Here is a 144,179-nt window from a genome sequence, read left to right as displayed (position 1 = left end):
GATTTGGCCACAAACACTGAGACACCGGCTGAGCAGGCTGGGGAGGATACACCGCACAAGGCACCAGGGACGGGTTGCCTCCCAGGCGGAGCCCGGCCCACGAGATCTCATCACGCTATTCAGAATGGCAGCAGTTTAAAACTTACCCGTTGTTTCTTTCTGGAATCTTCCAGTTAATATCTCCAGACCCCCAACTAAAACCTCAGAAAGGGAAACCACGCATAAGGGGGAACCATTGCAATGTTTGCGAGGCAAAAAAAAACAAACTCCATAAGCAAAGTAAAAGCACCAATGATGAACAGAAAGACTATTTGCAATGTCTATCACAGACAGAGGGTTAAGATCTGTAAAGTGAAAGGATCACATCCATCCAAATAGATTAGACTTTGCTGTAGCAACAAATGGTCTGAACCATTTCGGTGGCATAAAGCAGCATCCTCAACCACACTGTGTGCTCTTGGTTGGTCAGCAGGGGGTCTGTAGTCATATTGCCTTAGGGACCCAGACTGATGGAGGCTCACCTCTCAAGACAGGCTCCTACATTAGAAGAGCTGGGGGCAAGGACACGACCCACTGTGGGCTGGTTCCATAAGCCTCTGCTGAACATGAACTTCAGCATCTGCTTTATTGGCCACAGCAAGTCTCAGGAAGATGCCAAGTTCCATAGCGAGAAGTATTGTTTTTTGTGAATGGTGAAAACAAACCCTACAAAGAGGAAAAAAACAAGAGCAGAAACTCTATATGAGAAATGGCCTGTAGATATGTTCACCATAGGGTTTCTCAACCTTGGCACTATTGACATTTTCAGTGATGACCCTTTGTGGTGGGAGGGTTGCCTCATAAATTATAGGATGTTTACTAGCATCTAAAATCTATCTCTGAGGTGCCAGCAGCACTACCCTCCAGGGGTGCCCAGATACGGCCACATGTCCCCTGGGGGAAAAATCACCTGCAGTTGAGAACCAGTGGTTTCAGAAAAAGGAATGCCACTGACCCTTAAACATCAGGGTATCTGTTCAATCCCCCCATAATAAGAGAAATGTAAATCAAAACTATAGCACACCAGCCCTGGCTGGGTAGCTCAGTTGGTTAGAGAATCATCCAGAGAAGTCAAGGTTGTGGCTTCTGTCCCTGGTCAGGGCACATACAAGAATTAATCAATGAGGCCCTGCCCAGTGGCTCAGTGGCTAGAGCATTGGCCTAGCGTATGGACATCCCTGGTTTGATTCCCAGTCAGGGCACACAGGAGAAGCGACAATCTGCTTCTTCTCCCTCCCTCTCCCCCTTTTCTCTCTCTTCCCCTCCCACAGTCATGGCTCAGTTCGTTCAAGCATGGCCCCAGACACTGAGGATAGCTCTGTTGGAGAGACATTCGGTGGCATCAATGACTTGGTTTCTTCAACAAATTGATGTCATTAAGGAAAAAAGGGAATGGGGAGAAGAGAATCTGTTACAGATGGAAGAAAATTTAAGACGTCCATTAAATATAAATCTAGTTCTTATTTGAATCTTGCTTCTAATAACCCCACTGAAAAAATTGGGAAATTTTTACACGGCCTTAGATTTATGTATTAAGAAATTGGTGTTCTTTTTATTAGGTGTAAATAGTATTGTAATTATATTTGTAAGCCCTTATCGGTTAGTAATACCTACTGAAGAACTAACTTCTTGATAAAATGATGTAAAGCCTAGGACTTCCTCCCAGTAGTTGGCGGGAAAGAGAAGCAAGCTGAGAGGCATGGGGGCAGAGATAAAACTGGTGAAGTGCTTGCAGTTGTTGAATCTTAAGGATGGATATACTGGAGCTCAGTACACCAATTATATCTGCTCCTGTGGGTGTTTGAAAAGTTCCATAGTACCAGGATTTCTAAAACATTGGTCAAGTCCAGGTAAGACATTGTCATTTATTAATAGCTCCTCCCAGAACCTGTCTAATTGATCTTTTCTGATATTATCTAAGAAACAAAGACTTCATGAACTTGACACACTGACAGGGTATTCGGTTCATCTTCCATCCTCCTTACTCATTGGATGTCCCAATTCTACACTGCCCCCAGGGTCAAGGAAATAGAGATTTAATACATCCCTAAAAAAATAATAGACAATGTGCCTCAGCTGGTTCCACACGCTAGTAACATCATAAAAGTATTTGACTGAAGGCCTCTCTGGTTTAGGGTAAGACTGGGTTTTACTTTGTCATATGAGAAGTGTGTTTGGCAGGACCCTTAACGCAGATGTTCCAGAATAATGAGAACATGTCGCTATCAAAGCTAAATGAAAAGTGAGGCATTCTTAAGATTCATAAACTGGATTTACACCCTCCTCTGACACCACTGCTTTCTCTGCAGACCATGGCACAGAGGGAGCTCATCAGAAATACAATATACAGACAGGGGAATGGGACAACTTTGCTGTCCTCCGGTGCTTCGGGGCTAGGAGGTAGATGTGCAAACAACACTATCAAATAATCCCCAAACAACACGCAAATCCCCTCATAAAATATTGGGTGTTGTTGGAAAAAGAAAATGGTGACCCAAAGATCATCTAGAAGAACACTGTGACAAAACTTTACATGACAAAAATTAAACTTCCAAAGCACACTACTGAGTTATAAGAGGCACACAGATATTGAAGTCAGGCAAGATGCATGCAGATCCTGTTTCCAGCACGTGCCCGGATGTGTATCCGATGGACAGGCTGTTCTAATTCTCTAAGCTTCCCTCTCTTCATCTGTCACGTGGGTATGACAAGGCCTATAGAACAAGGCTGCTGTAAGGATTAAAGGAAGTTTACCCACACACACACACAAGTGCTCAATGAAACACATCATGAAGATTAAATAAAAATGGGTAATAAATAAATAATAGGTAATACATGAGCTGAACTGATGACATGTTCTAGCCATTTGAGATGGGAGGCTTAAAACTACTTCGCTACTAAGTTAGGAAAAGGGCTTCAACAAAAGAGTATTTCAGATACATCCCAAAACATGAATACTTTATGGATCCTTTGTCAACACTGAATCCATATCTCCGCTGGTGGGGTAGGAACAGATATCTAACTCTGTGGACGAAGGCCCAAATGACATTCCAACAGTTGGTCAATGGAAATTTCGGCTGTTTCCTACTGCCGATCATGAGATTTTCCAATGGGCATGTGCCATATCGCTTTGATTGCTTCTCATTGCATCCTGCCCAGACTGGCGTTCAATCCTACGGCTACATCCACCTCCAGGGCTCGGTCCTTATCTCATTCATCTCTGAAGTGCATTTACCTTGTCCTGTGTGTCACGCAAATACTTGCCCCACAATGAAACTTCCTGCTTGATGTATCAGAAGGTCTTAGAGAAAACTGTAAACAGACTACATTCCTACCATATGAGTCTACATTATTGAAAGATATGTATGGTATCACCCACCGTGTTTTGCAAATGTCAAAGAAGGAGCAGCTCACTTGAAGGCATGTTTATATGATCCATTTGTTCCATAAATGGGAAGTTTGCAAAGCAATAGGTAAAAGTTAGCCTACTCAAATTATCACACATTAGAAACAATGATTTAATGGATGGTCAAACACCTAACAAAATCAGCTGGACTTGCCCTGGCCAGTTGGCTCAGTGGTAGAGCATCGACCTGGTGTGCAGAAGTCCTGGGTTCGATTCCCGGCCAGGGCACACAGGAGAAGCGCCCATCTGCTTCTCCACCCCTCCCCTTCTCCTTCCTCTCTGTCTCTCTCTTCCCCTCCCGCAGCCGAGGCTCCATTGGGGCAAAGATGGCCCGGGTGCTGGGGATGGCTCCTTGGCCTCTGCCCCAGGCGCTAGAGTGGCTCTGATCGCAACAGAGCGACCACCCCGGAGGGGCAGAGCATTGCCCCCTGGTGGGCAGAGCGTTGCCCCCTGGTGGGCGTGCTGGGTGGATCCCGGTCGGGCGCATGCGGGAGTCTGTCTGACTGTCTCTCCCCGTTTCCAGCTTCGGAAAAATACACACACAAAAAAAAATCAGCTGGACTACCCTGATGTCCTGATCTCCACAGTAGATACAACCCTCAGACTAACTGGAAGCTTCCATAAAGAGATAGGACGCACTTCAGGCCTGGACAGAACTGGGATGGATTATCATCAACGGTTGTTTCTGACTATATGTCTATGCTCCCCAGACCTTTTCTAATGGATTCTTTTTTCCCCTTGATTATGGTAATCCATTCATCAAGAAACAGTCAAACCTTTTAAACCAGGAAATAATTTGGTGTCTTTGAAATAACTCTGTAAATCTCTAATCTGATATAGTATGTATTTATTATGCATTTTTAACTCTCAGAATAGAATCTTGTTTCTTTCCTTTAACTATTTTAGAAGGTTATTTTCTGTTATAGGTGTTCTACCTGTACAGTTATAGCACTATGGCCATTGGTTGGAGCAGGAGCAGTAGGTATATGAGCAGTGAGTGACCAGGTAGTCTAGTGCCGCAGAGGGTGTGACAATAGCACTCAGGCTGTATCAGGCTATAAGATACATTTGCTTTCTTTCTATATACGGAGACAATAAGCCATACTCTAGGCAGAAGGAACAGCACATGCAGGGCGTAGAATCATGAAAAAACAAAATCTATTCAGGGATTGGAACTACTTAAATGCAGTGTGGGAAGAGATCGTTTCAATTTAAACAGTGGGTTACCAGAGCTCCTGCATAAATAACAGAACCCCAAATTCATACAGTCATACTTAGTGTGGCAGAGAGGTAGAAGACATCAGAATTCGGAGTCAGATTTGTGCTATGACCTTCAGCTTCTAGAACGAGTCTTTGTATGACCCTGGGCAAATTCCTCAACATGATACGCCTTCACTTCCCTACCTGTAAAATGGGAAATAATAAATAATTCTACCTATTTTAAGGAGTTATTATGAGGGTTAAGTTAGGTAACATCCTTGACCGGTGGATCTCGACAGTGACTCATATTGCCCTGCTAGGGACATTTAGTAATGTCTGGAGATATCGTGGACTGTCATGTCTCAGGTGGGGGGGGTGGGGGTTGCTGCTGGCATTTAGTAGATAAAGGTCAGGGATACTACTTAATATCCTACAATGCACAGGACAGCCCCACACACACACACAGCAAAAATTATTTAGACCCAGAAATAAAGGTGCTGAGGTTGAGAAAGCCTCACTTAGCCTAATGCCTAGCTTTAGTATGCAGTCATACAAATGTTACCCTGAGTGAGGAGGAGGAGGAAGAGGCAGAAGATGGAGGCCGCTGTACACAGGAGATGAGCTCGCCACAGCTGATCTCTGCTACGGTGACTATCGAGCCAGTGGGACCTGATGTCATCAAGCGCACCCGCTAATCCTCGAACCAGCTGCCTTTCTCCACGGATGATTGTTGCAGGGTGCCCAGATCAGAATGCCGACTAACAGGCCTGGGGCAGCAGGACCTGGCCACAGTGAAGAGTCCTAAAACCAGGAGAGTCCCCGAACCTCCTTGTGGCTCTAAGACACACAGCCACCCTCTTCTGTCCTGGAAATGAGTACATATCTCAGATCTGAGAACAGCCAATGACAAGATGCAGCAGCAAGAGTGGGCACCTCGTTCTCTGGTCTTGTGGACCAGACACGTATCAGGGAAGCATAGTCTGAATAGGTCCTGCATAGAAAACCCAAGAGGCCAAAGGACTTGTGATGCTCCTTCCATCCAAAGGCGGAGCATGGCTGGGACCAGAACTGAGGATGCTCTGATGAGTACAGGGTTCGCTTCAGCTAACCACACTTTGGCAGAACAAAATACAGAAGCCAGGCCCTGCCAACAGAGGCCAGAGCCACAAACCAAAAAGCAATCCACATGTATACACGATGTGGAAAGAACTGCTTGTCAGATGTTGGTTTTGCTCGGCCACAGCCTCACAGGAGGGGTATCATCTCCAAATTATGAAGGACAGCTTGCATCTCGAACCACCCAGGCATGAGAGAAGCTAATGAAGGATAACACCCCATGCTGACAAGTTAATGTCTCAGCAGGGAAGACCAATTAGGAAATGTGTCATTTAGGGTGCTGCCTATACTTCCAGAATCCACTGGAACAATGTCTTTGTTCGAACTGACATCTCAGGGTGCCGGCTAGACGCTGAGATTCTGCAGTCAAACTGAACCGGGTTTGAATCCTGGCTGCACCGTCCACAGACTATGTAATGTTTCCTCCATGCTAGCAGGGGGTGATAACAGTGGCTATTTTGCAGAGTCGTAGTGAAGATTAAGTGTGTTATTTCAGGTAGGATTCCAACAACCACACCCAGCATTAAATACCTGCTACTTTGTTGGCGTTGTTCAAAAAATAAGGTATTATTTTCACATATTACCTCCTACATTTGAGAGCAAAGGGCACAGGTGCTGTCAACCATAGTACATGTTGATCACTGTAAACTGGGGCACAGGGGCCCATGTGTACTAAAGAGAGAACTGTAAACTAGAACTGCGACTCATGAATTCACGCTTCTACATGGGGACATAGCCTTTCCTTCAGGTTTGATATATCTACTTGAACATTTGTCCTTCCACGTTCTTTTCCACATCCATATTGCCACCATTTTGAGAAGAAAAAACATGCTCATTCTGAAAATCATTTCTTCCTCGTACCCTTTTCATTCTTTGCTATGATTTGGGCAACCACGTGGCACCTGCAGATACATGTTGGCAACTGACATTCCACTGGGAGAAGTCTGTATCCATCAGTGCTACTGCTCAGACACGGGGGCTATAACGAGAAAACAAAACATCCTTTCCTAAAACTCAGAAGAAGCTACGCTACCCTCTCAAACACCACACATTAGAACAGCAATGCTTCTACTGGACTTCAAGGACAGTTTACTTTCGAAAGAAAGGTGAAATATCAGTCAGGTTCACAGATGGAGGCAGAGTAGTAATAGGTTAGACTACTACAATGAAAGGAATTACATCGATGTTTCCTGTGATTGCTCTGTGACTACAAATGTATCAGTCTTCCTTAGTAAGTGAAACATGCTAAAAAATGACAAAATAGTTAACATTTCTTTTGGAAGGCTCACTATGAGCCAAACACTGTTTTAATTCTTTTACATAAATTGTCGCAACAGCCTTATGAGATGGACACTATGGTACCTACCTTTGGCAAGATAAGGGAAAGGAAATGTAAAGAAATAATGTATCTCAGACTAAGAAGTTTTTGCTCAGCAAGAGAAACTGATAACAAAATAAACAGAAAGCCAACTAAATGGGAAATGATATTTTCAAACAACAGCTCAGATAAGGGCCTAATATTCAAAATATACAAAGAACTCATAAAACTCAACAACAAACAAACAAACAATCCCATAAAAAATGGGAAGAGGATATGAACAGACACTTCTCCCAGGAAGAAATACAAATGGCCAACAGATATATGAAAAGATGCTCATCTTCTTTAGCTATTAGAGAAATGCAAATCAAAACAGCAATGAGATACCACCTCACACCTGTTCGATTAGCTATTATTAGCAAGACAGGTAATAGCAAATGTTGGAGAGGCTGTGGAGAAAAAGGAACCCTCATACACTGTTGGTGGGAATATAAAGTAGTACAACCTTTATGGAAGAAAGTATGGTGATTCCTCAAAAAACTGAAAATAGAACTACCTTATGACCCAGCAATCCCTCTACTGGGTATATACCCCAAAAAACTCAGAAACATTGATACGTAAAGACACATGCAGCCCCATGTTTATTGCAGCATTGTTCACAGTGGCCAGGACATGGAAACAACCAAAAAGCCCGTCAATAGATGACTGGATAAAGAAGATGTGGCACATATACACTATGGAATACTACTCAGCCATAAGAAATGATGACATCGGAACATTTACAGCAAAATGGTGGGATCTTGATAACATGATACGAAGCGAAATAAGTAAATCAGAAAAAACCAGGAACTGCATTATTCCATACGTAGGTGGGACATAAAAGTGAAACTAAGAGACATTGATAAGAGTGTGGTGGTTACGGAGGGGAGGGGGGAATGGGAGAGGGAAAGGGGGAGGGGGAGGGGCACAAAGAAAACAAGATAGAAGGTGACAGAGGACAATCTGACTTTGGGTGATGGGTATGCATCATAATTGAACAACAAGATACCCTGGACTTGTTATCTTTGAATATATGTATCCTGATTTATTGATGTCACCCCATTAAAAAAAAATAAAATTATTTAAAGATAAAAAAAAAAAAAAGAAATAATGTATCAAGGTAACACACTAGTAAATTGCAGATCTTAGGTTTAAACCCAAGCAGTATGAATCTAGGGTCTTCCCTTGTAACTTCCACACTTTAATGCCTCTGAATAAAAGTAAAAGAATATTGTCAGTTAGACACCACTTAAAATCTATATACAACAACCCACTTCACAAAATAACATTATGAAATAAAATGATGCTCCCACCATAAAACAATTTAAATGGTTTTGTGTCTAGCCAAAGATAAATGCTGTCTTTTAAAGAGAGGAAAGACAATTTTTTAATTCACTAGGCTTGGACAGTCTACAAAACATTCAGAATTTGGTGATTGTAATAGTCTTAATTATTATTTTTTCTTCCGAGTGTTTAATATTTTTACCAAAAAGGAAGATGAATTTTTCTCCAAGTAGTCTGACAACTATAAAAGGCTGTCTTAAATTTCTCTGATATTTCATTGCCTTATTCTATTTAATTCACAAATTTCCCTTGTTCCCCCCTTGAGTGAAGAAAGCAAGCCTCCATTCAATCTTTCTTCTAATTGGCTCACAAGCACCATCTAGTGAAGCAATGGAGTAACTACAGGACAATTTCTACCGGCGATCACCATCTCGTCTGTACCAAATAAAGCCTAAATGTGCACCATCTCACCATCGTTCTAAAACAGAATGAGATTTCTGAATTAGCTTGCTTTCTATTTCCCACAGCCATTGGCCTTTCTACTGCCAATAGCTGGGTTCACAGACGGCACTGGTTGTTTGCTTCCCTTTCTTTAATTGCATTTATTGGAGGGACACTGGTTAATATAATGAAACAGGTTTCAGGTGCCCAATTCTATGACACATCCCTGTACACCATATTGTGTGTTCATCGCACAAGTCAAGTCTTCCTCCATCACCATTAATCCCCCCTTTCCCTCCTCCCCTTCTCACAACCTCCCTTCCCCACCCCATCCCCAGCATTCGCCACACCACTGTCTATGTCCAGAAGTGTGTGTTTGTCTCTCTCTCTCTTTCTCTCTCTCTCTCTCTCTCTCTCTCTCTCTCTCTCTCGTCCTTTTTTGCTCCGTCCCTCCACCCCCTCCCCCAGCCCCCATGCCCGCCAGTGGCAGACAGCCTTGTACATAGCGCATGTCCCTGTACCAATCCCACAGCCTGGTCTTCCAGTTCGATTTCTGTAGCAGCCCAGACTCCACTTTCTTCATCCTCCTGTCCACTTACCATACTAAAAATATATACTTTCAAAAATATATTCACCTAATGCTTTCTCAGGGACCACCCTCTAGATGCTCACAGCCCAGCAGCTGCTGACATCAGGAAAACAGAGTGTCACAGGTATGAGAACAAAGCAAAGGGGAGAGTAGAACTGGTCAACCCCAATGGGAAGGATCCAAAAGAACAGGCTACAAGTTTGCAAGGTCACCAGAGGGCAAGTCTTCCTCCGTCACCAGTAAGTCTTCCTCCTTTTCCTCCAGTAAGAGCTCCTCCTGTCATCCTCCAGGTAACCACCACCTCATCACATTGCCTGCTGCTCTCCAATGCATCTGTGAAAAAGAGTGGCTCCTGCCTACCACACACTGAGTACTTCAGGCTAGGACACTCAGGAACTTCTATTCTTACGCGCTGAGCAGCATACTAAACAGAGGCCATTGTATTTTGTTCCCAAATGCATACATGCCCATTTAAGTTGCAGTTGCACAATATTAATGACACAATTTGAGTAAATACCATATCGATCAATCAAAGATATAAGTCAAAAAATTAGTTGCAAATTAAAGACAGAAGATTGGAGAGAAATCATAAAAATTTGGAAGGATTCCGCATCTCGTTTGGTTCAGAGATGTTTTTAGTCTTGCTTTAATTTCTTATTTTAAAATCTGGAAATCTAAGCTTGATGCTCGTGGGTACAGTTTAGGCAAGAAAGACAATGCACAGCACCCCTAGGATCTCAAACTTTAAAAGAGAGTGAAGGATAGATGACAAAGGGATCCGTTACCAAGAATAATGTTACAAAGTGGCATGGAGGTAGAAGACAGGCGCCAAAGAAAGCAAAAGTACAAAATGAGCTCAAGATTGTGGAAAAATAGAACAATAAACTGGGCTCCTTTAATTGTATTTAGAGAAAAATGAGTCACAAGAGGTACAAGTCTTTAGACTCTAGTAAATATTGCCATAATAACAAGGAGCAGAGAGAGAATGCTGGGTTTTCTTGTAAAGTGGAGCAAACTTAATCTGGAAAGGGGGGAAGAGAGGACTATGAAGAACCTCCCGACGTCTCTCAAGTGTGACCTGTCCATGCAGTTTCCAAGAGTGACTCCAGCACGTGCCTGGAGATTGCTGAATCTGTTCTCTGTCCTCTCTGAGGAATCAAGACAAGCAGAAGAAAGGCTAAAAAGGTTGATAGTGAGCAAATAGATTCCTGACCTTCTGAAAAAGGGCAACAAGTCGACTTTGCAAACAATGGGCTAGACACATGCTAATCATCCTCATCCACATGCTGAGCAAATCGTTCCCATCACGCCAGCTATAAGCATTTAAAAAGAGAACAGTGTTGAGTGTGAATGGAGAATAGTTTGTAGAAATAAGTCCTGCCAAAACTAACACATTTGTTTTTGTGTGTTGATTAGGTTAGTCAGTTTCCAATTTCTGTGTATTTTTAGAAGATATTTGACAAATCTTTTCACGATACCCTTCTAGAAAAAAAGGGAAGCAATAGCAGTGTGTGCCTAAATTCTCCTGAATAACTGATTCAGGTCGGCCTTGGGGAAGAGTACAGTGTGTGTTGTCCAGTTTCATCCTGAGCCCTACAAAATAAGGACTGTTTTCTTCCCTCAACAACTCCAATAAGAAAATTGAAGCCATATTTGCAGGTGACACAAAACTAGGACTTGTCAACACACTGGATGGCAAACTCAGGGTCCTGATTGAAAAGGATAAAAAATGGTCCAAATGAGTCAAGGTTAAAAAAAAAAAAAAAAACCCACAAAAAAACTATAGTGTAAATGGGACAGAAATTAATTATCAGCAGTATATGTGGAAAAAGGGTTAAAGATCTTAGTTAAGCCTAATATAAAAAATTGTTAAAAAGGTGATGTCAAAGAGGCACTGTGCTCACAGCCTGTATCAATTACAGTAGCAGTACCCTACAGAGGACACATTTTCCATTGTGGCTGGTCAGTGGTGTCAAATGTTAGAGATGTCCAAGAAAATGAGTTCTGAGATTTAAGTTTGGTGATAAGGCGGTCATTGTCAACTTTCAAGAGAGTGATTCGGCTAAATAATAGGACAGTGTCCAACAATGAAGGATTTTGAGGAATGGAAAGAGTGTGAGCAAAAATAAACTACCCGTTTGAGAGAGATTGGGAAAGGAAAGGAAATACCTTTTAAGTAGAGAAGATAAACTAATATTGAACTAATGCTCAGTTCTCTTGTTTTAGAAAACTTCCATAATTTTATGCAATGAAGAGCAAAAAACATAACTATTAATATAAATTAAAACTCAAGAGCACTATATCCAATGTCCTCAGACAAGTACACAGCTTCAGCTCTGCTCTGCCTCTAATAATCAACAAGTTTTTGTATTGTATTTTACTTTTTCTTTTTTTATACAAATAAGCATATCAGAAAGACTAGCTCTGGGATAACAGAGAATAACTTGAATGTAGTTCAGTAGAATTATTGGGCTAGTAAAAAGGAGAAAGAAGTCAAAGTTGTGAGCTACTACCAACAGAAAGACAATTTTCTGCACAAACTCCATCAACTCGACTGCAGAGAATTCTGCAGGGAACATGAACCAGCATGGGACAAAAAAAGAAGGTTAGAAGACGATGAAGAACCCAGATAATAACTAAGAGCGGGACCAGGAATCGAGGCAGGATGGAGATGCTGACCCAAACAGACTAGAGGCTCCCTAACTGTTTAATAGACAGGCATGGTGATTATAACACCAGGACTACAATGTGGTTTTGTAGTTGAATAATTTGTAGCTTGTTGTGCGGATCTGTACATGTACATATAATAAGGTCTACAGCAACACCATTGAAAAAGGAAGTAAAGAAAGAAAAGGGAAACTCAAGAGCAGCCCGCACGTGGGAATGAGCAGTTCATCCCAGAGCGAAGCACTTGAGTCTCCGCGTGGCACCGCCCCAACGGACAGATTCCATATTTCTAAAAGGTGAAGAAATCTTTCGGAAAAATTGACTCTGCCAAACACATGCATGAAGTTAAGCAAATGTCAAATTGGTACATTCAGCTGTACTTCTTTGCTTCTTTGTTTAGCAACCCGTAGAGTTCACAAATTACAAAGAGTTCCCAACTCCCCAAGAAGCTGTTTTCTAAGAGCTGGCGAGTCACTACTGTGACAGCGCAGTGTTGTGGTGCAAAGTGGAGCCGGGCCGCTCAGGTTCAAAGCCGGGTCCCACCACCTACTGAATTAACTGGACTCTGGCTTCCACGGTGACAAAATGGGATGCCTGTCTCAGAGGATAGTGTTGTTGTGATTACTGAGTGATCACATTGGAAATCATGCCTGGCACATAGTAGGTATTCAACAATTGGTAGTTGTTACAATAATCAGCACACTTATAGGAACAGGAACATAGTAAGTTGTTCCTAGAAGAGGAGGACTGTAGTTATATTGTAGCAAAGGACAGGAGAGAAAGATGTCACCAAGGAGCTGGTAAAATGCCTACATCTCTCTATACCTATGAGGGCGATTTCTCTCTAGGTTGCATCTCCAAAGTGTTTACCAAAACACATTTGAATTCCAAAAAGCCTAGTAAGCCAAAACAAATAAGAAATTAAGATGCTTGACTAACTTTAAAAGTTCAGTAATCAGATGGCAATGAGAAATGTTGTCTATTAGACCCTTTCTTCTTGGAGCTCGACAGGGTCTCTTATCAGTCCTATGAGTAAAAAGAGAAGAATACTGTTGAATCTCATTGAATCCAGCCTTTTCTAAACTTCTGCAACTGTTCTGCCCAGTTTCCTCTTCCCTGCCATTAGCACCACATTTGAGACACACTTCTCCAGGTCAATTACTTCCCGAGATATTCTAAATTGAAGAACAAACGGCATTTATCCCTCAGGAAACAGAAGGGGGGCTTTTGACTCACAACCCTCAGAGAATTGTGAAAACGCTCTTCATAATTTGAATATTGGTTAAATCATGATTGCCCTTCTTGCTCAACCCATTCAAGTCAGAATAGCAATGTTAAAATAAAACATAAAACCCCAACCCTTCCTTTTCTCTGCTCATTTTAGTACACCCACTATAATTTTTCTATTTAATTACTCGAGACTTTAATGAGGATAAATCTGGGAACTGTAAAGTATATTGATGCATTATAGTTCTTCCTTAATAAACCCCAAATTGTTTCCTTTTAAAAGAAAGGAGAGCTTTTAACTATTATTGCATTAAAAAAAACAGGTAGTATTTATGGCTGCCCAGGGTTGTTTCTACAATGGATACTGGCGCTCATGTTAGCTCTTGCTAGTTTTCGTGCTTCTGGTAATGTGTTCTATCTATGGGTTAGAATGTGAATGGAGTAGACATTGCAAGGGAGTCCACACTGCTCTAATAAGTCAGTTTCAGCACACCTCCCTTAGCTTTCATTTCCCTTTCTGAAATATCTCATAGATTTTTTAGAATGCCATGTGCATGTTTTCTTGCCCACATTAGTAATAAATCACTCAGTCTAGGCACAAAATTTTCTAACATAAGGAAAAAGAATTTAATTATTCAGAGTCTAGTTCCTTCATCTATTCTCTCATTCAGCAAAAAAAAAAAAAACGTGTTGAGGACATTCCGTGTGTTAGAATATACGCTAAGTGAACAAAAACAGACAAGATCTCTACCCCCTTGGAGTTATAATCCCAAAGGACATAAATATAATATAATTAACATATTAAAAAAAGTGATATGGAATTGCTCTGAGGAAGAAATATTTGATTCTATGGGCACTATTATAGGAGAACTGACTTAATCAAGGGGGTTGGGGGGGGGGGGTCCAGGACAGCTCCCTAAGAAAGTATTGACAGAGTCAGGAACTGAAGGACAAGCAGCCGTTAACTAGATGACTAAACATGGGTAAAGCCCAGTACACAGAAGTCAACATGTGGGCAAGACTCCAGGGAGCAAGGGCCCGGTGCCCATCCACCCCTCTCAGTTAGCCATCTCCTGAGCAAGCAAACTAACGAGCGAAACCTGGCTCAAGGGTGAGTGACAGAAACTATAGTTAGGTGTCCAGGGATAGTTGCCTGCTCAGTCTTGAGGATGGAAACTCTTAGCTTAGGGGGAGAAACTGATCATTTAAATTAATATTGAAGTTTCAAATTCTAGGACAGGCTGGTAAGGAAGATGTTCTGGAGTAAGCAGGGCCCCCGGTGCTTCCCAGCTGAGGCTACCTAGAATGAGCTTCCACGCTTCCATGGGAAAAGGGGAAGTGGAGGCCATGGGAAGGATGAAGAACAAATCTAAGAAAGAGGCAATAAAGAGGAATAGTCAGAACTAAGTAAATGCACTGTTTAAAAAAGAAAAAGACAAAACAAAGTTTTTTGGGGATGCTTTGTCATGGCGAGTTTCAGGCTTCCATTGCTGTGTAACAAGCCACCCCCAAAGGTTTCTTTCTCAGTTTTTCTCGGTCTGTGAGGGTATCTGGCAGGGCTCAGCGGCGGCTTCTCCCGCTCCATGGGTGCTGCTCACACAGCTGCCTTCAGCTGGGAAGTCCATGGAGAACTCAAGTCCTAACGACTCTGTCCAGGTGCTCTCTTGTGATTCAGACGGAGCCTCCACAGAGCATGACAACAGACTCCCCAAAGGGAACTTCCCAAAAGGCCAAGCCCCGATGCACAAGTACCACTCAAGCCTCAGGCCGCATGCCACCCACTCATGCCCCACTGGCCCACGCAAATCATAAACCTGGAGTTAAAGGATGGATTCACATGTGCAAGAACAAGCGCTCCTGGAATTGCTAAAGAGAGTGCAAGTCTTTCCCGACATGTGTGTGCGTATACTATCACCACAGCATCGTGAAAAACACTCAGCCTTCTCCTTTCATTATGATCTCTGGAAACATTCTACACACACACACACACACACATACACACACAGAAGCGCGTGCACATGCGCACGCCATGGCACAAAGTAGACCAATTACACAAGCGTTTTTAAGCCCCCCACAATGCTCAGTTGTGCCCTTTAGAAAAAGCAATCATTTCTATGGGAGAACCACCAAGTCAATTTGGCACTCAATTCATTCAAAGGCAGTCAAAATGTGAGTCACCCTGTTTTGTCATTTGGGAGGGGAATGGCTGAAATTATGAAATAACATAATCGCCTGTGATGTCAATGACTTACGCCACCCCGACCCCTTATCACAAGTTGGCCCTGATGGAATTCGTGATGTGAATGCTCTCAGGGCACTGGGCCAGCTCAGTTTCCATCAGGGAAGCAGAATGGCCGTGAGGGAAGGGGGAAGCGATTTGCTAGGAATTTGGCCTTACGTAATTGTCGGTGGCTCCGGGCTCTGTTCCTGGCGGTGGGGTGGCAGGGACAACTGGCCAGCAGGGCTGGAGGCCAGGCCTGACGTGGGGAAGGGCAGGGACAAGATGGATCCCTTGTGCCTCACCACAGCCACACAGGTGAGTGGCAGCGGCTGGCGCCCTTCCCCCACGGGACTGTCACCTGCCTGGCCCAGACTGTGGAGAAGCCTGAGATGGAGGCTGAGCGGGAGCAGAAGTAGGGTCCCAACAGATGGGCAAGGCCAACAAGTGGGGCTGGACCAACCCGGGAGGGACAGAAAACCCCAGACCTCGGGAACAGGTACAGAAACACGTGCCACGCAGTTGCTGCAGCCCAGCTTCAGCTGACTCAATGTTTCCTTGGTAACTGGAGCCTTCCATAATGCAAAGAACAGAGCTTCTCCTGCAACCAGGCTCTGACAAAGTCGAGGTAAGGAACAGATTGTGAAAAGTATTAGAAATGTTATTTTTTATTGTACATGTGCCTGAGAGCAGCATACAACTAAATTGTCAGTACTAACATTGACAAATGACTACTGAAAAGCATTTTTTTTATTAGGACTATTCCAAGAGTTATGACCACCAAACCTGCTCCTCACACTGACACTAAAAATGGTGGTCCCTTAAAAAGAAAATTTTATTTAAAACATGAACAACTATTCATTAAAAACCAATGCTGTGCTACATATTTCAAGAAAAATATACTGCCCTTGAAATTTCTTGAATCAGTGAATTGTCACATGCTTTCTCCTCCGTGTAAATACTTGTATCTTCTTTGTCTGACAAACTATCTCTTTCTTCCTCCTTTTCCAGAACCTTCCTCTGCAAAAGCTCCCCAAATTCCCTACTCTTAACCCAGGCAACAACAATCAGTCTCTTCTATGAGCTTCGGCCACAGCTTGCAAATCATTTCATTTTTGCCCTTCCACCAAACCACAATGCCATTGTCCTTATCTGCATCCCATGCTGCTCTGCAAGGGACCATGTCACATGTGTTTGTCCCCTGGCACAGCATAGGGCACGCAACTGCCACTCGATCATACATGTTATAGACAGCAGAGGGAACCGAATTCAAAATATTTCAAGAATAAGCATTTTCTCTCATCACATTATGATCTAAAAAAAATGTCATTTATTGCTACCATTGGATTTTTTTATGGCTTTTTCTCATTCAAATTTCAACTCATCACTCCACATTTCTTCCAAAAATCTCATGCCAATGATCTGGCTCTCCACCCCTTGGACATCCACCCCTATTGTTCAGTGGGATTCTAAAAAACATGACCGCCGTCTGGGTTTCACCCTCCTCATCCGCCGTCTGGGTTTCATCCACCTCATCCGCCGTCTGGGTTTCACCCTCCTCATCCGCCGTCTGGGTTTCACCCTCCTCATCCGCCGTCTGGGTTTCACCCACCTCATGAACGCTCATTTGGGGTCTCTTTTCTCAGGGGCATTTCTTCGCCTTCCCCTGGGCGGGGAGTGCGCCCCCTTCTCAGCACTGCCCTCCACCTGGATGAGCCCGTCACCCCAGGGGCTCAATGGAGCACCTATTATGCTAAATTCTACCCTATTGCCTCCCGTTCCCGCAGCAATCAATCCTAATTTCATGCTTAAATAATGGCATTAAAATATGAAATCATGGCAGTTTTAAACACATTTATCTCCTTTGTTCCATTGTACTCAACTTCCTTTTATTCTGTGGGAGAAAAAAATATATATTATTCCAGAGGAGCAAAAAACTTATGCATAAAATAGGAACCATGACATTTTTTGAAATGCCCAAGCACTTGTAATTTAAGAAAGAAATATAATTAATTGGCAGAAGATACAGTTCTTGTTGTTCCATCTGGCACAGGGTAATTATGGGAAGATTGTGATATTTATTTCTGTTCCAATTCCTCCAGTGAAAATCACAATTAATAACATGCAGAGAAATCATCTTTAAAAATATTGTATTAGTACAAAAAGTTAGATGGGCTAGAAATGCTAACTTGCGAGCTTAAAAAGACAATATTTATCGAAAGAACTATGTTTTGGCCTTTCTGGCTTTGTTTCAGATGTTCTCCAACTATGAATGAATGATTCTTTTCAACTTTTTGGCTATGGATTTAATATTAAAGCACTGCTGATAAATTAGTAGAAATGGGATAATAGAGTATTTGATATTTCTCAAAGGACAAGCAAGAGACAAAACAAAAAACAAAAAACCCTTTCCCAAAACAATTCAATGTCTTACTAAATTTTTTTAAATGCAGATAGCTGAAGCAATTCAGCTCATCTCAGGAGAATAATTAAATGGTTCCCCCAAATGCTTTGCTTTAAAGAATTTGGATCAATTCCATTTCAAATTATTTAAATAATAAAGTGCCTACTACTTTCTTCGTGGAAATAACATTGATATTCCATTCTGATATAAAAACCTTTACAAAGTTTTACCCCAAATATAGATTGTGGTAATAGGGTAAATTTGCTAAAACATACTGAGATTACTATACCTGCCTTGTGAATTTCTTCCTTTGTCTTCCATGTTGCTTTCCATATCTTGTAACTTCTTTTCTTCCATTTAGACCAAAGAAGAATTAAAGAATGTCAGTGTGCAAAGATACTAGCCAACAAGACTGATAGGACAATATACATCTCAGATGATGCCAGACTGGTTAGATGAAGACCAAGGACCTGATCTACTCTGTTTACCCTTTGATGTTATGTAATTCACCTTGCTCTCCACATCACTTTGCCTCTGAATAAAGATGTGTCCCCAGGAGCAGGACAAGCAGAAGGAAATACCTTGAATTAAGGTCAAGTTTCCATCACCGGGAAAAATGGGAGCTCAAAAGAAAAATTAAGGCCCAGTGGTGGCTCAGTGGATAGAGCATCAGTTTAGATGTCCGGGGTTCGATTCCCAGTCAGAGCACACAGGAGAAGCAGCCATCTGCTTCTCCCCCATTTCCTCTCCCTCATCTCTCTCTCTTTCCCTTCCACAGCCAGTGGCTTGATTGGTTCGAGCACAGCCTCAGGCACTAAGGATGGATACCGTTGGAGTGTATCAGCCTTAGGCACTAAAAATAGCTCTGTACTCAAGCATTGGCCCTAGTTGGGGTTGCCAGGTGGATTCCGGTCAGGGTACATGCAGGAGTCTGCCTTACTTTCTCCCCTAAAAGAAGGGGGGGAGGAATTAATTAAGTTCAGTTATAGAAAAATAAAGCACTATTTTGGCACATCTGAGTTTGTGACCTGGGAGATGAAAATTCATAACTAAAAGCTTTGGCCTGTCTGGCTGTCGAATGGGAAAGTGTCAGATGTTAAAGCAGGTGAGAAGGTTGCACAGGTCTGGTCCTGGGAAGCAAAATCCAGTAAGGCAGTGGGCTTGCTGCAAAGCAACTTTTATTCTGCTCCTAAGTAAGAAAAGCATCCTCAGGATTTAGGCTTTTGTGTTTGGGGCTAAAATGGCAGTAGCTACTGCTTATAGAGAGAATGGTGGAAGAACAAGCCATGACTGGATAATCGGCAGCTTTTGAAGTGTTATATGAGAACAGCAGGCTTTTGTTTCCCTGTGACGGTGATTGGCATCTTCTTGCTGGGGTTGTAACTAGGTTAAAATATATATATTTAAATAGTTTGGTATGATTGATAGAGTTCTTCCCTTTCATGAACAGCACCCTTCCCTTAGCTATTTTTAACAGATGTTAACAAAGTGGTTAAAAGTGGATCTTGCCATAAGCCAGATCTGTTTGTCCCCCTCTGCTATGTTGTGATGCATGGATAAGATGTTGTTTAGCACAAGATGAGTACTCATTAACTAGGAGCTACTGTTACTATGCCCCACCCACTAAGCTACTAACATAAGGAGGGGCAGTGTTTCCATCTGGAAATTTTTAAAAGCTAAGACAAACTTTCAGTTAATGAGAACTGCCTCCATGCAGTCAATGAGGAATGCACAGAGCAATGCCTTCCCCTTCCTCTACCCTGCATGACAGTGTATTTATTATAGCAATGTGGTGCTTACTTTATCAAAAGGTAATATACACTTTAGAGATGTAAGCGTGACCAAAAGCAATTCATTTTGCAGAAAACAGTAAGTAACACCTTCATAGTGAGGTCATTACCCAAATACTCATCTTGGGTTCATCTCTCAAAGCCATGCTTTGGTGCAGCTTGCAAAGACAGTATTCTGGGCAAGAGGCAGTACAGCAAAGACCAAAGCCACTACAGGGACTCCCAAATTCTTACATGTACAAATCCTCATAAGATTTTCTGTTATAATCTTTGAATGTTGTATTGATCTCCTTCACAATGATGATTCTAATCTCTGGAAGACCATGTTTCCAAGTTACTATAACTGTACCCAACACTAATGAAGCTGTTATCCCCAGACACAAAGGTGGACCTGAAGTCTGTCTAAACTTCCATGCCCATTTATATCCTGATGGGAGAAAACCACAGAGCTAGCTATAACTTGCAAGAACACAATTTTCCATGAATCAGTAAAGCCCTAAAGGCTTTAAAAGGCCTTTCCTAGGAGTAATTTCTGAAGCATAGTATTCGGGTAAACACAGAGAGTATAGCAGTCCCCTTTCATCCAAGAGGTAGATGCTCCGAGACCCACCATGGATGAGTGTGGTACCAAACCCTATATACTATATATCGTTTTTTTCCTATATATACAGTACATTCCTGTTCACTTAAAAGAAGCCCTTTTTCGTTTCTCTTTGAAATACTCGAATTGCCAGCAACAGTACTCTGGGGCTTTGGGGTCGTTATTAAATAAATAAGAATTACTTGAACACAATGTCAGTCTGATCACCATGAGGCCTACTTGGTACCTGCATGGAGGCGCTGGACAAAGGGATGAGTCACCTCCAGGGGGACAGAGTGGGACCCCCAAGAATCCATCAGGCTACTCAGAACGGTGCACAATTTAAAACTGATAAACTGCGTATTTCTGGAACTTTCCATTTAATATTTTCAGACCACAAGTGACCCAGGGTAACTAAATCCATGGAAAGCGAAATTGCCGCTAAGGGGGACACTACTGTTGTGACAAGACCTTCTAAAGAGAAAACCGTGACATTCTGTTTCACAAGGGGTCAGGGAGGGATCCACTCCCTCCTGACATAGTAAAAGGGAACGATGTAGTCACACTTCCTCCTGGTTCTCTGGAGAGTCTGGGGTGGGACCGTTCAGGTCTAAGCCAGGGAGGATGCTGCCTGTGTGTCCAGCAGGGCACTAGGCTCCCAGGGTCTGTGTAGAATTAACAGGCACAGGAACCTGCAGTGAGCGTCTTGAGTGTGGGCATGCGCACTGTGGAAGGCACCGCTCTGCCCCCTGCACTGCAATAGGGGCGGCGGTCTAACAGCCACACAAGGGCTTATCAAAAATCAGTTCTAGAGAAGGACTGGTTTAGAAAAAAGTTCACTGGCTAAGTCTAGTTGTACATCTTATTGCAGAAGTCTCCAAGTTCTGCTTTTCCTGTAGGAAAACAAAGTAGGACAGAAAACAATGGCCTACTTCTTGACCCAAAACAATGCCACCCAGGTCCCCAGCTCCCGGAAGGTCTGGCTTGATCTGTGAGTGAAATATGCAATATCTAGGGACACACTGGACTCCCTGTTCTTGAAGCAGTCTTTCTATGAGTATTATTCTTCACAAATACACTTTGAGAAGTACTAGAAAGCAAAGTTCAATGTTGTAATCTCTGGCAAGAATACGAAGTGTAAATATTTTACATAGAACAATGCTTTGACAATCGACATGACAGAGATGTAACAGCTCCCCATTGCTTAGGGTTTAAGCTTTTGTATTTCTCCGTAATAATAAACTGACCTTCCTCTACCTATCCACTATACCCCCAAAGAAATTATCTATTTTTCCCTACCACTATCTTAATCTTTATATGTAAGTGTTTCAAACATCTAATCTCTGTTTTATCACCTACATCGTCATTTTACCAGCATCCAAAAGATTTCCATGTAGAATTAACAGTCTACGTTAAATGTCTATAATCACTTAAATAGTGAAGAAATTCAATTCCTCTTCTGAAAGATAAGAGTTTAAGAACAGCAACCTTGAGTGCTTTGTGTTTCAAATGTTACCATTTCTGCTGCTTTACTAAACTCACACTTTACAAGTTTCACTTAGGAAAGTTTATTTTTTTCTCTTTGTTAATTAACTTAGTTCTTTCTTTAGAGAATCTAAAAAGCAGCTGGGTTATGCAAGTTGCTGCCACTGAAGTGAAGAGTTTGGGGTTTTGTTGTGTGTTGTTGTTTTTTTACCATTCTGACCCAATAATATTTGTTGGCAAAAATTCTCAAAAAACTGGCAAGAGCTATAAATTAGATATTTGAACTATTCTCCCTAGCTGTACAATAGAGCTGTCCAATTTTCCAGTACTAAAATGGTTTACTTTCCAAGTCTTACGTCTTCGGGGACTAGAAAATTTGCCTCTAAATCAGATGAACCCATGGGTTAGGAGTTATTAATTATACATTAAATGACTGTGGAATCAGATAAACTGAACTAACTCTAAAGCTGAATGATACATAATGCATCCCATATTTGTGTTAGACAAGAAAAATAGCGAAATCTAAAAGTCAGGGTGGTCAGGACTTAGATAGAATCAGAGAGGCCAAGGCCCACTTTCTACATCCATTATCAAATATTTAACTGATACCCCTGACTCAGGGAAGGCCTAAAAGCCTGCTACATGAAGAGACTGGTTCTCTCCATTAGTCCTCTCTATTCTAATCCCGGGGGGGGGGGGGGGGGGTGTTATAGAATGGTAAAAAGATTTAGATGCCAGAAAACTGTTCAAAGTTAGATAGCTAGGTAGACAGATAGAAATGCATGTTTACTGAATTAAAACTTACCCATTTACTTATATACTCTCTTTCCTTTGATAAGTAACTTAAACACAAACTCTCAATTTAAGACGAACAAGAAAAAAAAAGGCCTAAAGGACAAATTAACATTAGCATTTCACTGCCTAAGTGGGGGTTTTTTGATACCAGACTGTAAGATACAATTAAATTTTTTAAAAAGTATATTTGAATATCAAAAAGATATATAGTTAATAATGCAACAATAAAAATAAGTCATATCTTAGCAGTTAGTTCTATGATTAAACAGAAAAGGAGAAATAATAAAATAGGATGAATGAAAATTATGTTTCTTAATTTTAGACTTCACCTCAATTAATAATCCAAGACCAACAACCTTTTGGAGCATTGATTTAAGAAATTATATTTTAAAAAAAACAACCTTCAAATACCCTAACCTCAAAGTAAATTAAAACCAACTGGAGCATGAATTTTCAATTCAATTAACACAAATGGATGATAAAGGGTTACTGAGTATTAAAGAATCAGATCATCCTAAATTTTATAAATATTTACTATAAGTGATAAAAATAAATTAATGAATCCAAGTATGATTATTTTGGTTTAAATTAAATGCAGGAATTTCCTTTAAAAAAAAAGAGGCTTATGCAAGATGGCAGCATAGGTAACACTGGTACTGTATCCTCTCCTCAAAATTACAACCAAACCACAGAACAGCATCATAAAGAACCACCTGAAATCGGGCTGAATGGAAGTCCTACAATGAGGGATAACAAAGAGCTACACAGAGACCTGTTGGGGGTGCAGAGAGGTGAACGGGCTGCTCCCGCATCCACGTGGGGTGGTTTAAATTCGGGAGGAATATCTCAGCTGTGGAGATCCACCTCGAGGAGCTAGGGTTCCCAGCCCCACACCCGGCCCCACAGCCTATGGTGACAGAGCCAGGAAGAGAAGTCCCCATAGCTGCTGGCTGTAAAAACCAGCGGGGATTGAGGCTGAGGGAGGAGAGCTGGTGGGTGCCCGGCAGCCCCTGTGAAAGGGCCTGCACACGACTCACTGTCCCCCCTCCTCTGAGCTCCAGTACTGGGGCCTTCGCTCGGAAGACACCAGAGACATATAGGAAGGAACCAAATTGCTGGCACAGGATGAGAGCTGGGGGGGGGGGCAGCTTTCTCCCAGATAGAAGTGCTAGCAGAGGACATTGCTTCTTTGATGAGCCCTCCCCCCACAGAGCCACTAGGTGGGCACCGTATCGGAGACTCCATTAACCTGCCTAATACTGTTGCCCCACCGTGGTGATTCCCTGAGACCCACCCTACCCAATGTTCAGGTCCACCCAAGGTGTTTCCAGTGCCTTTTCCAAACAAATGGCCTGTCTTGGCTCAAGCTTCAGACTTTCCTAAAAATCTCTCAAACAAGCAGCATCTGGCCTCAGTGTGCCCCGTACATCTAAGTGGCCCCAGGCCTGGCACTAGCGGCAGCGAGCCTTGATTCACAGTTTGCCTCACCTTGGCACCTCCAAGCCCAGAACAAGCAGCAGTCATCTACATTCACTTTATAGCTCATGCTGGGTGGCCCCAGGCAGAACACAAGTGGTGGCTGACCTTGGCCTCCACCTTCCAAGAGGCCCCAGAGTCAACTCACCAAGTAAACAGCTTCAGACCACATTGTAGCATGACCATCCAACCACCTCCACAAGTGACACACTCAAGGGGTGGAGTCAGTGAACACAAAAGCCCTACTGAAATAATTCCTGCTCTGTCGGGTGGGCTCCTGCACAGCTGATGCTCCACAGGCTGTGGTCAATGGCCACAGCCAGGCCTTTCACCCGACTGGCCTGGGGCTAAGCCCCTGCCAACAGCCATGAAGGCTCAAATACAAGAGGAGGGTGTACACTGCCCACATGGAGGGCACACCACGAACACCCAGCTTGGGTGATCAGGGCAGTTCTATCACTGGACCCTATAGAAAACTTACTACATTAAACCACTCTGTCAGCCTAGAAGATGTAGATGCTCTATAAAATACAGAGAAACAAACACAGGGAAGTTGCCAAATTGAGAAGACAAAGAAACACGTCCCAAATGAAAAAAGAGGACAAAATCCCAGAAAAAGAAATAAGCAAAATGGAGACAAGCAATCTACTCGATGCAGAGTTCAAAATAATTATAAGGATGCTCAGTGAACTTAGTGAGAACATCAACATAAAAAAGAACCAGTCAGAAATGAAGAATCACTAACTGAAATGAAGAATGATGGTAATCTACAGCAGAGTAGATGAAACCAAGAATCAAATCAGCGATTTGGAACATAAGGGAGCAAAAAACACCCAATCAAAATAGCAAAAAGAAAAAAGAATAAGAGGATAGTGTAAGGAGCCTTTGGGACAACTTTAAGTGTTCCAACAGTCACATCATGGGAATGCTGGAAGGAGAAGAGAGAAACTGAAAGTTATTTAAAAAATAATGACAGAAAACTTCCCTAATTTGGTGAAGAAAATAGACATATAAGTCCAGGAAATGGAGAGAGTCCCAAACAAGATGAACCTAAAGAGGCCCACACCAAGACACATCATAATTAAAATGCAAAAGGTTAAAGAAAATCTTAAAAGCAGTAAGAGAAAAAAGCAGTTAGTTCCCATAAGACTGTCAGCTGATTTCTCAACAGAAACTTTGCAGGCCGGAAGGGAGTGGCAAGAAATATTCAAAGTGATGAAAAGCAAGGACCTACAACCAAGATTACTCTGCCCAGTAAATCTATCATATATAATTGAAGGACAGATAAAGAGCTTCCCAGACAATAAAAAGTTAAAGTAGTTCATCACCACCAAACCAGTATTACATAAAATGTTAAAAGATTTTCCAGAAGGAGGGATAGGAAGAAGACAGAGGAGGGAGGATGAGGAGGAGGAGAAGAAGAAGAAGAGAAAAACAAAACAAAACTATGAACAATAAAGTAACAATGAATATGTATCTATCAATAATTGAATCTAAAAAAAAACAAAATAAACAAACAAGCAGAACAGAAACAGATGCATAGATGCAGAGAACATTTTGACAGTTGCCAGATGGGAGAGGGGTTGGGGGCTGGGTGGAAAAGGTGAAGGGATTAAGTACAAATGGGTAGTTACAGTCTAGTCATGGGGATGTCAAGTACAGCACAGGGAATACGGTCCATAATATTCTAATAACCATGTGTAGTGTCAAGTTATGCAATGTCTAATCACCGGGATGTGCTCCTGAAACTGATATTAATGTATGTCAACAGTAATTGAAAAATAAAAACTGATTTGCCCTGGCCGGTTGGCTCAGCGGTAGAGCGTCGGCCAAGCGTGCCGAGGACCCGGGTTCGATTCCCAGCCAGGGCACACAGGAGAGGCGCCCATTTGCTTCTCCACCCCTCCGCCGCGCTTTCCTCTCTGTCTCTCTCTTCCCCTCCCGCAGCCAAGGCTCCATTGGAGCAGATATGGCCCGGGCACTGGGGATGGCTCTGTGGCCTCTGCCTCAGGCGCTAGAGTGGCTCTGGTCGCAACATGGCAATGCCCAGGATGGGCAGAGCATCGCCCCCTGGTGGGCAGAGCATCGCCCCATGGTGGGCGTGCTGGGTGGATCCTGGTCAGGCACATGCGGGAGTCTGTCTGATTGTCTCTCCCTGTTTCCAGCTTCAGAAAAATGAAAAAAATAAAATAAAATAAAATAAAAATAAATAAAATAAAAACTGATTTAAAAAGAAAAAAAATCCAAGTTACTGTTTTCCAGATATATCTACAACTACTCTGAGAAAAAGAAAAAGGCATAAAGAGACTATCTACTGTCTTCTAGTAGAACTTCCATGATATAATTCAATCTTGAGATTACTTATAACCTGAGCTCCATTAACAAGCCATATTTATCACTGAAAAATTAAAAAGGACTCTTTTCTGCTTTCACACATACACACACAAGCAATCGCAATTTCAGGAATAAGAGAACAGAAATTGATTACCAAACCAGTAAATATTATGAGTTGTAAAATCAGTAAACATGAGCATCATTTCACACCAGTTATTTCTTTTTCTTGTTTATAGTTTTTATGTGTTAATAATTGTTTCAAAAAACTCAGTGCCACATTAATTATATAATGACATATGTATTCCAAGTACTTGTCACACAGTCAACCTATATAGAGCTTGTGGCAATGTAAATGTAGCAAAATCATGAAGAAAATCTACACTTTCATGCAAAAAGACATGATCTATACCGGTGCTTAAACAAAGAGGTAGCTAAAAAAAAAAAAGTGCCACCATTTCTCCCAAATGTGATTGATCAATTACATAAGACCTAAAAGTACACTCTGATTTGGGGGGGGGGGTATTTTGCTAACTGTTAAAACAGATTAATTTCACCTACATTATAGTAGCAAGTCTTCCCCACATGTTAATAACAACCAGAGCCATTCAATGTTAGTATTTTGTCGCCAGAGACAATAGCTACATCACTTGCAAACATAATGAACTCATTTTATTAGGCAAATAGTTGAATTCCATTCAAGTGCACTTAGTACAGTACTACACATTATAAATTGATTGAAATTAAAGAGCTCTCTGATTAGAAACGGGGTTTTAAAAAATACAATTAATACTGATTTCACATTATGTTTGTTTGGTGTTCTAATGAAACATACAAAGCACATGATTTAACTGTTTCCAGCATCTCTGGAAAGTTACTTTAGTCCTTTAATGTATTAAAATAGAAGTGAGAAAATACACCCCTGATATCTATAATTGAAAGTACAGTTTGAAAAACTGAAGCCAATTTGATATGGTTGATTCAGATATGGTTAAAGGTCAAAGGACAACTCTGGAGATGATAAAAGTTTTAAATTAGTCACATTTGTTGAAAAACCATAAACACAGGTGCCTGTAATGTTTGCACTGCATCAGAGTTTTCAAATCCATGTTTGGTTAAGTCTTTGAATCCTTGACTTCATTTCTTACATTACTGGCTACTGAGCAGGAATTTTTAAAAATCCAAATGGATTTCTCCTTTTATAAAATACTTTTGATTCATAACACCAAAAATATATACACAGGAAGACATTTAGAATTTTCAATCCTTTTTTTTTTTTTTTTTTTTTTTTGGAAATTGAGGGATCTCGCCCTTGAAAACTCTTCCTGTGTTTGCTTTCTTGGGGGTCTTCCTTTTCTCCTCAGAGCTTTGCTGCAGATTGCAGATGTGCATCAGCTGTTTAGATCGATACTTCCGTTGCCTGTTCCCACAGCCACAGAAGAGGTGGTTCTGTTAGACAATAGCTTGATCTTTGAAATTTACTTCTGGTAGGATTCTCGAACTTTCGCCTGCAGCGCATCACACGTCTTCTTGGCATCGCCTAGAAGCATGGCCGTGTTGGGTTTGTAGAAAATAGGATTGTCCACTGCAGCATAGCCAACACCCAAGGACCTCTTCATAACAATGACCTAAGGGCCGAAATTGAAGGGGGAGAGGGAATTTAGCCAATCAGGCTGGGAGGTGTCAGGCACACAAACGTCACCCTGCCCTCACTCTGAACAAGGCACGTACCACTACTAACTCTTGAATACAGAGATTTAAAAATATACCAGGAGTATTTTAATGCCTATGTACACTGTACTAACTTTAATTTCTAAAATAAGCCCATATTTTCATACCACTGAGAGGAAAAGTCATGTTGACAATAGTTTATCTCTAAGTGGGAAGATTAAAAGTGATTTTCTTCTCAGTGCTTTTGTCCATAAAGGCTACGTGTGACATTTTCCAGTCAGAAAAATAAGTGTCTTTTTATGAATGAGCTAGAGAACAAGCATAGTGCATAAGCTTCTACTACAAATTTTAACATAAATGTAGTGGAGTGGGAAAATAGTATGATTTCTATTCCATCACTTTAAGGTAAAATATATTAGAAAGTTCTAACACAAAAGCCCAAAGAGCAATCAACCACAAAGAGAGTGCTAACACCTAATATTATAGTCCTACAGAGCAAATCTGAAGGGATAAGCCCATCTCTAATACTAATATGCTACAGACATTTACAATTACACAGATTATGGGTAGTCCGGTCCTGCTAAATTATCAAGTCAGTTCTTAATGAAATGCAAAGCTTTCCTATGGTCCTCTAAGACATGTCATTGACCTCAAAATGAAAGCACTAAAAATATGTTCACACTTCAAATAGCACTAGTACCAGAACATACTCTGCAAACTCTCAAATATTAATGACCAACGCAGTAATTTTTCATATTCACATGAACCGGTGCATGGCATATATACTCATGCAACACAAACACAGCTTTAAATGTTTGCATTTGTAAAGTCAAGAGAAACGAAATTGAAGGGGAAATGCATATTCTGTAATTGTGGTATTTCTAATGCAGCTACAGCTCTGGAGCGGTGAAGGATATGCCCACTGCTGTGGCAGAGGGAGATTCATAAGTGTCTCAGCTCCCTAGAGTGCAGCCATTTGCTCTCTCAGAAGTAATGTGCGCCCACACAGCTTGCTTCCTTGTGCCATGCTGTTATCTGATTTCCAAATCACTTTCCTTCTAGATGCTCCACCACGACATACAAATTTAACACCATTCAATGAAAAAATGTGCTCATCTTCCTATATGAAAGCGATGATACTGACTCACTGCCCCAGAAAGAAGCCATCTGTTTCACTGGACTTGACCTTGAATTCGGCCAGACTCATTCCAAAAGCTCCTGTTTCAGCTGTGGTTACAGATTTTGCTAATCCGACCACATAACCTCATCTAGGTGTACTCGAGATTGGGACACATGTGTGGACTCGCTGGAGACCACACAGCAGTCAGAAATCATGTCAACAGACCTGGACCCTAAACATACTCTTAACTCCTGGGCCTCCAAACACTTTCGTCACTTCTCATCAAGTGACCAAGGAGAGTTCTGTGCGTGAGCCTTTTAAGAGAGGTTTGATTACTAGAATGAACACACAAAATCTGGAACCTTACCTGCTTTGACTTCCAGACCTCGAGAACTGGCATGCCGGCAATAATAGAGTTGGGGTCTTCTTGAGCTGCTGAGTTCACAGTGTCATTAGCCCCAATTACAAGGACCAAATCAGTGTCTACATAGCAAAAGCAAAAGGAGAAAATATAAATCTTAAGAGAGTCATTTTTGCTTCTTTTCAGGCAAATAAGAGTGATCTGACTTTATAACAACCCACACTTGTGCCAAGCACTGTCCAATGAGCTTCTCAGAGAGATTTGGTAGCTTAACTGATATCATACAGCAAAAAAGCAATAGGTCCTGCATCTAAACCAGAGCATCCTGACTGGAGCTTGTTGCATTATTTATGCTTTCCTTCCCCACAATGGATCTACCTAATGGGACTTTAGACAGTTCTTTAGTCATCCCATAATTATCTTCCCAATTACATTATTTTGTAATCTTTGCATTTCCTTTTCAACCTCTACAATGACCATTTAAATGCAATTTAATGTCTCATATACTTTTTGTAGCAATGTTTTTTGTGGTGTGTCACCTTGGGCAAGGGAAACAAAAGAAAAAAATAAACAAATGGAACTACAACAAACTAAAAAGTTTCTGCACAGCAAAGGAAACCATCAATGAAATAATTTACTGATACAACTGATAAGGGCTTGATATCCAAAATTTGCAAAGAACTTATAAAACTCAACATAAAAAAACAAACAATCCAATTAAGAAATGGGCAAAGGACCTGAACAGACACTTCTCCAAAGAGGGCATACTGATGGCCAATAGACATATGAAAAGATTCTCAACATCACTAATCATCAGAGAAATGTAAATTAAAACCACAATGAGCTATCACCTCACACCTGTCAGAATGGCTATCATCAATAAACAAGTGTTGGTGAGGATATGGAGAATGGGAAACCCTCATGCATTGTTGGTAGGAATGCAGATGGTGGAAAGCAGTATGGAGTTACTCTAAAAAATTAAAAATGAAACTGCATCATGACCCAGCAATTTTACTTCTGGGTATATATATTCAAAGAAAACCAAAACAATAACGTGAAGGAATATATGCACCCTAAGTTCATTGCAGCATTATTTACAATAGTCAAGATTTGGTAGCAGCCAGAGTGCCCATCAGTAGCTGACTGAGTAGATAAAAAAAAGCTGTGGTACGTTTATAAAGTGGAATATTACTCAGCCATAAAAGGAAGGAAATCTTACCCTTTGTGACAGCATAAATGGATCTGCAGAGTATTATGCTAAGTGAAATAAGCCAGTCAGAGAAAGATAAGTACCATATACTTTCACTTATATGTGGAATATAATGAACAAAATAGCAAACAAAATACATAGAAACCGACTCAGATATGGAGAACAGACTGACAGCTGTTAGAGGGGTGGGGGTAGGGGAGACTGAGTGAAAAAGATGAAGTGATTAAGCAAAGAGAAAAACACTCATAGACGCAGACAACAGTATGGTGACTACCAGAGGGAAAGGAAGGTCAGGGGAGGTGGAAGAGGGTAAAGAAGGAATAAATGGAGATGGAAGCGGACTGACTTGGGGAGGTGAACACACAATACAGTACACTGATGATGTATTACAGGATTGTGCACCTGAAACCTATATAATTTTATTAACCAAAGTCACCCCAATAAATTCAATAAAATAAAAAAAAAGAAAATGGTCTAAGAGTCTGCACTATATTAAACCTGTGTCCATAATTCCCGGAACTGGCAGGTTTCACACATCATTTAGCAACAGTGAAATTTGAAAGGAGGTATAAAATTAAAATGGTCTAAATTCCCTTTTTAAGCACTATAATATAAACTACCTCAGAACTTTGCCAAAATGCCCAAGTGAATGGAGACATACACAAATTTCATTATTTTTTCTCTAATAAAGAGTATTTTTTTTAAGTTTACAGTGGATACTTGCCAGAGGGAACTGGTTTAAGTTTAACAAACATAATCTTGGGCCAAATATCATTAGCATTCACAAATACCCCACGACAGCCACAAAGTACAGTACCTTCCCTAGTGAAGTCCTAGTGCTTTAAAGAAAGCAGAGGACTACTTTACTGACTGTGAATTGGTACAACTGGAAACCACTAAACACTGCAAGTATCAGACGCTAAATTACCAACAGCCATTTTATAAACAAGGAACCTAGTTCAAGGTCACGAGAGTGTCAGGGCCTAGGTTCCCAAACCAGGTGTGTTCTGAGTCCCTGGGCACTGCACCTCCTCCGGGCGGCCTCCCAGGACTGCACCATCCTTCCACTCTCCTCACAGGAAGAAAATCAACTATGCTGCTTACAAAGCTACTGAGCCTCATTTAGTCCTGTTCACTTCTTCAATGTCACCTGCATCCCCATAAGAAGCGGGTGACTCTTCGTCAGACAAGCAGGTTTTCCGCGACACCTCTGTTTACGTCCTCAGATTGGCACAACTTTCCTCACACTAAGAAGGTTTCCATGTCACCATGGGCCCCGTCACTTACCTGGAAAATCGTGGTTGATCTCGTCCATTTCCAACACAATATCGTACGGCACCCCGGCCTCGGCCAGAAGCACATTAAGCTGACCGGGCATCCGGCCTGCAACTGGGTGGATTCCAAACCTAGACATGAAACAAACCAACAGCTGGCTTACTCGATGGGCCAAAATGCACCGAGACCCCAATATCACCTCCCATCTGCACAGTTTGTTCTTGGCACCCCTACTTCTCCTGGTACTATCTCATCTCCACAGGCAGAAACAGAATTAGCCCAGATTTGCAGTCAATTTGCAAATGTTGGAGCTGGAGATCCAATATCTCAATATACACAAACTAGAGCTCCCTTCAGAAAAATAAGCGTAACCTTAGAACTTGACTCTTCTACATACGTTTTAAGTACAACAAACTTCCAACAACGTAAATATATAATATCGCCTTACGTTTAACAAGCATGGTGTGCTTTTGTTATACTTTCTGATATATCTTGAACCTTTAAAAACTTATGTAAGCCAGCATGGAATCAAACGTTTGCCATGAAAAAAAAAATCAATGTTTTCCCATCAAAACCTGAGTCTACATTCAACTTTAACTTTTATGTTCAAAAGTAGGGGAAATAAAATATTGCCATGTACATTAAGTTAATGGCCTACAATCTTTCAGAGCATGATAGGAAGCGATGGTATCCACGTCACAGAAGGAGACACGAGAGTAACACGCTGGAGAGGTTAAAATGCGGAGAAATGGACAAATCAGGGCCCCACACTTTGTCAAGGCAAAAGAAACAGAAGCATCAAGCGATTTCTTTCAGCCACAGCCAGAATGGGATTTTCAAAGTCATGTAATCCAACCTCTTCCCCGCCATATTGGTCTCTGTCTCCTCGGCACTGGGCACAATGCCTGTCATATTACAGGAAGGGCTCAATAAAGTGACTGAGTGAGTGAATAAACCCAGTGAAGAAATGTGTTTTAGAGCATCTCTTGGCAGGAATCCACGCAGTCTCAGCTTAAATACCTTCAGTGACCAGAAACTTACTTCGTCCTCAAATCCTACTGCATTACTGGACAGTCCTTGTGATTATGTGCACCAAACGCACACAAACACACACTGATTAGTAAGCCAGGGAGAACCCCCATCTCATTGTTTTCCAAGGTCTGTAGTTGTTTGTGCCTTCTGGGGTCATGAATCTGCACCCTCTTACATATGTGGGTCCCGGTCGGCTCTCCTACGATGCCAACTAAGCAGACCTCCTCAGCTCACTGCGGTGCCCAACCAACCTCCCTTCTCTCAGGTTCCCAGTCCTTCTCCCAGGATGCCTCCTAACAGTTTTGGGAAGGGAATAGCTCAACACAAGTCAAAATTTTAAAATGCTCTCTAAAAGCAACATTGCTTTGTGTAGAAGGTATTCTACTGAGTGGGACACTTCAAAGCATGTCAACACAAAAAATTTAAAAAAAAAACATTGCTAAACATTGAAACTAAACATTGAAATCCTAATGTCATCCTCTGTTCCACACCAGAGTTTTCAATAACTTCTGAAAACATAAGAAATGAGGCAGATAACTGACAACTGGTATTCACACTCTTCCTGTAGGAATACAAGCTATATTCAGCACGACTGCGGCTGTTTCCGTGGTAAAAGAGAAAGCATTTCCCTAATGTGATGCAGACTCTTCAGCTGAGATATCTACTTTAACATTTTAATACTTTTACAGTGGCAGTTAACATAAAACATCTGGGAAAAATAATTTCTCCAGGCACCCAAGTAATATGCTCATTAGATGGGAGCTATTATTACTAAACTTCAAAAATGAACAGAGGAGATGACGTCAGAGTAATGGCGGGGTAGGAAGCGATACCGATAAATCTCCCCCAAAACTCAACAAGATTTTCAACCAGAAACAGAAAAACCTATACTTGGAGCGTCCAGATGCCTCGCAATACACCCAAAGGTATGATTGAGTGAAAAATTGGCTAAATATATAACCAAACCCCGAAGGAAATAGGGAGTAAGAAATGCTCCGCCTTCCTCACTAACCTAAACAGGGCGGCTCTCTCTGGTAACTGTGAATATAGAAACTGAGGCGGGCAAAGGGGGTGAATAGATCCAGGCCGCCGTGGCACAAACGGCCGAACCAGGCTGTGGCACACAGATCGAAGCCGAGGAAAATCTGATCCTGTGGCAACCCGGGCAATACAAGCTAACACTCGCGCCAAACCCAAACAAAGAAAGACAAGCGGAGCGGCCATTTTACCCGGTCTCCTGGTTGGTGCACAGTTAGTAGGCGAGAATTTCTTCCTAGGCCCCGAGAGTGGGTGCCCGTGTTGCCCCACAGAGAGGCAGGGTCAGAGGCCTTTCTGTGGGCCGAGGGCAGAGTCTCTGAGCAGCCCCAGCGCCCTGGGAAAGCCACGCACGGGAGGGAGTGAGAACTAATTCCAACGGTGGAGATTTTCTGTGCTGGAGGGTGTTTCACTCAGAGGGAAACGGGGCCGGCCTCATATCCTGGTTTGCGTGCGCAGATAAGGAGTGAGCGATTCCTCCGAGTGCCTCGGCAGTGCGCGCCCGTGTTATCGCACAGAGGGGCAGAGTTAGGGGCCTTTGTGTGGGCCAAAGCGGAATCTCGAACCGCCCCAGCGCCTTGCAAAAGCCGCGCACGGGGACAGAGCGAGACTCAATTCCAACGCTGCAACTTTTCCCTGCGGTTGGGGGTTTCACTCAGAGCGTGAGACTGCTGGCCGGATATCCTGGTCGCAGACAGTGAGTGAGAGTTTCCTCCAAGCGCCCCGGAAGTGGGCGCCCGCTTGTGTTACCGGACAGAGTGGCAGAGCCAGAGGTCTTTGAGTGGGCGGAAAGCCCGCCTGATTATGCTAGCAGCTCTGACTGACTGAGCCTTACCCAGAGCCCTGTGCTGAGTGGAAATAGAGTGGGGAGTTGCCAGCTCTTTGAGCCTCTTACTATCCAGGCAGAGGCAGCAGCAACCCCATAGCTGGATTATCAGGCTACTAATTGAGGAAGGAAAGACTAGGAGAAAAGCTCCAGGAACACGGACTCTCTCACTGTCGGAGCCTATAAATGCTATTGAGCTTCGACTGCCAACGAGACTAAAGCACAATACATGACATTGCCATAGAGACTTATCAACTGCAAACCTCTACCTGAGCGTGCCAAAGGGGAAGAACCCGGGGTACAGAGTCACCGACCAGGAAGAGGGAGAGAAAAGAAAAAGCAAGAAGATAACCTCTCAAAATCAAGAATAATCTGCAGACTTTATAACCTATCCCATTTTATTATATTTGTTCGTTTGTTTCTCTTATCTTCATTCTTGATACTTTTTTTTCCTTCTCCAATTTGGCCGATTAACTCTCTACCGGTCTTACTCTCTCCTCTCCTTGAACTACACTACCCATAAGTGTTACATCTCCCATTATCTTTTCTCTTCTCTTCCTTTCTCTCTATGAGGGTTGCAATCCAAAACCCTTAACTCTCTCTCTCTCTCCTTTCTTTTTTCTTCTTTTACTGGTTCCCTCTTTTTTTCTCTCTCTTTCTTTTCTCCCTCTATATTAGTTTCTTCCTTTCTCCTTTACATCTCCTCTCATTCAAACCTCAATAACAAACAAATTATCTTATCTGGGACTCAAACCTATGTTTGTGGCATTTTGGGGGGTTTTACTTCACCTTTTTAACTCACTAGCAGTGCTCCCATCCCTGGCTCTCCATATTATCTAGTTCTTGTTCCACTAAATACAATAGTAAAATTTTTTAATTTGTCCCCCCATTTTTCCATTTTCCTCTTATTCCTCTCATCATAACTCTTAGACAACCAACACCTAAAAGCAAATCATTTTATTCTTGACCCAAATTTTTTCCTTATTTGCTTTTTGTGGGTCCATTCGCTCTTTTTTTTTCTTTTTTCTTTTTTTTTTTCCTTTTTTTTTTTCTTTTTTTCTTTTTTTGCCCCTTTATTACTTTTCCCCAATTCAGGCCCTCCATCACAGGCATTGTTTGTTATAATTCACAGTCCACCACAAGATTTTCTCAAGAAAGAGGGGAGAGAAGAGGAGAGGAAAAAAGGAGGGGGGGAATAATCTCCTTTTTTTTAAATTTTTATTTTATTTTATTTTTCTTTATTTCATTATTAATTTAAAAAAAAAAAACTCATACACTATGGAATACTACTCAGCCATAAGAAATGATGACATCAGATCATTTACAGCAAAATGGTGGGATCTTGATAACATTATAAGGAGTGAAATAAGTAAATCAGAAAAAAACAAGAACTACATGATTCCATACATTGGTGGAACATAAAAATGAGACTAAGAGACATGGACAAGAGTGTGGTGGTTACCAGGGGTGGGGGGAGGGAGGACACGGGAGGGAGGGAGGGAGAGAGTTAGGGGGAGGGGGAGGGGCACAGAGAACTAGATAGAGGGTGGCAGAGGACAATCTGACTTTGGGCGAGGGGTACGCAACATAATTTAATGACAAAATAACCTAGACATGTTTTCTTTGAATATATGTACCCTGATTTATTAATGTCATCCCATTACCATTAATAAAAATTTATTTAAAAAAAAAAAAAAACTTTTCGATTTTTAATTTTTTTTATTATTATTTTTTTTAACTTTTTATTCTTTATTAAATCTCATTAATACTATCAACAAAACCACCCTCAGATGCCATTAAGGAAGAGAAAATCAAATATCATGGATACAAAAGAAAGAGAGGTAACACAGCTAGATGAGGAAAAATCTATGGAGAAAAAATTTAATATATTGGAAACTTTGGAGCTAAATGACAGAGAATTCAAGATAGAAATCCTAAAAATCCTCTGAGATATACAAGAAAACACAGAAAGGCAATTTAGGGAGCTCAGAAAACAACTCAATGAACACAAAGAATATATGTCCAAGGAAATTGAAACTATAAAAACAAATCAAACAGAGATGAAAAACTCAATTCACGAGCTGAAAAACGAAGTAACAAGCTTAGCTAATAGAACAGGTAGGATAGAAGAGAGGATTAGTGAAATAGAAGACAAGCAACTTGAGGCACAACAGAGAGAAAAAGAAAGAGACTCAAAAATTAAAAAAAATGAGATAGCCCTACAAGAATTATCTGACTCCATCAAAAAGAATAACATAAGAATAATAGGTATATCAGAGGGAGAAGAGAGAGAAAATGGAATGGAGAACATACTCAAACAAATAATAGATGAGAACTTCCCAAGCCTGTGGAAAGAACTAAAGCCTCAAGTTCAAGAAGCAAACAGAACTCCAAGTTTTCTTAACCCCAACAAACCTACTCCAAGGCATATCATAATGAAATTGACACAAACCAACAGCAAAGAAAAAATTCTCAAGGCAGCCAGGGAAAAGAAGAATACAACATATAAAGGAAGGCCCATGAGATTATCATCAGATTTCTCAGCAGAAACTCTACAAGCTAGAAGAGAGTGGACCCCAATATTTAAAGTCCTGAAAGAGAGGAACTTTCAGCCATGAATACTATACCCATCAAAGCTATCCTTCAAATACAAAGGAGAAATAAAAACATTCACAGATACAGAAAAGATGAGGGAATTTATCATCAGAAAACCCCCACTCCAGGAATTACTGAAGGGGGTTCTCCAATCAGATACAAAGAACAAAAAAAAACAGAGCCACAAGTAAAAGCTCCAAGAAGAACACAATAAAACCAAATTTAAACTGTGACAACAACAAAAAGAAAGAGGGGGAGAAGATGGAGATTAACAGTAGCAAAGGACGATGGAGTGCAAAAGTACTCACAAAATAGTTCGCTACAATGAACAGGGTAAGGACCCTTTTCATTACTCAAAGGTAACCACCATTGAAAAAACCACCACAGAAGCACATGAGATAAAAAAGATAGCAACAGAGGAAAGATGTATGGAATACAACCAAATAAAAACAAAAGATAGAAAAACGAAAGAGAAGGATCAAACAAGACACAAAACTAACAGAAAGCAAGATATAAAATGGCAATAGGGAACTCACAAGTATCAATAATTACACTAAATGTAAACAGATTAAACTCACCAATAAAAAGGCACAGAGTAGCAGAATGGATTAAAAAAGAAAATCCAACTGTATGCTGCCTACAGGAAACTCATCTAAGTAACAAGGATAAAAACAAATTCAAAGTGAAAGGCTGGAAAACAATACTCCAAGCAAATAACATCCAAAAAAAAGCAGGTGTAGCAATACTCATATCGGATAATGCTGACTACAAGACAGCAAAAGTACTCAGAGACAAAAATGGCCATTTCATAATGGCTAAGGGGACACTGAATCAAGAAGACATAACAATTCTTAATATATATGCACCAAACCAAGGAGCACCAAAATATATAAGACAGCTACTTATTGATCTTAAAACAAAAAATGACAAAAATACAATCATACTTGGAGACCTCAATACACCGCTGACGGCTCTAGATCGGTCATCCAAACAGAGAATCAACAAAGACATAGTGGCCTTAAACAAAACACTAGAGCACCTGGATATGATAGACATCTACAGGACATTTCATCCCAAAGTGACTGAGTATACATTTTTCTCCAGTGTACATGGATCATTCTCAAGAATTGACCATATGTTGGGCCACAAAAACAACATCAGCAAATTCAGAAAAATTGAAGTTGTACCAAGCATATTTTCTGATCATAAATCCTTGAAACTAGAATTCAACTGCAAAAAAGAGGAAAAAAATCCCACAAAAATGTGGAAACTAAACAACATACTTTTAAAAAATGAATGGGTCAAAGAAGAAATAAGTGCAGAGATCAAAAGATATATACAGACTAATGAAAATGACAATACGACATATCAGAATCTATGGGATGCAGCAAAAGCAGTGATAAGAGGGAAGTTCATATCGCTTCAGGCATATATGAACAAACAAGAGAGAGCCCAAGTGAACCACTTAACTTCCCACCTTAAGGAACTAGAAAAAGAAGAACAAAGACAACCCAAAACCAGCCGAAGAAAGGAGATAATAAAAATCAGAGCAGAAATAAATGAATTAGAGAACAGAAAAACTATAGAAAAAATTAATAGAACAAGGAGCTGGTTCTTTGAAAAGATCAACAAAATTGACAAACCCTTGGCAAGACTTACCAAGGAAAAAAGAGAAAGAACTCATATAAACAAAATCCATAATGAAAGAGGAGAAATCACCACGGACACCGTAGATATACAAAGAATTATTGTAGAATACTATGAAAAACTTTATGCCACTAAATTCAACAACCTAGAAGAAATGGATAAATTCCTAGAAAAATACAACCTTCCTAGACTGAGTCAAGAAGAAGCAGAAAGCCTAAACAGACCTATCAGTAGAGAAGAAATAGAAAAAACCATTAAAAACCTCCCCAAAAATAAAAGTCCAGGCCCTGACGGCTATACCAGTGAATTTTATCAAACATTCAAAGAAGACTTGGTTCCTATTCTACTCAAAGTCTTCCAAGAAATTGAAGAAGAAGCAATACTTCCAAACACATTTTATGAGGCCAACATAACCCTCATACCAAAACCAGGCAAGGATGGCACAAAAAAAGAAAACTACAGACCAATATCTCTAATGAATACAGATGCTAAAATACTAAACAAAATACTAGCAAATCGAATACAACAACATATTAAAAAAATAATACATCATGATCAAGTGGGATTCATCCCAGAATCTCAAGGATGGTTCAACATACGTAAAACGGTTAATGTAATACACCATATCAACAAAACAAAGAACAAAAACCACATGATCTTATCAATAGACGCAGAAAAGGCTTTCGATAAAATACAACACAATTTTATGTTTAAGACACTCAACAAAATGGGTATAGAAGGAAAATATCTCAACGTGATAAAGGCCATATATGATAACCCATCAGCTAACATCATATTAAATGGCACTAAACTGAAGGTTTTCCCCCTTAAATCAGGAACAAGACAGGGTTGTCCACTCTCTCCACTCTTATTTAATGTGGTACTAGAGGTTCTAGCCAGAGCAATCAGACAAGACAAAGAAATAAAAGGCATCCATATCAGAAAAGAAGAAGTAAAGGTATCACTTTTTGCAGATGATATGATCCTATACATCGAAAACCCCAAAGAATCCACAAAAAGACTACTAGAAACAATAAGCCAATACAGTAAGGTCGCAGGATACAAAATTAACATACAGAAGTCAATAGTCTTTCTATATGCCAACAATGAAACAACTGAGAAGGAACTCAAAAGAATAATCCCCTTCACGATTGCAACAAAAAAAATAAAATACTTAGGAATAAACATAACAAAGAATGTAAAGGACTTATATAATGAAAACTATAAACCATTGTTAAGGGAAATCGAAAAAGATATAATGAGATGGAAGAATATACCTTGTTCTTGGCTAGGAAGAATAACTATAATCAAGATGGCTATATTACCCAAAGCAATATACAAATTTAATGCAATTCCCATCAAACTTCCAATGACATTTTTTAAAGAAATAGAGCAAAAAATCATCAGATTTATATGGAACTATAAAAAACCGAATAGCCAAAGCAATCCTAAAGAAAAAGAATGAAGCTGGGGGCATAACAATACCTGACTTCAAACTCTATTATAGGGCCACGACAATCAAAACAGCATGGTATTGGCAGAAAAATAGACACTCAGACCAATGGAACAGAATAGAAAGTCCAGAAATAAAACCACATATATATAGTCAAATAATTTTTGATAAAGGGGCCAACAACACACAATGGAGAAAAGAAAGCCTCTTCAATAAATGGTGCTGGGAAAACTGGAAAGCCACATGCAAAAGAACGAAACTGGACTACAGTCTCTCCCCCTGTACAAAAATTAACTCAAAACGGATCAAAGATCTAAACATAAGACCTGAAACAATTAAGTACATAGAAGAAGACATAGGTACTCAACTCATGGACCTGGGTTTTAAAGAGCATTTTATGAATTTGACTCCAATGGCAAGAGAAGTGAAGGCAAAAATTAATGAATGGGACTACATCAGACTAAGAAGTTTTTGCTCAGCAAGAGAAACTGATAACAAAATAAACAGAAAGCCAACTAAATGGGAAATGATATTTTCAAACAACAGCTCAGATAAGGGCCTAATATCCAAAATATACAAAGAACTCATAAAACTCAACAACAAACAAACAAACAATCCAATAAAAAAATGGGAAGAGGATATGAATAGACACTTCTCCCAGGAAGAAATACAAATGGCCAACAGATATATGAAAAGATGCTCATCTTCTTTAGCTATTAGAGAAATGCAAATCAAAACTACAATGAGATACCACCTCACCCCTGTTAGATTAGCTATTATTAGCAAGTCAGGTAATAGCAAATGTTGGAGAGGCTGTGGAGAAAAAGGAACCCTCATACACTGTTGGTGGGAATGTAAAGTAGTACAGCCATTATGGAAGAAAGTATGGTGGTTCCTCAAAAAACTGAAAATAGAACTACCTTATGACCCAGCAATCCCTCTACTGGGTATATATCCCCAAAACTCAGAAACATTGATACGTAAAGACACATGCAGCCCCATGTTTATTGCAGCATTGTTCACAGTGGCCAGGACATGGAAACAACCAAAAAGCCCATCAATAGATGACTGGATAAAGAAGATGTGGCACATATACACTATGGAATACTACTCAGCCATAAGAAATGATGACATCGGAACATTTACAGCAAAATGGTGGGATCTTGATAACATGATACGAAGTGAAATAAGTAAATCAGAAAAAAACAGGAACTGTATTATTCCATACGTAGGTGGGACATAATAGTGAAACTAAGAGACATTGATAAGAGTGTGGTGGTTACGGGGGGGAGGGGGGAATGGGAGAGGGATAGGGGGTGGGGAGGGGCACAAAGAAAACAAGATAGAAGGTGACAGAGGACAATCTGACTTTGGGTGGTGGGTATGCAACATAATTGAACGACAAGATAACCTGGACTTGTTATCTTTGAATATATGTATCCTGATTTATTGATGTCACCCCATTAAAAAAATAAAATTATAAAAAAAAAATGAACAGAAATGTTATTTTAATATTTTAATAATAATACCGCATTTTAAGCGTGAATATAAAAAAATAAAGAGAGACTTGGAAAGAAAATGCACTACATTAAAATCACCAATGTATACTCTTTAGCCTGCTGATTGTCATGAATCTAGGAAAAGAAAAAGACATGATGAATGGAGGTTTCCGAGGTGCTTGACTTTGTGAACAGGCACCTCAGTGTCCAGCTGAGGATCTGAGCCTTTTCTTCTACAACAGGTGGCCACGCAGTCCCTGCGGTTCCCCGGGCAGTAACAGCGGCAGTCAGAAAAAAAATACATTATCGAGCTCAGAGAAGGCAGGATCACTCACATGTAATAATTCCAATTTTAAAAAAAGAGGAAAGAGGATTTCTGTAATCCTTACAAAAAGTGGGAAAGAGGACAGAGCACAAAGCAAAACAAATGCACATAAGAGAGTGACTTGGACATGTGGCTGTAAAGGCACGCAGGACACTAAAGTATGTAAGAATAAGGAATTAATTTGGACATCAAAATTAATAAGGATAGTAACTGATTATAAACCACCAAGGAAAATGGGAATTCATGAGTCAAGATGGATAACAGATTTAAAAGTCAATATGGAAGGAAGAAAGAAAGGGAGGGAGAGACACTCTATAGTGATAGACCATCAACTGATACATGTGGTGGGTTATAAAACCACCATTTTGCAACCATCATAATAAAATTGGTTCAAATGGAAATCATCAGCTTGTGCCTGACCTGTGGTGGCACAGTAGATAGAGCATCGACCTGGAATGCCGAGGCTGCCAGTACAAAACCCTGGGCTTGCCTAGTCAAAGCATGTAGGAGAAGCAACTACTATGAGTTGATGCTTCCCTCTCCTCCCCCCCACATATCTCTCTTTCTCTCTCTCTCTCTTCTAAAACCAAAAAAATGAAATTTTAAGAAAAGAAGAAAATTATCAGCATGTATTCAATCTAGGGAGTAAACTTTGATGAGGAACAGAACTTGTGCAAAGTCTTAAAAAGAACTCAGAGCAGTATTCCCCTGTCCCTTGCTCTTAACAGAAAAAGAAAAAAAATTTTAAGACTTTCAGGCTTTCTGCCTGACTAGTGGTGGCACAGTGGATAGAGCATCAACCTGGTACACTGAGGTCCCAGGTTCCAAACCCTGAGGACATTGGCTTGAGTGTGAGCTCATCAGTTTGAGTGTTGGGTTGCTGGCTTGAGCATGGGATCATCGACATAATCTCAAGATCACTGGCTTGAGGAAGGGGTCACTGGTTTGGCTGCAGTCATGGCACTGGTCATGGCACTATGAGAAGCAATCAATGAGCAACTAAAGTGTCACAACTACAAGTTGATGCTTCTCATCTCTTTCCCTTCCTGTCTGTCTCTTTGTGTCTATCTGTCTCTCTCTCTTGCTTAAAAAAAAAAAAAAAAAAAAAAAAGAACTCAGTGCCTTCTCTGGGAGCTATTCTATTGAAATTAACCAATAATAAGAATGAGTAGTTGTTAGAAATAGTAAACATCTATACTTTCTGCTCAACAGGAATTTGATTAAGTGGACAGAGTCCCTATTTCTTTTTCCCCCCAGCTAACAGTTCCTTGTAAATACCTAACAAAACAGATTACCAAGATTAACAAACCAAAACCCAGACAAGAACTTAAACTGAAACCGGAATTTCTTACGCATTTTAATGCACTGTTTGGTTTATATGGGTACTAACTCAATATTCTTCTAAATATTGTGTGGAAGAACCAAAGGCTGAAGAATGTACTCCAATAAAGGCAGAAATCCATACTATAATTAAATTTTAGGGGCCTGATGAGTCTTTTTTAAAAAAATAATAATGGAACAAGATAATTTTCAAAAGAACATCTTAAAATCAAAAATTTAATTGGAAAAGTTGGTTTCACTTTACACACGTTCTAATGCATTACTAATCAGCTGATTTATATTCACGGTTAATGCCAATTTGTATTGATATATCTACTGTGTCAATTTCAAGTCGATGTCAAATTCACACAAGGCTGCTTTTGCACACTCACAAACAGGGGTTTTTACCTCTGTCACCGACTACACCCAATTATATAACTATTGATAAATAACTCGAGTTAGTTCAGGGAGCTGCTGCCTAAAAGCATCAGAGGGTACTTGGAGAAGGTTCAAGGGAAACACAAAATACCCAGCAACTTAGAAAATAACACACTCCAAGTGAAAAAAAAGATCAGCTGGTTAGAAAAGAGACAAAATCTTATTTTCAAGCAGACCAAACAAATCAGAAATCGACCAAAAAGTCCTCATTTTTGTAAAACAGAATAAAATGAAATGGTCTTCAGATACAAAAGAATTGAAATTAAATTAAAAAAAAATTTGTTGTTGTTAATTTAAAACAAATGCCCCCACTTAAGGAATGTTTTGGGCTTCTTTTCTGTGGATCAGGAAGAGAAGGGCTCATTAATCTGGACTGATACACTACCCACCTCCCATTCAGTAAAAAACGGAGTCAAGAGTATTTCACACACAAATGTGAAGGATGGAAGATTGTCAGTGGACATAATCCAGGCAGCTGCAGCTGTTGGGACAGCCCTCCAGGTAGGCGAGGAGGGAAGGGATATAAACGAATGGTCTGAGCTACTAGTAAGGGAGGGACAGCTTAGGTGGGACTCAGGACTTCCAGAACAACCTAAGACATCCCTTGTACCTCACTCCTATAGTACTCATTGCCTGGAGTTACTTGTCTGTGCTCTTTTGAGATGTTAATAGTAGTTTTAGACACCAAAAACTTTCTCTTAATCTTCCCATCCTTCTAACCACTAATATGTATTTCCTGTTTTCCCCACATCCCTTCCTCTTCCCAAATGGGATGGTTGAGACTTAAGAAAGACTAAGAGTCATTGCACTGCATGACACTTAAGGTCTGAATGAGTTTTCTACTGCTGCTATAACAAATTACCTCAAATTTAGTAGCTTAAAATAACCCAAATTGATGTTCTTACAGTTCTAGAAGTCAAAAGTCCAAAATCAGCATTCCCACCCTGAAATCAAGGTGTTGGCCAGGCTGCAATTCTTCTAGAAATCCACTCCTTGCCTTTTCCAGCTCCTGCCTGCCCTCATTCTTTGGCTTGTGGCTGCATCACTGTGACCTCTACTATTTCCACTGTCACATTTTCTTCTCTGACTCTGAGCCTCCTCCCTAGTGATCGTATGGGCCCACCTGAATAATCCAGGATAATCTACATATCCCAACATCCTCCCCTGAAATCTACAAAGTCCTTTTCATCATTGTAAGGCAACACATTCACAGATTTTAAGGGTTAAGAAGTGAACATATTTGGACTGGGGGGCGGGCATTATTCAGCCAACCACAAACTTCCTTTCCAGTCCTAAAATTCCATGAACTAAGGCTTCTATTTTAGCTAAATAAACCAATATACACTTTGTGATTTACTTTTGGATTTCAATTTTGTATTCCTCTTTGATACCAGTTTCTTTGTTTAATTTTAATTTATTCTTTTCTTAATACTGCCTTTGCTTATTTTTAAATTATTCCATTTGGCTATCATCTTTACACTTTCACTGAGGTGTCTTGGACCAAATTAGAAATCAAAAACCTCTAAATATATTGGTTATTATTGTAATATTTGATTAGCTGTAGACTTCCTAAAAGACGACGTTTCTTTTGAGCTAGTTGCAAAGGGTAAATAATCACAAAGCTAACCAACATGTTATGCAGAACATCCCAAAGGACAGATCACTTTATATCTGTTTGCATAATAATTTATTATACTAAACTTTCAGACTAAAAGATTGGAGAAAAACACACGCAAGGCTATTACAAGAGAATGCCAATGTTTTGATAGAAACAACAGAACACGCTACATTTGTAGAAATATGTATGTGCAATGTGAGTTTATAACAATCCTGGCCCATGTAACTGGCTCATCTCCAAAGTATGTATTAAAGTTAATTATATCAGACATCGGTTGGCCATGACCAGCAATTTCCAGGAACCGACAGCCAAAGCTCGTCAAGGTTCCATCATCACATGAAGAATATCCAGAATTCCAAAATGCAAAGCCTATTAGCCTTTTCCTTCTTCCCTTTGAACTACAAAAAATTAGTTTTATTGTGTACATGCTTTACAAAACAAAATTGGCTGTCCCTGACCACAGCAAAATTCTACAGAAGGGAAAGAACGACTCAAATGAGATGCCAGGAAGACCTTCCACGCTCTCGCCTCTCCTCCCACCGGGGTACTACACCATAACAGATAGGTTGACATGGCTGTGCTCTGCAGATGGCGAGTGTTTTGGGGACAGGAGCCATGGTTTATTTATCAGTCCCCCATAGTACCTGGCACTCTGTTACACGGATTCATTTACGACTGGGCAGGGTTTTAAACAACATAGTAAGCCCAGTAAGGTATGCTGACTCATGAACTTTCTATGCCTCCTTTTAGAGAAAGAAGGTAGGGGCATAGTCTAGAGGTGCAGTTAAACTCTCTAGAGGAGTGGTTTTTAACCTTTCTACACTTGGGGGCTGGTGAAAAGAGAATTATTTTGGGGACCACTAAGGCAGAAATCACCCTGAGCATAAGTGAATCCAACTAAGATCACTGGGTCTATAATCTCCATACAGCTTCAGGGTGGTTACCGTAACTCTTTTGGGGATGGGCTCAAAATTTCTGGTGGTCTCTTGGTTGAAAAACACTGCTCTAGAGTACCACCCCCTGGGTTCAAAACATTCAGACAGTTTACTTCTGTGCGCCCCTCTTCCCTCATGTATACAATGGGACTGATAATAAACCCTCTTCAGAGGATTACTGTGAAATTTAAGAGAGACCGTTTATGTAGAGAGCTTTTCATAGGAAGCACATTAGATCAATGCCAAGCACACACAAGCCATTAATAAATATAACCTGCAATCAATAAATGTAACCTGCAATCATGAAGTTGTATTCAAATACATTTTGGTAATCTAAAGGTTCACCTGGATTTTTCAAATAATCATTTGAAATTCTGGTGATCTAAAGGTTCACCTGGATTTTTCAAATGATCATTTTAATGATCATTATATAAAAAGAAATGCATGTTCTTGCATTAAAATAAACATTGGTTTGATATCAACATTTGCTAGGTTGGTTTTCTAATTTTCACCTTGAAACCTGAGTAAATATCAATATAATCTAACAAAAGCCGGAAATTCTTGTACTCACAACTATATCTAAATACTAGAGAAATTATACAGTCAATGTAGACTGAGGCAAACCAAACACTGAACTCACTGGGAACTTGGCACAACTAGTGTTCAAATACAGATTTACTTTGACATAGTCAAATTTCCAAAGGCCATATTCAACCCTCCCACAGATACTATTAGGCAAAAAGTACTGTTTCCTCAATTGACAAATATCATCAAGTCAGGGGCAATCTCTTCAATTATCTTGAGGTGAAAAAAAAAAAACACTTTTTGCTATTTTCCTCTCTCATATATGAAAATAATAAAATCTTTCATAGAACATTATATAGTAAAAGTGAAGGCCTCAGTCACCAATAAAATAGACCCAGGCACAGTTTAAAAAAAAAAAAAGTAGAATAATCTACTTGAATGAACAGCCTGATCTTCAAGGCCTTTTAAATGAACAAAGATATAATAAAAACAAATGGAAGTGGAGACAAGCGCTATCCATGAATACTGTGTGAACAGCATAAAATTTGGTAAAAAAGCCATTTCTTAAAAACCCATCGTTTTTAAGCCTCTTTTATAATACAAGATAATATAAATCTCATTCTTAAACTTTTTTACTACCTCACATTAGACTTCAGACACCACAAGCTCTAAAGAGGACATGGCAATGTGAACTCCCATGACTGTGGCCTTGGAGACAACATGTCCTGACCAGGGTGCATCGTACATAGTATCTTGGATATGCGGAACTATTAAAAAGTAAATAACCTTGTGGGGCCTACCACAAATGTTCACATAAACTAGATTTTCCTTTTTGTGTTATGGAAATATGAAGATTTAGTTCAGCAATAAACCATGAAGAGCCAAGTATCCTAACATAGGGACCACTGTGCCCATTCGAAAGTATTTAGAGTGCTGCTTTCTCTATGTTGCAGCCTCTTGCTATTATAAATAGTGGAAGCGATGGCCAGATCTTTTTTTCAATCTCTTTTAATGTTTTGGGAATCACTATGCAAAATATATTTTCATACTCAAGATATTCAAAGGTTTATTTTCCTTTCTGTTACTGTGTATTCTATTTTAAAAATCAAACTACAGGATGGTGTACACTGATAGGATTTTGGAATTCTGCCTATTTAATATCATCAACCAACATTTACCTACATGTATGATTCTCAGCTCCTAGGAGGAAGACAAATTAACTAGGAAATAGACATAACAAAGGAAAAATAAAAAGAGGGGTCCTTTATTAGAAGTCTACTTATTCTTCCTTTTTTGAACCATCAATTTTTATGAGTCAATAAAACCTGAGGAGTTAAAATAGACCTTAAAGATTCTTCAGTCCAACCACGTCCTAAGGCAGAAATCCTTCATTTAGAATTGCAGTGAATGGGGTATACCCCATCAGAAACAAAACAGGACAGGAGTTCTCCATGATGCAATAGAGCCCCTGGTATGGGCTACACTTTAAGGAACTGACTCTGTTTGCATGGGGCAATGCTCCATTCAGAGTAGGGTCCATGGAGGTAATAAAAAAAGATCTGGTCCCTGGCTGGTTGGCTCAGCAGTAGAGCATCAGCCTGGCATGTAGAAGTCCCAGGTTCGATTCCTGACCAGGGCACACAGGAGAAGTGCCCATCCGCTTCTCCACCCCTCTCCCTCTCCTTTCTCTCTTTCTCTCTCTTCCCCTCCCACAGCCAAGGTTCCAATGGAGCAAAGTTGGCCCAGGCACTGAGGACCATGGCCTCCACCTCAGGCGCTAGAATGACTCCAGTTGTAACAGAGCAACGCCCCAGATGGGCAGAGCATCACCCCCTGGTGGGCGTGCCAGGTGGATCCTGGTCAGGCGCATGCAGGAGTCTGTCTGTCTGCCTCCCCATCTCCCCTTTCACTTCAAGGGGAAAAAAAAATACAAAAAAAAAATCTGTTACTATATTCAACATTTCTTAATTTGTATATTTCACCTGTGAAAAATATAATGGGATCTTAGAAGTAAGCTTTCTTTGGTTTATCACATTCTGATCAGAATTTCTGATTGACAATTACAGACCACTTATTAAAAGTGCAAGAAAGAGCTGTTTTTAAAAGAAATTTATTTTAGTAAGTTTAGTTCAGAATAAAACTTTATAAAATATGAAGCAGGGTAGATGGGCCATAAACTACCCTCCTGGTGAAAAGGGTAGCAGCTGGGCAGGGCTGGTCTCTCCATTTGAGGAAGAACATGGTACTGACGTGGGGGGAAAAAATCTTCCTGACAAGGCAGACCGCGTCCGCAAGAGCTGATTAATGAGAGAGGCTCCGGATTCAACTTCCTGGCGAAACTTCTTAGGCAAAAGGAAGAACACCCAGCTTTCTAAAATTGTGAAAGTCCTTTCTAGAAGCAGTGGTCCAGACCAACTCGCTCACACAATTCCAGACGAAGAAAACAACAACAACAACAAAAAGAAAAACCCACTCATTTAATTTCCTAGGAGTTTCCAGAAGCCAGGATTAGAGAACATTCTGTACCTTTTTTTTTGAAGGCTAATAAGGGCTGAACTGCTTACTGTGATCTGAAGCCTGGTGTTCATCCATGGCCTGCCTTTCTTCAGGAGAACTGTGAAGCTTACAAGAGCTTGCGCAAACGTCTCAGGGGCACAGTTTCTCCGGGACAGGACAGTAGAACCTGTTCTGTGATGGTGAATGAGGAAATGTTTGACAGAGGGCGATAGTCACATTTCCCATGTATGCATGTGCCCTGTGACACAGAGACTACCCCCAAAACAAGAAGCCACCTAAGGAGGAGGCGGTCGGGCGACCCAGTGTCACATGTCTCTACATGTGCAACATTCACCATGTCACAACACTACTTCACCCACTTGGAGGGGGTTATTAAAGACTGTGTGCCCAAATATGGCTTTTCCATCACTGAACCAAAGCCCAGCTACCAAACCCAGAAGAGAAACAGAAGGACTACTGAAGCAGTTTTTATTTCAAAGTAACCAAAAAGACTCTGAAGAATGATGTCAGAGAGAAAAAAAACAACACAAAACTTCTAATTTACCACGAATGTTCCAGAATAGTATATTCTGACCTACTGCAGAGAGTTAGTAGAAACGATGCATAATTTCATCTTTGTGTCTGAATAAGTAAGGATGCTGTTGAAGGGCTCTGACGATGAAATGCTAGTGAGCACCATAACATGCACACTATAAGCAAGATACTGAAGAATCCGAAAGCGAAATGAGGAGGGCTTTTATTTATTTGTCCTCTGCCGTGTTTATGTGAACCTTAGTGAAAAAAACAAGCTCAGAGAGTTTCTTGTGACTAATACCAGAACTAAGAACCAAACGCCACCGTGACGGGCAGAGGCTCCGGTTTCATCAGCTGTGAAAGTTTCCCACTTAGACTGCAGAATACTGGAGACAAGGGTTTCCAAGGGATGAGTCTAGAACGTTCATCTGGCAGAGGCTTTACAAAACACCTGAATTCCAGGATTTGACACAGTCCTCCACTCCAAGACAGGGTGGAGCAAAAGTAGGATTATAGGTGTGAGTATACAAACAACAGAGTTTATTTTTGCCTTATGTAGGTGTATTGCAACTGTAAACCTACTTTTGCCCACCCCTGTATGCTGTTGACTGCGTAAAGCCAAAGATAGTCTGGTCACCAGTCAGAATCTGGGAGGAAGATGGCCACTCCCTAAGGGCACAATTGCCACCTCTGATCCAAGACATGCCTGGTAATTCTATACACAGACTGAACACAGATGTGAATGAAGAAGACACATGCTTTCTTTGGTTTTCCTCTAGTCCCCCAAAAGTTTCACTCATCTGACTAATTGCACATATCACCCCCATCACTGTCACCCACCTGCCACCATGCTTTTCAAGAAGGCTAAGAAGTACCCAATATTGTCACAGGAAACCGGAAACATTGGCTAATTCAGACCCTCACCAAACAGAGCCACTTCTAACTTTGAAAGGAATACTTCTACACCCCACATCTGAATTGGAAACACAATGGGGTTCTGGGTGACTCAGAATTCAGAACATCTCAAAGTCCATTAATTAACCTCCCAGAAAATGTAAACTCCTCCAGAAAATGTAAATAGGGTCAAGCATTTTAATCTGTGTACTCACTGATAAAGTCTCAAGACCCAGACCAGTGCCTGGCACAAGGTAGTAGCCAATCATCTGTTCAGTGACTGGTCATTCATAGTCATAGACAGTCATGTCTAAAAACAAAGTATTACAAGGCTGGAATGAAACTGCTAAATATTTCTATTTCTTTGCTCAAATACTATACTGGACCTTTTATCAGGCCAAATTTCTATTCTCTTTGGAAGCATGGGCCTTCACTGCTTTTTAAATCTGCAAGTCTTAGCTCTTCCTGTACCCAAAACATGACAAGTCCGAGAGGCTGGACTCTGTTTATCTGAATTTATATAATCCAGGAAAACCCAGTCAGAGCAAAAGAACCTTCTAGCATCTTCAAAAAATGGATTTCTTAGCAAAAACAGCATATATCTAAACCTACAGCCATGTCAGACAAGACCACAAAACACTATTAAACTGTAAATACTATTGGCAGCTAGAGGTGTTTAGACAGAGAATGAAAAAATTAATATTTTTAACAACCAGCAAGAAACATCATGCCATGAGCAGGATAAGTAGTCTGAACTGTCCTCTCCTCTCCTTTGTCTTCCTTCCCTACTTCTGAGCTACTTTCCTTGGCAAACTATCACCTTAAATCAATGGTTCTCAAAGTGTACGCCAGGGCGCACTGGCACGCCCTAGATTTCCAGGTGCGCCCTATGGTATTCCAGAGAAATATGTGACTGTTGGGGACCAAAAAACCAACAGGGATTTTGGAGTTTAGATTTTGGGGGGACAGAGGTGTGGGGTATTGACTGTAAGCTGACAGTCTGCCCGGCGCCCTACGTCACTTACCTGATTAGGTTGCAAAGGCTGTTAAGCTGTGGTGCTGGATTGTTTACACTACCCCCCATGTTCTCCAGAAAGACCGGAGGCAAGTTTCTTCTATCCTTTGTTTGGTGTAAAGTTAAGATGATATGTATGGTGGGGGTTTTCTGCACTCAACATAATTAAGAGTAAAAAGAGAAGAATTCTTCAATGTATTGACGAGAAAATGATAGTTTGCTTTTCAAACATATGCCTAAACATTGAAGAAATCACTAGGACACATCAGGCTCATGTTTCTCATAAACACAAAAATGAAAAAACTTAACACTTGAGGCAGGAACTGCCGAATTTACTAAATCTTACTAAGAATGTATCTATATATATAAAGATAAATTTTGTTGGGTTTTTTTAAATCCCTTTTTTACAAATTCTAAAAAGCATAACTCAAAATATGTAACATAAAATGTTTTTTAATGTCAGAATAAACTTAATTTTTTCATATTTATTTTAATTACCATAAAAGCATGCTGGACTTTATATTTTTTTCTTTAATATTTGACTTAATTATTATAACATATTTCTCATAAATTTGTATATAGTGAGCCTACAATTATTTGTAGGCTTTTAAATGCGTCCTGACTTTAAAAAGTTTGAGAACCACTGCCATAAATGAACTTCATTCATTGACTCCTTTTTTTATACATTTTTTTCTTTGTAACTATAAACTTTGAGAGTGAGAACAGGCCAATGCATTCTTGTATTCTCAGTACCTAGTAATAATTTTTTTTCTTCTTTTTCCAAGTGAGAGGAAGGTAGAGAGAGAGACAGACTCCCACATGCACCCTGACCAGGATCCACCTGGTATGCCCACTAGGAGGCAATGCTCTACCCATCTGGGGCCATGCTCACCACTGAGCCATTTTTAGTACCTGAGTCAAAGTTACACAGAGCCATCCTCAGCGCCCAGGCCAATGAGCTCAAATCAGTCAAGCCATGGCTGCGGGAAGGGAAGAAAGAGAGAGAAACAGAAGGGAGTATGGGGAGAGTGGAGAAGCAGATGGTTGCTTCTCCTGTGTGCCCTGACTGGGAATCAAACCCAGGACATCCACATGCTGGGCTGATGCTCTACCACTGAGCCTAGCTGCCTGGGCCTAGTAATAAATTTCTATCAATAAATTATGAATAGAAAGGTACAGTTGAACATTAACATGAAAGCAATGTATAACATCAGTTAGTCAAAGAGGTTGAGAGTTGCTTCAGAAATTCAAAAGACTTCTGTGATAATCCAAGCCAATAATGTTTGATAAAAAGAAAAATCAAGCAGTGATTTTTTTTTTAATTACTCTTCTTTCTAAGACTCATTCACAGGGAACACTATCTCTGCTTTATAATGAAAAGCCTATCATATCAAGCCAAAGAACAGGAAAAAAAGACAAAACAATGTCTGTGGTCTGACCAGATTTTTTGCATTAAAACACTTTCAGAAATCAAGCATTTAAGTTAGGTAGGCTACAGAGGTGCTCAGGGCAACTGGGGAGCAAATATATCCCAGCCAGAAAAGAACGTCTGAGTCAGCGAACTTGCACGACTTTCCGAAAAGAGCCCTTGTCGTGAAATGCCGTGGGCTTTGTGATGGAATCTCAGCGAGTTACGACCACAGCCAGTGCAAAGGCAAATGCGGCTTTCTCCAGATTGGTCGCAGGCCCCGAAGTCAGAAGACTGGGTAACAGAGGTGATTTCTCTGGGCACCGCCTTGGCATAAGTCACATGTCCCACTGGCACACTTCCACGGGGGACACGTGCAACTACATCACCACATCTGGACGCTGGGCATGCTGTGGTCCTGCGGCTTGTGAGTCCCGACACCAGTGGCCCGCAGTGGTGCTCCATGAGCACATGGAAGCCTCGATGTGATAGAACTGTCTGTCAATACAGACTGGCATTATTACAGAGCGAGGGAACTTCCATGGCCATCGCCTGTCACGCACAAGCCTGTCTCTTTAAAAAGAAGCTGGCGTCTCTGTCTATATAGAATCCTAACTTTGTAAAGAAAATACACATTTCTCCTGTGAAAAGTTGATGACATATGAAGCAAAATTAACCAAGTGCCTACAATTCCCTTTAAATTTAAAATAAAATAATCTAACACGGAAGCAAGAAAGGAAAACTACAATAATTCACTGTCATTGTGTTAGCAAGAAGAGTTCTCTTTCGTTTCAATCAAAAACATGAGATTTATATCACTTCTTACAAAGCCCATGTTGAAAATTCATCATACTATAGTAAAAAAAACAAACAAAAAAACTGTCATATACTAATATATAATTAAATATCTCCCATAGATCTTAAGTCAAATAATTACTTTACTGTGCAGGCGTCATCCTATAACAGCAGTTTATATTATGTCCTCAGGGACAAAAGGCATATTTTAACAAGGTCAGAAACTAAAATTCCATGTGTCTTATCCCTTTTCTTTTCAGCTCATTTCTCCCATCGTCTTATTCCTCTCCTTTCATGTCCTGCCTCCCACCCAGCGGCCCAACAACATGATGCTCACACCTCCGCATCCTCTTTGGTGACACTGGACCGATCTTCCCAGACGTCTGGTTACCATAGGCTGACCGGTGGGTCACAAGAGCGATGTCAAATGAATCACTTCCTTCCCCAAGGAGGACTAAGACATGAAAGCCATCTCTCTATATTTTATTATGTTTGTCACTCACCTCCTAAACATTTCAGTGGTGATCGAAGGCATTGCTAATACATTCGGAAACTTTTCACATGTGGATTGAATTCAGGAAAAAAATCTCTTTTTGTTAGGAAAAGTATTAAAGATTCTTTGACACATCCTTTCTACTTGGAGGTCTGCAAATGCTTTAAGTGGCAACTATGACCAAAAGGGAGGCAGAGTCGCATACCCTACGTGAAAACAGGCATGGGTTACTGAAATGAGGCTTCTAATGTGGAAGTTAAGAGACCGACTCAGTGACGTTCCCATCCACCTTCAGTTCTCCTAAGACGATACTAACAGTGGGACCTGTGTGCATCCCAGGAATGCCAGTCTGAACATAAAATAGTGTTTTAACTGTTTGTTTTAAAAAAAACCCAGATGTGTAGGTCACAGGAAGGCAGAGTTTGGGGCAAGGAGTGAGAGAAGGAAGGGAGGGAAATAAACGAGGAAGAGAAAGAGAGCAGGAGAGAGAAAAGAAAAGACAACCTATGCTTAAAACATTTTAGATAGAGGCTCTGATTTAATCGTCTACATCTCTTTTTCCACTATTAATGGCTGCGACATTCAGGCTGAAAACCAGCATCCTGCATGCAGTCGGGCACGATACCCTGACCAGTCGAAGCACGCTGTTTGGCTCATTTCCTTATCACCTGCCTCCCCACCCCACACACACACACAAAAGTATAAGATTGGTGTCTACAAGGAATTTCTATCAACAGACATTAATAGTTTGGTCAGCACACTTGAACATCCCAGTGAGCGAACTGATTTTACTTAATCACAGAGTTATCTCATCTCTGCCCTCGGTGAGCCGGCTTCCCCACAAACACAGTCCTGTTCCAGTCTCCTGTGGGGGGAGAACCCAGACAGTCCGGCACTGCCTCCTGGGAGCCGAGTCCCAGAACAGGGACCCACAGGTGCGCAGGACAGACGCAAAGAGCTGCGGGGACCCTCGCCCACCGGCCCGTACTCACATCCCTCAAACCCTCTGGCCAATGTCACAGGGAAGGATCTAGAAAAGCAGAGCGCTCAACTTTGCCATCCTGCTTACTGTCCTCCCAAAAGTACAGTTCTTTGCCCAAATGACAAGTGGTTGCAACAGTTGTGGCTCTAATTCCTATTTCAAAAAGTGGGTGGTTTTCTGAGGAGAAATTTCAGCAGCCTTTTCCACCCGGAGAGTGAGAGCCTGAGAGGCGAAGGGGTCAAATGTCAGCCGGCGCACGGCCCGCTGGGTGCCCCTCTTCAAAGAGCTCTCCTTTGGGAGGTCTGCCTTTAGTGTCAGCCACACAAACCACAAAGCCACAACTCGAGGTGGTTCAAAGGCCTTGCTTGACCTCCTTCCCCAAATCAAACCACAGAGAAACAGCACTTCTATGTTCCCCTGTTAATAAATATCCTGGAATTTAGTATAATAAAATTTCCCTTTCTAAATGAGCCTATATTCACGTCTGATACTGTCAGACAGAGACAGCAAAAACTAGGTAGTGAGACAAAGGCAAGAAAAGGGTTTTTTGCAACTTAGTTTCTTTACCTGAGATTACAAATGCAAAACTGCACTTTAAAAAACTGTCATAAATGTCTAACCACTATGCTCTAGGCCCGAAACTAATAAAATATTGAACGTCAACTGTGATTGAAAAAAAATTTTTTCATTAATTTTTTAAGTCGATTTCTCAGTGCGAGCCTATTAAGTGCTCGATGGCCACACAAGGTTGGTGGCTACCACCTGGGAAGAATGCAGACACAGAACCCCCAGTCCTCGCAGGAAGGTCTATTGGACAGTGTTGGTAGACTGTGACCTGCTCAACAAGGGCCTCAGCAGCAGCAGTCTGAGCCCATCTCCTGAACTGATGTTTCTGTTCTCAGCGTTCAAAAGCAGTGGTGGAAAGAATGGTACTTTGAGGATCATTTCTGTAGTTGGTCCCTGGAGAAGTTACTGTATTTCCCCATGTACGAGATGTACCTTTTTTCAAAAAATTTGGGACTATGAGTGCATCTTCATACAGTGGTTGTAGATTTTTTACTTACATTTCCCACTTTTTTGCATTTGTTTTTGCACTCATTGTTGTAGATGAATAAAACTTGAGTTCAATAACTTCATGTAATACATTTTTTTTTTAATTTCGGGCCCCAAAATGAAGGTTCATCTTATACATGGGAGCACCTTATACATGGGGAAATACGGTACTCTGAGCTGGCCAGCACCAGCGCTGGGTGGGGGGGCTGCTGTTCCACAAGGACAAAGTTACAGTTATGTAACAAGTGCTCTCACCACATAAAATTACTGCGTAAGTGGTGGACACTGGCCAAAACACTAACAGGGATTGTCTCCGGGTGCCTTTTCCTTCTTTCCATGTATATGTGCTTCTCAGATTTTATTTAATAGGTACAACAGTGCTTTCTTAATTAATAGAAACTGCATTTAAGATCAGAAACAAGGAAATGGTCCCGTTTTCCTTGTCCTTCCCACATGCTGCCAGCTGCCCTCGCCCCGCCCCCGCTGCAGGCACCTACCTGACTTTCTTGCCCTGTTCAGAGAGCATCTTGACCAGGTCGGCGATGGGGTACTGAGCTTTGGCTGCGCAGAGACCGTAGCCTACAAGGAACATTAAGAGCACAGAAGGATGCGGTTTTAACTTTGAAATTGTTAAATTTTCTCTCGATCAAAACATATTTTTATGCCAAAAAAAGAAACAATCCGTTAATAGGACTGGAAATGAAAGCAAACTTATTAAAATGGACTTTTATTTAAAAGACTGGCCTAAATTTCAACTTCAAAATCGAATGGTCCTTCCTTACTCTGGTGCAGGTCTGTTACTGCTGAGCACCCCCTCCCACCCCACCCCACCTAACCCGCATGCTGTGTTCCCTCTGTCTGTCCATCTGTCTCTCTCTGTCCCTCTGTCCCCCACATAAATGTTTTCAGACTGTCTACGTGCTTGGCTTTAGTGACACTGCTATCTCGTTTCCCCCTCTAACTTCCTTACTCTCCCTTATTCTTCCTCTATTTCCTGGCATCCATCTTCGGTTCTCCCCCTCACACCACGAAGCTTCCAGGGTTCTAAGCCTGCCCCTGGCCCGCACACTTTCCCTGGAAGACTTCAGGCCGCCCCATGGCTTCAACAGCATCTGACTGATGGCTCCCAGTCTGTCCCACGCTCAGCCTGCCAGCCAAGCTCCAGGGCCTCTTGTCCACCGTCCCCCTCTACCTCAACCTTAAGGAACTTAAAAACCTTCTCCTCCGCCTAAAGAAAGAAAGGAGTCCTCATCTGTAACCCTACATTCTGCCCCTGTACTGTAAATTCACCAATCTGTCCCATTTCCCCAAATAACCAGTCTCTGACCTGCCTCCAAGCTATGTCCTCTGCCTTCCCCCACCACCGACACTATCCATCCTCTGAGCCCCAAAACCGATCCTCGCCACCCAACATCCTTCTCAGTCCAGTGTAGTTCTTACTGTAGCCCTCCTGTCTCCCCGCATTATCGATCTGACTTCTCCATTAGATTGAAAACCCCTACAGGGCAAAGAGTGAGCCCTTTCCACATTCAAACTCTAGCATGTGCTGCTCAGCGGGTAACACCTGTGCTGCTTTCCCCGGGGCAATTCTGTACGTGAGAATGTCCCGCACATCACAGTGCACGTCATGTAGCTGCTGCCACACACAACTAACAGCGGCAGTCCTGCGTCTGAGAAGACCACACACCAGACCCATGCTGCCAATGTCTCCAGAAAATAACAGCGGCCCCACCTGAGAAAGCTCATCCCTGAGCACGTTCAATTATGCTCCTGCTTATTTATATCTTAGTGTAGAACCAAGCAACCAACTACCCACACGCCAGGTCAATAGATTTTCTTCACTGAAAACTCCTGTGATTGAACATGAAGGAGTTAAAATCTTCATCTGAAACCAATGCACTACCTGTAACACCACAGCACCCTGTCACCATGGTGAAGAAGAGCAGGGGGAGGGATACTCAAAAAAGAAGGAAACTGTGGCCTGAGGAGATCAAATGATGCGGTCAATGTCATGTCAATCACTAGAAGCAAAATTAGGCCCTGACCAGTTGGCTCAGCAGGGGGGCGTCAGCCTGGCCTGTGGAAGTCCCAGGTTTGATTCTCAGTCAGGGCACACAGGAGAAGCAACCATCTACTTCTCCACCCCTCCCTCTCTCGATTCTCTCTCTCTCTCTCTCTCTCTCTCTCTCTTTCCTTCTCTCCCCCTCCTGCAGCCATGGTTTGATTGGAGCAAGTTGGCTCCAGGAGCTGAGGATGGCTAAATGGCCTCTGCCTCAGACACAAAGAAGAGCTTGGTTGCTGAGCAACAGAGCAATGTTCCAGATGGGCAGAGCATCACCCCCTAGTGGGCTTGCCAGGTGCATCCCAGTTGCAGTGCATGTTAAAGTCTATCTCTGCCTCCTCTCCTCTCACTGAATAAAAAGAAAAAAAGAAAAATTAAACCAAAGTGGGATGCTGTGACTTCCAGACCACCTTCCTTTTACTTCTAGGCCATGTGTTCTCATCTAGTGAGAAACCATAGGATTTGCAATGATTTTTTAAATATTTGTTTTAAAAAAAAAAAACACTAACATTTACTGAGCAAGTCTAAAGAATGAGCTAGATGCTTTCATGTGCTGTATCTAACGTAATCCTGACAACAGGCTCAGAGATTATCAATGAGAAATAACCCAAACTCGACGATGACATAAACATTTGCACAGAGTCCCTAAGACACATGCCTAAAACCACCCTACCAATTTGTAGAAGCTCTATGTGGTCCCCAAAATAGGAACCCAGGCTAAGAAGACTCAATATTTTTCACTTTGTAACGATAGGGTTACTTCTTAGTTCCCATTCTGTTTTCAAAAACAAACAAGTTCCATTCAGATTATTTTTTCCTGTTAGAAATTGTTTTGACATAATCAACTAGAACTCCCATTATAGGTTGTTTGCTTGCTTTTTCTTTTTGTTGTTGCTGTTGTGGTCTTTTTTGTTGTTGTTGTTGTTTTACCTGGAGTAATAATAATGCTATTAGCTTCTCGAATCATGTCAACTGCATTGTCAAGGTTGATTTCTGTATGTGTGCCAGTGATTTCCATGGGTTTGCCACCAGCTGTTGACGTGGTACCATAGCCTCCAAGAATCACATTCGCCAAGGAGCGATTCATTGCCTGGAAAAGAAAGTCAGCAGCAGTGAGAGTTTAACCCACATAACGTTTAGAAAACAATTTGTGTGAATGATATTCAGAATCATGTAAAGATCAGCTAAAACATTTTAAACCACATAATTTGATCTGGCTTCTGAAAATTATTTTAAACTTTTAAGTGAAAAAGAAGACATCTGGGAAACCACATTGTTTTTTCTATAAAATCAACCATACATGAGTATATCTTCAGTTAAAAAAAAGTTAATTTTTTTCAAGGCATTTTATGGAACATTACCAGTAACATTAAGAAATTAATGAAAATCTCAGCTCTCATTCCTGTGGTCTGCATCCCAAGCTAGCAAGCTGCACCTCCATATTCACATGTTTTCACAAGAGAAAAAGAAGAGCACAGGAATGTGAAGTTTCACAAGGTGACCTGAGCAAGCTCGAGCTGCCCGGTGAGTCCCGCTACCAGCGGCAAGCTGTCCAGAGGCGACCAGGAGGAGAAAGGGTAGGAATGCGCTTCATTTAGAACTTGGCTGCCCTCTGCCGCCAGTGGGGAAAAATGCAGACGTGGATAACTTCAAATCGGCTCTGTGAAGCTCTAATAGAAGTGACTGGATCTATTATTAGACTTTTAAACGATTTCATTGCCAAAAGGATAGATGAGTAAATTTATACGCTGCTTCATCAAAATATACAGCCACCCACTTAACTGGAAAAATTATCTTGGAAAAAAAACAATAGGAAGGCACTTCTTGTTGCTCATTTGCAATCACCCAGCAACGCCCTACATAAACACCACAACTGAAATGTGACTGTAACTGGTCAGGTTTTAAAAACCTCATTTGTAGACTTCTCCACGTGAGGTTGTAAAAGAAAAGAAAAATGAAAAGACAAGAAGCTAGATGGTTTTAGTGATCAAATGCACTTTAAAAATTCAAATCCCTTGTGCATGATCATTCTACATAAGCATAACTGAATTGATCACTTCAAAAAAATTTTTCAAAAAATTATTATACCCTATTTTAAGGGTCATACTAAACATATCATTGATCCATTGTTTATACCATTTATAAGCTATATAAGTATCAATCTATATATATATTTTAAAACACTTTATGCCCTGGCTGGTGGCACAGTCAATAGTGTCGTCCCGAGCACCCAAATCGCTGGCTCACTGCCTGGGTCACAGGCTTGACCCCGAGGTCACCAGCTCAAGTCCTGGTCAGAGCACAGAGAAGTAATCAATGCATGCACAACTAAGTGAAACAAAGAGTTGATGCTTCTCTCTCTCTTCCCTTCTTTCTTTCCCACTCTCTCTCACCTCCCCACCCTTACTCTCTCAAAAAAAAAAAAAAAAAAAAAAGACACTTTATTATTAAAAAGCAAAAAGCACCTGGAGATTTGCAGTGATAACTAACATATCAGTGAAAAAAACATGACCAGCCATCCAAAGACAGCCCCGCCTGCTGCCACCCAAGGGGAGACAGGCACAGACGCTGGTGAGGGGAACAGAGGGAAGGGGCAGAGAGCCACACTTGACTAATGCAGCATATCAACAGCTCTAAGTTTCAAAGATGATGGATCAAAATGTCAGAGGTTTTCAAACTGATCTTTTCTTCTAAGCTTACTGATCAGATACAACAGTCACATCTTATAGACCCAAAGTCTAGTAAACTTGTCCAAGATGATAACATTAAAATAAAGCCCAGAACATCTTTATGCAATTATTAACAGATAAGAGGGGCAGAGAACTATCAGTTATGCTTTGAACTAACTGCATAATCCCAATCTGACTTGAAGTTTTAACTTCAGAATACCACCTCCTCTACTTCCCAAAGTTTAGTGAAAATTTACATTGCCGTCCCTGAGACTTCCCAAACATATAACATATACTATTTTGATAAAGTCTATCTAGTTTTGAAGTACAAGATTCTGAAATAAATTGCCAAAAATAAGATCCACCAAACTGTTGCCCTTAAAAACTGATTCAAAGGACTATTTCAGACATTGAGATATTTCTGTCATAGGTAGCTTTAAAAAAATGTCAAGATGTCAAAAAGGTCTCCATCACCTGCATCACACAGTGCTGTGGAAGGACAGAGGACAGGGGACATGACACCGAGACGGATACAGACAGGATAACCCCTCGATTTTAACTTGACTGAGGCAGGACCCTTCTCTCTCCTTTCTGTAAAACTGAACGGCAGAGAAAGGAAGAAGTTCCGAGGACATTTAATTAATGACTATGTGCCTACTTCTGATGGCATCGCAGGGAGGAAAACAGGGAACCACACAGTAGTTTAACAATCAAAGTCAACTTGTTCAACACGTATCCACAATTATATCGCCATTAAACTAATTCCATGCGGTCTCTGAAAAACTAAATTATTTTTCATCTCTGAACTTACCATTGCAACATCGTATTTTCAACAAATGTTTAGGGGTTAGGGTTTTGTTTTGTTTCTTTTTTTTTTTCTTTTTTTGGCTTGCTTAAGTGATTAATGAGACTATCCTGTGACCACTGATCCCCAGATTGAAGTGTTCCCAGCTTCCAAGACAAAGCGTTTGCAACACAGTCCAAGACTGTTCCTTTCAAGTTTTTAAGCCCTATAATGAAAATTGTGTGCTACATTAAAGAGGTCCTTAATTCACATAATTCTAAGCAAAATGTAAGAAAAATAAAATCTGAAAACAAAGGAAAGGTCATAAAGTAGACAAGAGCAAAGCAATAATAACCTATATGCCACTTATTAGTATCTCTCATTCCAGGGCTTTGCATGTGCTAATTAATTGGTGGCAAAAATATATATATATTTTTGGTTTGGCTTTGATCAACTTCATTCTGTTCTATTTTCATTTGGCGACAAGCGGCAAAGTGCAAAAATCAAAAAATTTGGTCTGTAAATGCTGTTCCATTTTCCAAGTAAATGGACTATAAAATCATAAAAAGGTTAATATCTAATGACATCTGGGTTTAAAGCAAATCATCTATTGGAGCTGGTTGTTTGGACACTGTCAACATTTTTCCATTTTTATAATACCGGGTGTTGTGTAACCACAGACACTAGGCTCAGAGGACACCCAAAAGAATTCTTCATCAGAACCAAAATTCAATTTTCGGGATTGCTAATTAGACACTTGAGGTACGTCCCATTGCCTCTCACATAACAAAGTCACTCTGTTCTGGCTTGGACTTGCACATTTCCTTCAATACATAATAAAATAATGCAGGTAAACAACAACAACAATAATAATAGATATCAATATATGATAGTCTATCTGCTATCATAACCTATCCAGAGAGAATTCCAAAATGTGAAATGAGCTAACAAATACAACAGTCATCTAATAGTTATTTAACAATTAGTACCTTCATTTGAATGTGCCAGGTGCTGGGTCAGGCTCCACAACCACAAAAGCAAATAATACACATCTTAAAACACCTACTGTGTAAATGAGAACAGTATTCCCTAACCCCAGAATTTGTGTGGGGAGTAAATGAGCTAACACTTGAAAAGCGACCAGAGTGACACCAGCAATGCTGTGCTGTGCCTCATTACGAGGACCATGACATTTTTATTAATATATATTATGAACCACTTCAAGCTGCAAAGCACCAGCCAGGAAGAAACAATTTCTTATTATAAACAAGCGCAGGCTAAGGATCAAGGGAGATGGGTGTGAAAAGTCAGACACCAGGAAAGTTCAGAAGTGAAGACAATACCTATCTTCAACATTGAAAAATAGGGCAAGCTTGTTTTTTGGTTGTTGTTGTTGTTGTCTTGTTTGTTTTGTAATAAGACAGAGGAGCAGAAAGTGTTCAGTGAGACAAGCACTTTGGGGAGAACTCGCTACAGGGATGCCTTTGTGGATAGCAATTTACCAAAAACACCAGAAAGATCTTACTCCCTTTGACCAAGTAATAGTACGTATAAAAATTTGACTTAAGGAAACAATAAAAAATGCAAAAGGAGAATATACTGCAGGAAAGAAAAGGTAAAAACTAATAATATGGACTTGGGTAAATAATGCATATTTATATGATATAATATTGTCTTAGCAGACACTAAAAACTGTTAGAAAACTGTTAATGAGAAAATTAAACAATACAGAATGTATTTAAACATATGCATATGAAGAGACTATAATTAGAATATTAAATGTTAGCAGTTAAGTGGTAATGGGATTATAGATTATTTTCTTATTCATTCTTTTCTATTTTCTTCCAAATTTCCCATATTAAATGTCTTTTATTTTTATAATTAATTTGGGTTCAACTGTGCTTAAACCCAATTTAATTTGGCTATTGCAGAGTATCAATCTGACCCACTGTGATATTTATAATCACAAACAACTCTAAGAATGCATTGTTAGCCTTAAATACAGTATAGGAATAGAAAGTATCTGCAGTATGCTGATAGTAAATGGCATGCTGAAGGCAGAGGAAATAGAAAAAATATATAAAACAGAATAAGAAGAGAAAACAGGTCAAGAATAGAAATAGAAAAAATTAAGAGAAATATGATATAATGTATAAGTACACATAGAAAAGAGTACTTTCAACTGGTGCCTCTTCCCATCTCATTCTAGTTACTGTTACCGAATGGCTACTGTCCAAGTCACGGTAGTGACTAAAACCAAAAATGATAAGAAGCTAAATGAGGAAGGGAAAGGAAATGGAGAAGAAATAAGAGGCACCTTTGGGAAACAGTGTTGATAAATTTAAGAACCTAAAGAAAACCATTAAAGAAAAAAAAAAGAAAAGCCAGAAGGTACCCATGATGACATTCCGAGATCCAGGTACTAGTCAACCCCTCCACTCTCATACCAGAATGCTACTAGCTTTGTTAAAATTCAAATCCTCCTGTTTGATTTTAAAACCAGTATTTTGCCCCAACACATGTATTAATGAAAATCTGCTGCCCCCTGCTGGTCATTCCAATTCACCAAATGAAGTAAAATCAAACGAAGGGTTACAGGTTCTTTTTTAGAGAAAACTATTTCTAATACAACTGAATAAATGTCTTCTTCTTCATAAACATTTTTTTTAATCTCCAAAGCCTGACACTTTTCAAATAAGAGACACAAAAACTCCACCTTTCCAAAATTCCCTGAACAACGTGGGGGATTTAATTAAAACTTCTTAACTTGTTTTGAACTTGGGCTACCAAATTCTTCCTTTTATACTATGACCAAAGAAAACTAATTTTTTATTATAAAAAGATAACTGCAGCATTCAATTTACAATGAGATTTTCAGATAAAACAGAAACGCTCTGTTGTAAGATAAGGGGTTAAATAATGCAATAAAAGAATAAAGGTGGGGAAGTGTTCTTTTTCTGAGCTGTTCATCACTGTAAGGTTCACATCCTGATTTCCCTCGGCTTCACGCCTCTCCTTGCGCAGTCCTTCACTATTTTTTAGAGAATAACGTCTATAATTTTAGAAAAGGTTTCTAGTCAAACCTGTTATTATTTGCAGGATATCTTCTTGCCATCAAGAAGAGAAGCAAAACCCAAAAGGAAGCTAGGAAGTATTTGTTCTTTTTTTTCCTTTTCTTTTTAAAACAAAAAGTCATGCTGATTATGAAACTTCCAGACAGGCACGCCCCCAGATGAGCCATGGGAGTGGGAGTGTAGTAAGCTCTCCAATGCAACACAGGAGTCCATGGAGCAAGCCCACAAAAGCCAGCACACCCCTGCCCTTCTAAGAACCGATCCGAGAATAAAAATCACAAGTGCCAGAGATGGACGGATGTACAAAGGAAAATAAAAAGTCAGCAACCTAGGAGCTACAGCATGAGGGAAATATTAAAGATATGTGTATATTTATATTTATATAGTACATATATTTATATAAGGCATATGATGGATTAGCATAAAGCCCCTTAAAATAATACTTAAAAATCATTTTCCATGATAACATGGCAAGAACATAGTTTATAAGATTAAAAACATTAAATGTAGGAGACCTGAAGATGGCAGCAGAGTAGGCAGACGCACAGACGCCCAACTCTCACCACCAAACGAATACAAATCAATTTAGGAAAAATCAGTGTGAAAAACCACCTCTGGACTATAAGAACAGCTCTCAAAAACCAAGGAGCAAAGAAGAAGCCACAATAAACCTGGTAGGGAGCACCTGAATCTCCCCTGCTTACAGGAATGGGGGGGGGGTTAGGCTGAGAGCCCAGAGGGGATCTAACCCCACGGAAAAGAGCAGAAAATACTGCTCACAGCCACTTGCCTGGCGACCAGAGAGCGAGATGTGTTGAAAAGACCAGCTTATCTCCCAAGTGGAAAGGAAAGAAAGAGGGACAGACTGTGAGGAGCTAAGGAATGCAGGAGACAACCTAAAAAAATCTGACTCATTCATGCTGGAGGCAGCCATAGCTGGGGGAGGGACTGATCCTTCCCCACAAAACAGTACTGAATTGCTTCCAGATCAGAGATCTCCAGACATCTCTCCAGCTCCAATCAGCGCAACAAGACACAGCAGAAAACAAGAAGTGGGGAGGAGGGGCAGTAACTCAGGTCTCCATGGAGATCTGAGATACACCTCCTCCCACTGAAGCTGAGAAAACACCCTGCCCCCAGAGAGATTAGTTGGTGGAAGAGGCCTTCAGAGTCTCAGGTTACACCCATGCATTCCTGGATACAGTTTCAAGGAAGCCCCCTGCTGAGATCAGTAAACAAGACTATCACCTGTTAAGAAAACAAACAAATCAAGATTTCAAAGCTGCCCAAATCCAAAAGTGGATTACAAATAATAGCTGATACCAGCCCAAGAAGACCTAGAAATAACACAACTGAAAACTGGAGGCAGACAACACCAAGCCTAGACTCAACCAGCTCTATAAGCAAAACACCCAAACACAGACATAATGAGAAGACAAAAAAATGCAATCCTAATGAAACCACAAGAGACACCTTCAGGAGATGAACTGAGTGATATGGAAATAATCAAACTTCCAGATGCGGAGTTCAAAATAATGATTGTAAGGATGCTTAAGGATCTTAGAACAACAATGGATAGTCATTAGGAACACCTAAATAAAGAAAAAGTAAGTATAAAAAAGAATCAGTCAGAGATGACAAATACAATATCAGAAATAAAGACCACAATGGAAGGAATTAAAAACAGGATAGATAGAGCTGAGGATCAAATCAGCAAGGTGGAGGACAACTGGAATAAAGGCATGAAAGCAGAGAAGAAAAGAGAAAAGAGATTCAAAAAGTCAGAGGAAACTCTAGAGAGCTCTGTGACAACATGAAGAGAAATAACATCCGCATCATAGGGGTTCCTGAAGAAGAAGAAAAATAACAAGGGATAGAGACTTTGTTCAATCATATCATAGCTGAAAACTTCCCTAAATTAATGAAAGAGAAACTCTCACAAGTCCAAGAAGCACAGAGGATGCCATTAAAGAGAAACCCAAAGAAACCTACACCAAGACACATCATAATTAAAATACCAAAGCTAAGTGAAAAAGAGAAAATATTAAAAGCTGCAAGAGAAAAAAAAGCTATCACCTACTAAGGAGCCCACATAAGGATGACATCTGACTTCTCAACAGAAACACTTGAGGCCAGAAGGGAATGGCAAGAAATATTCAAAGTAATGCAGAACAAGAACCTACAACCAAGACTACTTTATCCAGCAAGGCTATCGTTTAAAATTGAAGGAGAAATAAAAAGCTTCCCAGACAAAAAACAACTCAAGGAATTCATTACAACCAAACCAACGCTGCAGAAAATGTTAAGGGGCCTGTTGTAAAAAGATCAAAGTGGGAAAAGAATATAGCAAAAAAGGAATACAGCTTTAAAGAATAAAATGGCAATAAACAATTACATATCAATAATAACCTTAAATGTAAATGATTAAATGATCCAATCAAAAGACATAGGGTAGCTGCGTGGATAAGAAAACAGGACCCGTACATATACTGTCTACAAAAGACACACCTTAGAACAAAAGATACACATAGATTGAAGGTAAAAGGATGGAAAAAAACATTTCATACAAATGGAAATGAAAAAAGAGCTGGGGTAGCAATACTTTTATCAGACAAATTGGTCTTTAAAACAAAGGATGTAGTAAGAGATAAAGAAGGCCACTACATAATGATAAAGAGAGTAATCCAACAGGAAGATATAACTATTATAAATATCTATCCACCTAATATAGGAGCACCTAAATATATAAAGCAGACTTTGATGGATTTAAAGGGCGAGATCAACAGCAATACTATAATAGTAGGGGATTTCAATACCCACTAACATCACTAGATACATCCTCAAGAAAGAAAATTAACAAAGAAACAGCAGACTTATTGGACACACTAGATCAACTCGATTTAATAGATATCTTTAGAACCTTTCACCCTAAAGCAGCAGAATATACATTTCTTTCAAGTGCTCATGGTACATTCTCTAGGATAGACCACATGTTAGGGCACAAAAGTGCTCTCAACAAATTTAAGAAGATTGAAATCATATCAAGCACTCTCTCCGATCACAACGGCATGAACCACAACAGAAAAGCTCAAAAATTCTCAAACACATGGAAACTAAATAGCAGGTTGTTAAATAATGAATGGATTAAGAATGAGATCAAAGAAGAAATAAAGAAATTCCTAGAAACGAATGACAATGAGCATACAATAACTCAAAATTTATGGGACACAGCAAAAGCAGTACTGAGAGGGAAGTTCATAGCACTCAGGCACACTTTAAGAAGCTAGAAAAGGCTCAAATAAACAACTTAACCCTGCATCTAAAAGAACTAGAAAAAGAACAGCAAGTAAAGCCCAAATGTAGTAGAAGGAAGGAAATAATAAAGATCAGAGCAGAAATAAATGACATAGAGGCTAAAGAAACAATACAGAGAATCAATGAAACTAGGAGCTGGTTCTTTGAAAAGGTAAACAAGATTGATGAACCTTTAACTAGAATCACCAAGAAAAAGAGAGAGAGAACTCAAATAAATAAAACTAGAAATGAGAGTGGAGAAATAACAACTGACACAACAGAAATACAAAATATTATAAGAAAATACTATGAAGAACTGTATGCCAAAAAACTAGACAACCTAGATGAAATGGACAAATTCCTTGAAACATACAATCTTCCAAAAATCAATCTGGAAGAATCAAAAAACCTAAACAGACCGATTATACAAAATGAGATCGAAACAGTTATCAAAAAACTCCCAACAAAGAAAAGTCCAGGGCCTGATGGCTTCACAACTGAATTCTACCAAACATTCAAAGAAGAACTAACTCCTATCCTTCTCAAACTATTTCAAAAAATTCAAGAGGAAGGAAGACTTCTAAGCTCCTTTTATGAGGCGAGCATAATTCTGATTCCAAAACCAGGCAAAGACAACACAAAGAAAGAAAATTATAGGCCAATATCTCTGATGAATATAGATGCTAAAATCCTCAACAAAATATTAGCAAACCGGATCCAACAATATATGGAAAAAATCATACACCATGATCAAGTGGGATTTATTCTGGGGAGGCAAGGCTGGTACAATATTTGTAAATCAATCAATGTGATTCATCACATAAACAAAAAGAAGGAGAAAAACCATAGGATAATTTCAATAGATGCAGAAAAAGCATTTGATAAAATCCAGCACCCATTCATGATCAAAACTCTCAGCAAGGTGGGAATACAGGGAACATACCTCAACATGATAAAAGCCATCTATGACAAACCCACAGCCAACATCATACTCAATGGGCAAAAATTAAAAGCAATACCCTTAAGATCAGGAACAAGGCAGGGGTGCCCCCTTTCACCACTCTTAGTCAACATAGTCCTGGAAGTCCTACCACAGCAATCAGACAAGAAGAAGAAATAAAAGGCATTCAAGTTGGAAAAGAAGAAGTAAAACTATCATTATTTGCAGATGATATGATATTGTATATAGAAAACCCTAAAGTCTCAGTCAAAAAACTACTGGACCTGATAAATGAATTCAGCAAAGTGGCAGGATATAAAATTAATACTCAGAAATCAGAGGCATTTTTATATGCCAACAATGAACAGTCAGAAAGAGAAATTAAGGTAACAATCCCCGTCACTATTACAACCAAAAAAATAAAGTACCTAGGAGTAAACTTAACCAAGGAGACTAAAGACTTGTACTCGGAAAATTACAAAGCATTGATAAAAGAAATCAAGGAAGATACAAACAAGTGGAAGCATATACCGTGCTCATGGTTAGGAAGAATAAACATCATTAAAATGTCTATATTACCCAAAGCAATCTATAAATTCAACGCAATACCAATGAAAATACCAATGACATACTTCAAAGATATAGATCACATATTCCAAAAATTTATATGGAACCAAAAAAGAACATGAATAGCCTCAGTAATCTTAAAAAAGAAGAATAAAGTGGGAGGTATCACACTTCCTGATATCAAGTTATACTACAAGGCCATTGTACTCAAAACAGCCTGGTACTGGCGTAAGAACAGGCATATAGATCAATGGAACAGAACAGAGAACCCAGAAATAAACCCACAGCTCTATGGACAACTGATATTTGACAAAGGAGGTAAGGAAATATTCAATACAATAGAGTAAAGACAGCCTCTTTAACAAATGGTGTTGGGAAAATTGGACAGCTACCTGCAAGAAAATGAAACTAGATCACCAGCTTACACCACTCACAAAAATAAACTCAAAATGGATAAAAGACTTAAATGTAGGCCGTGAAACCATAAGCATCTTAGAAGAAAACATAGGCAGTAAGCTCTCTGACATCTCTCGGAGCAATATATTTGATGATTTATCTCCACGGGGAAGTGAAATAAAAGACAGGATAAACAAATGGGACTATATCAAACTAAAAAGCTTTTGCACAACTAAAAACAATAAGAAAAGAATAAAAAGACAAACTACACAATGGAAAAACATATTTGACAATACGTCTGATAAGGGGTTAATAACCAAAATTTATAAAGAACTTGTAAATCTCAACACCAGGAAGACAAACGATCCAATCAAAAAATGGGAAAAAGAAATGAATAGACACTTCTCCAAAGAGGACATACAGATGGCCAATAGGCATATGAAAAAATGCTCAATATCACTAATCATTAGAGAAATGCAAATTAAAACCACAATGAGATATCACCTCACACCAGCCAGAATGGCGCTCATCAATAAAACAACACAGAATAAGTGCTGGCAAGGATGTGGAGAAAAGGGAACCCTCCTGCACTGCTGGTGGGAATGCAGACTGGTGCAGCCTCTGTGGAAAACAGTATGGAGATTCCTCAAAAAACTGAAAATCGAACTGCCTTTTGACCCAGCTATCCCACTTTTAGGAATATACCCCAAAAACACCATAGAATGGCTCGAAAAGGAGAAATGCACCCCCATGTTTGTGGCAGCATTGTTCACAATAGTGAAGATCTGGAAACAGCCCAAGTGTCCGTCAGAGGATGAGTGGATTAAAAAGCTTTGGTACATATATACTATGGAATACTACTCAGCCATAAGAAATGATGACATTGGATCATTTACAAATAACATGGATGGACCTTGATAACATTATACGGAGTGAAATAAGTAAATCAGAAAAAACTAAGAACTATATGAATCCATACATAGATGGGACATAAAAATGAGACTCAGAAACATGAACAAGAATGTGATGGCCACGGGGGTGGGGGTGGGGGGAGGGGAGATGGGGCGAGGAAGGAGAGAGGGGGTGGGGGAGGGGAGGGGCACAAAGAAAACCAGATAGAAGGTGACAGAAGACAGTTTGACTTTGGGGGAAGGGTATACAGCACAATCAAATGTCAAAATAATCTGGAGATGTTTTCTCTCAACATATGTACCCTGATTTATCAATGTCACAGCATTAAATTTAATAATAAAAAATAAAAAAGAACATTAAATGTAAAAATGTGCCTTAGGATCAGACAAGCAAATCCACAGATAAGTAATGATACACAAAGAAAAAGAATAGAAGGAAATAAACCAAAACCTTAACTGTTTATCTCAGATGGTGTCAGCACACTTTTGCTTTCATATCCAATTTTCCTAATTTTCTACATTTGAGTAGTTTGAAAGTGGCCTTGCAAATTTGTTCAAATGAGACATTCTGGTATTTCAGCGGAAGAAATAAAACCAAGATAGTCATTTTCACCGCGAACATGGGAAATGACAGATATGTCCTTATAGCAGAACAGCATTTCTTTCCCGACAGGTTGCTCCTTACCACACACATGATGTAGGACAGGATGGCCCCGGAGGAGCCAATGAGCGCGCCCACGATGGTCAGCAGATTGTTGTTGAGCAGGAAGCCCTCGGCACACAAGGCCCAGCCTGAGTAGCTGTTCAGCACAGTGATGACCACGGGCATGTCAGCACCGCCGATAGCAGCCGTCAAAGTCACACCCTAGGATGACAAAGCGCAACTCCAGATTAGTAGAATAAGAATACAGCCTCTGACATTGAACGTCTGGGTTCTTAATCTTTCCAGTTTGCCAGTGACTATATTGACACAGACGTCTCACCGCTGGTAAGGACCAGGTGCCTCCTAGCTGAGCAACTCTCCCACAGACATAACAAATGGAAACACTGCACCACCTCCCCCACAAAATAATCCCTAAATCCCTAAAAGGCAGCAATGAAAAGCAGGCAGAAACTGAGAGGGGTCTGCACTTGAACAAAGTGACCACACAGAGTGAATGTCCCTGTTTTTGTGGCATCTGCATGAGGGCAGGTCCCTGCTGGTGCCAGGTCAGACAGCTGAAACAAAATAGAATCCCATAGGCTAGTCTGAAGATGCAAGGACAGGGTTCAGGGTGAGCAAGGCAGTTGGAAGGTGAGGAAGTAAATTCTGCAAAGGAGTAGGCTAGAGAAAGAAAGCCCCAAATTCTGTGTATAAACTCTGCCCAAATCTCTGGCTGACTCCTGAACAAGGCATATGTGGACAGACTCCGAGCAATCCCATGAAGAATAAAATACAACAGATTGTTGGGATATAAACGACAGCATAGGGAATATAGTCAATAATAATATAATAACAGCACATGGTTTCAGGAGGGCAAATGAAATATAGAGGGGGAGCTCTTTGTAAAGTATATGATTGTCCAGCCACTATGCTGTACACCTGAAACACCAAAATCATACTGAATATAAACTTTGGCTGAAGAATTGTATAAAAGACTGCAGCTTCCCCCTACCACAGAGGGGCTAGAACTTGAAACCTGGATTCATCCTGGGGAGCTACCTACAAAAAAAAAAATTTTTTTAAACAATAATAATCAATACTCTTTGGAGGAATATAACAGAATCCAAAGTTTCTGTCACTCATGATGTCCATGATGCAACCCAACATCACAAGACCAGAGAGGAAAAGGGGGGGCAGAGAGAAAGATTTTTGTTTTTGTTCCACATATGCCCCCAGAGTTTGAGTTTGTTATGATGTGAATGCATTCACGTATTACTTAAATAAAAACCAATTATATTAGCCAATGAAATACTTTATCTCACTCAGGCATTCTCAAAGAGTCATTAACTATCTTTTAAATATAAAATTCACCTCTTCTCAAAAGTAACAATTCTTGAAGTTTTACATTTCAATGCTACAAGTGATAGTACCTCTCCTGCCTATTAAATTTAAAAAAAAAATCAAAACTATTTCCCTTTTGCCCTGGCCAGATAGCTTGGTTGGTTAGAGCATTGTCCCGAAGTACAGAAGTTCCCAGTTCAATCCCTGGTCAGGGCACATACAGGAACAGATTGATGTTCCTGTCTCTCTCTCTCTCTCTCTCCCTTCCTCTCTCTAAGATCAATCAATAGAATTTTTTAAAAAATCCTTTTGCTTAAAATATAACAGAAAATAGGTGCTATATATGTCAGAATAAAATTAGATCATCAGTAGTCACATTAAGGTAGAATTTTAAGTTACTTTTCAGTGTTCTAAAGGTTCTGTGTTAAAATAACGACCAAACACGTAGGATAACATAAAAATCAGTATCATCTTAACACTACATCTTGTTTTTCTAAATCAGACAGCCAATAAGTGTTTGATAAGCAATTGTTGTATGCTTGTAACACCGTAAATTATCTTAAAAACTTAAGAACTGTAAACCAAATCTACAAAGTCTAAACCAGACAAACATGAAGCGGTTAGTTAATAACTCAGAGCTGTATGCTACAGGAGCATACACTGATAAAATAAGACGCCAGATTGTGATATGTAGATAAATAAAATGAGGGAAGGTGAGGAGGACCAAACAATCTCACGAAAGGCTTCACTGAACTCCTTCGCTGAACACAGTTTATTACCTGCATTCTATTTCATATAATTATCTGACTTGAAGTCATAGCTTCTAATCTAATGAATTGAGAGCAACCAACAGCAGGGACTATCCCACACTTGTTACATAACCCCAAACACCAGGGTGCAGGCCTTGTCACACACAGTAGGCCCATAATGAAAGGGATTTAAATGCTTGGCTTTTTAAAATTCCTAGCCACCAACACATCGATCTAGTGAAAAGACCCCAGAGCAATAAAGATGTCACATGTGAAAAACTTGAAAAGAAACAGTTGAGTAGAGAGAAAAGAGTGAATGTCTTGTTACACTTTTCTCTATTTTCTAGGCTCTAAAAAGATAACTATGTTAACATCATTTTAAAGCACATTTACTCTGTTAAGAGTCTTGAAGAGATAGAAGTAGAACTAGACCGTACGTACTCTAATATCCAACCAGTTCCTGCTACGTAGGTGCTTTCCGTCCCTGACTCTTACCATGACAGACGAGAGAGCCGACACAGAGCCCAGGCAGATCATGCCCGTGGCAAAGCTGGGGTCGATCATGAAAGGGATGATCCCACCCAGACTAGCAGCCAGCAGGCCCGCGTTCAGCATGTGCCGCCCTGGGAGCAGGAGCGGGGCAGAATCCAGGATACCTAGAACCAAGCGCAGGGCCATCAGAACCTTTGAAGAAACCCCACCCACACAAAGTATATGTCATTTAATCCCCAACACCAAAATGTAACATTAGAGTTAAAACGTGGTATTCCACATATCACTTCACATCACCAGATACTGCAACATAAAAGCAGTTTCGAGTTCTCACATGTAACAAATGACCCAAGTAGGAAAAAGACCCCTCAACCTAACTGTTCCTCTAACCGGCTCACAGAACAATTTCTTAATCTTGCCACGGAATCTCAAAAAGTTCCCTTTTCTTCATAGGACCAAGAGAGAAGTTGAATGTTGTTTTAGTTATTTAAAACATCCAAAGTGATAGCACATTAGCATTTCTGGTTTGCTAGTTGTTTCCGATGACAAAGCATCATCAGATAGAATGTTACAGGCATTCTGTGATTTTTAAGTTTCATGGAAGTTTCCCAACTTACTTTTAATGACTTAGTTTACTGAGAGGCAAGACCAGGTTTTGAAATCACAAACTAGTTTCTTTTAGCAATTCACTTTTTCATGAAACACTAGAAGCCGCCCGTGGGGGGTTCTACCCTGACTTCTGTTGTCACGACTGCTTTGAGCAATAGCACAAGTCGACAAACCAGAACCCTCAAATGTGCATTTGTTTCCAACATAAGCACTGTGTGCTAATCGCACACACACAGTCAAAAAGCTTCCCTCTGGGCTGGAGGCCGAGGGTTGTGAGTTTGCTGTCTTGTTCTTAGGAGTTATCAAATGTCAGACGGTCCCTCTGCACAGAAGTCTGTACCCCGGTTTCCTCCCCCGGCTGACATGGGAGACACAGCTTCCAGTGCCACGAGGTTTGTAAGGATCAACAGAAGGAAGCCGAGGAGAGAGGAAGGTGCTTATACATTCTGAGCACTGCACAAACTCTTCACTTGACGGGTTCTACCGTTAAGCCATTTTCTGAAATGGAAACGAAGCCCTATCCCCCCTACACCGCAGCTGCATGCCTCTGTGCCCTGGTGGACCACGTACCCTGCAGTTTTCCGTAGGCGATCAGGGAGCCACTGAAGGTGACCCCGCCGATGTAGGTCCCGAGGTAGGCCACGATCTTGGTGAGGTTGGCGGCGGCGTCCGTGGCGAAGTGCGGGTACTCCACGATGTACTCGGCGATGCAGGTCAGCACAGCCGCCAAGCCCACCAGGCTGTGGAACGCCGCCACCAGCTGCGGCAAGTCCGAAATCTGGATGCGCTTGGCAATGGTCAGTCCTGTTGGGAAACGCAGGTCAGAGAGCCATTAAAACTGGACGGACCCTTGAGGAGAGGTCGCAGTTGAGACTACACGTAAGGGTTTCCGTCCCGGTCACCAGGAAATAATGATTTGCTTCCTAGCATGAGCTAACGATGCCCTGCGGGACGGTGCAGGCGTTAGGACACTAGCTCTGTACGCCCCTTCAAAAGAGCAGTTCTCTCCACACACCTGGCCAAAGCCCACCTCCACATAGCCCCTTCCCTTCACAACCTTCATACGCCCCTGGCCTCGCAGATCCTTGAGTTCCTTAAAGCTCCATGAATCTCCTTAAATTCTCCCCCAAGGCACGAATAACCCAGGCCCTGCACATGAGAAACAGCTGGATATGAAGAAGGCCTAGCTTTTCACGGGGGTGGGCAGGAGCCACGTCCAAAGGTAATAAAATGCAAATATCTGCGTAAAAAAATGTCCAAATCGGAGAGTTCTGAAGGAGTTTCCCAGCTCTAGCTAGGTGATATAAAAGTTCAAGTTCACGTCTAAAAGCATGTCCTTCTGCCTGAACCCACGGCTCAGCATCTTCCTTCAAGTCTTTCAAGGGGCGGTCAGGATAAGGGGCCGAAAGCTGATACATATTTAACCACCAGTTCCTCAGGATAAAAATGTTAGTGTGTATAAATTCACACATGTCCTTTATACAGATATAAAGGTGTGTAGCACACAGATTTCAAATAATAATGAGATACACAATACTTTCTTGTAAATTCCATACGGACAACTGATTTTCACACAATGCTTTTTATTGATGCTTGCCAAACTCTGGCACCTGCAGTGAACCTCGTGTTGGCTGATGAATGAGTGTAGCTCCCACATGACGCTGGTTAATAATTTTAACACTAACGAGTGAGAGGAGAGCAAAACAAGATGTATGTGACAACTTCACTCATTGTCAACCATGTGAGTGACGACTTCACTGGTTCTGGTAATAGTTTCCAAGCACTGAAAGGGTACTGTGACTCGACTTTTTGTGCTATTCACAAAGTAAGGCTACAGACACAACACAACACGCTTTTCAGTTCATGCTACACTGTTAACATTTCCTCCACTGCTTTCTTAGGTCCCGACCATCAACAACCAATAAATGAAACCCAGTACATAGCATTTGTTGATTTCCATGGTGTCAGTACAACTCCCACGGCCGGTTTCAAGCCCCCAATGTGGTTATTAACTATGCAGCTGGGAGGAGATGAATAGTAGCCCATCCTTACACAGTATTCCTACCGTACAGATACTATATAAGAACCATGGATAACCTCAAGAGCCAAAGTAACAAAATTTAATTTAAAAAATTGCTGAGAAAGTTAACTGTGGACAGAATTATTACCTTTGTTTCTAATACAACTTATCTGTTTTATTTTGGTGAAAAGTCATCACAATTGGTATAATTCTCAAATTAAAACTTTTTTTTTTTAAATGTAATTAAGTACCCAACTGAGTCAAAAGTAGGCTAAAAAATGGGCATGGGCTCACATAAAGACAGAAACCCACAAATGCTTACCAATGGTACCGCCCAAAGCCATTGCTCCAGACATCTGAGCCAACAATTCTGGGGTCGGGTTGAGGCCTCCAAGGGTGGCAGCCAGACCTCCAGCCACACCAATCATGCCCAGAGCATTGCCAAGGCGAGCCGTCCCCTGGGTGGAAAGGCCAGCCAGAGCACCGACACAGCACAGACCTGAGCCCAGGTATATGGTCTTCTCAAAGGGGAAGGCGGAAAGGGTGGGAGAGAGGGAGAGGCAGAAGGGAGAGAGGGAAAGGGAGAAGGGGAAAGAGGGAGAGAGGGAGAGAGAGAGAGAGGGAGGGAGAGAGAGAGAGGCTATCAAAACTCTCAGTCTATTAACATAGGGAGGACCTCTCTTGAAAAAACGTGATCCTCTAAAGACAATTTTAAATTCAGACAATAGAGATACCAATATACGCTCTTCTTTTAATATTTCAATATATTTTCCTATCCATTAGGGAGGCCAAATACATTCCATTGTACTTACAATTATACCACTTATGTAAATTGGTTTCTTCTGAGATTTGCTGGCATGCCCAAATGCATATAATGTACCTACATGTAAATCAGGCCCTTATGGGATCTCACCAGCTGCTCCAAAAGAGCAAATGCTGGTGCTGTGACTGCCAGGGACCAGGTCACACACTTCCCAAGTGCCGTAACTCAGTCCCCCGAGACCCACAGGAGGAGAGAATCGTCAGCCTCCTTTCATAAAAGAGAAAACCAAAGCTCAAAGAGGTTACGTAAGTTTTCCAAGGTCACGTGATCGGTAAATAGCAAATCTGGGTCAGACATGGACCTCTGACTCACTGCTCCAACTCTTCTCAAAAGAAATTTTGTTCATTCAACAAATACTGCATGTTAGAAACGGGAGAAACCAAGAGACACGGTTTTTCTGCTGTCAGGGAGTTTGCATTCCAGCAATAGTGGTTGAGAAGAAATGGAAAATAACAAGTTCAAAGTTGAGTCATATAATAATTATATGTAGGCCTTGCAAAGTTATTATCTGTCTTTCTATAGAGCATTCATGTTTACACAGTCTTTTAAAAATTAATTGGTATAACATCTCCTGATAACAAGGGATGGCATGCTGGATTTGTAGGGGGTATAAGTAACAAAAGACTAATTATAGTATTTAATAGTAGACACTTCTCAGATTTATTATGATTACTACATTGTATCCTACAACAACCCAGCCAGGTACACAAAGAAGATACGAACAACCTTCAACTCTGGACACATGCAGAAACTTGGGGACAAACAGGCAAACTCACATATGCACATATGATTAGCAGCATAACCCGTCTCTAGAACCCAGGGTCCTGATTCTGAGGGGATGGGAATACTTCTATTTGACCAAGACGTTTCTAGAGTTACTACGGTACCTGCGTCCCAGAGTTTGAATACTGGCAATGATCATGTTAGATCCGATTGGGGAAAATGCCATGGCAAGAACAAAGCCTTTCTGCTGGGCCTCTCACCTGCTCAATGTTATAACCACTGGAGAGAGCAGCTAGGTATCCTCCAACGAAGGTGCCGCCGGGGAGCAGGTAGAGGTAATTGTACTCTGGGGGGTCGGTGGGACGCTTAAACATGTCCAGCATCCTCTGAGTCACCAGAAACCCACCTTGTCCGAGTAAACAGAAACAGAAAGGTCATCTTGATGAGCTCCAGGATTGTTTGAAGGGCTACAGTTTTTCTATTTTAAGCACACCGTTATCATCTATGGATAAATATCATTTTAAGTAACATTTTAAACAGCCAAAACTAGAAGTTGTTTTATTACTCAAGTTCCACTGAAGAAAGGGGGAAAAAAAAACCCTAAATTTGCGATCAGTGCAGAACCAACTATTTCCGCATGACTACAAGTAAACAGCCACTCTAACAGCTTGGGAATGCGAATCATCAAAGGCCAGGATTTATCTTCTAAGAGGTTATCCTGTTTGTTAAACCCTATAATAAATGATAAAAGAGCAAATACCACTTCAACAGGCACCAGGTTTCTTGGACATATTAAAGAAGGTTTAGCTACAAAATAGCATCCAGTGAGTTGTGTGTACAAATGGCGTAGCAGGCTTTCAGTTTCCGGAAACAAACACAGGCTAGGCTCAGGCCAAAGAATAAAATTTTATCTCCAATTATACTCATCTAGAGATGTTATAGTGATAGCTCATCAACTTAATGCCGAACTATGCATTTAATAACTTTCCAGCTAACTTGTCGCCAGACATCCTTTTATTTGTTTGTTTTGGGTCACTGATGGTTTTCAGCAAAAAAGTTTCTAAAAATGACAGATGGGCAAAAATCACTAATTTTCCCTCATGGAAAGCTTTTATGGTCTGAGTGAAACGTGATTTAAAGGCACAAAATCTTAAAACAAGAATGTCTGTTTTATATTGATGTATTTTTGCTCCTCATGTCTCCACTGAAAACAGCACTGTGGTTTCTGTCACTGTCGTCATACCTGCAATGTTGACCGAGGATATGAACGTAGCAAGAGCAGCGAGGCCCTGAGAAGTTGTGGACGGAAACAAATGTCCCCCCATCAGCGCCAGCCCACCGACTGCAGTCAGCCCTACAGAGAAAGCAGCAATATGGTCAACAGGTACAGCAACACTGCCAATCAGAGGTCACAGCTGGGACCTCGCCCGTGCAGAGATTCACCAAGGAGAGAGTTCTCACACACCTTCCCCACCAAAGTACTCTGAGAAAAGTTAACAAAACTCCTTCTCCTTTCACATAAGATTCCGGCCTTCCTTTATCTTGTCTCTCTCTGCTCCCCTGCTGAAGGTATAAATCAGTAAGGTCACTAGACAATATCACTTACAGTAAAAAAAGGACCCCTGGGGCCTACACTGCATGGGAACTGGAAGAAACCATTCCTGAATGCATGCGGCTGAGGCCATCGTGTCGGGCCTTCCAGAGCACAGTACTTCTTGGGGCCGGACATCACCCCTGCGGAGATCCCAAAAGCTAAGCCTATGGCAGAGTTACAGGAAATGCCCACTGAGGCCCGGAGGCTTCCAAGCAGGGCAGCTCCCACACCTGTCTGATGTGAGTCTCACTCCTCAGATCTGAGCCCTCGCTGGGGGCCAAAGAGAAAGCTCCTGGGCAGTGGGGTGGGCTGCGGCCTGGACCTCTGTGAGCCCTGCTGGCCAGCTGTGTCCCCTGTCCCATACGCTCCAGGTGAACCAGATGCCAGGGTGGCCTACTGCAGACCTGCTAGGCTGAATGCTTGGCTGCAGCTAGGAAGAGCCCCACAAGGACGCTGCAGCTATGACCCAATAAAACGCTGGTTTCCAACTATTATCAGGGGAATCCGTGCTTTCAAGGCAATCATAACTGAAGGAAATAACAGTGGCTTGCACTGTTTGAAATGGAAGTGGTCCAGCCCGCCCCCAGCCCCTGTGGGAGCCCAAGTCACCACAACCACAACCTCCTATGCCAAGCCACACAATTTGCAAACGCAGGCGTCATGAACCTCATGGGAAGCACCCTGCACACCCATGAGAAGCTGAGGGGAGGGGAGAGGGAGGGACAAACCTGAGATTGCATTCGTCACAGACATCAGCGGCGAGTGGAGGGCAGGGGTCACTCCCCAGACGGTGTGGTAGCCCACGATGCCGGCTAAGCCAAACGTGGTGACCATCTGGGAGAAGGCTAAATTGGGAGCTGCAATGCCCAGACCCAGAATCCCTGTGAGACCTAGGGAAGGAGAGGACAGAGGATGAGCTGACAGCCAATCACTGCAGGAAGATTAAAAGCACACACACACGCACCCACACACAAACATGTGGAATGGTCGGTGCTCTTTAATCCCATCCTCTTGCCAATTATGAGCAGATTTTTGAGACATTTCATGATTGGAAAGGGGGAGGGAGACGTGTGAAAGGTATTGTGAACAGGACTCAACTTGCCGACCCCAAAATAAAATGCATTGCAAAGATCTATTCAAATGTATGAGTCACCTTTTTTCCTTTGTGTGGCTTGTCCCCTGTTTTAAGTCTCACTGACAATGCCACATGTGTTAACACAAGTGTTTTCATTCCAAAAGGACAGGCCTTCTGAATATCTACTAAAGCATTTTCGACTTGGGCAAGGCATGACCTTTATATGGGAGGGCTTGTGGGAGGCCAGTTTGCTGTCATGTCAGGTTTGGCTGAGAAAGAGGGGTGTGAAAAGCACAGGAAAGATTTCATCCCTTCCAAGACCTTCCCAGAACACATGGCTTCCACCCACCCAGGACCAAGTTTTGCAACTGGTCCCAAATCGGGGCTAGACTGCCGGCCAGGGCAGGCACTCCAGCCTCAACTCCGAGTCAGCAAACGGGATTGTACACAGAAGAGGGGGGAAATACAAATCAGATTAAGCATGTGCAGAATACAGTCGGCTCTCAACATACATCTTTAATTAGCACCTTTGCTAACAGCAAACATGTGGATGGCTGTTCTGGAAGAGAAGAAAGGGTTACCTAGTGGTCAGGAAACGCAGAATGGTACCGGGTGACTGGGTGTTCAGCGAGCTGGAATTCACTTTTAATAAATAAGATGCCTTTTTCCCCCTTGATAGAAATGATTTCTTTACAAGTGGCACGGACAGAACAAGTAGGAACTGACATTAATTTTACCTCAAATCATTCACTAAGACTGTAGTTTTAATTTATATTCTCCCACACACATACTCGATCTCTAGTGCAGGGCCTGTTAGCCATCTGGACGGAGAGTTAGATAGAACATTGTTCTGCATTCCAGTCAGTCCTTAGAGAAGCTGTACAGGACGATGGTTAAGAATACCTTTCCTTTTGCAACATAATTTGATGACAAAATAACCTAGACATGTTTTCTTTGAATATATGTACCCTGATTTATTAATGTCATCCCATTACCATTAATAAAAATTTATTAAAAAAAAAAGAATACCTTTCCTGAAGCCAGACTGCCTGCATCAAATCCTGACTCTACTTCTTGCTAGCTGTGTGACCCCAGACAAATTACTTAACCTCTCTGTGCTACTGTACCCTCATCTGTAAAATCAGTAAACCTATTTGTCCTCATCTGGAAAAAGACAGAAATCACACATCTGAAGATTTTCTTATAAACTATTTAATAATCAAATGTCTTTTCTATAATACATGTAGTAATGTCAACTTGTGCTATTTCTATAGTCTATATAACACAGGAAAAAGATAAGAAAGGCAGAGAAAAAAGGGGGGGGAAGAAAATCAAATTCCTTGAAGCATGCTATTCAAATAGATTCCTATCACATATACAATAAAAAATACTTGTTTTTATTACAAAGGAGGAAGTTCAAGGTAAAGAAAAACAAATATAAGACCATCTTTTTATTCACTGGAATAGGCCATTGGCCTAGCTGTTAAAATGCAATAACCTCTGACTTAACAAACATAAGAAAAACCTAGGAAAACAAATCATCATATATGCCTTGCTGCACTTCCTCCTGAATCTTGAAGAGAAATTGCAATTCACAATCCTACTGGTAATACTCTCTATGGACATTACAATAATCTGGGTTCTTTTTTTTTAACAAGTAAGTGCAAGTAGGGACACTGCCCTATTTATTCACAATAATCACAACTAGAGAGTTTTTGGTCATTTTGCTGAGACTTGCTCTTTATTCAAGGAGAGTTACATCCTTAGCTTTGAAACATCTGGACTCACATGGGAATGAGGGGAAATGCTGAGGCTACAAGAACTCCCTGTGCCTGGTGCTGGTCGGTAATTCTTTATCATTTGTGTTTGTTTTCTATTTGTTTTGGCTCTAAGCAGATCTAAACATTTTTAATTCATTCTATGAGAAAGGAACCAATATAATATCAAATATATATATTTAGGCTCAGGAATTCATAGCCAGAGAATATTTACCCTATGTGACAATAATTCTTCAGTGTTTTTACAAAGATAAATTTAAAAGCGAAGAATTAATGTTCAATTGTAAAGAAAAAAAATAAGCATTTAAAATTGGCATTTTTCTTTTTTTTTACTAGGTGAATGAGTTAGACCGTTGGTCAAACGTACAAAAGCCATATTGTATTGTAGTGCCTTCTTTTTAGCGTAAACCTCTGGTTCCCTAATCTTGCCCAGCTGTGCAGATAATCACAACTGATGCTTTAAAAAACACCAAACAAATAACCACATTTATATGCACTTAACATTGCTACTCAATATATATGATGTAGATAAAAATATTAACAATTCTATTTTAAATGTTTTTATAGAAGAAAAAGGATTAACAGCCCGTGTACCCTCTCACACACATTCATTCCAGTATTTTGCACAGAGTGCCCGTTCTCTCCCGTCAACACAGTCTCCAATCCCGTAGGATGGGACAAATAACAGACGTATGAAAAACTGCTCCTAACAGGCCCAGTTCCTAGCGGAACCCAAAGACGCACAAAGGGATCTCATTTACTAACTTTGACAACTGACACATTACTTTCTCAATTTAAATATCAGGGCTGCATCCTGATGAACAGGACCCTCACCTGCTGTGTAAGCGGAAGCCGTTGTCATCGTCTTCTTAAAGGGCGTGACAGTCGCTGCTTTCTCAGCTTCCAGCTCAGCCACTGTCTTGGGTTTCACTGGGGCCCCTTCGGGAATATTTTTCGGTGTGGGAGCAGGGAAAATCACTTGGCCATCCTAGCAGAAATTAGAAAAATAGCATTTTTGAAGTCAGTCCAGGCCCTGACCAGTTGGCTCAGTGGTAGAGCATCAGCCTGGTGTGTGAAAGTTTCGGGTTTGATTCCTGGCCAGGGCACACAGGAGAAGCACCCATCTGCTTCTCCACCTTTCCCCCTCTCCTTTCTCTCTCTCTTTTCCCCTCACCCACCCAAAGCTCCATTGGAGCAGAATTGGCCCAGGCGCTGAGAATGGCTCCATGGCCTCCGCCTCAAGCACTAGAATGGCTCTAGTTGCAACGGAGCAACAGCCCAGATGGACAGAGCATCGCCCCCTAGCGGGCATGCCGGGTGGATCATGATCAGGAGCATGCAGGTAGGTGTCTGTCTCTCTGCCTCCCCACTTCTCACTTCAGAAAAATAAAAATAAAATAAAGTCAGTCCAGGGTTCCAAAAATATACTGTATAATATTGGGACTTTTAAAAAGAATTTTAAATAAATTCATATAATTTATAAATTATCATTTTATATACACATAATGCATGGGCATATAAAAATATGTGTTAAACATATATGCATACATATATATTTTTATGTACATAGAACATATGAAAGAAATAGATCAAACCATTCAAAGCAGATAGGTTTGAGAAACATCTCATTTTTACTTCATTCAATTCTGGTTTTTGCTTATTTCTATTTTTCAAAAGCAAGGTATACTTTAGGTGAGTCATGCATGTATATAAGTCTTTGCAATATTTAAATCATCCTGCATCTTTAAATAGTTTTTATTGGCATAAATCCAACATACTAATACTCTATTAGAATAGATCTCAATTTCAAACTAAGACTCTTCCATGAAGAGAAACCCTAAAGCAAATTAATAATGAAAACTCAGGAAGGAACAGTCCTCTTTACTTACCTTCATCACTACAGTGCCTCTGATGACATGACCCATTGTACCAAAGTCAAAGTCATCTTTCACTTCAAAATAAAAATTATCCTTGTCTGGGCTGATGGCCTTCAGGAGTTTGGTAATGTTGTTGGAGTAGAGCGTGCTGGCCTGCGTGGCCATGCGGCTGGGAAGGTCCGTGTAGCCGATGTGAGTCACTCCCTAAAGAAACAAAAATATAGCCAGCAAGCCCCATTATCACATGCTCACATTCTTTCTAGTAACAATTCTGTCATAGTCAAAACTAAGTTTTGAAATTCTATACATTTCTAAGTATAATATATATAAAAATATATATATATTTCAAAAGAAACTTTTAAAAATGTACCTATTTAACAATCTCAGGCTTCTGTTTCTCTACATATTTAAAGGAATAGACAGTCTCACACAGATCACTAAAGATGTGGGAATTGAAGAAGCCTTTAGCGATACCTTATGAACATACAGTTCTCCTGGCTTTGTGGTTTCAAAGTTTCCACCAGCCTCGGCAGCTAAATCCACAACAACGGAACCTTCCTTCATGGACTCAATCATTTCTCTAGTAAATAAAACCGGAGCTTTTTTACCTAATAAAATCAAAGAAAACAGAACAAATAATCATTTTTTTTAACTAGAGTCTAAGTATTACTGTAGTCTCTGAACACTCAGGAATTTAACTCTTTCCAAAGACTCCGTACATCCATCCACAGGTGAGACTGGTCATTCTCCTAAGGAAGCTATAAGAGTGTGAAATGCACAGGCAGTGTGCTGGGTGGAGCCACTGGCTCCACGTGGGAATCTCAGTGCTGCTCCCCCAAATGGTTTACATCCACTTTTCTCCACATTCTTGTCAATACTTTTATTTGTTGATTTATTCATGATAGCCGTTCTGACAGGCATGAGATGATATCTCATTGTGGTTTTCATTTGCATTGATGACTAGCGACATTGAACATCTTTTCATATGTCTATTGGCCATGGCACTTTCTTGACTATCCTCAATGTTATCCAGTGTTAAATTAAGGTTGATTAATATAACATAGGAAAATCTGGTGATGGTTGTTGAAATGATTAGGAATATCTATTTTGTCATTCATAAATTACTATTGAATGTTTCCTTGACATTTGTGAATTTCACAGGTGTGTCTCGTTTCCTTAATAGCTGATTATTATGCATCTTTAAAAAAACATGCAAGGCCGTGGCCGGTTGGCTCAGCGGTAGAGTGTCGGCCTGACGTGTGGGGGACCTGGGTTCGATTCCCGGCCAGGGCACATAGGAGAAGCGCCCATTTGCTTCTCCACCCCTCTCCCCTCTTTCCTCTCTGTCTCTCTCTTCCCCTCCCGCAGCCAAGGCTCCATTGGAGCAAAGATGGCCCGGGCGCTGGGGAAGGCTCCTTGGCCTCTGCCCCAGGCACTAGAGTGGCTCTGGTTGCGGCAGAGCGACGCCCCAGAGGGGCAGAGCATCGCCCCCTGGTGGGCAGAGCATCGCCTTCATGAGCACCACTCATGAAGAATAAACATTTTGTATTTTGGGTTTTTTTTTTTTTTTTTTTTTCTGAAGCTGGAAACGGGGAGAGAAAGTCAGACAGACTCCCGCATGTGCCCGACCAGGATCCACCCAGCACACCCACCAAGGCGATGCTCTGCCCACCAGGGGGCGATGCTCTGCCCCTCTGGGGCGTCGCTCTGCCGCAACCAGAGCCACTCTAGTGCCTGGGGCAGAGGCCAAGGAGCCTTCCCCAGCGCCCGGGCCATCTTTGCTCCAATGGAGCCTTGGCTGCGGGAGGGGAAGAGAGAGACAGAGAGGAAAGAGGGGAGGGGGGTGGAGAAGCAAATGGGCGCTTCTCCTATGTGCCCTGGCCGGGAATCGAACCCAGGTCCCCCACACGTCAGGCCGACACTCTACCGCTGAGCCAACCGGCCACGGCCTTGCATGTTTTTTTAAAGATGCATAATAATCAGCTATTAAGGAAACGAGACACACCTGTGAAATTCACAAATGTCAAGGAAACATTCAATAGTAATTTATGAATGACAAAATAGATATTCCTAATCATTTCAACAACCATCACCAGATTTTCCTATGTTATATTAATCAACCTTAATTTAACACTGGATAACATTGAGGATAGTCAAGAAAGTGCCATGGCCAATAGACATATGAAAAGATGTTCAATGTCGCTAGTCATCAATGCAAATGAAAACCACAATGAGATATCATCTCATGCCTGTCAGAACGGCTATCATGAATAAATCAACAAATAAAAGTATTGACAAGAATGTGGAGAAAAGGGAACCCTCGTGAACTGTTGGTGGGAATGCAGACTACTGCAGCCAGTGTAAAAGCACTATGGAGTTACTTCAAAAAATTAAAAATGCAACTGCCCTATAACCTAGCAATTCCACTTCTGGGCATATATCCAAAGAAATCCAAAACACTAATTCAAAAGAATGTTATGCACACCTATATTCATTGCAGCATTATTTTCAATAGCTAAGATATGGAAACAACTCAGGTGCCCATTAATAGATGAGTGGATAAAAAAATGGTGATGCATGCATACAATGGAATATTACTCAGCCATAAAAAGAACATAATCTTATCATTTGCCATAGCCTGGACAAACTTAGAGGGTATTATAATTCAGTGAAATCAGTCAGAGAAAGACAAATACCATATGATTTTACTTATATGGGGAATCTAAAGAACAAAATAAATGAACAAACAAAATTGAAACAGACTCATAAACACAGGAAACAGACTAATGATTCCCGGCATGGGAATGAAGTGGGGTTAGAATTGGGTTAAAGAGGTGAAGGGATTGAGAAGTATAGATTAGAAGTTACAAAACAGTCATGGGGATGTAAAGGACAGCATAGGGAATATGGTCAATAATACTGTAATAACTATGTAAGGTGCCAGGAACTGGAAATATCAAGGGAAATCACTTTGTAAAGTTCATGACTGTCTAACCCCTGTGCTGTATACCTGAAACTAATACAAAATAATATCAAATGTAATCTATGATTGAAAAATAAAATTAAAAAAGGAAAGTGCCATGAAATGAAAACAGAAGGGTCGTACAACTCCAAAAGGCTTAGGACTCTCTCATACACTCCCATTCCTACTCCACAGCTATTCTTGCCTCCTGGGGGTCCAGCCTATGCCTGCTGTTGGGAATGTGCTGGTAGGTAAACGAAACTCCCTGTTCCCAGGGAACAGTGTCCTCATGAGATGGTTCACATTTTAAATTCATTCGTTAACCCTTACATAGAACATAAGGCACCAAGCATAAGGATTTTTCAAGCTAACATACATTGTATGTTTGATAGGGCCCAGCCTGTCAGTACATGCTTGAGTTCAAGGTTCATAAAACAATTAATTCCTAAGCCAGAAGAAAAAATATATAAACTTGTGACATTGGTAATATGAAAGCAAAGAGTTAGTAGGCTAATTATCTTTATCTCCTCTTTTGAAAGCTTTTTGACTCTGTATTTACAGAATTTTAGTAAAAACTCTGTCAATTTTATAAATGAAAACCTACCCAAATTAAAATATGCATTACAATCTGTTTTTCAATCTACTTGATTGGGCTAAAGGTGATTCAAAAAAAAAAAAAAGAACATTTAATTATAGTACATATGAGGAAAAGTATCATAAAGATACAAGTAGATGATTATGTAGCATGTCACTCTTTCTCAATGCAAACTTGATGCTTCCAAGATCAAGTCCAAATCCTAAGCCCTTGTCCCCGGGCTCAAGTGCTCCTTTGAACAGTCCTTCTCATTACTGCCCCACTGAGCCTTCCACTCCAGCCCCACAGAGCTGGCTGCCACATGGTTTATTAGATGGTCACTGGTTCTGCCTACTGAGTCTTCCATGAAAGCAAGAATAAGGAGGTATTCCCCGCAGGACATACCTTGACGTCCTGGGAGTCCAATCACTTCTCAAAATTCTCTGGAAGTATTCCTTTCCTCTACCCTACCCCTGCATTGCAACAACGGCATCTTCAACATTTAACTAACCTTTACTCAAGTGTGGGAGTTGGGGGTGCGAACTACATGCATCTGAGGAGTCTTCCCAAGTTAAAGGTCATGCTGGTCCGCTCTGCAGTGATTTAAAACCACAGGTCAGATGGCTGCAGTCCCAGGAAGCAGCAAATGTAAAGTGCTATCCTGCACGACCAAGGTACTTAGAATCATCACCTCCCTGTTCTCAGGGGCAGAGCCCCTGTTCCAGCTCCTCCTCCTACCTCACTGGAACCCAGTGGTCCTAGGCTGACATGGCTTACACAACTTATTGATCTATATCCAATTGGGATCTGGGTTCACTCCTCCCTTAGTTTTCTAACTGTACCAACTCTATAATTGACCTCACAAATTTAATTTGGCATCTAATGTCTCTTGCTCTCGAAATTCTGAGTTCGTTCCTTTCTTCTGAGACATCTAGAGCTAAGAATCCATCCCTGGACTATAATGCTACCCGCTTTAAGAGACATCAAGGGCCAAAACCATCTGGGCTCCCTAGAAAATATCTGATGTGCCACCTATTAACTTCTTTGATGTGACTCATTCAACCTTCACAAAACAATTATTTAGTTGCTGACAACCTTTAAATACACACACACACACACACACACATTGCAGAACACTCTGAAATTCAACCACTTTTGAAAAGATAGCATATTCTTTCACATAGACTAATTTATTAATGTCTAGTCAAATAACAAGAAAAATTTACTTAAGTCATAGAGAAATATTTAAGACATAGAATTATTTTAAAAGCACACAACAAAATAATATGTGTAAGATGTCATTCAGTAAAAATAAAACATGTACTACACATGACTGTTTCACATATATCTATACTTATACATACATAAGATGTTACTAATACTATGTAGTTTCTATTAAATTCCATATAGTATAATGTTTAACAATATCAGGATATCTTTGAATGGTGAGAATAAGAATATTTTCTTTTTTTCTTTGTAGTTTACCTTATCTCCCAAATTTCCTACAAAAGCTTGTTTTAATTTTATAATTTAAAAAATTAAATAAGGGCCAAAGGGAATACAATGACGAAAGCAAGAGAGCAGCTGCCTTCAAGCACTCACATGTGGGTTACTTTTTTGAAAATTCTGAAAAGTACCAAGATAAAAATTGAAAACAGAAGGGAAAAAAATAGGGCCAAAAAAGAAGCAGGGTAGTACATAAAATTTCCAAATGAGCAACTCCTCAAAAGAACAGGTCAAAAGACAGAAAAAGACTGAGAAGACAAATTCAAAATACTGTCTGACCCTGATGGTCTAATGTGGCAAAAATAAAATGTATGATAAATATATGATAATGTCATCAGATTTATATGGAACTATAAAAAACCCCGAATAGCCAAAGCAATCCTAAAGAAAAAGAATGAAGCTGGGGGCATAACAATACCTGACTTCAAACTCTATTATAGGGCCACGACAATCAAAACAGCATGGTATTGGCAGAAAAATAGACACTCAGACCAATGGAACAGAATAGAAAGTCCAGAAATAAAGCCACATATATATAGTCAAATAATTTTTGATAAAGGGGCCAACAACACACAATGGAGAAAAGAAAGCCTCTTCAATAAATGGTGCTGGGAAAACTGGAAAGCCACATGCAAAAGAATGAAACTGGACTACAGTCTCTCTCCCTGTACAAAAATTAACTCAAAATGGATCAAAGATCTAAACATAAGACCTGAAACAATTAAGTACATAGAAGAAGACATAGGTACTCAACTCATGGACCTGGGTTTTAAAGAGCATTTTATGAATTTGACTCCAATGGCAAGAGAAGTGAAGGCAAAAATTAATGAATGGGACTACATCAGACTAAGAAGTTTTTGCTCAGCAAGAGAAACTGATAACAAAATAAACAGAAAGCCAACTAAATGGGAAATGATATTTTCAAACAACAGCTCAGATAAGGGCCTAATATCCAAAATATACAAAGAACTCATAAAACTCAACAACAAACAAACAAACAATCCAATAAAAAAATGGGAAGAGGATATGAATAGACACTTCTCCCAGGAAGAAATACAAATGGCCAACAGATATATGAAAAGATGCTCATCTTCTTTAGCTATTAGAGAAATGCAAATCAAAACGGCAATGAGATACCACCTCACACCTGTTCGATTAGCTGTTATTAGCAAGTCAGGTAATAGCAAATGTTGGAGAGGCTGTGGAGAAAAAGGAACCCTCATACACTGTTGGTGGGAATGTAAAGTAGTACAACCATTATGGAAGAAAGTATGGTGGTTCCTCAAAAAACTGCAAATAGAACTACCTTATGACCCAGCAATCCCTCTACTGGGTATATATCCCCAAAACACAGAAACATTGATACGTAAAGACACATGCAGCCCCATGTTTATTGCAGCATTGTTCACAGTGGCCAGGACATGGAAACAACCAAAAAGCCCATCAATAGATGACTGGATAAAGAAGATGTGGCACATATACACTATGGAATACTACTCAGCCATAAGAAATGATGACATCGGAACATTTACAGCAAAATGGTGGGATCTTGATAACATGATACGAAGCGAAATAAGTAAATCAGAAAAAAACAGGAACTGTATTATTCCATACGTAGGTGGGACATAATACTGAAACTAAGAGACATTGACAAGAGTGTGGTGGTTACGGGGGGGAGGGGGGAATGGGAGAGGGATAGGGGGTGGGGAAGGGCACAAAGAAAACAAGATAGAAGGTGACAGAGGACAATCTGACTTTGGGTGGTGGGTATGCAACATAATTGAACGACAAGATAACCTGGACTTGTTATCTTTGAATATATGTATCCTGATTTATTGATGTCACCCCATTAAAAAAATAAAATTATAAAAAAAATATATATATATATATATGATAATGTATGAAAATGGAAGGAACAAAAGGAATTAAGATAATTGGGTATTGGGGAAAATCTACCCATCCTAATGTCAATGTCATACTTCAAACTAAACTGCACTCTTTAGATCAAAATTAATTATAAGAGAAGAGAATCAACCCATAAAGAAAAAGGAAAGGAAAAAAAAAAACCTTGGGTGACTATCTCTCAAGTCTCTGGATTAAAAAGTACTTCCTAAACTTAAAGAGATGAAGAAATTACAAAGAAGAATATCAGTAGATTTAAATATATTAAAAAAAAGATCCTCAGAAAACATATATAGGACAAAAATTAATAAAAAGCTCACAAACATTTAAATAAAACCAAACACTAAGATCCTAACAGATAAATGAACAACTTGGCAAATGGTCATTTCAAAGAGAAATGGCAACAACCAAATGAGGGGAAACAAAAGCCCACGTGCTGTGAGCATCAAAGGAACATTAGTTCAAAAAGTGAGATACTTTGTTGTGCTTCCCTAACAGAAAGAGTCAAAGTAATCATAAAAATGTTGAAATGAAACCATTAGCTGGACAGTTTGTTGGGGAGATGATGAACTACACAATCTTTCAGGGAAGTGCGGCCTGTTGAGCATGTACCAACCGGCCAAAAGTGTTGGTATCCATCCATTCAGTAATTCTACTTCAATGATCGAATTAATCCTGAGGAAATTAATAAAAATCTAGACACAGGGATAAAAAAGGAAAAAAGTTAGAGCATTATTTTTAATGAACAAAAACAAAAAATAAACAGAAAGCCCAATGTTGAAGAAACGGTTAAATAAAATCCAGTACATTCAAACAAAAGAACTCTACAAAACTATTAAAAGGTATTCATTTATAAAGAATTCTTAATGATTCATAATATTATATTAAGGGGGAATTTTTATAATATAATATTAAATGGGGAAAGTAAGAAAGATACTGTATTTTGATATGACATGATAAAAATGCATGGAACAAAGGCTGAGGGGAACTGGTAAAATGTTAATAGTATTTTTCACTAAGTAGAGGAATCATGGGTGACCTATTGTCCACTCTGTGTTTTACTGGGTTTCCAAAGAAAGTCACATACTACTTTTATAACATAAAGTATTCCTGCATAATCACAACCAGTTTCTGTGTTAAGTTGAAGACATGGATTCAAGTATTGTATTAGAAGAATCAAACTAACATAAAAATGTCATTGGACCAGTCTACTTACCATTTGAAAAGGCTTTACTCAGTCACCTGCCCTTCCTGCTACAGCACATAAAGCTACGGTTATGACAGCTTTTCAGAGACAATGTCACAACACTTACAAAGGGAGACACAGACAGAACTGGGGATGGTTAACAAACAAGAAGATGAGTACAGATTTCTTTACAATGCAGAACATAGAAAATATACTCAATAATTAATGCAAATCCTTCAAATAAAAAGAGATGTCCCATGCACCCCCGAGAAAGCTTGATGTAGACCCTAGACACAAAAATATCAAGTGAGCATGTCAGGTGTTTAAGACATGACTGGAGAAGAAATCAGAAGAGTTCATTTGACAGAGGACAATCTGACTTGGGTGATGGGTATGCAACATAATTGAATGACAAGATAACCTGGACATGTTATCTTTGAATATATGTATCCTGATTTATTGATGTCGTCCCATTACAAAAATAGAATTATATATATAAAAAAAAGAAGAGTTCATTTAAAAATACATCCAATGGAGTACTACTCAGCCATAAGAAATGATGACATAGTGCCATTTACAACAACGTGGATGGACCTTAGGAACATGATACTGAGTGAAATAAGTAAATGAGAAAAAGCTAAGAACTATATGATTTTATAAACAGGTGGGATATAAAACTGAGATTCATGGACACAGATAAACGTGAAGTGGTTACCAGGAGGAGGGGGCTGTGGGGGAGGGGTGGGGACGGAAAGTAAAGAGGGAAAAATATATGGTGACAGAAAATGATTTGACTTTGGGTAATGGGTATACAATATAATCAACAGTTCAAATTAATCAACATTTCAAATGCTACAGAAATGTTCACCTGAAACCTATATACTCTTATTGATAAATGTCACCCTATTAAATTTAATTCCCTAAATAAAATTTTAAAAATAAAAAATAATAATAAAATTAAAAGGCAGATAACAGGGTTATTTTTTTTTTTTTTTTTACAGAGACAAAGAGAGAATCAAAGAGAGGGATAGACAGGGACAAACAGACAGGAACAGAGAGAGATGAGAAGCATCCATCATCAGTTTTTCGTTGCAACACCTTAGTTGTTCATTGATTGCTTTCTAATATGTGCCTTGACCATGGGCCCCCAGCAGACCAAGTAACCCCTTGCTCAAGCCAGTGACCTTGGGTCCAAGCTGGTGAGCTTTGCTCAAACCACATGAGCCCGCACTCAAGCTGGCGACCACGGGGTCTTGAACCTGGGTCCTCCGCATCCCAGTCCGATGCTCTATCCACTGCACCGCCGCCTGGCCAGGCAAGAGGGTTATTTTTAGAGGCACAATTGGGCTTTTCCTTTTGACCGCTCATTTCTATTAATGTAATCATTGATCTACAAAAGATGAGATACACAAAAAGACCAAGGTTGTTACATTTCCTCAAACCTACCTCCTTAAAAAAAAAAAAAAAAAAAAGCGCTATGGTAGAAAAAGTGAGAAAAGAAATTTTAACTATATTATTGATATTTCCTGGCACAATATTTCCTGATATTTCCTGGCACAATACAGACCATGGATGAAAAATTGGGTATGATGTCAATTTCAATGAAATAGTTCTTGGTTCTTCCCTGTTCATAGACATAAAGTTCCCTAGTAAGATTACTAAAGTCCCCCCCCCCAGTTGGGAGTTGATTTCCATACTTTTGCCAAGACAATGGTGGGGCAGCATGCACTCGCAATCATCATTCAAATATTCATCCATTCATCGACTCAGTGAATAATTATTCAGTGCCTACCAAGCACAGACTTGATAAGAAAGGGAAATTTTACTTATAGCTCTGAAGTCTAATATTTTAGGCCCTAACAGAGGCTGCATTTGAAGGCTAGTGAATAGTTTTGTTATTAGAATAGCTGAGGTATTAAAAGCACTCATCTAAAAATTTTAACTATAGAGTTTCCCATTTCGTTTGGCCATTATTTGGGGAGAGCAGGGGTACCACAGATTAGTGTAAGGTATCTTGGAATCCCTGCGTTCCCCAAGAATTGACTGTAGACTGAAAAAATGCCTCCCTTGTGTGCACTGTTGGCATTATAGCTGTGAGTCAAACAAATTCATTCTTATATGTGATTCAATTCTTAGTATCATACTCATGTATTGGTTCATTCATTGAATACTAAGATGAAGTTTTAAAGGTACTAAAGTTAGAAACTTCTAGAAAAAAATACTCATTTCTAAAAAGAGCTTTAAGAATTTATTGCTATATAGCAAAAGATGTACCATTGGCCTCTTTACAAACACTAAATTCAAAATGAGTGAATTAACTTTAAGTAATTACCAACTATTTATGATTTACCAGAAAGTTTTACAATACATTACACTACTCTAAATCAATGAGGCCTAACATGATCATCTGAAATCATTAAGTTCTCAGATTCTGTCTCACTAAGAAAAGAATCAAGCCCTCACAGACAACTTTTATGACATCAAAGAAAGAAATTCAGAGAAAGCCATTAAAAAAATTAAGAAGAATAAGGCACCAAGATGAAATGTGTTTACCACAAAATTTTACAATGATTCCAAAGAGCATTTAGCATTATTTATGGGAATTACTCAATGGCATGTAATCAGATGGGGAAATTTCTAACTTCCAGGCCTGTAAGGCATCAAATTAGACTAGCTTGAGAAAAACTTCCTGCTTTAAGAACATGGTATACATAACGATATAGTAGCAAAGAGATTAATGATATAAATTATAGATTTATTCAAACCAAAATACCTTTCTCAGGACCAAGTTCTAGGAAGACGAGGATAATCTTTAATGTAACGTAATATTAAAGGCGTTGACTAAATGCAAAATAGACCTTCTGAACTACAGTCATTGCACAAAGAAATGTCATTACAAGAACACCATTTCTCACTGATCTTTGTGGGTGTTTACCCAGCTTCCGTGGCCTCCTCTTGTCACTACTCTGATTTTCATTCTCTGCCCAGTCTATGAGTTTCTGGAGAAATGACCTCAGAAACTACGCCAGGGCTTGGCCTGCCTGGCCTGAGGGTGAGTGCATCACCCTATCAGCGACCAGTTCAGAATTCCAGGAGGGAGCCGAGGGGCATCTCATTGCCACGCCTGCATGGGCGGGTTCAGGAATGGGACATCGCCCAATAAGGCCAATAAGAATGAGGGACAAGGGACATTTGCTAAAGGCTTCTGAGGAAGAAGTTTTCTTGCTTGTCAAGAGGGAGCCATCAGACCTGGCTTGCCTCATCCTCCGGATGTTGTGTTACACCAGCTGGAGGCCTGACACCACTGTTGCCTTCCGCCGCTGAGGGTGCCACCAACCCATCGAGGACAGAGGAGCTAAGAGAATGCAGAGCAGCACAGCCAGGGTCCCCTGGCCACACACCTGCCCAATTCTAACTGGACTTTTCTGTTAATAACTCAAGAAACCTTCTTGTTTAAGGAGAATTGTGCTGGAATTCCTGCTGCCAGCATCCTCACTGACACACGCTAAGGGCTCTTAAAATTTCAAGATCACAGATGGGGATAAAGTATTGGGTCTTCAGCTACATAAATGTTAGACATGTGGTCAAAAGAGTTTTTATACACATATGTACACATGAGAAAACAAGATGACTGACTCTGTAATTGATAGGATGTGGAAGGAAACCACCGAACATTTGTCTGATGGACCCATTATCTAGTGAGTCAGGCATGGTCAGCTCTGTGCTTAGAGGCGTGAAGAAGTGCAGCCCCTCCATCTTGGTCAAAAATCACTCCGGAGACTCAGAGCTGTGTTTGTGAATATATGAGATCCTGAGCCAAGCTAAAAAAGTTCTCTGCTAAAAGTTAAGCAGAGGACTTTCTCTTTTTTTAATGAGAAGCTAACAAATAAAAAATCAAATGATCTTTATTATAAAAACGCATTTGTACTGAAATGTTGCCTAAGAACAGGTGGTTAGACCTCTGAAGACTCACAGATTTATCTGGTGGGCAAACTGTGACTCAAAGCAGAGCACATGATATGTGAGTTCTATCCTCGAGCCAGAGGAAAACTGGTTCTGCATAATGAATTAGTTGTATAAGGAACCACAGAAAAAGTGAGGCCAGCAGAAATTTGGCTTTTACTAACGAAATGCCTTGAGATATTTCTAAATGTAATGCTTACGAAATATGATTGGTTAACAGCAGTTTTATTTTAACAGACTGGTGAAATCCCTGATAGTCTATTTAGAGAAGAAACCTAAACATAAGCTTTTACCTAATAATTAAAGAACATGTTTGTAAAATAGCTTTAAGGCAGGGGTCGGGAACCTATGGCTCGCAAGCCAGATGTGGCTCTTTTGATGGCTGCATCTGGCTCGCAGACAAATCTTTAATAAAAAAAATAACATTATAAATATAAAACATTCTCATATATTATAATCCATTCATTTCCTACCGCTCATGTTCATGGTTGCGGGTGGCTGGAGCCAATCACAGCTGTCCTCCAGGACAACACCAAATTTTATTGGATAATGCATAATGTACATGGGTCGTTGTGAGGTCAGGAAGTAAATTTCCCTCCTTTTAATCAACTAGTCAGCTAGCTAATTGCAAAAACCCTTTTGACGAAGAAGATGGCTAAAAGAAAAAAGGATAAGGAGTATCGTACTTTTCACCAGGAATGGACAGAGGAATTCGACTTTGTGGAGAGAGCAGGTTCTGCAGTGTGTCTAATATGCAATGATAAGATTGCAACAATGAAATGGTCAAATATAAAGCGGCACTTCGACACACGCCATACTATATTTGCATCGAAATATCCAGCGGGGGACAGCAGGAAGAAAGCATGTCAGGAGCTACTGTGCAGAATGCTAGCTAGTCATCAGCAACTCTGTGCTTGGACCCAACAAGATGACTGGAATTCAGCTAGCTTTGCTGGTGCTTTAGCAATTGTGAGAAACGGAAAGCCATTCACAGATGGGGAGTATGCAAAAACATTCGTGCTTGATGTTCCCAATGAACTTTTTGATGACTTTTTGGATAAAGACAAGATAATCAAATGAATAAAAGACATGCCTCTGTCGGCAAGAACTGTTCACGATCATACCATCATGATGGCAAATCAAATTGAGGCAACACAAGTGTAGGACATAAATGCATCACCATTCTTTTCTCTCACTTTAGATGAGTCAACATATGTAAGCCATTTATCCCAGTTCAGAGTGATTGCAAGGTATGCTGTTGGTGACACACCACGTGAGGAAAGTCTTGCTGTTTTGCCTATAAAAAAGACAACAAGAGAGGAAGATTTATTCAAGTCTTTCACTAAGTTCGCTAAAGAAAAAAATCTACTGATGGATAAACTTATTTCGGTGTGTACTGATGGTGCTCCGTGCATGGTGGGGAAAAACAGAGGATTCGTAGCGCTTCTTCGTGAATGTGAAAAGAGAGACCCATTCTAAGTTTTCACTGCATCCTACCTCAAGAAGCGCTTTGTGTTCAGATGTGTGGTGAGCAGCTTGGTGAGGTGATGTCGCTGGTCATTTGGGTGGTCAACTTTATTGTTGCCTGAGCTTTAAATAATCGCCAGTTTAAAATACTGCTGGATGAAGTTGGGAATAATTATCCTGGTCTGCTTCTGCACAGCTTGTGCATTGGTTGTCAAGAGGGAAGGTGCTGAGCCATTTCGTGGCTTGTCTAAGCGAAATCCAGACTTTTCTTGAAATGAAAAACATCAAGCATCCTGAGTTAGCTAACACTGAGTGGCTCCTGAAGTTCTACTATCTCGTAGACATGACTGAACATCTGAACCAGCTCAATGTGAAAATGCAAGGCATTGGAAATACAGTCTTATCCCTTCAACAAGCAGTGTTTGCATTGGAAAACGAGCTGGAACTCTTCATCGCTGACATTGAAACAGGTCATTTACTACACTTTGAAAAACTGGGAGAGTTTAAAGATGCATGCACAGCAAGTGACCCTGCTCAACATCTTAATCTCCAGCAGCTAGTGGGCTTCACATCTAATCTCCTGCAGTCATTCAAAGCGTGCTTTGGAGAATTTCGTGAGCACACTCATCTTTTTAAGTTCATCACCTATCCACACGAGTGTGCAGTGGACAGTGCCGACCTGAGTTAAATCCCCGGTGTCTCCGTCAGAGATTTTTGAGCTACAAGCTGCTGACCTGAAGGCCTCAAGACATGTGGGTGAATAAGTTCAAGTCACTGAATGAAGATTTGGAAAGACTTGCACGACAGCAAGCAGAGTTGGTGAGCAAACACAAGTGGGGAGAAATGAAAAAACTTCAACCCGTGGACCAGCTGATTGTCAAAACTTGTAACGTACTTCCCATCACATACCACACACTGCAGTGTGTGAGTATTGCTGTACTGACCACGTTTGGCTCTACGTATGTATGTGAGCAGTCTTTCTCACATCTAAAGAATGTTAAGACCAACCTACGATCACGTTTAACGGATGGAAATCTCAACGCCCACATGAAGCTTAACCTCACCACATATCAACCAGACTACAAAGCCATCAGCAAAACCATGCAGCACCAGAAGTCACATTAATGGTAAGAAGTACTTTATTCATCATTGGTTAGCAACAGCATAACAACGTTATTAAAAAGAATTCAGAGACTTATTGTACTTTAAAAGTGTAAGTCTTACATAAAATGCACACATTTACTTGTATTTAGTGTTAAACAAATTGTATAGCTCTCACAGAATTACATTTTAAAATATGTGGCGTTCATGGCTCTCTCAGCCAAAAAGGTTCTCAACCCCTGCTTTAAGGGCTATCTTAATAATTTACCTCTCGTAGCTGCAAAATTCTGTACAGATAAAATACAAAATTAGTCAAAATGTTACGATGACTTTATAAGCTATAAAAATTCTCACAAAACAATCCACTACACTTAAATTGTGGCATAAATAAGAAAATGCATAATATTCTTATATTAATCATAACATTTTTTGTGTTCCCTCCAATACATGTTAGATTACGAACAATTCATTAGCTATCAATATCCCTAAAAGATTAATCAATGAATATTTATTATACATTCTGATTTTACTAGTTAATACAAAATAACTTAAAGGTTATCTTTAAACACAGAAGTAATACTGTTTCTCATGTCACTCAACTTGATTCAGAATGAGGTTAATTCACAAAAGAGCCTTAATGAAATGGTTATCTTGATAAAATTAGGTAAAAAGCAAGTCCATTTCTCCACAAGGAAAACCATACCAGACTGCCACGTAATGGGGGCTGGTTTTGTAACTGCATGAGTGTGTCCATAACCCAACAAGCTCAGAGGCTGTCTTCAACAATCTGCATAGCCCTTAATAATACCTGGACTTCATACCGCAAAAGTCAATAAAGTGCTTTAGTTCTAAGTACCATTTGCAAGACCAAATGTCACCAACGAAGAAAGGGGAATTAGGCTAATGTTCTATATGCCAGGTCCTCCACAGGGTGTTCTTCATCTGTCCCTCAAAACAACTCTGCAAGGTAGAAATTTTTAGCCCCTTTCAGAGATAAGGCATCTGAGAGAGACACATAGCTGTTATAAACAGAGGTACAGAGGTATTGGGAATCCGAATCTACTCCTCTGTGTCTACATCCACGATCTGACCCCCAATGAGCAAATTCAACACAGGCAGATAAAATTACAGAGCGAGGGGAGGGGGGGGGCGGAATTAGGCTGTGGGCTGCTCATCAAAATTATATTTGATATAGGCTAAATTGTGTGCCCCTAGAAAATTCATGCTTTGTTTTTAAGTATTTTTTTATTTAAGTATAATTGGTATGCAACCTTATATTGTTTACATTAGTTTCGGGTATAAAATATAGTAAAGTATACAAAATTTCTATATCTTACAATGTGCTCACCCCACTAACTCTAATGATTATGTCATTGTGTAAAACTTATCACAAAGAAAAAATCATATGTAGCCCTAACCCCAAGGACCTCAGAATGTGACTTGTATTTGGAGATAAGGACTTCAAAGTGGTGATGAAGTTAAAGCCATTCGAGTTAGGCCTAATCCAATCTAACTGGTGTCCTTTAAACACAAGGAAATGTGGACACAAAAAGAGACACCAGGACCACGTGAGAACATAGGAAGAAGACCATCTACAAGCCAAGGAAAGAAGCCTCAGACGAAACGAACACCTTGACCTTGAACTTCTAGGCCCCAGACAGTGTGCAAATAAATTTGTTGTTTGAGCCACCCAATCTGCGAGATTTTGTCACAGCAGTCCTGGAAGACTAACACAGTGACCTCTTCTTGTTCCCGAGCACACAGGTAGGCGATGAGTCCAGCTTCCCTCACAGGTAGGTGGGGCCACATGACTAACTCTTAGCAAGAAAAAGGTGAGCAGGACTGGTGTGTGCTACTGCTAAGCGTCCCACACACACTCCTCCATGTCCCTTTCCTGTGGTGGCTGGAACCAAAACAGTGCCTAGAGTGGCCTTCACAGCTTCATAATGATGGTGGCAACATTGTCACAACTGAACTCCTCAGGTGATCACATGAAGACTTCCCACCAGGCCTGACCTGTGGTGGCTCAGTGGATAAAGCATCGACCTGGAAACACTGACGTCGCCAGTTCAAATCCCTGGGCTTGCCTGGTCAAGGCACATATGGGAGTTGATGCTTTCTGCTCCTCCCCTCCTCTCTCTTTCTTTCTCTCTCTCTCTCTCTCTCCTCTCTAAAATGAATAAATAAAAAAATATTTAAAAAAAAAAAAAGAACTTCCCACCAATGTGCCAACCACCCATTACTGTTAACTCAGCAAGAAGTATATTTCTATCATGTCTAATCCATTATGCGCTTGGGTTAATTTGTTATGCAGCTAGACCATGCTAACTAATACTTAGGCACAAGAAAGGATAGGGAAAGTGGAATGCAGGAGACACAGAAATGCATATGGTGGGAATACTAATTGTTAGCAGGAATCTAGCAGGTGCTGCTTCACCTGAGACAGGCTAGGCCTCATAATCTTTTTTGACTTAGCGATCACCAGCAGGGGAACACAATGCTTCCCAATGTGGTAACATACTTTTGGAGAAATAACAGACCAAAGCAGAATATAATTCTGTAGCACAAATTCTGCTAACAGAACATTTGTTACATTTAGCCCTGTCACCCACTAACTGTGCTCAAACACACTCTAGGAAGCCATGATTGATAAATAGACAGAACACTCCACATGCTGGCATCCTCCTCTGGATGACCAACTGCTCTGTCAACGTGGAAAGCTACCAACAGGTGCATGGACAGCCTGTGGTTACCAATCCTTGGTAATGGTGTTGCAACATTTAAGTATTCCTCTCTGCCCTTCAAAATTCCCCAAATGAAACTTTGGAAAAGTAATACTATAAAATTCTATACAATCGTTCTATACAACAATACATTTAAGGGAGAGGAGGAGAGTAGATGAAATCAGATTACTCAGTAAAAAAAAAAAAAAAAAAAAAAAGTTAAATAATTCAACAAAGTGGGAAATCACTGATCTATATAGTTTTGTCCTGGAAGATCATAATGCTTATAGAAGAAGTAATAGAACCATCTGAACAATAAACCTTTACTTCGGGGGAAAACTTTTTTAGTCATCAAAACAGTATTATCACTGCCCTGGCCAGATGGCTCAGATGATTAGAGCATCATCCTGATATGCAAAGTAGCCAGTTCAATCCCTAATCGGGGCACATATGGAAACAGATTGATGTTTCTGCCTCTCTCTCTCTCCCTTCCCCTCTATTTGAAATTGATAAAAATATTTTTAAAAAAAAAAAAAAATATTATTGCCTGGTGCAGTGGATAAAGCATCAAGCTGGAATATTGAGGCTGCCAGTTCAAAATCCTGGGCTTACCCAGTCAAGGCACACACGTGAAGCAACTACTATGAGTTGATACTTCCTGTTCTCCCACTCCTTTTCTTTTTCTCCCTCCCTCTCCCTCTCTCTCTCTCTCTCTCTCTCTCTGTCTCTCCCTCTCTCTCATATATATATAAAATCTTTGTGGAATTTCAAAACTGGACAGTATCTCACTATAATTACATATTCTCTTGCCTTGAAAGAACAAGTTTAAAAATTACTGTGGAAAGTTATTCTTTTGTACTATATTTCTACTCCATGTAAAAGACAGATTCAAAGAGACAGGCAGCCTCATATGGAGAACCAATATTGATTTTCTAAGAAACTGAAATCTCATATGGGTCATATATGTCAAAGAAAAACATCCCCCTCCCCGTCCTCCTGAGTCATGTAAAATTATCACAAGGGTACTTTAAGGGGTCTATTCTATAGACCCTAACTGGTATAGATTAAAAAAAAAAAAGTACTGTTACCCTTTTGGGTAATATAGATTGTGCCTAAAAAGGTGTCCAAGTATATATAGCCTAAGGTATTACAACTTACAACCAAGCAATGAATGTCTCCCTTCTCAGCTGATAGAACACTTTCTCCTAATCCTATCTCCTGATAAATCTAACTAATCACCTCATACTGCAAACTGGGCAAGTTCTGGTCATTTTAAAAAGTTAGGTTCCCAGTCATTTTTTTTATTAAAGTATAGTTGGCATACAATATTATATTCAGGTGTAGAACATAGTGATTCAACACTTACATATCTTATAAGATCACCATACAAAGTACAGTAACCCTCTGTCACTGTGCAAAGTTATACTATTACGGACTGCATTCCCTTCACCTTCTTCATCCATTCCCTACCCCTCCATGGTTTGTTGTTTCTATGTGTCTGTTATTGTTTTGTTTTGTTTGTCCATTTGTTTGGATTTTTTAAAATTCCACATATAAATGAAATCATGGGATATTTGTCTTTCTCTATCTGACTTTTTCACTCAGCATAATACCCTCTAGGTCCATCCAGGCTGCTGCATATTTTTTATTGCTGAGTTATATTCTTTTAAATCTTCTTTATCTACTCATCTATCTATGGTCACCTAAGTTGCTTCCATATCTTGACTACCATAAGTAATGCTGCAATGAACATAGCGGTGCATACATCTTTCTGAATTAGTGTTTTCATTTTCTTCAAATAAACACTCATGATAATAAACAATCAGAAGGAGAAATTAAGAAAAAAATCCCATTCACAGCTGCATCAAAAAGAATAAAAATACCTAGGAATGAATTTAGCCAAGGAGGTAAAAGACCTATACTCTGAAAACTATAAGACATTAAAGAAAGAAACTGAAGAGGACACAAATAAATAGAAGGATGTACCATGCTCCCAGACTGGAAGAATTAACATCATCAAATTGGCCATACTACCCAAAGCAATCTACAGATACAATTCAATCCCTATCAAATACTAAAAGGCAGTCTTCTCAGAACTAGAACAAATAATCCCAAAATTTATATGGAATCACAAAAGATCCCAAATAGCCAAAGCAATCTTGGAAAAAAAAAAGTTGTAGGTATTACACTCCCTGGTTTCAAACTATAATGTAAAGCTATAATAGTCAACATATAAAATACTGGCAAAAAAACAGATACATATATCAATGCACCAGAATGGAGAGCCCAGATATACCCTCACTCGTTTATAAAGTCAATTAATCTACCACAAAGGAGGCAAAGAATATACAATAGAGAAGTAACAGTCTCTTCAACAAATGTTGCTGGAAAACTGGACACATGTAACACCATGAAATTGAACTACTTTCTTACACCATATACAAAAATCTGCTCAAAATGGATTAAAGATTTAATTAGATGTAAGACCTGAAACCATAGAACTCCTAAAAGAAATCATAAGTGATAAACTGTTGGATATCAGTCTAGGAATATCTTCTGGTTATGTCCCCTCGAGCAAGGGAAACAAAAGCAAAAAATTAATGAACGGGACTTTATCAAACTAAAAAGCTCTACACAGTGAAGAAAATCATCAACAAAGCAAAAAGAGAACCTACTGATGGGAGAAGATATTTGCAAATAACATATCCAGCAAGGGACTGGTATCCAAAATATATAAGAAAATCATACAACTCAATAACCAAAAAATAATCCTATCAAAAAATGGGCAAAGGACACGAAGAAACATTTCTCCAAAGAAGACATACAGATGGGCAACAGACATGAAAAGATGCTCAACATCACTAATCATCAGGGAAATGCAAATCAAAACAATACCAAGGTATCACCTCACACCTACAGAATGGCTATCATCAATAAATTAACAAACAAGTGCTGGTGAGAATGTGGAGAAAGGAGAACCCTCATGCACTCTTGGTAGGACTGCCAATTGGTGCAGGTATTGTGAAAAACAGTATGCAGGTTCCTCAAAAAACTAAAACAGAGCTACCATACACCTCAGCAAATCCACATCTGGGAGTTTATCCAAGGAAAATAAAAACCACAAGCTTCCCAGTCTTCATCATCCTCTGTGGCGTTCTTATGCAAAACTGAGCCAACAGAGCATTCTTTATCTTTTCTTGGATAAACCTGGAAAAAAATAAAATCAATCATACCAGCCAAGACCTAAGAAAGGCCCCCAGGGTTATTAGCTCAGCAATACCTGCTGAGCCCCCCACCCCACCCCATGTCCCTGGGACAATGACTCAGAACTACTGGTAGCTGAGACACGGTCAAAGGGCTATGAATGAAGGGAAAGGGGGCTTACTATTGAGTAGGATACAGCAGAAACTGCAGAGGAAGTGTGAACCAACTTGAGTAGGATTTCAAAAGGCAGGGCAGAGAAAAGACACATTCCAAAGAGAAGGAACAATATGAGTAAAGGCCTGAAAGTCCTTGGCCTATTTGTGGCCATCACAGCAGCCAGCATGACTGAAATCAGACCCAGTGATTAATCAACCAGCTTAAGATGAGGCCCAAAGGCTAAATCAGGACTAGAAACTGAAAGGTAATGAATACCTTAGCAAGCTGTACAAATTTCGTAGCATAGATTGGAGGTATTGGGGATAATGTGATCCAATCCAAACATTTTAGATGTTTTTGCCTAATGATGCTAGGACCCGAGTGCTCCAAGATACGGTCATCATTGTTAAACAGAACCCCAGGCTCTCCGATAGCTACAGTCCAATGACAAAATAAGGGCAAGACCTGAGGTGGAGGAGGGGACAGCCGGAAAGCAAGATGACCGCAGGATGCTCACGATGTTTTCATCAGGTGGTGCTCAGGAAAGGTGTTACATGGAAGAGGCTGTTCCCGCCGTGTGACTTGCTGAGCACTGCACAGTTCTCAGTTCTCCCTGGCATTCGGGTGACACGTGCCTCCACACAGTCAGTGCTGAAGCAAGACATTCCTCCTCGCCACCCCCTCCCCACTCTCCCCTCCTGAACTCACTGATCAGCTTTGCAACCTGAGTCAGCCTCTTCCTGATCAAGTCGTCCAAGTCTGTGAAAAGTCTCTCTAGAAGGTTCCAGAAAAACTAGGGATGGTAAAAAACAGTAATAAATCTCTCATGGGGGATAGATGATGATGCAGGGCGACTTGACTTGGGGTGAACATACAACACAATGCACAGATGATATATTAGAGAATCGCATTCCTAAAACCTGTATAATTTTATTAATCAATGTCAGCCCAATAAATTCAATTAAAAATTTTTTTTAATTTCTTGTGCCTCAAAAGGTGTAGCAGAAAACATTGCGAGTGCAGCCTGAACATTCCCAGAGAGTGGGCTGCCTTACTTCCTAACAGTAGTCTCACAGGTCAAAGAGCTGGGCAGGAGGGGGGAGCTCTCCCCTCTTGTGTGAGCAGCGCACCACCAGATGGATCGGTCAGCTAGGCCCTGTCCTGAAATTACCCACATTGAGTGAAACCCGAGCCTTTAACCCATCACCCAGTCCAATCCCGGCGTGGTGGGACAAGGATGGGAACAAAAGTCCGGGCAGCACAGTCATTAGCTGGCTACAGAAACAGTTCACTCACATACAACCTACACAGCACAAGATGATTGTTTTTTGTCCAAACCCATCAACTGCTGGGCACCGAGGAGAAATGAAATGTCCAACTCCGTAAGACGGGAACCTGAAACCAACTGATTGTGTCCCTCTCAACATGCCCGACCACGCCAGGCCTCCGGCTCGGCCACGGGGACCTTGGTCTAAGGAATCTCACTTCTGACATTTAACTTAATCCCCTTTGGCTCAGACTCAAGGAAAACCTTAGAATAACTTCTGCTCTCAGAGCCTTTCAGGAGTTAGACACGCCATCAGGTGACCCACGTGAAGGGTCAGGACACAAACCTGTAAAGGTATAACGCCAAGGACACTGTCTTTCAAAGGGCATTTGTACCGTTATATAAATTTTTTCAATCCTTTTTTTTTTTTTAATACTCAGGATTTGGGGTTTCAGTCTCCCAGGGACATAAAAGATGTTTTGAAAGACTTTATTCCTTAGATTTTTTTTTTTTTTTTCGTCTCCAAAAAGCAAATAACAGAAAGGTCCCTCCCAGACCAGCTTTCGGCATAGGAGCTCAGGACTGGCACAGTGATCTCTGTAAGCTTAGCGTGTTTGGGCGGGCAGAACACGGTGTCAGGGAAGGCTGGCCGCAGCACAGACCCAGAAGACGGGTTAATAAACTTCTTCAACAGGTTTTCTCTAAGACTTATTATACAATCTGACCCTCTACTAAAGTATACTTACTATAAACTACTAATGAAAAAAGTATTTTTTAAAAATATGAAGTAAGAGGTAAGCCGTACAAGTCAACATGTGTTTTATACAAGAAGTCGTTGAGTTCTGTCACTGACTTTGAGCTTTGTGGTCAATAAGAATTCTACATACTGCATCCAAACCATCCTCAGTTCCTCAGTGAGGTCTGACTTGTCTGCATCCTGCTTCAGGGCTCCTTCAGTCCACGAGCAAATGTTTCAACGCCCTCTACTGGCCACTTGTCACTCATGGCTCCTCTCACCAGCATGCAGCAGCTAGGGGACTTTCAAAAGTCAGGTGGCACAGCAAGGCCCCTCACCCCTCCTCCAAAGCCACCTGTGCAGTAGCTGAGCCAGGAGACACCCCTCCCCCGCCCGTAGCCACTGCAGGACGAATCCTGAAGTGCCCTCCTGCACCAGTGGTTCATGCGTCCCGTCGTCTCCAGCATAGTTCACAAATACCACCCCAGAACCCTGGCGGCGGGGTCTGCGTCCACCCCCAGCCTCACTTCTACACTCACAAGTTCTCGCGTGGGCTGATCCCCTGTGGTCCTCCCGACCCTCTGCTCATCCAGCAAGCTTGGGTGGGGTGGGGGAGTCTGGAGAGACCAATCACCTGTCAGGCGTCACCTGGACACACAGAGGACATGAACAAGAGCTTGGACACACAGAGGACATGAACACACATGTGGGAGGCGTGTTTCCCCCCACAAGCTCTTAGACATGATCAACTGCCTGTCCTTGGGTTTATCATAGCCAGATTTGGGGGGAAAGGGAACAGAAGAGAACATCTCTCCCATGCCCTCACGACAAAGCAACTTTTAATTTCCCACCATCCCCTCAGGAAGGGAAGGCTCCTTCAGCAGGACCTGACACAAGGAGCCGTGAACCCATGGGCTCTCATTATACAGCCCACTTTCACTCAGAAAGGAAAAGGATTAGAGTCAGCATGGTCTTCGTCATTCAACGACACGAGAAAAGAATGGTGAGAATATAAAAGGTGTGAGTTTCTTTACTCCCAAGTTTGCCAAATCAAGTTGTGCTTATTAATTAACAAGCAATTATTGGTTTGACATCAATCATCTAGCGAGTGACTCTTTAGAAGAGGATGCTGTAATGGACTAGAGAGTAGTTCCCGACATCAAAAGAGTGCACAATTTAGTTGCAAAGAAAATAATTAGAAAGTGACAAACTGCCTTATCCTTTAGGAGAACTGCTCACAAACATTAGGGGATATTTTATTGCTTCATATTCATTTTGAAATACTGCCTAATGTTTGTGAGCAGTATATATATATATACACACACACACACACATATACATATATTCCATAAATACACACACACATACAAACACACAAAGCCCCTCCCCACATATGAAAAAAACAATCATCCAAATGTTAGTCATGGTCATCTCTGCTGGGACTCCAGATCTGCACTTTTTGTCCATATGTTTCAGTACTGTTTGAACTTCCTACAATAAAAAGGTAGTATCTTAACAAAGAGAAGAGAAAGAAATTAAAAACCAACTTATTGAGGGTGTGCACAGAGGAAATGATGCACAAATACAATCGCGTACACGGAAGGTGACCTGTGAAAGATAAGAAGACACAGAAGCTCAGCGGTAGAGCGTCGGCCTGGAGTGTGGGGGACCCGGGTTTGATTCCCGGCCAGGGCACACAGGAGAAGCGCCCATTTGCTTCTCCACCCCCCCCCTCCTTCCTCTCTGTCTCTCTCTTCCCCTCCTGCAGCCAAGGCTCCATTGGAGCAAAGATGGCCCGGGCGCTGGGGATGGCTCCTTGGCCTCTGCCCCAGGCGCTAGAGTGGCTCTGGTCGCAGCAGAGCGACGCCCAGGATGGGCAGAGCATCGCCCCCTGGTGGGCAGAGCATCGCCCCTGGTGGACGTGCCGGGTGGATCCCGGTGGGGCGCATGCGGGAGTCTGTCTGACTGTCTCTCCCCATTTCCAGCTTCAGAAAAAAAAAAAAAAAGAAGACACAGAAGAAGAGACTGCAAACACACCGTGCTGTTCACGACCGCTTTTCTCTGGGGGCCGCACGGCTTTGTCGTCCCTGCCTCTTGGGTGCTTTCGCATTTTCTAGGAAGCAAACCCACCTTTACCTGAAGAAATTCAAATGTCACCCGATGACTGACCCTCCTGTGAAGATATCATTAGTGACAGGGCCGCAGCGGGCCCAGGGATGGGGACACACCTGGGATGAGGGCAGTGCTGATGAGAATGTCCACCTCCTTGCACTGCTGAGCAAACAGCTTCATCTCGGCCTCGATGAACTCCTTGGACATCTCTTTGGCGTAGCCCCCTTGGCCCTCGCCAGACTCCTTCAAGTCCACCTCCAAGGGCTCGGCACCGAGGGACTTGAACTGCTCCAAAGCTGCCGCTCTGGCGACCAGGGAAGGGAAAGCACTGGTTAGTTTAGGGCCCTAACACACGGCCAAGATATCATTTCTATATACGCTTTTAAAATGAAAGAACGGTATATAATCAAAAGTGGAGACTTTCTTTTGATGTCTCTGATTGGACTATTCCAAATTTCTTCTAAAGGGAGATTAATGCTTTTATGATAATTTTATTTTTCTGGGGAAAAAGAACCACAGGGAATTCCAGGGAATTCCAACGTCTTAGTCAAACCGCAAAAGGAATTTCACTATTGCCGACTCCAATAATCTATTGTTTCTGGTGGCTCTGCTGTCAAGGAGGGGAGATCTGGCCTACATTAAGATTTGCCTGCATTAGCCCTGGCTGGTTGGCTCAGTGGGTAGAAAGTCGGCCTGGCATGTGGATGTCAGAAAGAAACTGGATAAGTTACAAAATTAACATATGTTTATTTTTATGTTAGGGAAAATAGGGCTAATTACCCCCATTTCATAGAATTATTGTAAAGAACAAATAAAACAAAGCATATAGCCCAATGCCTGGAAGAAAGTAAGCACTCAGGACAGGTACCTGAAAACAACAGCTCCTGGCCTGCCAATTACATTTAGAAATAAAGCTTTATGGAAACACACACACACATACACACACACACAGAAAGATTAAAAAGAAAATAAAACTTTTCTATTTCTAACTTTGTAACATAAGCATTAGGCAAGATACTCACTACTGTTAAAAGGGGAATCGAATCTCCTAGTTATCTGAAAAAATTCAAAAATCACACCCTGTTAATGCCACTGGCAGTGTTGTCTTTAGGTGTTTGGATGTTTAATTAAAAATATATACCTCTGCCTGACCAGGCGGTGGCACAGTGGATAGAGCGTGGGATTGGGATACAGAGGACCCAGGTTCGAGACCCCGAGATCACCAGCTTGAGCGCGGGCTCATCTGATTTGAGCAAAAGCTCACCAGCTTGGATTAAAGGTCGCTGGCTTGAGCAAAGGGTTACTCGGTCTGCTGAAGGCCCACGGTCAAGGCACATATGAGAAAGCAAAGAACTAAGGTGTCGCAACGAAAAACTGATGATTGATGCTTCTCACCTCTCTCCCTTTCTGTCTATCCATATATATATATCTGACCAGGCTGTGGTGCAGTGGATAGAAAGCGTCGGACTGGGATGCAGAGGACCCAGGTTCAAGACCCCGAGGTCACCAGCTTGAGCATAAGCTCATCTGGCTTGAGCAAAAAGCTCACCAGCTTGGACCCAAGGTCACTAGCTCAAGCAAGGGGTTACTCAATCTGCTGAAGGCCCGTGGTCAAGGCACATATGAGAAAGCAATCAATGAACAACTAAGGTGTCACAACGAAAAACTGATGATTGATGCTTCTCATTTCTTATCTCTCTCTGTTCCTGTCTGTCTGTTCCTATCTATCCGTCTTTCTGACTCTCTCTGTCCCTGTAAAAAAAATAATAATAAAATATATACAATACACACACACACACACACACACACACACACACACACACACACACCCCAGTCTTCCAAAAAGAATTTACAGGTCCTGGCCAGTTGGCTCAGCGGTAGAGCGTCAGCTTAGCGTGCGGAGGACCTGGGTTCAATTCCCGGCCAGGGCACACAGGAGAAGTGCCCATTTGCTTCTCCACCCCTCCACTGCGCTTTCCTCTCTGTCTCTCTCTTCCCCTCCCGCAGCCAAGGCTCCATTGGAGCAAAGATGGCCGGGCGCTGGGGATGGCTCTGTGAACTGCCTCAGGCGCTAGAGTGGCTCTGGTCGCAACATGGCGACGCCCAGGATGGGCAGAGCATCGCCCCATGGTGGGCGTGCCGGGTGGATCCCGGTCGGGCGCATGCGGGAATCTGTCTGTCTCTCCCTGTTTCCAGCTTCAGAAAAATGAAAAAAAAAAAAAAAAAAGAATTTACAATCAAGTGTGTTTTCTAATATGTGTGGATTACATATTGAGGATATGATAGCAATCTCCAACCTCAAAACAGTTATTAATGAGCTGTTATTCTTAGAAAAGTATTATATCAGTTTAGCCACATCTTTCTTCATTATGTATTTGAGTTACCTTAAAAAAGGTAAATAAAAATTCAGTTAAGCAACAGTTACATTTTAACTGTCTACTCTATACAAAATCTAAACCAATGACATCAATTAATAAATTCTCATAGTTAACCCAACATCAAGTTTCAAATTATCTCTTAGTCAAATAAAATATATACATTTCCACTATGATGAAGACCTGAACACCCTGGCCAGGTACTCAGTTGTTAGAGCATCGTCCTGATATGCCAAGGTTGCGGGTTCCATCCCCCGTCAGGGCACATACAAGAATCATCCAATGAATGTGTGTGTGAATAAGTGGCACAATAAATTGATGTTTCTCTCTCTCTCTCTCTCCCCCTTCATCTCTCTCTAAATCAATCAATAAAAAATTTATTTAAGAACTTTTATTGATTGTTTTAGAGGGGGGACAGGGGGAAGAGAGAGAGAGAAAGAAAGATTCTTTGTTTCACCTAGTGCATTCATTGGTTGCTTCCTGGTTTTTATTTTCTTTTTATTTTTTATTTTTTGTATTTTTGTATTGATTTTAGAAAAAAGAAAGAAACATCAATTTGTTGTTCTACTTATTTATTTATGCATCTACTGGTTGCTTCTTGTGTGTGCCCTGACTAGGGATCAAACCCGCCACTCTGGCATATCAGGACGATGTCCCAACCAACTGAGCCACCTGGACAGGGCCCAATTAAAGATTTTTTTGATTTTTTTAAAAAGACTTGAACAACCTGTTCTCTCCAGGCTTGGAGGTCTTAAAAAACTTCACCGCAGCAAACACTGTCAATTAAAAGACAGGGCTGTTGGCATACATAACCCTTGCTCTCCTTGGCTCCTGTCCTGGTCACCTGGGAAAACGCCTTCTCTCATGTCACGGACCAGCTTTTCATGAACACACCACTTCTCTAAACCCCAGGTATGCCCTGCAAACCACAGTCTGTAGAAAAGTCTCTGCTCTGAATAGTCACACCCTTTCTGCCTCTGAGCATCTGTAACTTTTCTGGTTATTCTATCATCAGGATTAGCAGTGGTGTCATTCCTCCTCTGACCTCAGCTGATGCTAACTACATGTTTCAACCTCAAGAAAGAATTGGAACACAAATAACAACATTAATAAGCACTTAAGAACTCCAGTATCTAGTGCCTTCTGATTTGAAGAACAATTTTAATTGAACTTCTCTCTAATGAAAGTCTAAGAAAACGTGAATTCATCTGCTTTAAAGAAACACACAATGAATGTAACCAAGTACTTTCACCTCAGGGCTCTGCTGTTGCCCAATCAGCTCTATCTGCTTCTATCCAATCAGTGCAGAGCACTACACACACACACACACACACACACACACACACAGTCTAACACACACAGTCTATTTTCCAGGGTGTCTTCTATACCCTTTCTTCACATTCACACACATCTTCATTCATGCCCCACCTAACGCCAAACTCATTCTGAACAGAAATAGGACGCAGGGCAGCAACATGAGAGAAACTCAGGACAGAGGGACAGAGATATCTTCTGTCCCACTGCGCATCCACGTAAGAAACTAAACTGAGGGTTTGTTGTTGTTTTTAATTATGTCTGCTGTACTGGGTCATGGCCCTTAAATTTTTTTCCACTAAATATACTTTTTTCACTTTAAGTTAACTTTGAAGAAGTGGAAATACTGCTCACAAAAATGAAGGGATCAGGGAACGTGCAGATACTCCAGGACTTTCAGCCTTTTGTCTAGTGTATTTTCACCAATGAAATAAAGGTTGGTTTTGTATCTCATTTACATAACTGAACTTTCTTTGACTTGTTTGTTTTTCTGATGCTCTTGTTTAATAAAAAAAAGAAGCAAATGCTTTTTTTTTATTACTTCATATTCATTTTGAAATATCCCCCAATTTTCATGAGCAGTATACTTAAAGAGCTTATAAAGCAGTTTTCAATGTCACTTAAAATGATAAAATTCTAGCCCTGGCCGGTTGGCTCAGCAGTAGAGCGTCGGCCTAGCGTGCGGAGGACCCGGGTTCGATTCCCGGCCAGGGCACACAGGAGAAGCGCCCATCTGCTTCTCCATCCCTCCCCCTCTCCTTCCTCTCTGTCTCTCTCTCCCCCTCCCGCAGCCAAGGCTCCATTGGAGCAAAGATGGCCCGGGCGCTGGGGATGGCTCTGTGGCCTCTGCCTCAGGTGCTAGAGTGGCTCTGGTCGCAACAGAGCAACGCCCCGGAGGGGCAGAGCATCGCCCCCTGGTGGGCAGAGCGTCGCCCCCTGGTGGGCATGCCAGGTTGATCCCGGTGGGGCGCATGCGGGAGTCTGTCTGACTGTCTCTCCCTGTTTCCAGCTTCAGAAAAAAAAAAAAAAAAAGATAAAATTCTAAAGAAAGTATAACAAGCCCCCAAAACAAAGTGTGTTTACCCCGACAGCAAGCACTGGAGCAGCACTCACCTCGTGTCGAAGCCTCGGACAATTGCCCCCATCGACTTGGCTGCCCCTGCAGAGGCAAGCCCAGCAACACCACCCCCAATGATCAGAATCTAGGATAGAAGGCAGAACCGGGATGATTTCAGTCAAGTTCATTATCAATTCATCATGAAAAGCCACCCGCCAATGAGTCTCACTTGCCCGGTGCACCGTGAACACTCAGTAGTAAACTGACTGGTCTGCCGGTGATGATCAGACGTCACCAAGCATACTGAGCGGTAGACAACTCTTTACCTGAAGCCCACTGTTTTTTAAAATTGATCAAAGGAACACAGCTAGCAAAGCCAACAACCTTCACTAAAAACAGCCTGACAGCCCTGGCCAGATAGCTCGGTTGGTGAGTGCATCATCCCAACCCGCCAAGGTTGTAAATTCAATCCCTGGTCAGGGCACATATAGAAACAGATCAATGTTTCTGTCTCTCTCTCTCTCTCTCTCTCTCTCCCTTTCCCATCTCTCTAAAGAAAAATTTAAAAATTAAAAATAAAAATAGCCTGACAATCAGCATCTCAGTGTAAAAGCTACGCCCGGCAAGATCAGTGTCACATATGCTAAAGGTTAACAAGTTCTGTCACGTGGTATAAAAGCTTCTTCTAACATTCTAATGTTGTTCTACTAACATTCCCGGAGCAGCATTCTAGTTACTATGCTCCTCATAAATTTTAAGGTTTTACTAGGTTCATAAAACATCAAAATAAATTTCAAAGATGGGTACAACTTCACTGAAATATCTATTCCAACCCCAATTTTTGAGCTCAAATGCTTCTGAAAAGAACAGCAGGTGATCACCTAATTTTGAACCATCTCGAATGAATTGTACCTGAAATACAAGCAATGTAATTAACCTCCCCAACTATGGGAGGGTCAAAGCCAAGGAAAGAAAAGAATTCCTCAGAAACAAGAGTCTCCTCCGCTTTCTAAGAAACAAAATAAGATCAATGTTGCCTCCAGTGTGGAACAGGCCCTTAGAGAAAAGCCCTAGTATGCTTCCCAGTTAATTGAAGGAAGGAAGGAAGGAAGGAAGGAAGGAAGGAAGGAAGGAAGGAAGAAAGGAAAGGAGGCAAGGAGAAAGGGAAGAAGGGAAGAAGGGAAGAAGGAAGGAGGGAGGGAGGGAGAAAGGTAAAGAGAAAGAGAGGGAGGGAGAAGAGGAGAGAGGAAGGGATGGATGAAGAGAGGAAGGGTAGAAGGAAGAGAGGGAAAGAGGAAGAGAGGAAGGGAGAAAAAGAAAGAAGGAAGAAAGGAAGGAAGGAAAGAAGGAAGAAGGGAGGGAGGGAGGGAGGAAGGGAGAAAGGGAAAGAAGGAGGGAGGAAAAGAAAGAAAAAAAGCAAGAAAGCAAGAAAGGAAGGAAGGAAGGAAGGAAGGAAGGAAGGAAGGAAGGAAGGAAAGAAAGAAGGAAGAGAGAGAAAGAGGAGGGAGGGAGGGAGGAAAAGAAAGAAAGAAAGAAGGAAAAAAGAAAGAGAAAGAAAGAAAGGAGGGAGGGAAGGAGGGAGAGGGGGAGGAAAAGAAAGAAAAAAGAAGAAAGAAAGAAAGAAAGAAAGAAAGAAAGAAAGAAAGAAAGAAAGAAAGAAAGAAAGAAAGGAAGGAAGGAAGGAAGGAAGGAAGGAAGGAAGGAAGGAAGGAAGGAAGGAAGAAAGAAAGAAAAGAAAGAAAGAGAAAGAAAGAAAAAGAAAGTTTATAAAAGAAGTTTGTAAGCTCCTACCCACCCATCATGCTCCTTCCTCAGCTTTAAGAAGACTACACTAGCATGATCACACAGTGGCGCTATAGATTGATCATTGGCCTGTGACTCTGAGGGCCCTGGTGTGAAACCCCAAGGTCACTGACTTGAGCGCAGGATCATCAACATGATCCTAAGGTCACTGGTTTGAGCCCAAGGTCGCTGGATTGAGCAAGGGGTCACTGACTCAGCATAAGTCCTCCCACCCCCTCCATCAAGGCACATATGAGAAGCAATGAACGAACAACTAAAGTGACGCAACTTCAAGTTGACGCTTCTCATCTCTCTCCTCCCCCTCTCTCCCTCCCTGTCGCTCTTTTTCTAAAAAAATAAAAATAAAAAACTAGATTAGTTGAACTGCACTCCAGTGACCCGTGGGCAGCATTTCAAAAATCCTATGACTTGTTCCTAATGGTGATTTGGGGGCAGGGGGATAGTAGGGGGGTGGGGGGCTAGTCTACAGGAAGGGACAAAGGACCAGAGGGAACAAACAGGCTCTGACCTCCAAGGCAGCCACCCAACCCCACACTGCTAAAACAGTGAAATAAAACAAAATAAGTAAAAATCACAGGATTAGGCCAAGCTATCCTCACTCAAGAAATAGGAGACCCCACAGAGTAGATGAAGGAAGGGCCGGAGAATAAAGCCATGTCGTCTTACAAAAGGAACATGCTCTCTTTCTGCTTCAAACACTTGCCATTTCCTCCACCTGGACTGTTTTGAAAGCAATTAACTCATTTTCTCAAAGCTGCTATTGTCTTTTTCTCTCCCTCCCCCCAATTTTTCTAGGCGATTTATTTTGTGAGAGAACTCTGCGTTTGTGACACATACTGGAAAGCAGAAAGCACCAGGGAAGCCTATACCTACACATGGGTGCGCTCACCAGTGACAGCAGTTGAAGGCCGGTTTCCCATACCCAGTCCACGTGCTGATATTGTCATCTGGCGGATGTAGTATGGAGGGGTCACAGAGAAATGTCCCCATTCACCCAGCCATCCTCACTCTCTAACTCTCCTCTCTGCTTTCAATTTAGATGAAAGAAACAGCACCCCTACCCCCTGCCAAGTACCCTGATTACACCATTTCCCATTTCCTGTCCTCCTAACCCAAATTTGACATAAAGTGTGGCAACCAAGGCAATCTTTCCAATGAGCCAAAATGTCACAATAATTGGGAAATCAAGAATTTACTGAATGGTATCTTGAAGCTTTCAAAAAAGAAAAAGTATTAAACAGGCCACACAGAAGTCATCCAAAATCCCTTGAAAACTTCAAATTAGTAAGCTGCAAACAGAAAAAAGACTAGAATGTCCAGAAATGTCAGCACTGCTTTTTTTTCAAGGAATCTTCAGCAGCTCTGAGGCTCCCCTGTCTATCTGTACATGGCACAGTGGTCCCCAGTGCAAAGTCAGCACACAGCAAACAAGGTAAAATGGCTGTCTTTTAACACTGTCCATACCTTTGCCTTTAATTAACTCCTATTACGGAAGAACACTAAAAGTTTTACCTACCTTAGCTGGAGGGACTTTTCCGGCAGCTGTGATCTGACCAGTGAAGAACCGTCCAAAATGATTCGCTGCTAGCACAACGGCTTTATAACTTAAAAAACAAAAAAAAAAGAAAAGAAACAAATGTACAAAATATTCCGTAACATGAATAATCATCATAAGTTATCAACTACACTTTAATAGTCAGAGTGATAGCTAACATTTTATAGAATACCTAGTATGTATCAAAAACAGTTCGAAGTGTTATACATATACTTATGCCTTTAATCTTCACAACAATCGTATAGATAGGCACAATTATTATCTTCATTTTACAGGTGAGGAAACTGAGACACAGAGAGATAAAGAAACTTGCCCAAGTCCCTCTGCTAGGAAACCCCGGCATCCTGCCCTCAGAGGCCTGTTCTTATCCATGATGCTCCTTGGCCTCTCTTATAACAAATACTGCAGAAGATCAGTGGTGATAAATAAAGGAATGAAGGAAAGACAAGAAAATGTTCATGATGATTTTGGAGGGGATGCTGGTACTATAGGTATTTTTGTTTTAGTTTATTATATTGTCCAAATTTTCTTTTTGGTGACTATATAGTATTTATATAACTGGAGGGAAACTTGAAAATTTTAAAAATTAGATTAGCTATATGCTTGTACGTACTAAAATTCCAATTCCAAACTCAGAACAAAAAAAAAAAAAAAGACACACACAACCACACAAACAAAATATTTCCCTTGATCTCTAATGTCTGAAAGCATGAGCTTTTGGGACAGAGTGACCTTAGTTCAAGTCTATTCTACCAATGACTAGCTTTGTGGCCTTGAGCAAATAAATATCTTTAATTCTCCAATCCTCGGTTTCCTCGTGTATAAAGTGAGGACAAAAAAAAGAGCATTGCTGCCTGACCAGGTAGTGGCGCAGTGGATAGAACATCAGACTGGGATGCAGAGGACCCAGGTTCAAGACCCTGAGGTCGCCAGCTTGAGCATGGGCTCATCTGGTTTGAGCAAAAAGCTCACCAGCTTGGACCCAAGGTCGCTGGCTTGAGCAAGGGTTACTCGGTCTCCTGTGGCCCTACGGTCAAGGCACATATGAGAAAGCAATCAATGAACAACTAAGGTGCCACAACAAAAAACTAATGATTGATGCTTCTCATCTCTCTGTTCCTGTCTGTCTGTCCCTATCTATCCCTCTCTCTGACTCTCTGTCTCTGTTAAAACAAAAAAAAAAGCATTGCCTATGAGAGAATTCAGGTAACACACTTACCTAAAGACTGTCAAAATAAGCGTTTGGTAAATATCAGTGTTTTTAGCTAAAGAAACATGCTATGCAACAAAAAACTAGTACAGTATACCATCTTTTCTTTAACAGCATGTTTTTAACACATTCCACCAATCTCATTTTCATACCATTTTATACTCAAAAGGCACTGTTGCACATTATCATCCTGTAAGACTATCTTAAATGATAAATGCAACTATTTAATGATGACCTCCACCTGCTAGCTGACAATAAAACTTGTCCTTGATCATATTTTTGTAAAATATTTGACATAATAATTAGTGCAAAAGCATGTACTATTTTAAGTTAAATAGTATTAAAAGCAGGAAAATCATATTTTAGAGAGTACATGATTTCTTAGTCTATTTCTGAATCCAGTGATAGAAATTTGCAAAGAGCAAACATGAGTATGATTCAAAGGCCATGGTAAGAAATTAATGTTGAATTAATGTTTTAAAATATCAGTTGCTGGACTAAAAAAATAACAAAAATGAAGCTGATTACACAGGAAATGTACAAGAAAACGTTGATGGTGGCAGAAAAGGTAAAAGTGGGCCTGTTTTTGATGAGAGCCACAAAGCTCAGAACGAATGTCAATGAACTGAAAGGACAGTGTCTTCAATGTAGTGTGGCTGTGTGTGTGTGTGTGTGTGTGTGTGTGTGTGTGTGTGTGACTTAGGCAGGAAATGATTCATCATATGTTGTGTGATAAGTACACTAAACGATTCACCTCACACTATGCCCTTTGCATATAAAAGCTCAGGATATTAGTAATGATTCTCTAAATTGGTTCCAAGGATGCCCAAGGGTTCAAATGCCTGCCAACCCTGGGGCCATCGTGGGTGGGACAGAGAACAGAGATATTTCCAGAAACCCTCCATCCCTCAATTCAGCTAAGACCACTCAGCTCTTAGTGGATTTGCTTCTCTTGCCTCAATATTTCATTTGCTTAAAAGATTCTGCAGCTAAAAACTACTGGTCTCGAGGCTACTGATTATGATCACCTTTCTCAAATGTACATTTCACATCACAAAATCCACAGTACCCTTAAAAGTTTACATTGCACATTTTCTATATATAAATGTTTAAGTCCCTCAATGCATAACCTAACCATTCTACAAACTAAATGAATATGGCAAAAATGTATTTTGTTCCTTGGCATATAACTTACATATCAAAAAACATCTTTACACCAACCATTTGCCATAATACATTAAGGACAACAAAATGTGTTTTCACCTTGACAGTTTTGTTTACTGCATCTCATTCACGTCCAAAGTGAATGGCAGACACGACACCCAAAGGAGACTGTGTGGCACACCTAAGACACACACCTGAGGACACTTACAGCTCATGGGCCAGGCTGCATCCAGCTTATTCTTTTTCTCAAGTACTGTTTTTTTAAAAAAACATGTTCATTTGTTGGCACCTCATTCATTATCAGCAAATTCTCACTTCTAATAGCTTTCATGCTTCAAATCTAATTCAACTGGTTTCTTAGATGAACTGGTTTCATAAGCATCGTCCTATTTCCAGATTTTCCCCAAGTCAGAGCCCTGGTCCTCTGGGCAGAACGGCCCCAGGACCATGCTCCACAGGGCACCACTCCAGGTAACAGGAACTAACGCATTAGTGCTGAGCGGCAAGTGAAAAGAGGTTTAAGGACATACAGTATTTTTCACTCCCTAAAACGCAGTTTTTTTCCCCCAAAAGTTGAGGGGGAAATGCCTGTGTGTCTTATGGAACAAAAAATATGGTATTTTATTAAATATTTTAACATACCATTTGCTTCAGAATATTTTTTTTTCTTATTTTCCTCCTTAAAACCCTAGGTGTGCCTTATGGTCACGTGCGTCTTATGGAGCAAAAATTACAATAGTTAGCCTTCAGTTAGCAACACAGTTTTGACATCAGGTAAAATTTCTTCAAGTGCAGACATTTCCCCTATTCCTTAAATATTTTATGAATTTACTGAGGCAAAGCCTAACTAAAATGATGACTCAGCTGATAGGCATGCTGATAGGCATGGTCTTAGCCAACATAGCCAATCATTTTTGACCTATAAAAACAGCAATGTATGTTAGCTAAGCTTATCATGGTAATCATTTCACAATATATACATGTATCAAATCACTATATTTATACCTTAAACTTATACAATGTTGTATGTCAATTATATCTCAGTAAAACTGGAAACAAAACTCAGCAATTTCAACAATTTACAAAATACAGTAAATTCCTCACACAAATAAACCGGAAGGAAAAACTACTCGCCTCCCACCCATGATGATTAGTACAACGGAGGACAAACATAAAGAACCATTTCCTTATTATCAGAATGATTGATGAAATTCAAATAAAATTTGTAGATAAGAGTATTCTCTCAATGTTAAATCCCTGGTTTTGATCATTGCACTATGATTTGTAAGAATGTACTAGTTCATAGGGAATATATATACATGCACTGAAATATTTAGATGTAAGGAGCAGCATATCTGCAATTTACTCTCAAACAGTTCATTAAAAAATAATGTCTACGTATTGGGATAGACTGATAAAGCAAACAAGTAAAATGATAACAGTTGGAAAATCTATGTAAAGAATATATGAGTTGTTTGTACTGGTCTTGCAACAATTTCATAATAAAAAGTAAAAAATAAATGCACTTTTACTATGAAAAATAAAAAAGAACCATTTCCTATCTCCTGAATGTGAAACATAAGTCTTAAAAATAATTTACATGCACACTCAAAGGCTACAATCTCCAACAATTATGACAAGTAAAATCACTCTAAGGGAGAAGGGCCCAGTGAGCATGTTTCTGTAAGACCACTGTTCTCCTGTTCACCTGACACAGAAAAGAACCTACCCAGCAATGTTGGCCATGGAGCTTAGCGCGTCATATCCCTGAGCAATTGTGACTCTCGGTACCTGGTCCATTGCCAAAACCGTCGTTTTCCTTTGGGAAAGTTTATCTAGTAAGTCTGGATTTTGGGCTGGGTAAATAAAACTAATCAGTGTTCCCGATGTCTTTAAGAGTTCAGCTTCGTGGACATTTAATGTTGTGTTAACCATGGGGGCTCGCACCTGAGGAAAAAAGTGAAGTCACCAATTAATCGTGAAGTCTGACCATGAACTAGGGAGCAGTAGAAAAAAATATGCAGGATCTACCTGTCCTCCCAAACCTATCTTCCCAAATCCTATCACTCTGGTAGGATTGAGAGGCAGCAGAATACACAGGAAGTTGTGGTCATGTATCCAAAGATTCCATTCTTGCCAATTTTGACAAGTACAGACATCTGGAGTGTTGAGAAGTTAAGAATATTATACACTAAAATCTCCTGGTCATGTGTATAGATATACATCACCTTAAAATTTCAGATGAGTATTTATAGATGAACACAATCAAAGGAGTAGGTTGGCTGAACTGGGTTTAAGCAAAAAGCTACAATAAACTCTGCTATTTTAAGAAGTGTCAAGTCAGCCAATGAATACACACTCCACTTGCTTGAAAGTTCCAAATGTCTGCATTTTAAGGCAAAATTTTTTAAATTCCATTTTTAAAGTATTTGAAAATGTGTTTTATACCCAAGTTTAAAATCAATCTTCAGAAAATTTATCTCCCAGTTCCCAGTAGTGCTTTTAGGCAAGTAAGCATAGGAAAACCCACCCTGGGACTTAAGTTCTAAAAGGGACCATAAACAAACACAGGGTCGATGCTTGAACTTCGTAACATTTCATCTCAGCTTACCTCTGAGTCCCCTTTATCTGTTACTTCCACTTCAGTTGTTGTGCTGGGGATGCGTGTGATTCCAGGTTCTGATCTTAATAATTAAGGCTCTCTGACAAGATCTATCTTTCCTCAGTGAGAATCGATAGTATAGACTTAATAAAAATTAAGAGGACAACTTTGAATTGATTCTACTGGCCCCTGTAGAATGCTCAGCCAAGATTGTTGGCATCTGAGTGAGTTAAGCCAATAGAATGTCTCCTTGAAGGTTTGTTGTTGTTGTTGTTTTTAGATTACTTAAATTCCTCACAATAGTAACAAGCTTGACTCAAAAGAGTGGACCCAGAGTCAAGTAGTTTATTAATGCAAGTATAAAGTTTCTATATTACAATTTCCCAGTGCCTTTTAACATACCCACACACATTATAAAACTCTAAAAAGGGAATAGGTCATTTCCAAATCTTATGTGCATCCTTCTGAGCCTTTTTTTGTGAGAGCTCAAAAAGTGTTGATCCTTAAAACATACATTGGATTGGGTTATACTGATTTTTTATTTTTCCTAAGCTCTTTTACTCAACCAAGTTATGTCACCCAGTTATCTGTACACCTAAATACTTTAACAAATTTTACTATTAATGTTCTATAGAAAAAAATGCATGTATGCCCTGACCTAGAGCATCATTCTGACATGCCAACATTGCAGGTTCAATCCTGAGTCAGGGCACATACAAGCTCCACCAGTGCATACATAAATGAGTGGAACAACAAACTGATGTTTCTCTCACACTAAAAATTAATTTTAAAGATTGAAAAAAGAAAAAAAATGTGATTGTGTCTTCTTTAAGAACTACTATTTACAACCCTATTAAGATAATCAGTAGACTTTATTTATGTTAAAAAAAGAAAAAGAAAAAGAAAAAGTGCCTGACCAGGTGGTGGCGCAGTGGATAGAGCATTGGACTAGGATGCAGAGGACCCAGGTTCGAGACCCCGAGGTCGCCAGCTTGAGCGTAGGTTCATCTGGTTTGAGCAAAAAAGCTCACCAGCTTGGACCCAAGGTCGCTGGCTCGAGCAAGGGGTTATTCAGTTGCTAAAGGCCCATGGTCAAGGCACATATGAGAAAGCAATCAATGAATAACTAAGATCTCGCAACGAAAAACTGGTGATTGATGCTTCTCATCTCTCTCCATTCCTGTCTGTCTGACCCTGTATATCCCTCTCTCTGACTGTCTCTCTGTCCCTGTAAAAAAAAAAAAAAAAAAAAGAGTGATTGATTCCTGAGAAGTTAGCACATAAAAAGGCTGATCTTTCCCCAAAAAAGTAAGGAGTGTATTTTAACCTGATAACTATGCTTATAAAATCCATACTAACCTGTCTGCCTTGATTGCAGAAGGCTTGGGATTGAAATTAATGTTCAACTCTAATAATTACCTATGCTAGACGTGTGATACTGTCTCTCTTCCTTTCCCTGTGTGATTTTTTACTTCCAATCCCCTGCTCAAGTTCTTTGGCATATAGATTTCTATTACACATTGAGACCTTTTATTAAGACAGGCTACTCGCCACTCAGCCCAATGCTGCTTTCTCCAGAACAGTCCTGCCCTTTCTAAAAATAGCACTGATGTCATTTAAAACCACTGTTCCTCCAGAAGATCACTGTACATTCAGTCCCAGGAGGAGTTCCATGATTTCTTTCTATTTTAGTGGCAGTTAAATACTCACCTGTGGGCATTCTGGGTACATAGGAACCATGGAGTGCAAATTTCCCCTAGCCAATTAAAAGGGAATTTCCACATAGCAAATGCAAAGCAGATCACTTTTTTTTTCTTCTCATGGTTCAACACAGATCACATGGCCTGAACATGAAGAACAGTCACAACATGCAATTGTTTCTTTGAGAAAAAGCCATCATTTGAAAATAAGAAAAGTGGTAACAATATACAGAGTCAGTTAATTTTTCTACGAAAAGATTTTGAAGTCAGCATGCCACAACAAGAGGAAGGGAAAGGAATAATTACTTTGACCACCAAATCAGAGGCCAGCACTTCCTTGGTTCCTTGGATCTGGGCACCTGCTGCTCTGTAGTGATCATCTGAGAACTTGGAAGCTTCGCCAGCACCAGACTCCACGATGACGTTGAAACCCTGCTTGACCAAGGCCTGAACGCCAGCGGGGGACAGTGCCACTCTCCTCTCATTTTGGAAAATTTCCTTGGGGACCCCAACAGTCAGTTGCTTATATGGAATGCCTACAAACAAAGCCAAAAAAAGAAAAGAAAAAAAAAACCCACAGGGCTTCAATAACTGAGTTGAGAAAATAGATACAGGAAATCTGCTCGAAATAGACTATACATACAAGTCCGTGTTCAAAATGAGGTTCCCAATTCAGAATGATAATTCTTTGACCTTTACCTTTTTTTTAATAAATAGAAAAGTTTGTAGGCCTACTCTCCTGAAAATTCTAAACATTTTATTTTAAAAAAATGGCTCTCTTCAAGGCACAGAACTAGCTTAGTTTATTCTTACAAAGAAATGGGATGAGAGACCACTCAACATGCTGGCTCCACTCGTCACATTAGCTCTCTTGGATCGATGGTCTCTTTGTTCTAACTTTTAAAAAAGACAGAGGAGTAATGAACTGTTTTGAAGAACATTCCTATGTTAGACACCCAAGGTCATCTTCCTGACAATACTGCGGCAATATCGCATAGATTTCCAAGTGATCTATCCTGAGACCTTACATTCTTAGCCGCAACTAATTAGACCAGAGATCAGCAGCTGGGTCAATGATAACGATCTACAGGCCATCCGTGAAAAAAACCAGCAGCTTCCGAGTGACTCACACAGGAGCGTTGCTAGGGGTGACTCTCTGTTGGCCAGCTGCTACAAACCCCATCAGGTTCTCCCTCAGGGAGTCTGAAGGGAGACCCACAGAAAAGACAGAGTAGAACAGCACAGCAGCGATCGGTAAGCACAGTCACAGGCTAACCAGCGGGAGGTCAGCAGGCAGCAGTTGTAGGTGCATCAGCAGCGGGGATGCACATGGAGGAGATGGGTCAGAGCTGTGAATCCAGAGTAACATCCCACTTCTCCAAGGAGATGAAGCATTTCCTGGGCTCCCATACTTCCCAAGAGTCCTTACAATAAGCACTCGTCATAAAATATAACCTGATGTGATTCTATTCCTAGCAACTCAAAACAGCTGTACAATACAGACTTAAAGTATTTATACACGGTTTAGACCAGCTTCACCTGAAGTACATTAGTTTCTTCTGTTCTTTTAATCAACCAGTGGGTATAAACGGATTTTGTTTTAATAAAAAGAATTTGCTTCTATTTAAGTTTTATTAAAGTTCAGAAAATCCAGCAACATAACTCTGAATATATATAATAAAAAACAAATCAAATTGGTTCTATGAAGTAACTTATTAAGATCTTAGAGAGCTTATGTTAACCTAAACATATCTGCAGTTAAACACAGTCTTAGATCCCACCCCACTAAAACAGTAGTAATGGAAAGTAAACTCAAGGCAAATATATGCTGAATCTTACACTACACTTGAAGGAGAGGGAAATAATAAAAAGCTGGCAAATATTTTGGACTGATGTGAAAAGTTAAATCACATATGCTTATCTAGAGTTCACTTATCTAACAATCACTGATTATCTAAGCCCCATATACCATAGCTCAACGAAGATATCAAAGACAATTGAAATCACATCCAAGGATGTTAAAATCCATGTGTTCATCATGACACTCAAAAAAATAAGTGTTTTGTAAAAGCTTCATTGGTCAACTTTGGAAGAAGAAATGTGTGGTCTCCCAAAGATATCCATGTCATAATCTTCAGAACCTGTGACCATATTACTATACATGGCAAAGAAGAACTAAGGTTGCAGATAAAATTAAGGTTGCTAATCAGATGATCTTGAAATAGGGAGATTATCCTGAATTTGCAGGGTGGGCTCAATGTAATCACAAAGGTTCTTATGTGTGAAAAAAGGGGACAGAAGAGTCAAAGTCAACGAGTAATCTGAAAATGCTATGCTGTTGGCTTTGAAGATGGAGGACATGGCCATAAACCAAGAAGTGCAGGCAGAGTCCAGAAACTGGACGAAGCAAGGACACAGACTCTCCCCAAGGACCTCCCGATGGAACACAGCCCTGCCGGCACCTCGATTTAGCCCAGTGGGAGCCATTGCAGACTCTGGCTTCCGGAAGTATATGGCAATAAATCTGTGTTGTAGGAAGCCAGTAAGAGTATAATCCTTTGTTGCAGCTGGAATGGACACATAGCAACTGATCATTAGCAAAACCAGTAAATCATGGGGGGGGAGGGATCAAACATTTATCCCACCTTTCTAGTACTAGCTCAGAGTAACTAAATAACAGAGGGGAAGTTTATTTTTTTAATAGAAAAATTCTAGCTAATAAACAATGATAGCATGATAGAGTATCACTAATTTAAAACTCTTGCTGAACACGTGCATTTAGTTAATAATCACTGTTCAAATGGCTTCTATAGCCTTGGAGTGAGAAACTGGCAGGAACTTCACCAGTGATCAATCACACTGATGACATCTATGCTCTCGGACTACCCTTCTTGATATAACGCAATAGAACACACATGGCGGCTGGCTCCTAGGAAGTATTCTTGCCAAAAATAATCAAACCTGACTCTGATCCAGCCTCTAGACCCAGCTAACTGTTACAGAAAATACAAGGTACAGAGAAACTGGTTGAATAATGCCGAGGGAATTCAGTCCGGCACACCTAGATTGTGAGAAATTCTACAAGACAACATCTAAATTCTTCAACAAATAAATTAAAAAGAAAAAAAGAGGAGGAGAATATATAGATTAAAAGAGATCTTAAGACACAGCAAGCAAATACAACATGTAGACCCCGTTTGGCTCATTATTTGAATAAAGCAACTGTAAAAAAAAAAAGAGAAATTAATAAAGTTTAAAAGTTGAGAAAATATAAACACTGACGAATTGCTTTTCATGCTTTTCGATATGATAATCAAATTGTGATTTTTATTAAAAAAATAAAATCCTTATCTTTTAAACAGTCCAGAATCAGAAATTAAACAAAAAATAAGTAAAGTCTTATACATAACCAACATAGAGGTCTTGATGTCTGTGCATGTACTCAGAAGGACAGCTACCATGTCCTCAATGCACTTACTTTTATTTTATATACAATTTTATCACACTGGATAGCTGGCTAGAAAACTTTGTTTTAAAACTCTGAAGATCAAGTTGAGGACTCTCAGGGGCAGGCCCCTGCCGATGGTGACTTGTCATGTGAGAACAAGAAAAGAGGCTATGGGCCCTGGCCGGTTGGCTCAGCGGTAGAGCGTCGGCCTGGCGTGCGGGGGACCCGGGTTCGATTCCCGGCCAGGGCACATAGGAGAGGCGCCCATTTGCTTCTCCACCCCCCCCCTTACTCTCTGTCTCTCTCTTCCCCTCCCGCAGCCAAGGCTCCATTGGAGCAAAGATGGCCCAGGCGCTGGGGATGGCTCCTTGGCCTCTGCCCCAGGCACTAGAGTGGCTCTGGTTGCAACAGAGCGACGCCCTGGAGGGGCAGAGCATCGCCCCCTGGTGGGCAGAGCGTCACCCCTGGTGGGCGTGCCAGGTGGATCCCGGTTGGGCGCATGCGGGGGTCTGTCTGACTGTCTCTCCCCGTTTCCACTTCAGAAAAATACAAAAAAGAAGAAAAAAAAAAAAAAAGAAAAGAGGCTGTGAAATCTATTAAAGGCAGACAGGAGGATTCAGAAAGTCTAGGAGTTCAAGGGTCCTTGATGCACAAGCTATCCTACAAATTTTGATGTGAAAGGGCATTATTTTATGTGGCGAAGACTGGTTGTCCCAGAAGCCCCTCCTGTTCCTCCACCTTAGAAACTGAATGCCACTTTGAGTTGGAATAAAAGACTCACTGTCCAAGTTTCCCCTTCAGCTATCTATGGCCTCAGGTCTAAGCTCTGGCCAGGCATGGCTTGTGGACCACGGAAAGGCCTCAGCTCCTACTCTGTATAAGCTAGGGAGCGCGTGGCAAATTCTGAGTGGAAGAGTGACATGTTCTTTCATTTTAAAGATTATTCTCACTGTCATATACAGAACAGACTCAAGGGGGAGAGAGGTAGACATTGTAGAGATCATTTCAAAGATCACTGACAGATGATGGTGGCTTGGACCATGAATGATCACAATGGTGACAGTCAGAAGAGGACAGATTCTCGATACAAGGTAGAGCTGACCTGAGGATCTAGGGTGACTCCAAGGTTTCTGACCCAGGCAACTGAGATGAAGCTGCCATACAGATGAATTCATACACTTAGTTCCTCTTTTTTTTTTTTTTTTTTCTGAAGTGAGAAGCGGGGCGGCAGAGAGACAGACTCCCGCATGGGCCCAACCGGAATCCACCCAGCATGACCACCAGGAGGCGATGCTCTGCCCATCTGGGGCAGTGCTCCCTTGTGGCTGGAGCCATTCTAGAGCCTGAGGCGGAGGCCATGAAGCCATCCTCAGCATCCGGGCCAACTTTGCTCCAATGGAGCCTTGGCTTCAGGAGGGGAAGAGAGAGACAGAGAGGAAGGAGAAGGGGAAGGGTGGACAAGCATATGGGTGCTTCTCCTGTGTGCCCTGACCAGGAATCGAACCCAGAACTTCCACACACTGGGCTGACACTCTACCGCTGAGCTAACCAGCCAGGGCCTAGTTTCTAATTCTTGAGCACAGATGAGCCACACAGTTCTCCAGTGCCAACTAGGAAAGAGAAACACTATTTAAGAGGAGTGGTTACTATGAAACGGTGCTTTCCAGGGTTCAACTCCACTGGTTATCCTTTTCCTTTTTCCATTATCTTTTCTTCTCCATTTGTACTGACAATCTGGAACTTCTATATGTGGAAAAAGTAAGAAAGTACCCACTGGGTCTTTTTATTTAAAATGACCACTCACAAGCACGAAGCTGTAAAACTGCATAACTTTTCCTTTTATAATCACACCAGGGGATCTATTAGCTCCCATGACTTGAGGGCTTGCTGCACAAACAAAGAAGTGAAAATTTACCTGATTTTGCAGGGGATTTACACCACAGCGCCTGATGAGTATGAAATGTTCGTAAAAACTCCTTCTTCCCAGGCAGAACCTTACAGGATCCCAAATTGCTAAGTAAAGGGCACGAACAGCCGGTCACCACCGTCTTCAGCAGGTTCGCCATGTTTGTACGAGTTCCCAACTTTCCAAATCCCCAATTTTCTTGAAGCTAAATCACTAAGAGAAAGGAGAATAAAATATTTTGTCTTTGGAACAGCAAAAACATAAAAACATACTAATCCAAAGGGTTTGGAATAGAACGGTGACATGACATGCAGGCATCTACAATAAATGTCTTTGCCAAATCTTTGAATAACAAAAGATGCTTCAAAAGTTTGTTTCCAATTCAGGTGTTTAAAACTCAAAATTCATTTTCCCACTTAAATTGTAGCTATAAACTCACTATTCAATTCGGAGCCTCGATGACATAAGTCTACTTGATCCTTAACGTAGCTAGAAAGTTAAAAAAAGAAAATTGCTATAAAGTCCATCCCATCTTACCATGAAAGTTATTTCTAAGACAGCATGTTCAGGAAAAGTTGCGTATAATCAAAGTTACCCTTGAATGTCCCCTAAATTGTCTAAAATACTGTGTAGTGAAGTAGTAACTTGTTTAGACGCCATGCTGCACATAAATAAAACACAGCATCCTATTCAGTATAGCAGGATGCTCACCCTGTGAGAACCCTCGACCTGACACCAAATGAGCACAAGACTCACATCTGCCACGAAAATCAAACATGCACAGGATATGGCTCCAATAAAAAAAAAAAAAACAGAAAAAATCCAGTTTGTGCTTGCAGATTAGGATGTGAGTAGGGGCTCTTCTGTCGGTGGTCCTCACAAGTGGCCACTTCTTGCCAGCTCTAACCAGGCTCGGGGAAGTGTCATTGACCTCTGCTGTTACTGACCTAGGTTTCAGTGGCTACCTCCACTGCTCCATAGCAGATCCCCAGGGATTCACGGAAGTCCCCCACATCATTCCCAGCATTCCCAATGTTCCCCATCCTTCCTTTCTTTCCTTTCAAATTGGAAAGCAGAGGACCTAGAACTCTACCAGTCAAGCTGACCCCATCAATTGTGCCCTTACACTCCCGCCCATCACGTGGGCCCCTGCAGAGCCCAGGACCCAATCCCAGCAGACTCCACAAACATTCTTCCAGCCTGCAGAGGAAGAAGGGCCTGGCTCGTTTTTAATTCCACAGCTGCTGCTGCAACTTCCTGCAAATACCGGAAAGCAACACTGAGAATGGAAATCCTCAGGCCAGGTGATGCTGATTGTTAAGATGCCCTTTAATTCAACAACCATGTACCGAGGGCTGAGTCTCAGAGGCACAGCCACGAGGAGCACCTGAACAATCAAAGTAGAATGGGTCTCATGGCTCAAAGATAAGAAAAATCAACAATAACACTACAAAGCAGAGTAAGGCGAGTCCAAGGTTCTTGGAGGGATCAAAGGAGATTATGTCCTCCCATAAGAATCAAAAGGGAAGGCATTTGAGATGGAGAGAGCAATATGAATGAGAGCTAAGGCAGAGGGAGCATGCAAGATGGGTTCAGGCAAGTAATCAAAAATGTATATGAATAACTCTTTGCATTTGAATAGAGAGTTTTATATTTTCAAAATGTTTCCATATACATCATTTCATTTCAGTCCTAAAGCGTTCCTGAGCCCCAGAAATACTCTCCTCATTCATTCATTTGTAAGTCACTTCTACAGCTATTTATGGCTGAGCATGGAGAGCAAATGAGTTCAATCCTCAGCCACTCAATCTAACATTCCTCAAATCTATGCCAAGAACCAAGGGGAATACAAAGATATATAAAAGATAATTCTTGCCTTGAGGGAGACTTTGCGCAACCATTAGCAATGATCTAGTCCTCTCCTAATCTTCCCACTCACCCCAGCTCCCCAACAACCACCATCCTCTGGGGCTGACAAGGCTTACCCAGACCGCACCCATGAAAAACACAAAGCTAGCTATGAAAGAGCCTGAGTATTGTCTAAGTCTGTCACTTGCTGTTTGACCTGGATCTGTGCCTCGGTCTGCTCCTCCATAAAAGGAGCGCAGGAAAGAGCCTGCTAGGCTTTAGAAACTTCATGATGGATGAGATTTCGTAGTGCTTTAAAGCTGAAGTCCTACTTCATGGCCTGGAGTCTGGAAACTTTGAGCTGCCTACTTGGAAAATGGTAACTAAATGTTAAGCAGAACCCCTGGTATCAGTCATCAATAGGGCCAAAGCCCTCAGAGGTCAACTTATCCCAAAATTCCACTTGATTCGACTTATGAACACACAGCATAGTCAGTGGTCAAGAGCAATTTATTGTCAAGAGTAGTCCCTATCACTTTGCCTAAATCAAAAACAAATGACCCTGAAAGACATTTAGAGAATATTTGAACCATGTTATCATAGGCTGCTACTTGTTACTAAAAGACAGTATTCCATCGTAATTGTTACATTTCCCGTTATCTTTACTTTAAAGCTCTCTGCTGTTTTATTATCCATGTGCTTATATGGCTTACAAGCAACGAGGGGAAAACAATTCAAAATGGGGGGGGGGGGGGGTAGCACAGTATTCAGATGGCTCTTTAATGTAAGCTGTTTGGGTAACTGTCTCCCCTAACAGATACTAAAATCCTTGAGGGCAAGCACCTGAGAAGACAGCAGAGAGGCTATACAGTATGACTGTGGACTGGAAGCCCCACTCCATAATATATTGGCTGTGTGACCTTGGCAAGTCAGTTGCTTAACATCTTAGTCCCCCATTTCCTCATCTTTAAAATGGAAATATAATAGCACCTACCTTGTAGGCTTGTGAGAAATAAAAGGATACAATATCTCTATGGCTAGTATTATTCACTCTGGTATTAACTCTGGCTCAGTGCTCTGCACAAAATAGAGGAAATCAACAAGTACTTTTTGACGGAATCCCTGAATAACCCGGACTAGGCAACCTGTAGCCTGGGTATCTATGGAGTTTCAGGAAATTTGGTTTGAAAATGAAATGCTGTGTAGCCTTGTGGAAAACTAATTCCATCAGCAAAAGTAAGCAACCTGGGCACACTTGCTGATAAGAAAGTAATCTTAAATTGCCCATTCAATAAAAAACAAACAAGCAAACAAAAAAAGGCCTAGGTTTGCAAGTTACAGGGGAGTGATGGAGAAAGGGGGCGCATTTTAATAAAAATCGCCACGCGAGCCCTACCTGTTCGAATAGAGCCTGTCCTTACAAGAGTCCTTAAAACAGATCACTTAAGGACTGCCCAGCATCACAGGGCGAATAAAGGACGCCTGCACGCGTAAACAAGCCGTGCCTTTAAAGCGACCAACCAAGGACGCAATACCCTACAGAAGTTTAGAGTGGCAGGCAGCGTGACTTCGCCCAAACTCACGGTAACTTGCTAGGCAACTAACTGCTACCGGCTGGCATCGGTTCGAGACCGCTATTTATAACCTTCTCCAGAAGCCCATTGGCCGAGGCTGTCTAATGTCATTCCGCCCCCAAGTTCGAATCCTCCCCTGCCCCTTGCCGACTCTTCCCCCCTCGCCAGCCCGGACCCACTCTCAAAGGTCTGCCTGGACCACCACCAGTCCGCGCCGACAGACACAACTTTCCTTCGCCACCTCCTATGTCTCCAGCCAATCACCCACACTGAATCCCGTCACGGTCCCAACACAGTTTCAGAGCGTCCAACTGCCACCTCTCTTGGTGCACCCCTACCGAGAGTCCTCTATGACCACCCATCCTCCTCCCATCTCGTGGGCCGAAATGATCCCGTACAACCCCTACCGTTGCTCCCCCCCCCCCAAGACCCCAAGACCTGTACCTGCACAGCTGCCGCCTCGCGTCCTGCTCTCTGCCGGGACCCAGTTCCCTAATCCACCGACCCAGCAAGAGAGGGAGCCCCGCAGGCACTGCTCTCCTTCCCCGCCCAAGCCGCGGGCCGGCGGGTGACAGGGTCCCAGCCGACCCCGCCCACTTCTCCTTGACAGGTCTCCTTCCCCGCGGGGCCCCGATTGTCGCCGCGAGCCCCGCGCGCCGACCCCAGCGGCGTCCCTGCCCCAGCTGCGCCCTAGGCGCGCGCCCGCGCCGCCACGCTCACCTCGCTGGGCGGCCGGGCTGTCGCGGGGATTGTTCAGGGGACCGCGAGGGGACGCGGCGCTGGCTGCCCCGGGCTCGGGCCCCGCGCAGCTGAGCCTCCAACCCGGAAGAACAGCCCCAACCCGGCAGCGGCAGCCACGTGACGGCGACGCAGCCCCCACCCTGGCCCCATGCCCCCTCCCCGTCCACCCGGCCTCTCGCCCGGCCCTCTCCGCCAGCCACCCGCCTGCCCGCCTGCCCTCTGTCCGAACTGCAAAGCGCCCTCACCAATGCCCCCTCTCAGTGCCCAGGCCAGGCTCTCCAAAGGACCCCGCTCTGTCCTCGGTGGCAGCCGAAACCTCTTTGTCTCAGCTCGCCCCTGCGGCCCCCCGCCCCGCCTCCGCGCTTTCCCTGGGCCCGTACTTGTCAATCAAACCCGCTGCCAACCCCAGGAGTTGGAGTTTTTAAGGCTACGTTTGATCTGACTCCCCAGAGAGCCAGTTACAAAGTGTGATTTCCTCTCTAGTGTCCCACCAGAACAAATAAGAGGATAATATAACTCCATTCTGGGTACCTGACTTTCCTTACCGCTCTAGGAAAAATCAGAATCTCTGTAACGGGAGGACCAAAAAGAAAGTGGGAAGGAAGCCAGGGGGTGGTGAGGGCGGGAATGGAGGCGTTGTTTGCCCATTCTGGCCAGAGAGATTGCGAGTTAAAAGTTCCTGGGAAAGATACCAGGGCCCGGAAATTAACACACATATGGACACTTGTCTCTCAGAGAAAGCCGTTTGCCAATGTTAGTATTAATACCCAGAGGTTGGAGAGTGCCCTTGGTGCATGTTAAGTGGCCTGACCTACCCTAGGCTGATTTCAACAAAACTATTAAAGGACTCCAAAACATATTAACTTTGTTGTTCTTTGCCCGTAGTTCTGTTACTTAGTCTGCAGATGTCTTCTAATTAAAAAGTAGGGGGAATGAAATATAGAGTATAAAATGGCTCATTGACACAAAGCCGAATCATCCTGGAGGTAGGTCACTGCTTTCCACTTTAACTCAGCGGTTTGCAACCCACGTGCTGCAAGACCACACTGTGGCACAGCAAGGATTTCAAAACATGCAATACCTGACTGTTTAGTCAGGGGCACTGACCTCTTCTTAGATTATCGAATAAAAAAGTGACAACAGCTAACACAACGATGGCTGTCCAGTGTGAATGAGTCAAAATTATGCCTGTTTTTTTTTTCAGATAGGCAAAAGTATATATGTTTTGGCGTGCTGTAGACGTTTAATGATTAGTTAGTGTGCTGTGAGATGAAAGGGTTGAAAATCACTGCTTTGAAATATGTAAGATGAGTAAACAAATTATGAATCTAAAACAGATATTCCATATTCTTAAAAAGAAATAAATGTCAGAGAAACCCTTATTTTGAGAACATTTCTTGTGTTTAACAGGCACGAAGGTCACTCAACTAATGGACTCTCACTGCCACCCAGAAAAGGTAAAACATTGTCCCTGTCCTAGAAGAATTCACAGACAAGAAAACGCAGCCAGGTGTTTTAAAATAATAACAAACCGTGAGAAGTGCAACCATAGGGACAGGTTCAAGGTAGTGCAGGTACGATGAGTCAGGAGTGATTGGTCTCATCACTATGTTATTATATACCTTAAACATATACAGTGCTGTGTGTCAATTATATCTTAATAAAATAACAGGGGTGGGGGACTAAGCTCTCATTTTAAAATATGTGTATGTCTGGGGTTTGCGTCTTTTCTTTTCTAGACTTAAAACTCAGTGGTTCCCAGCTGGGGACAATTTTGTCCCATGGTGTCTGGAGACAATTTGGTGGTCATAACTAGAAAGGGGAGGTAAACAGAGGCAGATTAAGGTCAGTTGAGGCCCCGGGTGAAGAAGAAAATATTGGGCCCCTTAAAAAAAGACAGAGACAGGAAAAATGAAAATGCATGTTAACCATATTTTTAAATAAATAAAAATATTATGTACTGTTAATGTTAAAATTGCACATATGAAACCAAACTTGGTGTCATTAGAAAAAACTATAAAGTTGGGGTTTTGAGGGGCCCTTCAGAAGTCGGGCCCAGGGTCCGAGCCCTGTGCACCTGCCGTTAAATCTGCCTCTAGCCCTGGCCAGTTGGCTCAGCAGTAGAGCGTCGGCCTAGGGTGCGGAGGACCCGGGTTCGATTCCCAGCCAGGGCACACAGGAGAAGTGCCCATTTGCTTCTCCACCCCTCCACCGCGCCTTCCTCTCTGTCTCTCTCTTCCTCTCCCGCAGCCAGGACTCCATTGGAGCAAAGATGGCCCGGGCGCTGGGGATGGCTCTGTGGCCTCTGCCTCAGGCGCTAGAGTGGCTCTGGTCGCAACATGGCGACGCCCAGGATGGGCAGAGCATCGCCCCCTGGTGGGCAGAGCGTAGCCCCTGGTGGGCGTGCCAGGTGGATCCCGGTCGGGTGCATGCGGGAGTCTGTCTGACTTGACTGTCTCTCCCTGTTTCTAGCTTCAGAAAAATGCAAAATAAATAAATAAATAAATAAAAATTAAAAAATTAAAAAAAAATCTGCCTCTGGAGGTAACCAGACACTCTACATTAGACAGGACAGCCCTTTACAGCAAAGAATTATCGATCCCAACCATCAGCAGTTCTAAGACTGAACATTTCTCAATGGGTTATTTAATTTGACTTACTTTTGATTATACCACATGAGAACAAATCCAAAGATGATGTACAACTTTTCACTTGTTTTGTTAAATAGTAAGTACATGGTAATTTTTAAAATTCATTCGGCTCATTAATCCAACATTATTTGGGTGCCATTGTTCCAGATGAAAACATTTGTCACTTGGAAGGTTCTGTTTTAGGCCTTAAACTCCTGCATAGTAACTACAATATACTCATAGAAGTCCTCAAAGAAAATTAGACTAAGTTGCAAGTGTTTGTAAGTTAATTGCTTGTGAATTTTAGCCCCTATTATGTACAAAATTTTTGCAAAAATGTTATATCCCCACTAAGTTGTGAGGGTTTGTCCGTTCTGTCTGCTCCTTCTTCCTTGATTTTCCCAACCACCACACCGTAACTCTCACATATGTGCAAGTTTTCTATGATTGGATACCTAATTTAACTGATTTTGTTTGTTTTGTTTTGTGAGAGAGAGAGAGGGAAGGAGAAAGAGAAAGAGGGACAGACAGGAAGGAGAGATGAAAAACATCAACTAATAGTTGTGGCACCTTAGTTGTTCATTGATTGCTTTCTCATATGTACCTTGACCAAGAGGGACTCCAGCCAAGCCAATGACCCCTTGCTCAAGCCAGTGACCATGTATTCATGTCTATGATCCCACACTCAAGCTGGCAACCTCAGGGTTTGAACCTGGATCCTCAGCATCCCAGGCCAACACTCTATCCACTGCGCCACTGCCTGGTCAGGCTTTGTTCGTTTCTTTGTTTGTTTGTTTTTAGAGAGAAAGAAGAAGGGAGGGAGAAAGAGAGAGAGACATCGATTTGCTGCTCCACTCATTCATGCATTCATCGGTTGACTCTTGTATGGGTTGAAGAGAATACAGCTAGTGCTCGACTTATGATCATGATTGGTTCTGACAGACCGGTCGTAACACAATTTGGTTGTAAGTTGAGTAGGCTATATATACAGTACTGTGAAATGATGTTATAAAAATCTTTAAGTCATATTTTATCATAATTTTCTTTCATTATTGTTATATATCATAATTTTCTTTGTTCATTTTATGCCATTTGTATCATCTCTACACCATTTTGGTTTTTATTTTTACATTCGTCAGGTTTAAGTAAAACACTGCATTACCAGTACAACTGGTTTAATATTTGCAAAGACAATTTCCTCTTGGTAGACATCTTGGGAGGGGTTTGATGAAAAATATCCAAGACACAAAACACAAATTTCTGTACCGAGTCTGGGATAACAGTTGAAATGGTGCACGCGGAGATGGTAGTGCTGCCGGAGCTGGTACGCACTGTCGTACGCCCAGCTGGGCAACGCTTGTGCTGCCAGACACGGAGCAGTCGTGGATAGCTATTGTGGTCGTAAAGTCGAATGGTAGTAAGTTGCATAGGTCATAAGTCGATCAATATTTGTACAAGAATACAGCATGTGTGCCATCTTTGGACACGAAGAAAAATTAAATATCTATGTAATATTTTTTCATTTACACAGCTTTTTCACATGTATTACTTCATTTGATCATTTCAGGAACTAAAGTAGGTATTGTTACTTTGGGTTTAAGATGAAGAAACTGGCTCGAGCTTAGCTGACACATGGAAAGCCACATCAACAAGAGATATTGCTGGGACTTAGATACAGCTCTTCCGATTCAGTGATTCTGGATGAGGATAAGTGTCCACTAGCTAAGGCATGACTGGTCTGTGGAGATGAAGGTACCAAGAGAAGCAAGGAAAACAGAGGCCCCTTCAGAGAGAGAGATGCCTCTGTGACCCTTGCATCCCCCTTCGTCCCCCACCCCATTCATTTTCCTGGATTGCACCTGCTACTCTTTCATTTCATTTGAGATGAGACCTTGTCACAGAAGCCTTTCCAACTACCCAAAACTGGATGAGGTGCCCTCCCATTAAAACCCCAGTTTTTGCCTGACCAGGCGGTGGTGCAGTGGATGGAGCATCGGACTGGGATGCAGAGGACCCAGGTTCGAGACCCCAAGGTTGCCAGCTTGAGCACAGGCTCATCTGGTTTGAGCAAAAGCCCACCAGCTTGAACCCAAGGTCACTGGCTCCAGCAAGGGGTTACTCGGTCTGCTGAAGGCCCGCGGTCAAGGCACATATGGGAGAGCAATCAATGAACAACTAAAGTGTTGTAACATGCAATGAAGAACTGATGATTGATGTTTCTCATCTCTCTCCCTTCCTGTCTGTCTGTCCCTGTCTATCCCTCTCTCTGATTCACTCTCTGTCTCTGTAAAAAATAAATAAATAAAATTTAAATATAAACAAACAAACAAAAAACAGTTTTGACCCTGGCCAGTTGGCTCAGTAAGTGGTAGAGTGTTGACCCAGTATGTGGAAGTCCTGGGTTCAATTCACGGGCATAGTACACAGGAGAGGCAACCAACTGCTTCTCTTCTCGACCCCTGACCCCTTCTCTCTCTTCCTCTTTCTTCCCATTCCACAGCCATGGCTTAATTGGTTTGAGCACATCGGCACCAGGTGCTGACGATGGCTCTGTGGAGCCTCCACCTCATGTGCTAAAAATAGTTGTGAGCACTAGCCCCAGCTAGGCAGAGCATTGGCCCCAGATGGGGTTGCCAGGTGGATTTTGGTCTGTGCACATGCAGAAGTCTAACTCTGTATCTCTCCTACTTTCACTTAAAAAAACAAAACAAAAGAAAACCCAGTTTTAACACAATTACCATATATTTCGCTCCATAAGACGTACCTGACCATAAGACACACCTAGGGTTTTAAGGAGGAAAATAATTAAAAAAAAATATTCTGAACCAAATGGTGTGTTAAAATATTTAATAAGGCCCTGGCCGGTTGGCTCAGCGGTAGAGCGTCGGCCTGGCGTGCAGGGGACCCGGGTTTGATTCCCGGCCAGGGCACATAGGAGAAGCGCCCATTTGCTTCTTCACCACCCCCACCCCCTCCTTCCTCTCTGTCTCTCTCTTCCCCTCCCGCAGCCAAGGCTCCATTGGAGCAAAGATGGCCCGGGCGCTGGCGATGACTCCTTGGCCTCTGCCCCAGGCGCTAGAGTGGCTCTGGTCGCGGCAGAGCGACCCCCCCCCAGGGGCAGAGCATCACCCCCTGGTGGGCAGAGCGTCGCCCCTGCTGGGCGTGCCGGGTGGATCCCGGTTGGGCGCATGTGGGAGTCTGTCTGACTGTCTCTCCCCGTTTCCAGCTTCAGAAAAAAAATATATATATATTTAATAAATTATAGCAAATAATATTTCAACAATGTAAACTCAACAGCAGTATTAACAACCATTGGCACTGTTATTAACAAATGAGAAGAGACTTTAATGTTCAAATACTCTTCTAGTTGTCCGGGAACCCGCAGTAGCTAAAACAAAATGAACATTTGCTCCATAAGATGCACGGGCATTTTCCCCTCCACTTTTGGGGGAAAAAAGGTGCATCTTATCAAGTGAAAATTACGATATATATCATTTATAATTCTAGATTATTATTGCTTGTCTGATTGACACACATAAGCTTCTTTAGTATAGATATTTCATCATATTTAACTGATATGTCAACAGCCCCTAAGGGACTGGCTGGCTTTATAAGGCAGTCAACAAATATTTGCTACAAGGAAGAAAAATATTGTGGGTGTCCTGTAGGAGCTGAGACATAAAGAATACACTGGCCTTTGGCCTCATGCCAACAAAAAGGAGCAAATAGGCTGTGCAAGAGAGATAGGCAAACAGAACATGCCAGTAGCAAGAGGCCAATACATAACATTTGCACATTAAACATTGATGCTCCTAATTGTCTTCCGAATGCCAAATCTGAACCCTGAAAATAGCATTTCCAGCTATTCTGTTATCTTGCTGCTGTCCAGCAAGCTGAAACTTTAGTTCAATTAACTGAATTGTGCAATTACTGGAATATTGCATGTTGTAATTACTCACCCAGAACTTCCTCTAAAATGTCCAACTCTCGTATCTCATGCTCTGACCACCATTTTCTCTCTTACCCAACTCCCTTATTTCTGTCTCTGGTTCCCCTTTATCTTCTCATCCATTACTTACCTTTCTTTGATCTTCAACCCCTTCTCCCTCTGCCTCAAACGGTGAACAGCCTCTCAGCCCCTCTGTCTTTACCCCTCTGCCTCAACTGCATGATGAAATGTCACACCCACCAACAGGCTCCTCAGCTCCTACATCAGGGTGTTAAGTTGCTAGAGAAAAATCACAAAATTGTCCAGTTGTTGCCTCTGCGAACCCTGGTCTCCAAGCTCAGCAGGACCTCTGTAGCCCCCAGAGGTCCTCTGATGACCCCCCTTAACCGGCATCCTCTCTCAGAGTGGCCTTTGCTGCCTTAGCCACTTTCCTCCAGATCCCTTGTTTTATGCTCCTTCCACACACAGTAAAGACATTCTCTCCCTTTTCTACTGAGATATGGAGGTCACCTTAAGTTCCCAGCACCTCCTTCTCCCGCAACCTATGTGCATCCACTTCCATTTCTTAGTGAGATTTCTTCTCCAGTGCAAAGTTCTTTCTGCCGCCTGGACCCTGAAATTTTTCCCATCTCCTGTGGTCCCTCATTCCTTCAACTCTTCCCCCTTTTCCCTGATGTGTTCCTTTGCTTTGTCTTTAGCTAACAACCACATTTTTCTCCCATCTTTTCTAAAAAAAAAAAAAAAAAACCCAACACAACAACAATAGAAACCATAAAGGCAAACATCTTTAATACATTTGCATGGCAAATTTCCCATAGCTCTTCCACTTACTTCACACCCAAGCGTATAGCCCTCTATGCTTCTTAATACTGACAAGCACTTGAACCCAAATCATTCACAAATTTGTATCATTCCCATAATATTATTGGCATACCCATCTATTAACTGGGCTGAGGCATGTCACTCAGAGTAACATTTGCACCAGTGTGGTCCCTTATCCTGAAGACAAAGTGCAGTGTACCGTTTCAGCCCATGGACTCTGGACTTGCCAGAACTGAGTTGCTCACCATTTATGTGACTTTAGGCTAATCAGTCTCTCAGAATTTTAGTGTTTGTATCTATAAAATAGAGTAAGTAATAGTACCCACCTCATAGGGTTGCTTTGAAGATTAGATGAGGTAATTAAATGAGCTAATCCATGTAAAAATGTTTACTTGAAACATAGGCAGGACTAGATAGCTATTATTTTTGTTATTGTTCCTCTTCAGGTGCAGATTTAACAGCTACTCAAGCTATGGTCAGAAGAGTCCTTGGGGAAGGGGACTTGGTTCCCAGGGGCTGTTCGCTCAGGCAGGACACAGCTGCCATGGTGGCCAGAGTGTGGAAGCTCAGGAAATGGTGTGATTTTACAGGTCCTTTAGAATCCATTTTCATTTGCTATCTCTGCAACACTTGACACTCTGGGATCTCCGCCTTTGACCTCCCATTCCCCACTCTCTGCTCTCAGTTTCCATGCTATGGGAACAAGAGTCAATGAGTTCCTCTTCTTCAACTCAGCCATGATATTTGTTCTTCTCTTTGCTCTTCTGCCTCTCTATGCTTTTCCTAAATAATCTCATTTCTTCCCATGACTCCAGCCATCAAATCTCTAGCTCTAGGCAACATTGCTCTGAACTCCAGCTCCACAACTTAGCTGTCCACTGAACAATGCCTCTTGGATCTTCCAGGTGCCGAATGAAATGTCTGAAATGCAATTAGTGAGCGTCCCCTCTGTAGTGACAGTCTGGTCCCTCTGGTGGTCCCACTCTTAGGGACTGAGGCAATAAAGCCAGAATTCTGGGAGTCATCTTTATCTCTAGGTTCTCATTAAACCTCACATATATCTGTCAACCTTTCTTCCTAACCATCATGCGTTGGGTCTTCCGCTCCAACCCCATGACCACTACCTTAGTAGCAATCATCATTTCTCTCCAGAATTTCTGCTACTGCCACCAAACAGGTCTTTATATTTCTAGTCGTGCACACCTCACACCTACTAATCTCATCCCCCTGCATGTCCTCAGCACTTAGAACAGTGTCTGGCTCAGAGTAGGTATGCAATAAATACTAAATGAATGAAAGAGTGAATGAATGAATTCTTATCCTCTTGGAGTTTACAGTCTAGCTAAAAGATCAACATTAAATAAGTGCACCAGATGAAACCCCAAGTGGCATTCCTGATTATTTCAGACTCAGATGTATTGGGACCCTAACCCAGGTGGTTGTCGTGTGTTGACTGGCTGGGACTGCATGTCACAGTGCTCCTAAGAGACTAGGAGAAGAAGATAATTTACGCAAATGAGACCCAAGAGAACAAACACATCAGCTAATTCTCTCCTCTCTTTGAACAATGCAACCAATAACACTGGGGAACAAAATTTTTGTTGCATCCACAAAAACACTTGTCTTACCTAATTCAAATGTGCTGATCTCAAATCTGACATTAGTTTTTCTCTGTAAGCTACAGTTTTCCTGCAATTCAAGATTTTCGGTTTTCATCTTATTGTAAAATTTTCAACATTTAGTTTAACATAATGAAGTAGAATGTCTTCTTGGCCATCATCTTTGTGAAAAAATAATTTATATAATGCAGTAAATACAATAATACACTAAAAGATATGATTGCATCAGAATTTGTCTACAATTTCGAAATAGAACATATTAAAACACTTACTTTAATCATAAAACTTGCGCAAAACTTATTTAAATTCTATTCATGCAATAAATTGCGTTTGTAGCTCTATGTTTGTGTACTTGTTGAGGACAATCTCGTTTGATGCTCCAGCAGTAGTCTGCTCATCACTAACAGCTCCAAGATTTTCAGGAAACTTATCAAGGTGACTGTTCAGGAAGTGAATCTTAACACTCATGTTACATCCAATGTCGCAGAAAGCCAACAGCATTCTTTGAACCAGAAGTTCATAGTTTTCTGCTTTTTTGTTGCCAAGGAAGTTCTTTGTAACTGCCACAAAAGGCTGCCATGCTGCTTTCTCCTCCTTATTCATCTTCCTGGCAAATTCTTTG

The 144,179-nt window shown here is 41.1% G+C and overlaps 2 protein-coding genes and 1 non-coding gene across 7 annotated transcripts; 2 read left to right on the top strand and 1 right to left on the bottom strand.

Annotated features, from left to right (window-relative positions):
* Positions 1-27,055: 27,055 nt before the first annotated feature.
* Positions 27,056-135,103, bottom strand: NNT (nicotinamide nucleotide transhydrogenase). Of its 5 annotated transcripts, none has more exons than XM_066240625.1 (22): positions 135,083-135,103; positions 130,384-130,587; positions 125,327-125,556; positions 122,448-122,665; positions 118,306-118,393; positions 115,043-115,131; positions 110,357-110,544; positions 85,856-85,989; positions 85,394-85,585; positions 84,339-84,492; positions 81,380-81,541; positions 80,301-80,411; positions 79,318-79,463; positions 77,834-78,029; positions 76,062-76,295; positions 74,886-75,046; positions 72,343-72,522; positions 59,953-60,112; positions 57,458-57,539; positions 32,055-32,173; positions 29,564-29,679; positions 27,056-28,033 (listed from the first exon to the last, which is right to left on the bottom strand). In XM_066240625.1, exons 2-22 carry the CDS (start codon positions 130,532-130,534, stop codon positions 27,884-27,886), a joined length of 3,261 nt encoding a protein of 1,086 aa, XP_066096722.1. In that variant the 5' UTR covers positions 130,535-130,587; positions 135,083-135,103; the 3' UTR covers positions 27,056-27,883. The 5 variants fall into 5 exon arrangements, with proteins under 5 accessions (XP_066096722.1, XP_066096720.1, XP_066096719.1 ...); XM_066240623.1 differs by lacking the exon at positions 135,083-135,103 and adding an exon at positions 134,783-134,860; XM_066240622.1 differs by lacking the exon at positions 135,083-135,103 and adding an exon at positions 134,517-134,650.
* On the top strand, positions 133,901-134,962 carry LOC136319494 (proline-rich protein 36-like). Its single transcript, XM_066252739.1, has 2 exons — positions 133,901-134,364; positions 134,407-134,962. The coding sequence occupies exons 1-2, from the start codon at positions 133,901-133,903 to the stop codon at positions 134,960-134,962; spliced, it is 1,020 nt and encodes a 339-aa protein (XP_066108836.1).
* Positions 135,104-136,635: 1,532 nt separating the features above from the next.
* On the top strand, positions 136,636-136,711 carry TRNAP-AGG (transfer RNA proline (anticodon AGG)). The gene has a single exon. It is a non-coding gene; the product is annotated as a tRNA-Pro (tRNA).
* Positions 136,712-144,179: the final 7,468 nt, after the last annotated feature.

The sequence above is a fragment of the Saccopteryx bilineata genome, chromosome 1, assembly GCF_036850765.1.
Source record: "Saccopteryx bilineata isolate mSacBil1 chromosome 1, mSacBil1_pri_phased_curated, whole genome shotgun sequence".
NCBI lineage: Eukaryota > Metazoa > Chordata > Mammalia > Chiroptera > Emballonuridae > Saccopteryx > Saccopteryx bilineata.
The sequence above is the reverse complement of the archived record's forward strand: the minus strand, read 5'-3'. Positions and strand labels throughout refer to the sequence as shown.

Coding starts and splice junctions, on each gene's coding strand:
- NNT (XM_066240625.1), bottom strand. CDS start 130,534: ATGGCGAACCTGCTGAAGACGGTGGTGACCGGCTGTTCGTGCCCTTTA. Junction 60,113..72,342: donor TGTCCTACATCATGTGTGTG/GTAAGGAGCAAC, acceptor TTTCTTTTCCAG/GCAATGAATCGCTCCTTGGC. Junction 28,034..29,563: donor AGGTCTGGAAGTCAAAGCAG/GTAAGGTTCCAG, acceptor TTCGGCCCTTAG/GTCATTGTTATGAAGAGGTC.
- LOC136319494 (XM_066252739.1), top strand. CDS start 133,901: ATGTCATTCCGCCCCCAAGTTCGAATCCTCCCCTGCCCCTTGCCGACT. Junction 134,365..134,406: donor CCCAAGCCGCGGGCCGGCGG/GTGACAGGGTCC, acceptor TCTCCTTGACAG/GTCTCCTTCCCCGCGGGGCC.